At 44.9% G+C, this 140,471-nt stretch overlaps 2 protein-coding genes across 5 annotated transcripts; both read right to left on the bottom strand.

Moving 5' to 3' along the window:
• Positions 1-30,705: 30,705 nt before the first annotated feature.
• LOC115111764 (tumor necrosis factor ligand superfamily member 11-like) lies at positions 30,706-40,174 on the bottom strand. Of its 2 annotated transcripts, none has more exons than XM_029638172.2 (4): positions 39,780-40,174; positions 37,494-37,529; positions 32,828-32,987; positions 30,706-32,682 (listed from the first exon to the last, which is right to left on the bottom strand). In XM_029638172.2, exons 1-4 carry the CDS (start codon positions 39,972-39,974, stop codon positions 32,219-32,221), a joined length of 855 nt encoding a protein of 284 aa, XP_029494032.1. In that variant the 5' UTR covers positions 39,975-40,174; the 3' UTR covers positions 30,706-32,218. The 2 variants fall into 2 exon arrangements, with proteins under 2 accessions (XP_029494032.1, XP_029494040.1); XM_029638180.2 differs by having other exon boundaries at positions 32,852-32,987; positions 39,780-40,173.
• A 25,848-nt stretch (positions 40,175-66,022) lies between these two features.
• On the bottom strand, positions 66,023-117,646 carry LOC115111750 (A-kinase anchor protein 11-like). 3 transcript variants are annotated; one of them, XM_029638128.2, is made up of 14 exons: positions 117,562-117,646; positions 100,828-100,924; positions 100,589-100,699; positions 100,453-100,506; positions 100,224-100,355; positions 95,796-96,042; positions 91,959-95,656; positions 91,667-91,825; positions 91,241-91,560; positions 82,998-83,144; positions 81,225-81,308; positions 71,608-71,654; positions 70,746-70,942; positions 66,023-70,635 (listed from the first exon to the last, which is right to left on the bottom strand). In XM_029638128.2, exons 2-14 carry the CDS (start codon positions 100,885-100,887, stop codon positions 70,456-70,458), a joined length of 5,436 nt encoding a protein of 1,811 aa, XP_029493988.1. In that variant the 5' UTR covers positions 100,888-100,924; positions 117,562-117,646; the 3' UTR covers positions 66,023-70,455. The 3 variants fall into 3 exon arrangements, with proteins under 3 accessions (XP_029493988.1, XP_029494006.1, XP_029494017.1); XM_029638146.2 differs by having other exon boundaries at positions 95,796-96,039; XM_029638157.2 differs by lacking the exon at positions 81,225-81,308.
• Between the last annotated feature and the right edge of the window lie 22,825 nt (positions 117,647-140,471).

Here is a 140,471-nt window from a genome sequence, read left to right as displayed (position 1 = left end):
GATAATATTCACTATCAATTTCAGAAAGACAAAACACACACACACACACACACACACACACACTGCATGCACAAATCATAGTCATGCCTGCTGAAATACACACACTCACACAGGTGGTGTTTAAAGGGATACAGTCAGTGTGTGAGGCAGAGGCATTAGCCACTAGTCCTGTACTGATTATTGTGTGGTCCAACTCTATGATATAGGGTTACCTTAATTAAACACACACATGTATGCATGCACAAACTTGACACTTTTTCATACAGCATCCATTTCAAAGAAAAATCCTCATTCAGTATACAGTACTGTAACTTTAATTTATGAGTGAGTTCTATTATTCTATCACAGACAATTGAAGAAAATGTAATAGAGAAATGTAAAACTCTTTCAGTGTGTGTGTGTGTGTGTGTGTGTGTGTGTGTGTGTGTGTGTGTGTGTGTGTGTGTGTGTGTGTGTGTGTGTGTGTGTGTGTGTGTGTGTGTGTGTGTTCTTAAACTCTCTGATCTATGGTCTTTGGCTCTGAAGCAAAAACTGAAAATGTATACTGTTCAATCTCTTACTGCATTATTGTGAATCTATTATTATGAAATCTGCTGTTGTCGGTTCTGATTGTTTCCATTATCTGTGTGTGTTGCAGGTCTTCAGAACGACTCTGTCTAACTGCACACTAATTTTAGCTTGTCACAAACAACTCAGGTTATTGAGGTTAATAGTTCACTGCTACTTGTGGCATCCTGTACTGGGGGAGTGTGGGTGTCTTGACTGATTTATGGAGAGAGAGAGGAAGAGAGAGAGACAGAGAAAAAAAGGGGGGCATTAGAGAGAGAGAGTGAGAGAGAGAGAGAGAGAGAGAGAGATAGAGAGGTGGAGAGATAGAGAGAGAGAGAGAGAGAGGTGGAGAGACAGAGAGAGAGAGAGAGTGCGAGAGAGGTGGAGGGAGAGAGAGAGACAGAGAGAGAGGTGGAGGGAGAGAGAGAGACAGAGAGAGAGAGAGGGGTGTCTCTGTCTCTCTAACCCAGGGTTAACATAAGTTATCTTCTGCTCTTCCCTGCTGAACTTTGAAAGGAAACAAATACTATTTGAAACCAGGTCTGATAATTTGATTGTGTATCTTGAATTCTCTCCTATACTCGACAGCATCTCAGGCGTTTTTTTATTTTTTATTTTACCTTTATTTTACTAGGCAAGTCAGTTAAGAACAAATTCTTATTTTCAATGACGGCCTAGGAACAGTGGGTTAACTGCCTGTTCAGGGGCAGAACGACAGATTTGTACCTTGTCAGCTCGGGGATTCGAACTTGCAACTTTTCGGTTACTAGTCCAACGCTCTAACCACTAGGCTACCCTGCCGCCCCAAGAATAACATAAACAACTTACTTTACAATGAACCCACGACCACGGGTCAGCTCGCTCTTCCCAAAAAATCCCTGACTTAATTTATCCACTCCACAGGACCGTGACCTGACTGTGACTTGATCATGTCTTGATCAAGCCTGTGGTTACTCTGTGTCTCTGTAGTATCCTCACTGATGAGTCTGAACTCCCATCAAAGATTTGGTTTATACCAACTTAATCAGCCTAGGAGCCTGCAAAACACACACACGCACACGCTTAATGCACAAACACACTTTGTACACACTCATTCAGTGCCTTCGGAAAGTATTCAGACCTCTTGACTTTTTTCTAATTTTGTTATGTTACAGCCTTATTCTAAAATGGATTGAATAAAACAATCCTTAACAATCTATACACAATACCCCAGAATGACAAAAACAATTTTTCTGCAAATTTAGAAAAAAATAAAATGACAGAAATACCTTATTTACATAAGTATTCAGACCCTTTGCGATGACACTCTGAATTGAGCTCAGGTGCATCCCGTTTCCATTGATCATCCTTGAGATGTTTCTACAACTACAATTGGACATGATTTGGAAAGGCACACATGTCTATATAAGGTCCCACAGTTGACAGTACATGTCAGAGCAAAAACCAAGGCATGAGGTCAAAGGAATTGTCCACAGAGCTCTGAGACAGGATTGTGTTGAGGCACCGATCTGGGGTAGGGTACCAAAAAATTACTGCAGTATTGAAGGTCAACAAGAATACAGTGGCCTCCATCAATCTTAAAAGGAAGAAGTTTGGAACCACCAAGACTCTTCCTTAGAACTGAGCAATTGGGGGAGAAGGGCCTTGGTCGGGGAGGTGACCAAGAACCCAATGGTCACTCTGACAGAGTTCCAGAGTTCCTCTGTTGAGATGGGAGAACCTTCCAGAAGGACAACCATCTCTGCAGCACTCCACTATTCAGGCCTTTATGGTAGAGTGGCCAGACGGATGCCACTCCTTAGTAAAAGGCACATGACAGCCGGCTTGGAGTTTGCCAAAAGGCGCCTAAAGACTCTCAGACTATAAGAAACAAGATGCTCTGGTCTGATGAAACCAAGATTGAACTCTTTGGCTTGAATGCCAATCGTCACGCCTGGAGGAAACCTGGCACCATCCCAACGGTGAAGCATATTGGTAGCAGCATCATGCTGTGGAGATGTTTTTCAGTGTCAGGGACTGGGAGACTGGTTAGGATCGAGAAAAAGATGAACGGAGCAAAGTTCAGAGAAATCCTTGATAAAAACCAGCTCAGGACCTCAGACTGGGGCAAAGGTTCACCTTCCAACAGGACAACAACCTAAGCACACAGCCAAGACAATGCAGGAGTGGCTTCGAAACAAGTCTCTGAATGTCCTTGAGTGGCCCAGCCAGAGCCCAGACTTGAACCCGATCAAACATCTCCAGAGAGACCTGAAAATAGCTGTGCAGCAACGCTCCCCATCCAACCTGACAGAGCTTGAGAAGATCTGCAGAGAAAAATGGGAGAAACTCCCCAAATACAGTTGTGCCAAGTTTGTAGCATCATACCCAAGAAGAGTCAAGGCTGCAATTGTTGCCAAAGGTGCTTCAACAAAGTACTGAGTAACGGATATGAATAGTTATGTATATGTGGTATCATTTTTTTAAAGTTACCAAAAATGTCTAAAAACCTGTTTTGCTTTGTCATTATGGGGAATTGTTTGTAGATTTATGAGGGGGAAAAACAATTGAATACATTTTAAAATAAGGCTGTAACGTCAAGGGGTCTGATTACTTTCTGAATGCACTGTACATACTACACAATGATCCCATCAAAGCTGCTGCTGTTGCGTAAAAGGCCAATTCAGGCAAAAATGTAATTGCGGTCTTTCTCCACGTACAGGTCTCTGTAGACCATCTTTCTATGTCCGCTACTCACACACACAGTGTACACACACGAACGAACGAACACACACACACACACAACCACACACACCACACAAAGACAACAAAGTGTTCTCTTCCACTTGATCCATCCCATAATTATCACATAAATCATGGAATATTGTAGGATAATTGTGATGTATATGTTCCAGTGGTGTAATAATGGTGGACTGGGTAGGATATAGAAATACCTCTGTTTTTCACACGGTCAGTGATCTGATTTCCATCCCCTCCTGTCTGTTTACAGTGTGGTTGTCTTCTCTCTGCTTTAGGTAATTGCAGTGAATGTGCATGTCCGTGTGTCTCTGTAATTCAGCTGCTTGAGTCGTCTGTGTGTTGGACACAGAACAGCGACCTTAATCACTCACGCACACGCACACGCACACACACACACACACACACACACACACACACACACACACACACACACACACACACACACACACACACACACACACACACACACACACACACACACACACACACACACACACACACACACACACACACACAGGCTCCTCAGATAGACAACACCGCAGGGATCAAGTCTTCTACTCAAGCATTTTATTTCAGAGAGAATGCTCTCTGCTCCTGACAGAGGTCATGTTGGTTTGAGCCTCTCTGATCTGCCTAAACAGTAACCAGGCTTACTGTATCTGTATTCTGTATGTGATCTAACCCAGCAGGCTTACTGTATCTGTATTCTGTGTGTGATCTAACCCAGCAGGCTTACTGTATCTGTATTCTGTGTGTGTTCTAACCCAGCAGGCTTACTGTATCTGTATTCTGTGTGTGATCTAACCCAGCAGGCTTACTGTATCTGTATTCTGTATGTGATCTAACCCAGCAGGCTTACTGTATCTGTATTCTGTGTGTGATCTAACCCAGCAGGCTTACTGTATCTGTATTCTGTGTGTGATCTAACCCAGCAGGCTTACTGTATCTGTATTCTGTGTGTGATCTAACCCAGCAGGCTTACTGTATCTGTATTCTGTGTGTGATCTAACCCAGCAGGTTTACTGTATCTGTATTCTGTGTGTGATCTAACCCAGCAGGCTTACTGTGTCTGTATTCTGTGTGTGATCTAACCCAGCAGGCTTACTGTATCTGTATTCTGTGTGTGATCTAACCCAGCAGGCTTACTGTATCTGTATTCTGTATGTGATCTAACCCAGCAGGCTTACTGTATCTGTATTCTGTGTGTGATCTAACCCAGCAGGCTTACTGTATCTGTATTCTGTGTGTGATCTAACCCAGCAGGCTTACTGTATACTGGCTGTGGCTGGGGGGTGTAGACAGATCTTCCAACACCAAGAGATCTATGAGATCGTAAACGGTGTGACTCAATCAGACATTAAAGAACAGGATAAATAAATAATAAAAAACCAGCAGGCACTGCAGCCCTCCAGTAACGGAGTTGAACACGTTCATCACCCCTGTATTTACTTTCTAAACACATCTACTGTAGTAGGATAACACAGGTTTCTAAGGCAATATCAATCTTTCTTAATCCTAGTGATGGGAGTTGTTGTTATGACTGCAGCAGCTGATTGGATGTCTCAATCTGACACACTCGGTCTGAGAACAACCACTCAGACACACCTAGGAAAAGAAGCGTCTCTGAATGCAGACCGAGACAGGGAATTCAGTCATGTGTGTACAGTCTACAGACGCAGATGTTAATGCAACGCCCGCAGTGGAGATTAATAGCTAATGATGTTGTGGGAACAGGGATGACCCCCTCACCCACAGACATACATTTCCAGGGCCTGTTGCTCATCTGAGGGTTAGGTTTACCAGAAGTCTGTCCAGAGGATACCAGCCATCTACCAAGTATTTCTGAGGTTGGAGGTACAGTAATGTAATGATCTATTTCAAGACCAGGTCCTTCTTACCACCTTTTCTGTCTAGTATGGCGCCATCAGAGATGATCGTTGACTGGAAAAGGGTGGACCATGCTACCATAGCAGTAGCTCTCTCCTCACCTGCCTCTTCTAAATCTCACACCATCAACACTCCTTCTCTTATTTTCTTCACACAGGAAATGGGACAGAATAGGACAATGGGAAGTCCCCATCAGTAGCGTAGTGTAGTTTTGTGGGGCCCCCATTTTGGGGTGGGGTGGGGGGGGGGGGGGATTAGCCATCAGTGACGGAGTTGACAACAGGTACTCAAAACATAAATATTTTTGCCTCTAAAAATAAAAGTGCCTCTGATTGGGAATCATACCCGGCCAACAAAGAAATATACAAACTAGAATGCCCATCCAAATCACACACCGACCTAACCAAATAGAGAAATAAAAAGGTTCTCTAAGGTCAGGGCGTGACAGGTATACACAGTAGCAATTTAGTTTTTCCTCAGTTCCTTTATGACTATAAAACTTAAATAAATATAACATATTTTAACCAAAAGTAATATTCTATTGTAAAATATCAGGCAGATGGAGTTGATAGTTTAAGGATGTGACCACAGTGATTCCAATATTGTTTCAACCTATCAAAAGTAGAGATAGTATAACTGACCCTGCATAGTATAGATGACCCTCTATAGTATAGATGACCCTCTATAGTATAACTGACCCTGCATAGTATAGATGACCCTCTATAGTATAGATGACCCTCTATAGTATAGATGACCCTGCATAGTATAGATGACCCTGTATAGTATAGTATAACTGACCCTGCATAGTATAGATGACCCTCTATAGTATAGATGACCCTGTATAGTATAGATTACCCTGTATAGTATAGATGATGCTGTATAGTATAGATGACCCTCTATAGTATAGATGACCCTGTATAGTATAGATGACCCTGTATAGTATAGATGACCCTCTATAGTATAGATGACCCTGTATAGTATAGATGACCCTCTATAGTATAGATGACCCTGTATAGTATAGATGACCCTGTATAGTATAGATGACCCTGTATAGTATAGATGACCCTGTATAGTATAGATGACCCTGCTCATTCTAGATTAATTTAGGATTTTAATGTCACAGAGGGCTATTGCAAGAAATGGCATAAGATACTTTTTCAGGTAATATCCATTATTGGCAGTTTTTAGAACTTTTTTTGGGAGAGTTGGAATTTGGGGGGACAAGGGCATTTTCAGGCATAGAGCCCGACATCCGGGGGGACCCCCCCCCAGACGACTTGTTACACCAGTGAAGGTCACAAAAGTTGTGCTATTGCTGTTACACAATACACTCACAGCTGTATACTATCTATACACTATACATTCACAGTCTGCTGTTGAACATTGAACATTACCCTGGACCAGAGTTGGTGACCATTTATGTAGAGCTAGATTTGTTCTGTATCTGCAGTGGTGTCTGGTACTGTATATAGGACCAGAGTTGGTGACCATTTATGTAGAGCTAGATTTGTTCTGTATCTGCAGTGGTGTCTGGTACTGTATATAGGACCAGAGTTGGTGACCATTTATGTAGAGCTAGATTTGTTTTGTATCTGCAGTGGTGTCTGGTACTGTATATAGGACCAGAGTTGGTGACCATTTATGTAGAGCTAGATTTGTTCTGTATCTGCAGTGGTGTCTGGTACTGTATATAGGACCAGAGTTGGTGACCATTTATGTAGAGCTAGATTTGTTCTGTATCTGCAGTGGTGTCTGGTACTGTATATAGGACCAGAGTTGGTGACCATTTATGTAGAGCTAGATTTGTTTTGTATCTGCAGTGGTGTCTGGTACTGTATATAGGACCAGAGTTGGTGACCATTTATGTAGAGCTAGATTTGTTCTGTATCTGCAGTGGTGTCTGGTACTGTATATAGGACCAGAGGGTAATCCATGTGGCGGTTTGGCACAGCCTTTTACTTGACTTTGTGGTGAATCAAATAAATAATGCGCACAACTCGGTGGGAAAATGTCAAGCTCCAGCTAACTCTAAACCAATGTTCAACAAACATCTGTCAAACTGGAATAACGGCTGGTCAGCATCAACAGAACACACACACACACACACACAAAATTGTTATCAGTAACGTAACTTTTGGAATACCCAAACTCATTAACGTAATCTGATTAGTTTTGGATTACTTTCCCCTGAAGAGGTATTAGAAGAAGACAAAAACGACCCATCATTTGGTGTGTCATCAATGGTGTCTCGGACTTGTGGTCTGACTTGGTCAGGTGGAACAAAGTTAAACTTGCACCTTTTTTTCAATGCTGAATTGAATGTCATTGAGAAAACAAACAGTAGTAAGTAGTTGAATTTAAAAGTAATCCAAGAAGTGTTTGTGTGTGTGTGTGTGTGTGTGTGTGTGTGTGTGTGTGTGTTTATCTGTGTGTGTGTATGTGTGTGTGTGTGTGTGTTAGCTGGACAGGATACAGTGACTGTGAAACCGAAGCAGGCCCAGCCCACTCTCACAGCGGAAAGAATGATGGTTATTCTGTAAATTAAACTATTGACCAGGACAGTTGCTTCTTGAGGTAAAGTGTTGGTAATGTATCTGTATGCATTCTTATGTACATTTGAAAGATATTTTGTGGTAAGGCAACAACTAGCTTGATTACGTCTCCATGTTTGCAACAACACTTTGTACCTAGGAAGCAGGAATAAGGCCCAATGCAGTCAAAAATGTGATTTTCCTGTGTTTTATATACACTCACCGGCCAGTTTATAAGGTACACCACACCTTCATGAAAATTGATCGCTTCCACAGACAGTGAGTCAAGTGGCCCTGGCTTACTACAGTATATAAAAAGCAGGCAGACAGGCATTGAGGCAATCAGTGATTGTTCGATTGAACATGAGAATGGGAAAAACGAGTGACCTAAGCCACTTTAAGCTTGGTATGATCGTCGGTGCAAAGGCACGCCGAATCCAGTATCTCAGAAATGGCTGCCCTCCTGGGCTTTTCACACACAACTTTTTTTTTTTTTTTCAGCCGTACCATTCTCGGTAAATCCTAGACACTGACGTGTCGGTGGCAGTCCTCTTGGTGAAAACAGTTTGTAGATGAGAGAGGTCGAAGGAGAATGGCACGAATCGTGCAAGCCAACAGGCGACTACAAACAGACAAATAATAGCGCAGAACAACATTAGTGTGCAGAACGGCATCTCGGAACGCACAACTCGTCAGTTCATGTCACGGATGGGCTATTGCCACAAACTACCACACCGGGTTTCACTCCTATCAACTAAAAACAAGAAGATGCGTCTCCGGTGGGCATGCAATCACCAACACTGGACAATTGAGGAGTGGAAAAACATCACCTGGTCCGACGAATCCTGGTTCCTGTTACGTCATGCTGATGGCAGAGTCAGGATTTGGTGTAAGAGTACATGGACCCCTCCTGCCTGGTGTCAACAGTACAGATTGGTGGTGGTGGTGTACCACCGTCCAATCTGTACATAGCAACCGCTTGAAGCCATCTAGACAGCATGGACCAACATCTCTGTGGAATGTTTCCGACTTGTAGAATGAAAGTCCCAAAGAATTCAGGCTGTTCTGGAGGCAAAGTGGCGTCCAACCCGGTAATAGATGTGTGTCCCTAATAAACGGTCCTAAATATACTGACTGTATATTTCCACACTATGAAGTTGGAATAATACTGTGAAATTGTGAAAATTATGATAATGTCATTTTACTGTGTGATCTGTTTAAAAAAACTGCAGACATTTTTGCATGTTTTGGTGGGATGGAGTTTTGTCTTGCCTGGTGACATCACCAGGCAGTAAATTAGTTCCCAACCTTTCTGCCAATAACAGCTTCCCCCACCCAATCAGACCACTCCCAGACAGTTGTAGCAAAATCTTGCTTGAGAAATTGCTCTTAGCTAAGAAACAATTATTATTTATTTTTGTCCATTTTAATTGAAAACATTCACAGTAAGGTACTTAATAGTTAACCAGAAAGGATTTGATATTGCGATAAAAACAGCTGCATTGGACCTTTATACGCTGGACAATGGTAGTGCTCAGTTGCTAGTTCATATCAGAGCCTCACATCTGCTTCATGTGCATGCAGTAGATGTGTGAGTGGGTGCTGAGGGCTCTGACAGGTATGTTTTATAATGACAGGTAGGGTTTATAATGGCCCAGTCACTAGGTCTCCTGCTGAGGGCTCAGTTTAGCCAGCTCTTGTGTTGTGGTTCTAACTATGTGTGTCCTGCAGAAGGGCTAGGAAACTGTATGTGTCATGTAGGTACAGTGAGGGGGCTAGGAATGCCTTTCAACTCTACTGGCTACTCTCTATAATCAGCTGTACCTCAAAGTAAATTGTTTGTTTGTTTGTGTGTGTGTGTGTGTGTGTGTGTGTGTGTGTGTGTGTGTGTGTGTGTGTGTGTGTGTGTGTGTGTGTGTGTGTGTGTGTGTGTGTGTGTGTGTGTGTGTGTGTGTGTGTGTGTGCGCGCATCCATGTGTGTGTGCATGTGGTCTCTGAGTCTTGGAGTGGTTAACGTAATTGGTTTTACAGTAAATTTACTGCCTACATCTGTCTCTCTTTAGAACAAAGAATTACCAAACACATGAGGTGCATTTATGCGTACAAGAATCAGTCAGTGCTTTTCAGTGCATGATCACGACAGCCTGTTATTTTTTAAACTGACGCCTCAAAAGTCCTCAACTGGCAGCTTCATTAAATAGTACCCGTAAAACATCAGTCTCAACGCCAACAGTGAAGAGGCGACTCTGGGATGCTGGCCTTGTAGGCAGAGTTCCTCTGTCCAGTGTCTGTGTTCTTTTGCCCACCTTACTCTTTTATTTTTATTGGCCTGTCTGAGATATGTTTTTTTCTTTGCAACTCTGCCTAGAAGGCCAGCATCCTGAAGTAGCCTCTTCACTGTTGACGTTGAGACTGGTGTTTTACGGGTACTATTTAATGATGCTGCCAGTTGAGGACTTGTGAGGCGTCTGTTTCTCAAACTAGACACTCTAATGTACTTGTCCTCTTTCTCAGTTGTGCACCGGGGCCTCCCATTCCTTTTTCTATTCTGGTTAGAGCTCAGTTTCTGGGCAATTTCTCACATGGAATATCCTTCATTTCTCAGAACAAGAATAGACTGACAAGTTTCAGAAGACAGTTATTTGTTTCTGGCCATTTTGAGCCTGTAATCAAACCCACAAATGCTGATGCTCCAGATATTCAACTAGTCTAGAGGCCATTATTATTGCTTCTTTAATCAGAACAACAGTTTTCAGTTGTGCTAACATAATTGCAAAAGGGTTTTCTGATGATCAATTAGCCTTTTAAAATGATAAACTTGGATTAGCTAACACAACGTGCCATTGTAACACAGGAGTGATGGTTGCTGATAATGGACCTCTGTATGCCTAGATATTAGCTGGAAATGGCAGATTCCATAAAACATCTGCCATTTCCAGCTACAATAGTAATTTACAACAGTAACAAATTGTACACTGTATTTCTGATCAATTTGATGTTATTTTTATGGACAAAAAAAAAACAAGGCCATTTCTAAGTGGCCCCAAACTTTTGAACGGTAATGTAGCTTCTGTCTCCCAATATTTCCCAGTGTTATGTTCTGTCTGTGTGAGTCACCCGTCCCTGCTGGTCTCATCCAACCCTGCTAGCTAAGTCTCCTAATGTAAACACACTTTCTGGATGGCTCTAGTGTTGGAACCCTTCACACATACAGTGCTGCCTTGGACCGGCAGCTAATGGAACTCTCAGTGCAAGACCTGTAACTGTGGACCCGGCTGTGTGTGTGAGGTTTCTCCATCAGTCTCCCCTTAGACAGACAGAAGGATGTCAGTCTGTCCAACAGAAAGAGGAGAGAATGGAGAACAGGTCCCTCAAATTCTCCCACTTTAGTGGTGTGACGATGAGATGCTGTGTGTGTATTTTTGCGTGCATGCATCTAATGCTTGACTTCTCTGCCGGTTCTGCAGTGCTTCTGCTAGTGTTGCCTGTATCCCAGACAGACAAGCGGATGGATAGAGTGAGGAAACATCTCTAGATTCAATTTTTAATTCTAGACAGACATGGATTAACTACAGAAACATCTGTAGATGACATGTTTAATTTTAATCAATGGGTGGATTAACTGAGATTAGCCGTTTGTCCTGTATAGAGTCTAATCTCTGCCAGGTGATCTGTCTCCCCTGACATACACATAATCTCCCTCATAAATATCATCTGACTCTTCTCTAATCCAACTATTAGTACTGGAGTCAGAGTTGAGCCCAGCCCAGTGTTTAGAGACTGGTAAAAGGATGTTGTGTGTGTGTGTGTGTGTGTGTGTGTGTGTGTGTGTGTGTGTGTGTGTGTGTGTGTGTGTGTGTGTGTGTGTGTGTGTGTGTGTGTGTGTGTGTGTGTGTGGCCAGAGGTTTCGTTAGGCTTGCATGTTATTTCATCTGTGTGTCACGATTTGGAGATTTAGTTTCCCAAACCGTGGGTCAGGACCTACTTATCTATCAGTGCCAAATCCTACTGGGTCAGGGCTTTGGACAGTGCTGTGGCTGGAAATATTGGGTCAATGGAACATCTGAAAAACTTTAGGTGGAGCATGTCATAACAGAAAGGTTGGGAACCATGGTTTTGGTGAAAACAGAAATGCTGCATGGCAGTGGAACCAACCTGGTCTCAGAGCATTTCGTATTATTATGTATATAAATCTGTGACACTCCATTTAGTATGATATGTTACGTTTGCATGGTATGTATTAATTTGTGGATGTCCATCACCCATTTAGTATGTTATGAATTTCAATTCGTATTATATGTTACAGATTTGCAAAACGTATGATATGTTAAGAATTCTAGCTAGGTGGCTAACGTTAGTTAGCTGGCTAACATTAGCTAGTCTAGGGGTTAGGTTAAGGTTAGGGTTCAGTTTAGGAGTTAGGTTAAAGGGTTAAGGATAGGGTTAGGGGAAGGGTTAGCTAAAATAGTTCAGGTTAGGGGAAGGGTTAGCTAAAAGGGATAAAGTTGAGGGTTAGGGGAAGGATTAGCTAATGTGTTAAGTAGTTGCAAAGAAGCAACAAATATGTAAGTAGTTCAAAAGTTGTCCACGATGAGATTCAAACTCACAACCTTTGTGTTGCTAGACGTTCGCATTAGGGTTAGCTAACATGCTAGTAGTTGCAAAGTAGCTAATTTTTATTTTATTTTTTATTTCACCTTTATTTAACCAGGTAGGCAGTTGAGAACAAGTTCTCATTTGCAACTGCGACCTGGCCAAGATAAAGCATAGCAGTGTGAACAGACAACACAGAGTTACATATGGAGTAAACAATTAACAAGTCAATAACACAGTAGAAAAAAAGGGGAGTCTATATACATTGTGTGCAAAAGGCATGAGGAGGTAGGCGAATAATTACAATTTTGCAGATTAACACTGGAGTGATAAATGATCAGATGGTCATGTACAGGTAGAGATATTGGTGTGCAAAAGAGCAGAAAAGTAAATAAATAAAAACAGTATGGGGATGCGGTAGGTGAAAATGGGTGGGCTATTTACCAATAGACTATGTACAGCTGCAGCGATCGGTTAGCTGCTCAGATAGCAGATGTTTGAAGTTGGTGAGGGAGATAAAAGTCTCCAACTTCAGCGATTTTTGCAATTCGTTCCAGTCACAGGCAGCAGAGTACTGGAACGAAAGGCGGCCAAATGAGGTGTTGGCTTTAGGGATGATCAGTGAGATACACCTGCTGGTGCGCGTGCTACGGATGGGTGTTGCCATCGTGACCAGTGAACTGAGATAAGGCGGAGCTTTACCTAGCATGGACTTGTAGATGACCTGGAGCCAGTGGGTCTGGCGACGAATATGTAGCGAGGGCCAGCCGACTAGAGCATACAAGTCGCAGTGACAAAACGGATGGCACTGTGATAGACTGCATCCAGTTTGCTGAGTAGAGTGTTGGAAGCAATTTTGTAGATGACATCGCCAAAGTCGAGGATCGGTAGGATAGTCAGTTTTACTAGGGTAAGTTTGGCGGCGTGAGTGAAGGAGGCTTTGTTGCGGAATAGAAAGCCGACTCTTGATTTGATTAGTAAGTTGTTGAAAAGTACCTAATTAGTAAGTTGTTGAAAAGTACCTAATTAGCTCAAATGCTAAAGTTATCTGTGATGAGATTCAAACTTACAAAACTTTGTTTTGCTAGAAGTTCGCATTATACGTCCACCCATCCATTTTACTCATTTCAGAATCTCGGATTTACATTTACTATGTTAGGTGCAGCGCATGGGAAGCAGTAGGAGGTTTGATTTTAAGATTGATTATTCATTCTGTTTCAATAGAACTTCAATCAACTCAGAGCTATTGTAATGTAGTCATACCCCGCTTAGATCAATGTGGAAAACCACAAATGACTGCAATGTGCATACGTACAGACGCACAAACTGATGTAGCCTGACTGTACTTACTGACACAGAGACACACAAACTAAACACTCCTACTGTCTGCACCTAACCACCTGTACATAAAAGTTGAAATGTTATTTAAGGATAGGAAAGGTCATTGGATAGAACAGTTTGAGGAAAAAATAAATGTACAGTAATGAAAATTACTGACTATTTTTGTTGAAAAGGAAAATAATAGATTTCACCAGCGAAAACAGTGGACAATTCTATTTTTTATGACATACTGGAATAATCTGCCATGTGGAGAGAGAGAGAGAGACGTATGTGGTTTAGAGGAGCTGTTTTTTTGGCAAAAGGATGACAGCCAGTAGGTGATTGGAAGTCTGGTCTCTGTTGACCTTACCTCACAGGACGTGAGAGAGGTCATCTGTAGCACCACATCGTTAAATGGCTACCTCACCAGGGACGTTTAGCAACCCTCCACCATTACCTCACTATCTCCCAGATGGGCCGGGGCCTACTGCTGGATCTCCTCAGACTCCCTCAAGGCAGTAGCCACAGAATGGGTTCTAACAAGAACCATTGGTTTGGTTTATCCAATGGGTCTCAGCTCAGGAGAATTACAGAGGCCTTTAAGGGGTTTTGGAGCTGAAAAATACTAGGGACCCCTGCTCCATATGACCCCAAAAGGCAGCATGTTATTTCTCTATGGTTCAGTGTTCAGGTTGTGAGCAGGAAGGGGAAATGTGTGGAAATGTGTGTGATGTTCAGAGAAGATCCTGCCTGTTCAGTAATTTAGACTTGTTTTAACTGTAAGTTTGCAGAGTTTTCCAATGCAAACATAGTTTAACTAGGGAGGCCTAATTGCAGAAGATCTTGACTTGTTTCACTTCAGCTTGTTCAAGACTACTGAAGGCTTCTGTTTTTAAGTGTTCATCATTCCTGATCAAGGTCCAAATCCATTCACAAAACCACAACTTTCTTCTGAACCTGATGAACCTGTTTTATGCTCTGTCGAAAAGTGACATTCTATGCCAAAGGTGACAGCTCTTAAACTAGTTATAAAATGAGTGTGCTGAGAGCTCGGTGGTATGATCAGAGAACACCGCTCAGAGACGGGAGATTCCACAGATAAGACCACGAAGATCAGAAACGCAGTTGAACTGAGAGAAGTGATCAGGAGATTGATCGCTTCCCAGTGGCTGTGGTGAATATCAAGGCCGTGCTGCATGGTCTGAGCTGAGAGGAATCTACTTTTGAACTGCTAGACTGTGTTCCAGATGACGAGCAGGAAATATGCATCAAACCTCAAGCAATAAACAGTGCAGTTGGCTGACATCGGCCTGGTTTGACACAGACATACTGTACAGAGAGATCCACAGGGGTGATTTGAATTCCCCTTCAGAGTTACAGCAAAAAGGTCTCATTATGAGTTATGGTAGAACACAATGGAAACCTGCCTGTTGCCTTTCCAGCTCCACTGGGCTTTTCACGTTCATCTTCCTTCTGTTGAGAAGAAATGCTGTGTTGTGCTTTGGCTACAGAGAAACATGCTTGGCAACAACACTGCTCTCATTTTGTGTATTAGGCTTGGAGCAATTAAAAACATCTGTATATATAACACATAGCTACTAAGGGCTACAAATTGTATCTGGCAGTCTTAAAGTCTCCATAGTTATTAAGGGGAAACATAGATTAGGGGATTTATAGAGCCAGTGTTTGCATGCGGCGGAGGGTAGCTGTCTGCAAGCAGATACCAAGCTGGAGATGAGCCATCCCTACTCTGGATCCAACAGTCTCTCTCCTCCCTCCGCATAGGATGGAAAGAGGGGATGGAGGGATGGAAGGGTGGAGGGAGGGGGGAAATCAGGACCATATGAATGACATTCCTGGTCCTCTGGCTGGGCATGTAGCTTGTTGTTGGTGGTTTGGGAAGTCTGGGAGCCGCTGGTTTGGGTCTCAGACGTTGACATTGTCCTGGCAGAACCCTTCACTGAGTCACTACCATTGCTGCAGTACGTCACACAGGTCACACTGTATACACCCACACACATGCACACGCCCATATGTGCGCACTCACAAACTGATGCAGTCTGAGTGTGCTTACTGACACAGAGACACACACATACAAACTAACACACACTGACAGCTAGTAAATACTGTAGTGACTTTTTTGACATGCTTATCTGATAGTCTTCTTCTTGGCTCTATTTAGTATTGTTCTTATGGTGACATTATGCTTGCAGAAGGACTGCACACAGTGGCAAGCCTAAATAAACCCACCAGAGTATCCATCAGTAGAGAGATGTCTGTTGAACACTGACTCCATCCTGCATGTACATTCACCAATGTTCCTCAGCATATGTACTCACCACCACCACCACCATCATTAATACCACCATCATCATCCCCACCATCATTAATACCACCATCATCATCATCACCACCATCATTAATACCACCATCATCATCATCATCACCACCATCATCATCATCATCATCCCCACCACCATCATTAATCCACCATCATCATCATCACCACCACCATCCTCATTAATACCACCATCCTCATCATCATCATCACCACCACCATCATTAATACCACTATCATCATCATCATCATCACCACCATCATTAATACCACCATCATCATCATCATCACCACCATCATTAATACCACCATCCTCATCATCATCATCATCACCACCATCATTAATACCACCATCATCATCATCACCACCATCATTAATACCACCATCATCATCATCACCACCATCATTAATACCACCATCATCATCATCACCACCATCATTAATACCACCATCATTATCATCACCACCATCATTAATACCACCATCATCATCATCACCACCATCATTAATACCACCATCATCATCATCACCACCATCATTAATACCACCACCATCATCATCATCCCCACCACCATCATCATCATCATCATCCCCACCACCATCATTAATCCACCACCATCATCATCATCCCCACCACCATCATCATCATCATCATCCCCACCATCATTAATACCACCATCATCATCATCATCATCATCCCCACCACCATCATCATCATCATCCCCACCACCATCATTAATCCACCATCATCATCATCACCATCACCACCACCATCCTCATTAATACCACCATCCTCATCATCATCATCATCACCACCATCATTAATATCATCATCATCATCATCATCACCACCATCATTAATACCACCACCATCATCATCATCACCACCACCATCCTCATTAATACCACCACCATCATCATCATCATCATCATCACCACCGTCATTAATACCACCATCATCATCATCACCATCACACCATCATTAATACTACCATCATCATCATCATCACCTACACATCACGGTCGTCACTATTTAAAACGATCACTGCACTGTGCGTGGAGATATCAATTTCCAACAGTTTGTGTAGTTGTAGTAAATCAAACAGGTGTTTATGGCTGAACTTTTGGTGACCTCTGCATGGTTTACCTCAGTGAGTGAATGAAGAAGCTGAGTATAAAGTATCTTTGTTACTTCCCAGAACCAAGTGCTGATGTGTTTCCTGAAATGTAAGCATGTTGCTGTTTGAAGTGCCAGGCCTCCCCTGAGATAAGTTAGAGTTTTAGACACACGGCAGGGATTTATGGGTTACTACAGTAGGGGAGAGAGGGGTAAGTTGAACCTTGGTTAACATCCAGCAGCATCACTATGGAAAGGGAAATATAGTATTCTTTCTAACAAAGATACATATATTGCTGGATGTTGTGTTTCCCTGGAAATAATTAGAATCCATGTAAATATCACAAGTGACACTGATTCTTACAAAACTAGAGACTGTCATTCTCTTTATATTGCGTATCACCATGCCTTATTATTTGATGTCATGCCTATTTCTGAGTGTTTTTTAATCATGTGTGCTGTGTTTACAACGATTGCCTTTTCCCTTAATTCCTTATATTCTTACGTGTGAAATCGAAATGCATTGCATGGAGAATGGACTAAAGTGACATTGAGACAGCTGTTGCCAATTCCCTATAACCTCCTCCCTCCACAAACAAATGGCTAAACAAGCACCAGAACTAGAGTTAAAAGGAACTGGAACTTACTTTCAGGGCGCCCTTCGGACCAGGGACCTGCTGTGGGAAAAATAGACAAATCACAACGCTCTCTATAGCACTACTAAAGGAAAGTGCTTGTTTCAAACGTGTGAGAAACAGCCCAGCGAACAGCCACCAACAACCGAGCCAGGCTACCAAGAGTTCAACTCCTACAACGCTCTCAATAGAACTGCTAAAGGAAAGTGCTTATTTCCAAGGTGTCAGTGTGACTCCAATTGCTGGCCAGTACATCATGTAATTGTATGTTTTGTGTCCCCCATGACGCCCGACACAGCTCTGAGAGGCTACACCAAACGTTACCACTCAACTGGGCCAGTGAGTAGCGAGGAACAGCCGGCAACTTGCTACTGACAACAGACTCACCCATCGACTTCCGGACCAACCATTGACTAACGACCCCTGCTCTGGAGCAAATGTCGATCTGGAGCAAAAGTCGAACCCTGCTTGGGTAGAGCCAAATGAGCATTGGCCACCGCTCTGTGAGTAAATCAACTGCTGTGTTAGTTTGACTTGGTGCTCATAGTTAGCCTATAGCCATAAATCCCACCCTTTTTCTACCTTTCTAATCTGTCTGTTGTGATACTGTGTATTGTCATTTTTGGAAAAGCTGAGTTTATAAAGAACCTTTCATTGTACGTTGGCCTGTCTCTGGTTGTTTGCAGTGGGATTTTAGACCTTGTGTGCCTCTGCAGGTACATTTTAATTTTGAATTTTGTGTCAATGTACCTCAGTGTCATTAAGTCTATATTTTCATCTCTTACTGCTGCTCGAATTTATATCTCTCTTCCTCCATGGTGCTAGACCCCTACTTGTTTTACATTTGTATACATGGGGCATGATATCTGCTCTCTAACAGTAATGCATCGAGTTCATATGCATGACACATCGCAAACATATTATACATAAAAATGACCAAATGTAATCATTTGTATGGGGTACAGTGGCCATTGGCTCAACTTGCCTTTCCAAGGCAAACATTTGGACTATTAGCCCACACAGCTCCAAGGGTTCACTTTCATGCTAGGTTTAGGACCTTATAGCTTAGACCCCACTGATGTATTAAACAATCTACTTTGGTTTAGATACAAGCATTATGAAACCTATAATGCAAATGTGGATTCCGTTTTTTGAGACATAACTAGCTTGCTTCTGCGGGTTTTATAGAGAACCGCCACCAACTGGACGGGTTGAACCCCCCCAAATTAAAATCCATTTACATTACATTACATTTAAGTCATTTAGCAGACGCTCTTATCCAGAGCGACTTACAAATTGGTGCTTTCACCTTATGACATCCAGTGGAACAGCCACTTTACAATAGTGCATCTAGGTCTTTTAAGGGGGAGGGGAGAAGGATTACTTTATCCTATCCTAGGTATTCCTTAAAGAGGTGGGGTTTCAGGTGTCTCCGGAAGGTGGTGATTGACTCCGCTGTCCTGGCGTCGTGAGGGAGTTTGTTCCACCATTGGGGGGCCAGAGCAGCGAACAGTTTTGACTGGGCTGAGCGGGAACTGTACTTCCTCAGTGGTAGGGAGGCGAGCAGGCCAGAGGTGGATGAACGCAGTGCCCTTGTTTGGGTGTAGGGCCTGATCAGAGCCTGGAGGTAGTGAGGTGCCGTTCCCCTCACAGCTCCGTAGGCAAGCACCATGGTCTTGTAGCGGATGCGAGCTTCAACTGGAAGCCAGTGGAGAGAGCGGAGGAGCGGGGTGACGTGAGAGAACTTGGGAAGGTTGAACACCAGACGGGCTGCGGCGTTCTGGATGAGTTGTAGGGGTTTAATGGCACAGGCAGGGAGCCCAGCCAACAGCGAGTTGCAGTAATCCAGACGGGAGATGACAAGTGCCTGGATTAGGACCTGCGCCGCTTCCTGTGTGAGGCAGAGTCGTACTCTGCGGATGTTGTAGAGCATGAACCTACAGGAACGGGCCACCGCCTTGATGTTATTTGAGAACGACAGGGTGTTGTCCAGGATCACGCCAAGGTTCTTAGCGCTCTGGGACGAGGACACAATGGAGTTGTCAACCGTGATGGCGAGATCATGGAACGGGCAGTCCTTCCCCGGGAGGAAGAGCAGCTCCGTCTTGCCGAGGTTCAGCTTGAGGTGATGATCCGTCATCCACACTGATATGTCTGCCAGACATGCAGAGATGCGATTCGCCACCTGGTCGTCAGAAGGGGAAAGGAGAAAATTAATTGTGTGTCGTCTGCATAGCAATGATAGGAGAGACCATGTGAGGTTATGACAGAGCCAAGTGACTTGGTGTATAGCGAGAATAGGAGAGGGCCTAGAACAGAGCCCTGGGGGACACCAGTGGTGAGAGCACGTGGTGAGGAGACGGATTCTCGCCACGCCACCTGGTAGGAGCGACCTGTCAGGTAGGACGCAATCCAAGCGTGGGCCGCGCCGGAGATGCCCAACTCGGAGAGGGTGGAGAGGAGGATCTGATGGTTCACAGTATCGAAGGCAGCCGATAGGTCTAGAAGGATGAGAGCAGAGGAGAGAGAGTTAGCTTTAGCAGTGCGGAGCGCCTCCGTGATACAGAGAAGAGCAGTCTCAGTTGAATGACTAGTCTTGAAACCTGACTGATTTGGATCAAGAAGGTCATTCTGAGAGAGATAGCGGGAGAGCTGGCCAAGGACGGCACGTTCAAGAGTTTTGGAGAGAAAAGAAAGAAGGGATACTGGTCTGTAGTTGTTGACATCGGAGGGATCGAGTGTAGGTTTTTTCAGAAGGGGTGCAACTCTCGCTCTCTTGAAGACGGGAGGGACGTAGCCAGCGGTCAGGGATGAGTTGATGAGCGAGGTGAGGTAAGGGAGAAGGTCACCGGAGATGGTCTGGAGAAGAGAGGAGGGGATAGGGTCAAGCGGGCAGGTTGTTGGGCGGCCGGCCGTCACAAGACGCGAGATGTCATCTGGAGAGAGAGGGGAGAAAGAGGTCAGAGCACAGGGTAGGGCAGTGTGAGCAGAACCAGCGGTGTCGTTTGACTTAGCAAACGAGGATCGGATGTCGTCGACCTTCTTTTCAAAATGGTTGACGAAGTCATCTGCAGAGAGGGAGAGGGAGGGGGGAGGGAGAGGAGGATTCAAGAGGGAGGAGAAGGTGGCAAAGAGCTTCCTAGGGTTAGAGGCAGATGCTTGGAATTTAGAGTGGTAGAAAGTGGCTTTAGCAGCAGAGAGAGAAGAGGAAAATGTAGAGAGGAGGGAGTGAAAGGATGTCAGGTCCGCAGGGAGGCGAGTTTTCCTCCATTTCCGCTCGGCTGCCCGGAGCCCTGTTCTGTGAGCTCGCAATGAGTCGTCGAGCCACGGAGCGGGAGGGGAGGACCGAGCCGGCCTGGAGGATAGGGGACATAGAGAGTCAAAGGATGCAGAAAGGGAGGAGAGGAGGGTTGAGGAGGCAGAATCAGGAGATAGGTTGGAGAAGGTTTGAGCAGAGGGAAGAGATGATAGGATGGAAGAGGAGAGAGTAGCGGGGGAGAGAGAGCGAAGGTTGGGACGGCGCGATACCATCCGAGTAGGGGCAGTGTGGGAAGTGTTGGATGAGAGCGAGAGGGAAAAGGATACAAGGTAGTGGTCGGAGACTTGGAGGGGAGTTGCAATGAGGTTAGTGGAGGAACAGCATCTAGTAAAGATGAGGTCGAGCGTATTGCCTGCCTTGTGAGTAGGGGGAAGGTGAGAGGGTGAGGTCAAAAGAGGAGAGGAGTGGAAAGAAGGAGGCAGAGAGGAATGAGTCAAAGGTAGACGTGGGGAGGTTAAAGTCGCCCAGAACTGTGAGAGGTGAGCCGTCCTCAGGAAAGGAGCTTATCAAGGCATCAAGCTCATTGATGAACTCTCTGAGGGAACCTGGAGGGCGATAAATGATAAGGATGTTAAGCTTGAAAGGGCTGGTAACTGTGACAGCATGGAATTCAAAGGAGGCGATAGACAGATGGGTAAGGGGAGAAAGAGAGAATGACCACTTGGGAGAGATGAGGATCCCGGTGCCACCACCCCGCTGACCAGAAGCTCTCGGGGTGTGCGAGAGCACGTGGGCGGACGAAGAGAGAGCAGTAGGAGTAGCGGTGTTGTCTGTGGTGATCCATGTTTCCGTCAGAGCCAAGAAGTCGAGGGACTGGAGGGAGGCATAGGCTGAGATGAACTCTGCCTTGTTGGCCGCAGATCGGCAGTTCCAGAGGCTACCGGAGACCTGGAACTCCACGTGGGTCGTGCGCGCTGGGACCACCAGATTAGGTGGCTGCGGCCATGCGGTGTGGAGCGTTTGTATGGTCTGTGCAGAGAGGAGAGAACAGGGATAGACAGACACATAGTTGACAGGCTAGAGAAGAGGCTACGCTAATGCAGAGGAGATTGGAATGACAAGTGGACTACACGTCTCGAATGTTCAGAAAGTTAAGCTTACGTAGCAAGAATCTAATTGACTAAAATGATTAAAATGATAGAGTACTGCTGGGGTAGGCTAGCTGCGTTGTTGACACTACCCTAATCAAGTCGTACCGTTGAGTGTGAAGTTTCTACAATGCTGCTTATCGGGAGCTAGCTGGCTAGCTAGCAGTGTTGGTTACGTTACGTTGCGTTAGGAGAACGACAATAGCTGGCTAGCTAACCTAGAAAATCGCTCTAGACTACACAATTATCTTTGAAACAAAGACGGCTATGTAGCTAGCTATGTAGCTAGCTACGATCAAACAAATCACACCGTTGGGACTGTAATGAAATGAAATGAAAAAGTGATACTACCTGTGGAGCGACGCGGAATGCGAAAGTTCTATTCAGTAGACGTTGGCTGGCTATTGGCTAGCTAGGAGTGTCTCCTACGTTAAGGACGACAAAATAGCTGGCTAGCTAACCTCGGTGAATTAAGATAATCACTCTAAGACTACACACTCTAAACTACACAATTATCTTGGATACGAAGACAGCAAAGACAACTATGTAGCTATCTAATACTACACTAATCAAGTCGTTCGGTTGAGTGTGATAGTTACTACAGTGCTACGGTAGCCGGTGAACGTATGCTAGCTGGCTAGCTGCTAGGCAGATAGGAGGGCGACGAAATACGATAACGCAATTATCACGTAATAGGGATGATGTAGACATACCCCAATAAAAATAGTACATTGCCAAAACAAACAAATCTGACACTACTTCCTCCTCTTAATTCTCCATATCTCCCTTCTCGGGCTCTAGGACCTGAGGGTGGTACGGCTCTAGGACCTGAGGGTGGTACGGCTCTAGGACCTGAGGGTGGTACGGCTCTAGGACCTGAGGGGGGTACGGCTCTAGGACCTGAGGGTGGTACGGCTCTAGGAAGTGAGGGTGGTACGGCTCTAGGACCTGAGGGTGGTACGGCTCTAGGACCTGAGGGTGGTACGGCTCTAGGACCTGAGGGTGGTACGGCTCTAGGACCTGAGGGTGGTACGGCTCTAGGACGTGAGGGTGGTACGGCTCTAGGACCTGAGGGTGGTACGGCTCTAGGACCTGAGGGTGGTACGGCTCTAGGACCTGAGGGTGGTACGGCTCTAGGACCTGAGGGTGGTACGGCTCTAGGACCTGAGGGTGGTACGGCTCTAGGACCTGAGGGTGGTACGGCTCTAGGACCTGAGGGTGGTACGGCTCTAGGACGTGAGGGTGGTACGGCTCTAGGACGTGAGGGTGGTACGGCTCTAGGACGTGAGGGTGGTACGGCTCTAGGACGTGAGGGTGGTACGGCTCTAGGACCCGAGGGTGGTACGGCTCTAGGACCCGAGGGTGGTACGGCTCTAGGACCCGAGGGTGGTACGGCTCTAGGACGTGAGGGTGGTACGGCTCTAGGACGTGAGGGTGGTACGGCTCTAGGACGTGAGGGTGGTACGGCTCTAGGACGTGAGGGTGGTACGGCTCTAGGACGTGAGGGTGGTACGGCTCTAGGACCTGAGGGTGGTACGGCTCTAGGACCTGAGGGTGGTACGGCTCTAGGACCTGAGGGTGGTACGGCTCTAGGACCTGAGGGTGGTACGGCTCTAGGACCTGAGGGTGGTACGGCTCTAGGACGTGAGGGTGGTACGGCTCTAGGACCTGAGGGTGGTACGGCTCTAGGACCTGAGGGTGGTACGGCTCTAGGACCTGAGGGTGGTACGGCTCTAGGACCTGAGGGTGGTACGGCTCTAGGACCTGAGGGTGGTACGGCTCTAGGACCTGAGGGTGGTACGGCTCTAGGACCTGAGGGTGGTACGGCTCTAGGACCTGAGGGTGGTACGGCTCTAGGACGTGAGGGTGGTACGGCTCTAGGACGTGAGGGTGGTACGGCTCTAGGACCTGAGGGTGGTACGGCTCTAGGACCTGAGGGTGGTACGGCTCTAGGACCTGAGGGTGGTACGGCTCTAGGACCTGAGGGTGGTACGGCTCTAGGACCTGAGGGTGGTACGGCTCTAGGACCTGAGGGTGGTACGGCTCTAGGACCTGAGGGTGGTACGGCTCTAGGACCTGAGGGTGGTACGGCTCTAGGACGTGAGGGTGGTACGGCTCTAGGACGTGAGGGTGGTACGGCTCTAGGACCTGAGGGTGGTACGGCTCTAGGACGTGAGGGTGGTACGGCTCTAGGACCTGAGGGTGGTACGGCTCTAGGACCTGAGGGTGGTACGGCTCTAGGACCTGAGGGTGGTACGGCTCTAGGACCTGAGGGTGGTACGGCTCTAGGACCTGAGGGTGGTACGGCTCTAGGACCTGAGGGTGGTACGGCTCTAGGACCTGAGGGTGGTACGGCCCTAGGACCTGAGGGTGGTACGGCCCTAGGACCTGAGGGTGGTACGGCTCTAGGACGTGAGGGTGGTACGGCTCTAGGACGTGAGGGTGGTACGGCTCTAGGACGTGAGGGTGGTACGGCTCTAGGCCCTGAGGGTGGTACGGCTCTAGGACCTGAGGGTGGTACGGCTCTAGGACCTGAGGGTGGTACGGCTCTAGGACCTGAGGGTGGTACGGCTTTCCATTTGGTTTCTTCTTTCAGACCTCTTGAAATTATGAGATGTTCCAAAATGTTTGGTCACATGATTCATTTCGTGTTGAAACAAGGGGTGGCTCCACTAGGCCTTTGGCTCAACTTACCCCACTCTCCCCTAACTGCTTCCTGGAGAGCATATCAGCATCACACCCTAGGGTGTTTACACCAACACACTATCTACTATAAGAGTTCCTCATCATTTGTACGATAATTTAGCTGTTTGATAGTAAAAGGAAATACATCACCATTCAATCCGGACCCACCATCACACACACTCAACCTTTTACAGCCCCGGCCTTTCATTCAAACAAGGCTTAAATCACAGACCTACAAATAACTGCCAAAATAAAGGAATCACCAACAGTGTCTTAAAGGTGTTGGTCCACCAGGAGCCAGAAGCTCTTCAATGGATAGATTCTACAAGTGTGCAATTCTATTTGAGGAATGTGACACCATTCTTCCATTAGGAATTCCATTTGATGTTTTGTTGATGGTGGTGGAAAATGCTGTCAGATCAGTTGGGCTGAGATCTAGTGACTGAGGCAGCCATGGCATTTGGTTTACATTGTTTTCATGCTCATCAAACCATTCAGTGATCGCTCGTGCCCTGTGGATGGGGGCATTGTCATCCTATGGTAGTCAAAACAATGACCTTGAGTATGATGAGATGTTAATTAACCAATTAACTCAGGAACAGCACCTGCTTTCAATATACTTTGTAGCCCTCATTTACTTAAGTATTTCCATTATTTTGTAAATTACCAGTAGGTTGAAATGCAGATGAGCACATGAAGTGTCTGACTGACTAATTGACTTTTAGTCACCGGTTATTTAATCTGAGCGGAGCTCACCTGATCCAGGGATTACAGTGAAATTAATGCTACATGTTTGTGTGTGACTCAACTGGGGATTCCCGCTCTCTTTCTCTGTGTGAACCCCACGCTTTCCTGTTTTGACATTATTACAACCCAAAAAGACCTCTGGGTATAATTTCCAGATGTATGTCTGTCTGTGGGCTAGCAATTGATCACAAAGAAGCACAAGGGGTTTTCAGGGACTTGTTTGTGGAATTTGTTCAATTAAAATGTAATTGAAACAAATGTTGAGGGTGTATCAAACCCAAACCATTTTTGTGTGATAAATGTAAACCTCGATCCAAGCTAAACAGATTGTGATGGAGACATGTCATACTGGCCTGATGCTCTGCAGTGTGGTGCCATAACTAATGCTACTGACATGTCTGTAAGATTTACAGGAACGGAGATGAGGACAGATGTAGAAATGATCTCACCATGCTGACTGACGACCACATAGGCTCCTGCTAAGCCCAACAGGTGGTGAGGAGAGGACACATATCGTAAATCTGTACATGATATGAAAGAGGGGTTTATCTGTTGCAGTCCGGCCATCTAATGAGTCAATACAACTTTATTAATCCCAGAGGGGCATCTAAGGTGTCGGCCAGTAAGTAGTTGTCCAACTGGAGCTCCATTGTTCTGAGAGAGAGAGAGAGATATATATATCACAAGTAGACTTCATCAACTCACCCAGGCTCTGACAAGGGCCCTTAACAGTCCTCTTATATTCACACGCCCAAACGTCTACACAACGTCCTGTAAATCTCCCACTGTTATTGTTTAAATTGTACTAATGTTAGTATTATCACAGTTGTTAAAACGTCAGCTTCAAACAGCCAACTATGTCTGTGCTCTACTGGGGCAAAGACAAACCAGAGAGCATAGTTTGTGAAAATAGCTGGCCACGCTGACTCAGCGCCAGAGGAGTGTGTGTGTAACCATGCAAACTGCTAAAGAACCTGACAGTACATAACAAAGCATCCAGCTGCTTCATAAATCAGCTATTTCCCCCATACCACAGAACCTCATTAAGTCAAGCACCCATAGTTCGCTTATGGCACGAGGAGAAGCTGTATCAAGCTGAAAACACCCCTGTAGTTACAAAACACCACTGTGTTTCAAACCTACTCCACCTCCCAGCTAAGACATTATTCTCTTCAATAGAGGAGACATTAAAATCATGTCTGTGACCTGAAAGAACTAACAGTGATTTGGAATAGTCATGAGTCAAGTTGAATATGTCTTTGGTCTGCATTTAGCCTATAGTCACGGAACAGTCAACTCCCTCACACTGGAGATGTAGAGAAACTGCCAGTCAGCAGTAATGCGTCTCTCAAAGGACTGTAGGTTAAATTCCATATTGACATGCCTTGGCAAATGGCCCTTCATTGCTGTAGAGCTTTGTGCTTTTACATACAGTATATGAACAATTTTATTTGTATTTAACTAGGCAACTCAGTTAAGAACAAATTCTTATTTACAATGACTGCCAAACCCGGATGACGCTGGGCCAATTGTCCGCCGCCCTATGGTTCTCCCAATCACAGCCAGATGTGATACAGCCTGGATTCGAACCAGGGACTGTAGTGACGCCTCTTACACTAAGATGCAGTGCTTAGACCGCTGCGCCACTCGGGAGCCCAATAAAGTGAGACGCTAAATTCTTCAGCTTTGCCAAATGTGAATATTTATCTATGTTTTTTTTATTTTGGGCAAGCCACGCACAAATTTTACTGACAACACATTTGAATGGTTTCTTGTCAGTTCCAGACATTGGGAAATCAAGTGACTTCAAAATATAATGAATCATTGCGGAAGTGTGTCCTGTATACTCAGTCTATTTAAAATTCAAATGCAATACCCTTGTGAAACGCACATTTAAAGTGTGCAGAGAGCTGAAGGTACTATAGCTGCCAAACATTGTGAAACTTTGTAAGCATTGTTCATGAAGTGCACGGTTTGTCTAAAAGGGATTGACAATTTCTGAACAACAGTCTCCCCTTTTCTGACTGCACGACCTCTCATATACAGGAACCAACCTCCCTAAAAATGTGCAATTGTTATCCGACAGATTAAATATGAGAAGAGTGGGACTGTTTTGGAGCAGAATATATCATCCTAGAAATCAGATCTCTCTGAGAGCAATGTTGTAATTCAACCTAAACAACTCCATTTACACCGTACCCACATTTTCCATTACAAATCACTCCATCTTCAACACAGGGAGGGCATTGTTTAGCAATGTGCTGCAAGCCTTTGAGGTCCCTCTGTATGGAAGTGTAAAGACAAGAGGGTCATCTCCAGACGATATGCTTGTTAAACATCTCTCAGAGCGGACCCAGAGAACCACTGTTCTGGTCACATACCCCAGGAACACACTACAACCACACACATTTCCCATACACACACTACACGTACAGTATATTACATACACATATCCCAAACACACCCATGTAATACACATAATGAATGTGAGTCATTTTCATTGTCTCCAATCTGGTTCTGTTTACTCCCCAGGTCCCCTGTGGTTCAGATATCTACACTGAGTTATTGGGAGAGTGGGTTTCACCATATGACAACAGACAAGGGTTACACCATATGACAACAGACGAGGGTTACATCATATGACAGTAGCTGTAGGTTAAAGACGAGGGTTACATCATATGACAATAGACAAGGGTTTCACCATATGACAACAGACAAGGGTTGCACCATATGACAACAGACGAGGGTTACATCATATGACAGTAGCTGTAGGTTAAAGACGAGGGTTACACCATATGACAGTAGCTGTAGGTTAAATACGAGGGTTACACCATATGACAGTAGCTGTAGGTTAAATACGAGGGTTACACCATATGACAGTAGCTGTAGGTTAAAGACGAGGGTTACACCATATGGTATAATGACTGGAGCTGGGTATGACCAGGGTAGACCTTTGGTTTGGTCACGTCATTTTAAACTTTCTGTTTAAGTCTGTAAAGGATGATGTGACACATCCACTATTCATAGCGTTATGCATTTATGTTAAATGGCGTGAGGGGATGGTCGCCATTTCATGGGTCACAACCTATTTTTATTTTTTTTGTGCTGTGTTTGAACTTGTTTAGTAGATAATGTTTCTGCCATTGTTTCCTTCTGGCATCAGAACAGTGATTTACTCACCTTGGACCAGGAGTCTTTCTTTAATGAATCCCATGTGAAGGATATACTGCTCTTCCCAGACCAGGCCCAAATCCCTGTCATTTGTAAGAATGGGAGACGCCGCTACAGAGGTCAACGAGCAAGATCCTACCAACGGGACATTAGTCCCTGTGCCCAAGAACGCCAAGGTAACCTGCTTAAATGACTACTGCCCTGTAGCACTCATATCTGTAGCCATGAAATGCTTTGACAGGCTGGTCATGGCACACATCAACACCATCATGCCAGAAACCCTGGACCCACTCCAATTTGCATACTGCCCCAACAGATCCACAGATGACGCAATCTCTATTGCACTCCACACTGTTCTTTCCCACCTGGACAAAAGGAGGACCTATGTGAGAATACTATTCATTAACTACAGCTAAACGTTCAACACCTTAGTGCCCTCCAAGCTCATTACTAAGCTAAGGTCAATGGGACTGAACACCTCCCAATGCAACTGGATCCTGGACTTCCTGATGGGCCGCCCCCAGGTGTTGAGGGTAGACAACAACACATCCGCCTCACTGACCCGCAACACGGGGGCTGTTCACCCACGACTGTCTGGCCAAGCACGACTCCAACACCCTCATGAAGTTTGCCGACAACACGACGGTGGTAGGCCTGATCGCTGACGATGATGAGACAGCTTATAGGGAGGATAGAGACCTAGAAGTGTAGTGCAAGGACCACAACCTTTTCCTCAATGTGAGCAAGACAAAGGAGCTGATCGTGGACTACAGGAAAAGGAGGGCAGACAACGCCTCTAATTTACAACAACAGGGCTGTAGTGGAGTGGGTCTAGAGCTTCAAGTTCCTTGGTGTCCATATCACTAAGGACTTAGTGTATCATGGTTCAAATACAGCAAAACAGCTGTGAAGAGGGCACGACAATGCCTGTTCCCCCTCAGGAGGCTGAAAAGATTTGGCATGGGTCCTCAGATCCTCAAAGTTATACAGCTGCACAATTGAGAGCATCTTGACTGGCTGCATCACTGTCTGGTTTGGCAACTGCTCGGCATCTGACCGTAAGGCGCTACAGAGGGTAGTGTGGACGGCCCAGTACATCACTGGGGCCAAGCTTCCTGACATCCAGGACCTCTATCAGGTGGTGTCAGAGGAAGGACCTAAAAATGGTCAATTGTTTTCTCTGCTACCGCACAGCAAGCGGAGCTGAGCGCCAAGTCCGGAACAAAAAGGATCCTTAACAGCTTCTACGCCCCCAAGCCATTAGACTGCTGAACAGTTAATCAAATGGCTACCCAAACTATTTACATTGACCCCCTTATTTTATTCTTATTTAATATATTTTTCTGCATAGACTCTTTTGCACAGGCTCAATGTACACTGACCGGACTCTAACCACACACATACTACACTGATACTGCAAAACACACACACGGTCGTGCACACGTGGGCTCCTGAGTGGCGCAGCGGTCTAATGCACTGCATCTCAGTGCTAGGGGTGTCACTACAGACCCTGGTTTGATTCCAGGCTGTATCACAACCGGCCGTGATTCAGAGTCCCATAGGGTGGCGCACAATTGGTCCAGCGTCATCCGGATTTGGCGGAGGAAGCCGTCATTGTAAATAAGAATTTGTTCTTAAATGACTTGCCTCGTTAAATATTGATGCCACACTTTCACATTCCTTCACTCTTCCCATACGCTGCTGCTACTCTTATCTATGCAGTCACTTTACCCCTACCTACATGTACATATTACCTGGACTACCCTGTGCCCCAGCACGTTGACTCGGTACTGGTGCCCCTTGTATATAGTCTTGTAATTGTCATTTTGTGTTACTGTTTTTCCTTTTAGTTTATTTAGCACATTTTTCTTTTTTAAACTCTGCATTGTTGTAAGTAAGCATTTCACGGTAGGGCCTTTTGCGTTTGGCGCATGTGACAAATAGATTTGGATTTGATGATAAAATAATTGAACAAACATCAAACCTATATAGAAAAGTAATGATTTTATTAGTTAAACTGACATAAATAAACATCTTTTTTTTTTTTTTTTTTTTTTTTAACAAGATGAAGATTTAAAAGTTTGCTACAACCTTATGATGGACAGTATATTCTGCTTCGGCTAGGCAAGTGCACACAGAATTGTCTAAATAAAAAAGACATAAATACAGATTTCAACATTGAGCCCCTGTGTTTGAACAAAAAAAGCGCATCTACTGATAAACTAAGTACGGCCTACTGTAATACAGACATCAAATATACATGCTTTTACAGCAGACAGATCATTTAACCAATGGTACATATCTGCATTTTTATGTCAAATAAATACATTTAGTGCATATTCCCATTTACCTTCTCGAAGAGTAAAATGAAAAAAGAAACTATAAATTAAAGGTGGACCAAAGTCAATCTGGATCCGCTAGTTTCATAAAGACAAGAATCTTTGCTCTCGTCCCCTACGGTAAGACAGGCCAGCTATCTTCAGTTTGCGTCATTACATCAGTTGTTTGTGATTATCATTACTCGTATAAACTACCAAAGACAGGGCAAGGAGAGTTCAATACTATAGTTTGGGGAAAAACAAATCAAAATAAGAAAACAAACATTTGATCCAAACCACAACTATGTTCCCCTCAGTTACTGGGTTGAGGGATGACACCAAGTCTCTCCTGGATAAACGAAGTCAATGTAGTGATGGAGCCATTAGCTACCACTTCTGTACTCCATTTTCTTGGAAAACAAAAATTAACAGTTTTATATCACTGTTCTTACACAGCACATTATGTAATGTTAAATGTTGCCTGAACAGACAGTGGTACTGTGTTCACTACTGAATCACATCCTATTCACCCTCTAACCTCTACTTCATCCTTTCCCAAGAGAGACAGAGGAGCATGATTGGTGAAAACTCTACTCCGTTAGAAACAAAGTACCCCAGCTGTGCTTCTGTTCAAGACGATGACAATGTTTAGTAAACTATGAGGGGCCAGGCTAGGGATGAGGAATGACTGTGTCGTTAGCTGATAAACAAACATTTTCAATAGGATTCATACTACTATGCTTGAAAAAAAAAACATTGTACAAACATTTTCAAAAGCGCTCCCTGGAATTACAAATATCAACAATCTTAAGTGGTTGATAACTATCAGCTGTATAAAATGTTACAGTTCTAAAAAGCATCCAGTGTCGTTTTGGACCACAAGGAAAATGGTTGTCTTGTCTAAAGTATGTGGGCACGGCGTATTGTGGTTTGTTGAGGCCTAGTGAGTGACCAGAGGTATCCATAACACCTCATCTAAATAACTGCCTATCATCATTCTCTATCAGGTAAGAAGGCTATCTGGTGAAGAGCAACATAGCCCATACCTTTTCAATACAAAAACAAATCAATTACAAATTCAGTAATCTCACATGCAGTAAGTGCTCTGTCTCTCTGTGGTTGTTTGGCAGTTACGCCTGCAGAACGTCCAGTAGCACATCCTCCTTCTCTGTATGTGGGTTCAGTCCCCCATCTTGATCGCCCCAAAGTACGTCCCCTCCGGTTCAGGGTCCAGCATCCAGGCGTTGGACACATTAACAAACAGTCCGTCCCCTTGCTGTAGCATCACCCCCCTGCCCTGCTGGGCACAGTACATGTTATACTGAGAGTTATTCCAGCGCATGGTGCTGCCTGTCTTCATCAGCACCACAGACTTGCTGGGCGAGGACGTGTGTTTCTCCTGGGAGATGTACTGGATGAGCTGGGCGTTGTTTACGTCCACGGTCTGGGGTGTGGCGAGGGTGTGTCCAGGGGCGTCGCTGGGCTCCATCTCAGGTTCCAGGTCGTAGTAGCGGAAACAGGTCTTGGCGTAGACGTAGTACAGGCCTGACTCGTCCACCAGGAGACGGCCGTCATGGTAACGCATCTTCTTCAGGTGGCCCTGCGCCTCGTCCCAATGGATCATAGCTGCTCTCAGCTCCCCCTCTGGGACAATAATACATCAGCAAGTCAATCAGTTGATCAACTAATCAGCAAATAAATCAATTTGTCACATAGTTTTACCATTGTATTGTATATGAATATTGGTTGCAGTAGACTAGTTCTAATCTAGCTATAAACTGTGGCTTACTGTTGGCTACTTCTATGAGCTTACTCTTCACGTAGTCGATGGTCACTTTGATTGGTAGATGAGCTGATGGAAGCCCCTCCCTCCCCTGGTTTTTGCAGCGTTGTCTGCCTTTTCTCGGGTCCCTCAGGGCATCAGCAATGATCGGTTCTGTCTGCACTTCCTGTGGAAATGGAAAGGAAATGGTCCTCAACGGAACGTTACATGTCCAAGCAGGGTGGAACTGTAAAGGCCTGGGAACTCCGGCATCAACAGTTTAAAAAAAGTAGTTACTGAGAGGAGGGATGGATACCACAGGGTAATTTTGTAGTGTAGCTTGTACAGTAGTTTGACAAATTCTTCCCTTCAAATCAGACAGAGTGAGTGACCGTCCAGCTGCAACTCACTATCTAGAAGTGATTTATCTTTAGCCCAATCATAATGCTTTCTAAACAGTTGCCACATGTTTCAACCAATGCTTATTTCATTGTCTACTTTAATTTGTGTGTGCTTGCCTGTGTTTCCCACACACTTCTCCCAGTAGTTCTGCCAAGTGAACCTCTAAGCTTGGAGCGCTGAGTTGTGAGCAGCACCAGTAATTGTGGTGTGGTTCTGTAACCCTAGGGCAGCTGGTTAATGTCACCTTTCAGATGGCTGTTCCTTTCACAGTTCTGGCACCACTTCTAACTTGATTAGATTCAACCCTGGAGTGGTGCGATGACATGCGTATCACCAGTCTGAGCTATAGTACACAGACTGGAGACAAGACGCAGCACATAGACAAACAAAACAGTCTCTATGCAGGTAAACAATCCGACAGTTCCCCAGGCTGGGTTCCGTGTGAAGACCTACCGTCTGCTAGAGACACTTACTTCCAGAACAGAGACAATCCTGTAGATGTTTCAACTTGTTTAGTCATTTCCTACATTTTGATCAGCCCTGGTATGTCATCTCCCCTCCACCCCCAGCCAATGTTGAAATGGAAGATTGTTCTTAAGTTACCTGAAAACCACACACAACACCTCTGAATAGAGATGGCACGGAACATTACATATAAAACAGACACTTGCCCTGAAATTATCATCACTGTGGTTTGCAGCACCATTATTGCACCTGCATGACACTAATATTAAATCTTGTATATTTACTCAGAAAACAACAGGAGCAGACAGACCTGTAGACATTGAGTCCAAGATTAGTACTGTCGCTCTTCTAAAAAACCATTTTGCGTTTAAACATGTTTACAGAAAGGTGGTTTAGAATTAGACAGGGTAAACAAGTCTGGCCAAGGCTCCGGAGAAATAACGGTCTAACTGCCCCTGGCCCAACACGGTGGCATTTGGCCTTGATTTGTGGTGAGACACTCAACCACAATACCTCCTTCCCAGGAATAGAGGATTACGTTAGCTGGATAGACACAGAGCTGGGATGGTTACTGGTCTACTATAGAAAACATACTACTGCAGTGTATTCAGACCCAGGCCTACAGCTGTTTCTGGCCAATAAATGAAACAAAGAGTCCCTTCACCTGGTGTCCCAGGTCTGAATCAGTCCCCGATTTAGAGGCGACGGGTCAAAACCAGTACACTGTGTGTGGCCATCCAGGACTATAGTTATCCACTCCTGTGTTGTACTATACTGTTTTACTCTATTGTATCACCTTTCACACAGTTCAGTCCACAGTGCAATAGAAGACTACAGCCCAGCACTGCACAATAGTGTGCAACACTGTACAATAGACAACAGCCATGAGTCATCCATTCCAACCCATTGAGCTCTGAGTATCCTGTGCTCTCTGACCCTCCGGCCATCAGGCTGACCACAGGTCCCACTGTAGGCCCAGCCTGGCTCGATCCTGGCTCAAATCAAAGGGCACTTAACAAAAGCAAACATGAGACTTGACAGCTCTTAGTAAGGCCTGTTCTTTAAAACCCCCACTAATTTATCAGCCAATTAACACTGGTCCCAGGGAAGACTGTCACCACACACACACACAGGAACACATACACACACACAGACTGTATGATAACACAGTAGGAGCCAAATGGACCTGTCAGCCTCACACCTCATATAGCCTAGAGCAGGGTTCACTCTGGAGGCTGGACCAGGGTTGAGACTACAGCACGGGAACCATCCCTGTCCGAGATGTCACTCTGACGACACAAAGGCCTCCTTAGTCCAAGGCAGGACAGAGCAGAGTGGGTGGTTTGTCTAAGCACTCTTTTGGGGCAATAAGAGCAAAGCAAAACATAGTAGAGCTGCTAACTTTGTTTTACTTCCTGGAAAGATTTGGCTGTTCCTGGTGGAAACCTGTGCCAGAGATGGCAGAACATTCCAAGAAGGAATTACAGAAACTCCTGTCTGACCTCAACAATGGTGCATTCCACCGCTATATACCACTGTTACTGATGAGCAAAGGTTCACTCAAGACAAATAGACTAGGCAACTGCCTCTGCCAAACCATGATATCATCTGATTGGTGCCCCACTACAGTACAGTAAATTACAGGCCAACCTGACTCTAGACCCCCCCCCCAATCCTCATCTTATTAGGGTGATGACTGGCTTGACCTCTCTACAGGCTCCAGACCACACTGGGGTTAGGGTTTGAAGCTGGATTTGGCTTAGGGTGTAAAGCTGCTGGGTATGCACAACAAGCTTTCTGCTCCTCACTTTAAAAACAAAAGCATGGGAACAGCACGACTAAGCACAAATTTGAGAATGGGTTACCTTGTCTTTGTTTTAATATAAAAGTTTGTTTTTAAAGTTTGAAATACTGAATTGTACACCACCCCATGCTGATAATACTGCTACTTCCTGGTTGCAATTTATAGGAGGAAGAAATGCCTTGCATCAAAACATTGTTGGAATGCCTTTACTCAACCTACAAGGTGTAATGTGTTGGAACACTTTTTCCCCCCCTTGGTGAAATCCAATGGCTGAACATACACACCAAGGTGGTTACCCAGTAACTTCCCCTCGCTTCTACTGATATTCTGCTTTGACCAAACAGGACTGCCGTAGGCTAACTCACGCACAGGACCAGGCTGTTTCGTGTCAGAGAATCAATGAATGAAGCCAAAAAGGAAACAGAGCTTTGGAATTTATATCCTGTAGATCAGGGATCATCAACTAGATTCAACAGCAAGACACATTTGTTTTTATTTTTTTATTTTCTTGGGTGGATGGTCAGGGGCCCGGAACATAATATACAAATAATTTGTAGACTGCAAATTGACCGCAAGAACCCCAAACTTCATTCATGATTAAAACATAATCATTTCAAACCTTGCTTACATGTGTATACAATCACATACCGTATATCTATTTTATTATGCGTGAGAATACTTTGTAGCAAATTTCCAAAATTAAAATCCCTTGGAGCGGATTTTGCTGGTGCTTTGACAGTTTTATGTCCACCCAAAAAAGAATATACACTACATGACCAGAAGTATGTGGACATCTGCTCGTTGAACATCTCGTTGAACATCTCGTTGAACCCCCCCCCCCTTTCCACTAGATGTCGGAACATTGCTGAGGGACAAGAGCTTTAGTGAGGTCAGGCACTGATGTTGGCCTGGCTCGCAGTCTGCGTTCCAATTAATTCCAAAGGTGTTCGATGGAGTTGAGGTCAGGGATCTATGCATGCCAGTCAAGTTCTTCCACACCGATCTCAACAAACCATTTCTGTATGGACCTCACTTTGTGCATGGGGGCATTGTCATGCTGAAACAGGAAAGGGCCTTCCCCAAAGTGTTGCCAAAAAGTTGAAAGCACAGAATCGTATAGAATGTCATTTTATGCTGTAGCATTAAGATTTCCCTTCACTGGAACTAAGGGGCCTAGCACAAACCATGAAAAACAGCCCCAGACCATTATTCCTCCTCCACCAAACTTTACAGTTGGCACTATGCATTGGGGCCACAAACCCATATTCATCCGTCAGACTGCCAGATGGTGAAGCATGATTCATCACTCCAGAGAACTGCTCCAGAGTCCAATGGCGGCGAGCTTTACACCACTCCAGCAGACGCTTGGCTTTGCGCCTGGTGATTTTAGGCTCGTGGACAGACGATCAGTGGTCCCGTTCTGTGAGCTTGTGTGGCCGTTGTGGCTCCTAGATGTTTCCACTTCACAGTAACAGCACTTACAGTTGACCGGGTCAGCTCAAGAGGGACAGAAATCTGACGAACAGACTTGTTGGAAAGGTGGCATCCTATGACGGGGCCACGTTGAAGGTCACTTAGCTCTTCATTAAGGCCATTTTAGTGCCAATGTTTGTCTATGGAGATTGCATGGATGTGCACTCTATGTGCACCTGTCAGCAACGGGTGTGGCTGAAATAGCCAAATCCACTAATTTGAAGGGGTGTCCACATACTTTTTCATATATAGTGTATATATAACTTGCCCCCCCCAAAAAAAAGTTGTGTGTGTGTGTATATATATATATATCCTCTTTCACAGTAATTAGCCTATTTATCTGGGATTACCTTTTTAATTACATTACCAGATAAATACCATCTGATAAAATTATAATATAAAGTGTCATCTGACAATCTCCTGAGCTTTAATGACAAACATATGCGTATTAATTTTACCTTACCAGGAAGTACAGAACAACATACAGTAAAAACCCTCTTTGGACCAATGAGAGGGCTGGTTATTATGATCAGACAGGAGTAAACTCACCTCTATTGGCTGCTGTGGGGCAGAGGAGATGTCTACCTGGAAACAGAAACAAACACTGGCGTTAAGAAGATGAATATTACTTAACAATCCCCCTAATCTATCAGAGTAAAACAGACACACATTGTTGACAGGTAGCCCCAAGGGTGTCACAATTAATTGACTGAAACTTGGAAGACCATGTGAATTGACTCCCTGGCCAACCATTAATGACATTAATTGATCAAATAGTTAAAGAGGACATATTGTAAGAACTGAACTTTATAACCACAACTTCCATCCCTGCAATTTATTGAGCTTTCTAGCATGGACATATAGTCTGGTGAGGCACTTTATCCCTGGGTTCCAGGTGCCATTTCTCTGTACTGGTCATCACCAGACCTCTTCAACCATTACCTACAATACTGATTCCCATCCCTATAACCCTATCTAGAACCAGATGTCCTGTACATCCTGGTCTCTCAGACCCTCAGAGTCTGGGTGTTTAGAAACAGCCTACAGCAGCACATTCCTCCTGGGGCACGGTGCTGTGCTGCCTCCTGCTCCCTCATCAGATACAGTAACTCCTACAGGTGTTCAGACAGGGAGACTGGTGTAGTACCAATATCTCGGCTCTCCTACGTCATGAGTCACCTTAAAGTGCTACCCTGTCATCAGGAGGACCGTTTATTCAGAGAACGGCTCAGTGTCTCTCTTTTTTCTTTCTCTTCGCTGAGTGGAAAGCTAATTCAGCCCAATCAGACGCTTTCTAACTGCAGGACCAGGACAGTCTGAATGGGAGATTTTAAATAGGAAGATTGATGGCTCACAGCAGAGATTCTCTCTGCATCCATTTCCTAACACAACCTGGTCCTCGTGCCAAATACAGCTCTAAGATACTCTCTCTCTTCCTACTCTGACTTGTCTCCAGGAGTTAACAAGCTACCAGCACACACCACAACACTTTTGTTTATTGCAAAAGGTGGGTCAAACAAACATTGACATTATTCTGCAGCACGCTCGCTCTCTCTTTCTCTCTCCAAACACACACCGGATGCTGGATGGACTTAGTTAGGTCTGTGTGTGAAGACTGATGGAGTATCGTGATGGAACTGAAATGTTTCCTTGTTTGGCTTGTTGAAACATGAAACTATTCAACTCCACAAACCACCATACAGAAATAATAACAACCCAGAAAGAATGTTAATGCTGTCTTATACTACGCTGATTGTGCAGGGTGATAGGGGTAGCTGACAGGTTAGCCACCTGACTGGCACTCAATATCACTGAAGAGTTATTCTGTCTGTCTGTCTGTATGCTGAGGGCTAATAGCTTGCCTGGGGAAGACCTTGAGATAAGAGAACTGATACATGTTTATTTTGTATATTGTTGCTTTGGCAATACGAATTTACTATTTTATTTAGCCAATAAAGCATTTTGGAATTTTGTTTTGAATTTCAGAACAGCTAAAAATCTTTAGGAGAGATGATTGGTGGGTTTCTGAAACCTCCTGGCTATAAACTGTTGCAGCCCACCTCCCCAAACGACATAATAAACTTTAAGAAACATCTGTTTATTCTCAGTATTCAACGGATACCTCTGAAAATCTCTAAATAACAGAGTAAACACCCCCAAAACGGCCTGCAATAAGTAAAAACAGCTGTAATTTACAAACAAGATTGCTTGAATGACCGCTTTACAGTATGTTTACCCCCATCTGCCTGACATTCGCTGTTGAGATGTATTGTTGTGAAAACGGGAGATTGATTTGATAAGGTCTATAACAAATGGAAAATACTGTATTGCCGAAATAACTTTTTAACTCCCTATAATCTGGGCGGGAAATCTCATCAGTAGAGAGAGATGATAGATAGGCTATGTAAAACACAGAGCGCTGACAGCTTGTTTTACTGTTGGAGACAAGTTCACAGAACTACGGTCACTTGCAGCCCAGGGCACAGATTGTTCTAAGAAAGTGTTCACGCTCATCAGCCGCAAGTTTCTCAACCAAGTGGCGAGCCGGAACTGTATGCGCAAACCTGCTAGGTTCAAACCTGTGCTCTTCAAACTGCAAAATGTCTTTGTAGCCTATTCCAGGAAAGCAATGCGGAACTGAGAACTATTTAATAAACGACAATGTTGCATATTCATATTGTTTAGGCTATTGTTAAGTTGCTTGTTTAAAATCGAACTGCAAGCAGGCAACCCGCAGCTCCACGTTAAAATGACGGGCACTAGTGTCGCAACTCGCATGTGTGTCGCATAGGCCTAGTTCTATTATCAACCGTTGTGCACCTTAAAGTGTCTTACCTCTTGGAGATAACCTGTCAAGTGTAACAAGATCGCCACACTCGATGCAATCTGCAGAAATCCCATAATAGCAAGAGTTCCGAATATAAGCGGTCTATAGGTGGGTTCCGAGCCATGGGACGAGTGGTAGCGGGGCTGAGCGCTCTCCGTGTCGGAGTGGTTCCTCAGGTAGCCTCGGTAATCATTAGCTGCCATGGTGAGACCTGGTGCTCTGGATGAATAGCCTACTTTCAGTGGAAGGAAGGAAATTCTGACCGAGTAGAGCTATAAACAGTGGGTGGGCAGAAGACTAGCGGCTCCCTTTGTAGAGAGACAGCCAATCAGACGAAAGTGATCTCTAGTATCGTGTGTGTGTGCTGCCTGTCAAGACCCGCGCACACACATATAACCATAACCGTAGGACAGGACAGGTTAAACTAGACCGGGCTCTTTATAACACACGGCTGTGGCTGTTGCCCAAGACCACTCCTGCCGCGCTGACGGAATGATTGGTATGGGGACATTTGCTGGATAAAAAGAGATGGCAGTTACAAGCGCTTTTTGTGTGTCGGAACTATAAGCACAAGCATTTCGCTACACTACATTAACATCTGCTAACCATGTGTATGAGACAAATACCATTTGATTTATGATCATAGGAGTCTGGCAGTTACTTTTACTCTAAATGTTTTCTTTGCAGAGTAAATGTTCCCTAGTTGATGAATTGTCTCATTAGAGAAGTCATTCCCAACCCAAATATCCCTGAGGGATTCACTGTCTGACACCGGATATGACACCGGATGTGTGTGTACCTCTGTGCATGCAACACCTCAACCACATACTGTCTTCCACGCATCGAATGTGAACAGTTACCCAATAATAACCACCAATTGGAGCTGTCACTGTGTCATAGCCAATCATAGCCTGTACACAACGATAGACATTATTACCACTCTGATCAGACAGATCAACAAACTATCACAGCTTATTTTGAAATAGACAAGTTACTGATTCGAAATTCGTGACAGACATTTGTGTGCATTACACGATATTCATTGCAACACATTTTGCTTTTCACAACAAAAAAATTCTTCATAACCCATTGTACATGACACATTCCAATTTATTGTGGCTAATGTTAGCTAGGCTAATTAGGTGGCTAACGTCAGCTAGGTTAGGGGTGAAGTTTAGTGGTTAAGGGTAGGTTTAGGGGTTAGGTAACATGCTAGCCAAGTAGTTAACGGGTTTGATTTATTAGGATCCCCATTAGCGTTAATGGCAACAGCTAGTCTTACTGGTGTTCGACACATAACGAAAAAGACATTACGGCCAAAGACTTTGAAATGTACATACAGTACCAGTCAAAAGTTTGGACACACCTACTTATCCATGGTTTTTATTTGTACTATTTTCTACATTGTAGAAAAGTGAAGACATCAAAACTATGAAATAACACATGGAATCATGAGAGGCTGGTATCTGCTGATGTATGAAGGGCTATATAAATACATTTGATTTGATTTGAATCATGTAGTAACCAAATAAGTGTTTAACAAATACATTTTATATTTGAGATTCTTCAAAGTAGCCACCCTTTGGTTTGATGACAGCTTTGCACTCTCTTGGCATTCTCTCAACCAGCTTTATGGAATGCATTTTAATTGACAGGTGCTCCTTGTTAAAAGTTAATTTGTGGAGTTTTTTTCCTTAATGCATTTGAGCCAATCAGTTGTAGCGGTGGTATACAGAAGATAGCCCTATTTGGTAAAATACCTAGTCCATATTATGGCAAGAACAGCTCCAATAAGCAAAGAGAAACGACAGGTCATCATTACTTTAACACATGAAGGTCAGTCAATACGGAAAATGTCAAGAACTTTGAAAGTTTCTTCAAGTGCAGTCGCAAAAAACATCAAGCGCTATGATGAAACAGGGTCTCAGGAGGACAGTCACAGGAAAGGAAGACCCAGAGTTACCTCCCTCTGATGAAGAGGATGAGTTCATTAGAGTTACCAGCCTCTGAAATTGCAGCCCAAATAAATGCTTCACAGAGTTCAAGTAACAGACACGTCTCAACATCAACTGTTCAGAGGAGACTGTGAATCAGGCCTTTATGGTTGAATTTCTGCAAGGAAACCACTACTAAAGGACACCAATAAGATGAGTAGGTGAACCGTATGTGTGGTTCCCACCATGAAGCATGGAGGAAGAGGTGTGAGGGTGCTTTGCTGGTGACACTGTCTGTGATACGCCATCCCATCTGCTTTGCGCTTAGTGGGACTGTCATTTTGTTTTTCAACAGGACAATGACCCAACACACGTTCAAGCTGTGTAAGGACTATTTGACCAAGAAGGAGAGTGACAGAGTGCTGCATTAGATGACCTGGCCTCCACAATCACTGGACCTCAACCCAATTGAGATGGTTTGGGATGAGTTGGACCGCAGAGTGAATGAAAAGCAGCCAACAAGTGCTCAGCATATGTGGGAACTCCTTCAAGACTGCTTGTTGAGAGAATGCCAAGAATGTGTAAAGCTGTCAAGGCAAAGGGTGGCTACTTTGAAGAATCTAAAATATATTTAGATTTAGCACTTTTTTGGTTACAACATGATTCCATGTGTTATTTCATCATTTTGATGTCTCCACTATTATTCTACAATATTGAAAATAGTAAAAATAAAGAAACTCTGGAATGATTAGGTGTGTCAACTTTTGACTGGTAAAGTACATTTAAAAACAACATGTAGTGTGCGTGTATCTATCAGTTATGCATAGGCAACATGTCAGTACATACACACAACAATTAGGTTAAGGTTAGGAGTTAGGTTATTAAAGGATTAGGGTTAGGGCTAGCTAACCTGCTGGTAGATGCAAAGTAGCTACAAAGTAGTAAGCAGTTGTTAATGAGCTAAAATGCTAATTCGAACACGCAACCTTTGGGTTAATTTTAGTGATTTGAATTCAATGAGTATGAATGTGTATAGCAGAATGCATGCTATGGGGCTATTGAAGTCAGTACCAAACCCCAAAAACTTTACAATCTAGTCCAATACAATTCAATAAAATGTTCGGTCCCCTTACAGCAATTGGTTCCTGCCTCAGCTTCTTCACTGTGAGTATTACAGGGTCTAAACTGTATATAATATCAACATCCCAGTGATCCTCCTCTGGCCATTAGAATTATACTGGAATAACCTCCCTGCTCTACTGGAATAACCTGCTCTACTCTGTTTTCTGATGACAGCAAATGAAACAACAACATAGTATTTGAAAACCCAGCAGAAAGAAAAACTCTGTTTTGAAACACAGGTTATTTTAGGCAGACACTGTGACAATAGAAAGGGGGGATGGGGAGGGGGTAGGTTGGTGAATTTGCAAAATCCAAGTGAATCTCTGGGTGCCAGTGGAGTTCATGGGAGAAATGTGGCTATTTTACGTCTTTAGCCCTAAACCAGCAAACCTCCTGGCGCTAGAAACAAGTAATACTCCGTCATTATGGGCTTTTTGATTTTCACAAAACCACACACACATGATTTCAGTTGTGTAGTAGAACTATATTTAATTTGTTTGCAATGGATGTCTCCCTGTTCTTTATAGGCTACATGTTTTACAAACCTACCTCCATCTACTGTCAGATGCCAAGGTCACTACCATTGTAGGTCAGCAAAATACATCCTACTTCAATAACCTTCTGACCTTAGGTTTGACCTCCCTGACATGGTTTGCAAACCTGCCTCCCATTGGTAGACATTCATCTGCACTCATCTGATAGGAGAGGCAAACACTGACTGAGTAAAGCCAGAGTGTCTATGTATCCAGATGACTCAACACTACTGTATACACATCAGCTCCTACAGCGACTGAAATGACTGCAACACTCAACAAAGAGCTGCAGTTAGTTTGAGTGAGTGGCAAGGAATAAATATTTCTGTAGCCCTAAATATTTCTAAAACTAAAAGCATTGTATTTGGAACAAAACACTCACTAAACCCTAAACCTCGTCTGCTAAATGACTTAAATGTAAATGTAAATGTAACTAAATCTTGTAATAAATAATGTGGAAATTGAGCAAGTTGAGATGACAACTGCTTGGAGTAACCCTAGATTGTAAACGGTCATGGTCAAAACATATTGATGCAATAGTAAAGATGGGGAGAAGTCTGTCTATAACAAAGCGATGCTCTTCCTTCTTAACAACACTATCAACAAGGCAGGTCCTACAGGCCCTAGTTTTGTCACACCTTGACTACTGTTCAGTCGTGTGGTCAGGTGCCACAAAAAAGGACTTGGCTCACAACAGGGCAGCACGGCTGGCCCTTGGATGTACGGCTGGCCCTTGGATGTACACAGAGAGCTAATATTAATAATATGCATGTTAATCTCTCCTGGCTGAAAGTGGAGGAGATATTGACTTCATCACTACTTTTATTTATGAGAGGTTGTTGAATACACCGAGCTGTCTGTCTAAACTACTGGCACACAGCTCAGACACCCATTCATACCCCACAAGCCATGCCACAAGAGGTCTCTTCACAGTCCCCAAGTCTAGAACAGACTATGGGAGGCACACAGTACTACATGTAACTCTGTTCCACATCAAGTAACTGAAGTAATCAGTAAAATCAGATTTAAAAAACAGATAAAACACCTTATGCAACAGCGGGGACTCTGAAGCAACACAAACGTTGGCACAGACACATGCATACACACACACACGATAACATACGCACTATACATACATATGGATTTAGTACTGTAGATAGGTGGTAGGGGGGAGTATGGGCCTGAGGGAACACAGTGTGTTGTGAAATCTGTGAATGTATTGTAATGTTTTTAAAATGGTATAAACTGCCATAATGTTGCTGGACCCCAGGAAGAGTAGATGCTGCTTTGGAAGCAGCTAATGGGGATCCATAATAAATACAAACCCCCTTCCCTTCCTCCATGAACTTTTGAACTTGGCTGCCTGTGCCCTGGCCCTGTGCTTCTGGCTCTACCCCTGCCTCTAACTGTGATCCTGTTAGCTCCTCTCCCTGTCAGGGGTGCTTAATACACCGTGAGAACCTGTGTTTAGCTGTGGCTTTCCTGCTCTACCCTCAGCTATTTCCCCCCAGCCCATGAACCTGGACTAGCGGCCTGCGGTACAGCAAAGGTTTGGGTGGTGTTGTGTTTGTGTGTGTGGTATTCCTCTGTGTTTTGCCATGTGAGCTGTTCTGGTCTCTGCCAGAGAGGAGTGGGGCGGACCGAGCCCTGAAGATGGAGAGAGAGAATTCTGTGTTAAATAGACCCCTAGTGTTCTATTAGGGAGATTGGCAGGAGTGGACATACATACAGACCTCAATAACCATTCTTATGAGTTTAACAACTCACCTGCAACCAGTAAGCCTCGTCCTAACCTTAACCCAAAATAATATATATAAAGATGTTCTATTTGCTCATCAATTCTGACAATATCACCACTGACCTTTCTACCGTGGCCATATAGTGACCATCTGATTACTAGCCCTCCCCATAGAGCACAGTCTGAAGCAAGAGGTGTGGGGTTAAAGGTCAGAACCTCGTCCCTAGTATGTCAGACTGTTAAGTCACAGTGAGAAGAGAAGGTTCCGGTAGTCTAGACCTCTCATGTCTATTTCAGTTTCAAAACAACCAGCGTGATTTCACTGGATTCGGGTTATTTTGAAGCCCACAAGTGGGCAGAGATTTTAAATTAGAATGGCCAAATACTGAATAATAAGAAAGTGGATGTGTATGCACTGTTTGGGAGTTTTGGTCTGTGATATTTGTAACAACTTCATCCCCAATCTGCCATCACACACACACACTTGTGCAATAACAACTTTTCAAAGAGCATAAAGAGGTAGACAGACTCCACCAAAGGTCTGTCTTCTGTCTCCTGGATTATTACATAGTAACCTGCTTAGCAACTAGGATATATACAGTGAAGTTCAACCTCCACTCCAACACACACACTCTCCGTCCACATCTCACATCACATTGGTCAGTGGTTTTATCAAAACTATACATTTTAAAAAGAACATTTGAGAAATTGTAGTCTAAGTAGGGATATTCCTGCTTATTAGACCGATTTGTAAACTGAACAAAAATAAACACAACATGCAACAATTTCAAAGATTTTACTGAGTTACAGTTCAAATAAGGAAATATGAAAATTGAAAAAAAAAATGCATTAGGCCCTAATCTATGGATTTCACAACTGGGCATACAGATATGCATCTGTTTGCCAAAGAGACCTTTTAAAAAAGTAGGGGCGTGGATCAGAGAACCAGTCAGTATTTGGTGTGACCACCACTTGCCAAATGCAGCGCGACACATCTTCTTTGTATAGAGCTAGTTGATCAGGCTGTTTATTGTGGGCTGTGGAATGTTGTCCCACTCCTCTTCAATGGCTGTGCGAAGTTGCTGGATGTTGGCGGGAACTGGAATACGCTGTCGTACATGTTGATCCAGAGCATCCCAAACATGCTCAATGGGTGACATGTCTAGTGAGTATGCAGACCATGGAAGAACTGGGACATGTTCTGCTTCCAGGAATTGTGTACAGATCCTTACGACAATGGACCTCAGGATCTCGTTACGATATCTCTGTGCATTCAAATTGCCACCGATTTAAAATGCAATTGTGTTCGTTGTCCATAGCTTATGCCTGCCCACACTATAACCCCACCGCCACAATTTATTTAAATGTATTTTATTTAACCTTAACACTGTATCATATCTCCAGGGCTGTGGTGTTTTGAAGTGACCACAGAGGAAGAAGAGTTTCAGAGGTTTTGGGAGGGAGATTGATGTCATGTACCGGGCACTCTGTTCACAATGTTGACATCAGCAAACCACTCACCCACACGACGCCATACACGCTACGCTGTCTGTCATCTGCCCGGTACAGTTGAAACCCGGGATTCAACCGTGAAGAGCACACTTTCCCAGCGTGCCAGTGGCCATTGAAGTTGAGCATTTGGCTACTGAAGTCAGTTACGACACCGAACTGCAGTCAGGTCAAGACCATGGTGAGGACGATGAGCATGTAGATGAGCTTCCCTGAGACGGTTTATGACTGTTTGTGCAGTAAATTCTTCGGTTGTGCAAACCCACAGTTGTCAGCAGCTGTCTGGGTGGCTGGTGTCAGACGATCCCACAAGTGAAGAAGTCGGATGTGGAGGTCCCGGGCTGGCGTGGTTACACATGGTCTACGGTTGTGAGACCCCTTGGACGTACTGCCAAATTCTTCAAACGACGTTGAAGGTGGCTTATGGTAGAGAAATTAATATTAAATGCTCTGGCAACAGCTCTGGTGGACATTCCTGCAGTCAGCATGCCAATTGAATGCTCCCTCAACTTGAGACATCTGTGGCATTGTGTAGTGTAACAAAACTGCAAGTTTTAGTGTCCTTTTATTGTCCCCAGCACAAGGTGCACCTGTAATGATCATGCTGTTTAATCAGCTTCTTGATATGCCACATCTGTCAGGTGGATGGATTATTTAGCAATATGATAAATGCTAACTAACAGGGATGTAGACAAATTTGTTCACACAATTTGAGAGAAATAAGCTTCTTGTGCATATGGAACATTTCTGGGATCTTTTATTTCCGCTCATGAAACATAGGACCAACAATTTAAATGTTGTGTTTTACATTTTTGTTTAGTATAGATTTAGATTGTGGGCGGGTTTATGAGTGGGTGAGTTGGGGTGGTGAATGCAAAACATTATTAGAGCAGACAGTGGGTTGTGGAATGAAACACAGTCCCCTGGTAGAGATACAAACATGGCATCAGAATCACATTGTTTATGATTACTAATGTTTCAGTATTAATGCTGCTGGTAGGGTTTCCTACCTTGGGACAAAACGTTTCAAGAGAGCAGTATCACACCACACCCATCAGGGTGTGTATGTGCGTGGAGAAAGTGAATGTGTGTGTGTGTGTAGGGGAGGCAGCAGTCTACTGCCCTCTGAATGACCTCTGGTTGAGAAATCTGAATGTCTACAACACACACACACACACATTTGCCTGCAAAAAAAACAACGAACACACACCAAGAGAAATGCATCTCAGCTGAAGAATGCTGTGGGTCTGAGGGCTGCCCAGCCTCGAATTATTCTACTGATGTAGTTGTGTGTGTATGGTAAACATTATCTCTTCTGTGATTCGCCTGTCAACATGACATAAACACAGCCGGTCTCTGCTTCACCAGGACCACTGCATTACATCACTTCTTTCATCTGCCTCTTCATCTCTCCATTTTACGACTCCCTCATCCCTCTCTCCCCTGCCTGTGTGGATTGGTCACACTGTGCTTCGACTGTAACACTAACAATAGTGAACCCATAAGCTACAGTAACTACAGCAAACATCGATCTAAACTACTGCCTGTGTCACTATGTTTGGCCAATTGTCATAACCTGCCATAGTATATTACGACTGCTTATGGCAAGTGACAGAACACCTGCTGCTCTGTGTGAACTGTGAGAGAGAAACAAAGAGAGAGAAAACGGAGAGAGACAGAAAGATATGTGAGCGGCTGTTACTGACTGGAGGGATGTGAGGAGGCACGTTCTGTGTGTTTTGGAATTTTGTAGTTGACCTCCTTAGTGGCGTTCATCTTCAAACCACATGTCTCTGGTGAAACATTATTTCAGACATGTCTGCTGGCAGGCCAGTTCCAGCTCCACTACAGTAGAATCTGGGAGGTACAACACTGGGGCAGGATCAACAATGACATCAATCTCCCTCACCTAACCTCTCCTTTCTCTCTGTGGTCACTTCAAACACCACAACCCTGGAGATGTGATATGGCTGTGTGTGTGTGTGTGTGTTTGTGTGCAGGGAATGTGATAGTGGCCTGATGTCATGGAAAAAGGTGAGTTGTTGAGGGGTATCCTTTTTTAAACCAAAAACACACATTTACCAAGCATGCATGGATGCACACACGCAAACACACATTTACCAAGCACGCTTGGATGCACACACGCAAACACACATTTACCAAGCACACATGGATGCACACACGCAAACACACATTTATCAAGCACGCATGGATGCACACACGCAAACACACGTTTACCAAGCACGCATGAATGCACACATGCAAACACACATTTACCAAGCACGCATGGATGCACACACGCAAACATACATTTACCAAGCACGCATGGATGCACACACGCAAACACACGTTTACCAAGCACGCATGGATGCACACACGCAAACACACGTTTACCAAGCACGCATGGATGCACACACGCAAACACACGTTTACCAAGCACGCATGAATGCACACACGCAAACACACATTTACCCAAGCACGCATGGATGCACACACGCAAACACACATTTACCAAGCACGCATGGATGCACACACGCAAACACACATTTACCAAGCACGCATGGATGCACACACGCAAACACACATTTACCAAGCACGCATGGATGCACACACGCAAACACACATTTACCCAAGCACGCATGGATGCACACACGCAAACACACATTTACCCAAGCACGCATGGATGCACACACGCAAACACACATTTACCAAGCATGCATGGATGCACACACGCAAACACACATTTACCAAGCACGCATGGATGCACACACGCAAACACACATTTACCCAAGCACGCATGGATGCACACACGCAAACACACATTTACCAAGCACGCATGGATGCACACACGCAAACACACATTTACCAAGCACGCATGGATGCACACACGCAAACACACATTTACCCAAGCACGCATGGATGCACACACGCAAACACACACACGCTGAGTCAGGCTTGGCATCATTGGCACATACTGTGTAGGTTGATCAGAGGAAAGGAACAGGCAGTTCGTTTTTCAGCGGATCTAAGTGAAACTGAATTATTATCCCTCCCCATCTGCTGTTTTCAGTCACCCTAGTCAAAACATGGGCTTCAGTCACTGGTCAAGGGCTTCAGTCATTGGTCAAGGGCTTCAGTCACTGGTCAAGGACTTCAGTCACTGGTCAAGGACTTCAGTCACTGGTCAAGGACTTCAGTCACTGGTCATGGGCTTCAGTCACTGGTCATGGGCTTCAGTCACTGGTCATGGGCTTCAGTCACTGATCAAGGGCTTCAGTCACTGGTCAAGGGAAAACACTAACAGGCCCACTTGACAGAGATATTTCCCCTTCTGCCAAAGGTCTTCTTTCTCATCCGTTCATACGGTGATAAACACTTTGTCATTCCCTCCTCTTAACATAGTCAGCTGCTCCTCTAACCAGACCTCTTATTTCCCTCTGTTTTCTTTCATCTCTCTCCCCAGGCGTTGGTGGTTTCCATAGTAACCAGGGTCAGGTCGTGGTCGTTGTTGGGGCTGAGAGAGCCACTGCTTGTTTCCTATACGGAACTGCCCTGAACAGAAACAACATACATGTATGGTGCTTTCAAGACAACTGGGAACTCGGTAAAAAAACAAGGTCAAATCATGAAGTCAGTGATCTTCGGGCGGAAAGTCGGAGCTCTAGAAAGATGCCCGAGTTCCTAACTTGGAATTCCGAGTTGGATGACCGTTCAAAGCCATTATTCCCAGTCAGAGCTCATTTGTTCCCACTTCCTAGTTGTCTTGAAAGCACTGAAGTCGGGGATTTGTGTCTTACCGGTTGTTTTGAACGCGACAACACACACACACTCACCGTTGCACTCTCTGAACTCTGAGGACTTCCTGGTTACCATGACTACTATCCACTCTGTAGGCAACTCTAAAACAATGTTCTGTGGTCACTCCTGAAATCAGATAAAACATTTGAATTTGTAAGTGTTCTTACTGATAAACAATTACTAACACTGAGGGCATTGTTCACTTCATGTGTTGAAAGATGAGTGGTGACTCGGGGGTCGCTCATTAGGATGTTTCATCTCAGCTCCAACAGTCATTAAGTCAACATGATTAAAGGAGACTCATGTAAATATGTACGACATCATTTATCACACCATCAATAATCATTTTCATATAAACTTTTAGATGACCCTGTAAGAAGAAGATAAGTTCTTAAAATGTGGCCCCAGCAAAACAGGGCTATGATGCTGTTACATAAGTGAAGTGGTCTGTTAACCATAAAACCTTCATAGATTTATTAAACCCAGAAAGGATATGAATCTATTTGATTTGCAGGAAATGCATCCAATGTGATCTGCCATGTTTTTCCCTCTGTAGAGAACACAGGTCACCCACAAACTCCCCAGCCTTTCTGAGTTCCCTAATTAACGAAACACCCACACTGACTTATCAAGACAAAAACTCCACCCACACAAGAAAAACAGAAGGTATTTTCTTGACCAGAGCGAGGGTGAACAGAGGCCTGGTGTAGAAAAGATTATGCTTCCATGATCTATTCTACAGTGCATTTGGAAATTATTCAGACTCCTTGACCTTTTCCACTTTGTTACGTTACAGCCTTATTCTAAAATAGATTTAAAAAAACAATTGTCATCTACACACAATACCCCATAATGACAAAGCGAAAACAGGTTTTAATAAATGTTTGCTAGTTAATAAAAATAAAAAACCTTATTTACTTAAGTATTCAGACCCTTTGCTATGAGAATCGAAATTGAGCTCAGGTGCATCCTGTTGATCATCTTTGAGATGTTTCTACAACTTGATTGGAGTCCACCAGTGGTAAATTCAGTTGATTGGACATGATTTGGAAAGGCACACATCTGTCTATATTAAGGTCCCACAGTTGACAGTGCATGTCAGAGAAAGAACCAAGCCATGAGGTTGAAGGAATTGTCCGTAGAGCTCCGAAACAGGATTGTGTCGAGGCACAGATTTGGGGAAGGGTACCAAAAGAATTCTGCAACACTGAAGGTCTTCAAGAACACAGTGGCCTCCATCATTCTTAAATGGAACAAGTTTGGAACAACCAAGACTCTTCCTGGAGCTGGCCACCTGGCCAAACTGAGCAATCGGGGAGAAGGGCCTTGGTCAGGGAGGTGACCAAGAACCCGATGGTCACTATGACAGAGCTCCAGAGTTCATCTGTGAAGATGGGACAACTGTCCAGAAGGACAACCATTTCTTCAGCACTCCACCAATCAGGCCTTTATGGTCGAGTACCAGCCGGAAGCCACTCCTCAGTAAAAGGCACATGACAGGCCACTTGGAGTTTGCCAAAAGGACTCTGACCAAGAGAAACAAGATTCTCTGGTCTGATGAAACCAAGATTGAACTCTTTGGCTTGAATATCAAAACGTAACGTCTGGAGGAAACCTGGCACCATCCCTACTACGGTGAAGCACGGTGTTGGCAGAATCATGCTTTGGGGATGTTTTTCAGAGGCAGGGACTGAGAGACTAGTCAGGATTGAGGGAAAGATGAATGGAGGAAAGTACGGAGATCCTTGATGAAAACAATCAATCAATCAAATGTATTTATAAAGCCCTTTTTATATTAACAGATGTCAAAGTGCTATACAGAAACCCAGCCTAAAACCCCAAACAGCAAGCAATGCAGATATAGAAGCAGGGTGGCTAGGAAGAAACCTTGAGAGGAACCAGTCTCTGAGGGGGGGCTAGCCCTCTTCTGGCCGTGCCTGTTGGAGATAACAGTACATGGCAATTAAGGCCAGATTGTTCTCCAAAAAGTTCAAATGTTCATAGATGACCAGTAGGGTCAAATAACAATCACAGTCATTGTAGAGGGTGCAACTGGTCAGCACCTCAGGAGTAAATGTCACTTGGCTTTTCATAGCCGAGCATTCAGAGGTCAAAACAGCAGGTGCAGTAGAGAGAGAAAGTTGAAAACAGCAGGTCTGGGACAGGTAGCACGTCCGGTGAACAGGTCAGGGTTCCATAGCCACAGGCAGAACAGTTGAAACTGGGGAAACAGTACGACCAGGTGGACGGGGGGACAGCAAGGAGTCATCAGGACAGGTAGTCCTGAGGCATGGTCCTAGGGCTCAGGTCCTCCGGGAGGGGAGGGAGAGAATTTGAGGGAGGATACTTAAATTCACACAGGACACCGGATAAGACAGGAGAATTGCACCAGATATAACAAACTGACCATAGCCCCCCGGCACATAGTCAATTACAGCATACAACTTGCTCCAGAGCACTCAGGACCTCAGATTGGGGCGAAGGTTCACCTTCCAACAGGACAATAACCCCAAGCACACAGCCAAGACAAAGCAGGAGTGACTTCGGGATAAGTCTCTGAATGTCCTTAAATGGCCCAACCAGAGCCCGGACTTGAACCCAACCGAACATCTCTGGAGACCTGAAAATAGCTGTGTAGCGACGCTCCCCACCCAACCTGACAGAGCTTGACAGGATCTGCAGAGAAGAATGGGAGAAAGTCCCCAAATACAGTTGTGCCAAGCTTGAAGCGTCATACCAAAGAAGACTCAAGGCTGTAATCGCTGCCAAAGCTGCTTCAACAAAGTAATTTGAAAAGGATCTGAATATTTATGTTTCAGTTTATTTATATATATATATAAAAAAAAACGTTTTTGCTTTGTTATCAGGGGTATTGTGTGTAGATTAGATTTATTTTTAATCCATTTTAGAATAAGGCTGTAACGTAACAAAATGTGGAAAAAGTCAAAGGGTCTGAATACTTTCCGAATGCACTGTATCTGTCTATTTGTGGAAAAATCATCCTGATTAACTCTTTAGTCATATCCCATTTGACCTATTTGCTTATGGTCTTGTCTACACCTAGTGATCTGTTTTTTACATAAACATTTTAAAATATTTTTTTCTTGGAACGGCAATCCAGACAAAATTAAATGAGCCTATTTATATAATGAATATGAATTCAGAGGGCAGAAATGATGAAATATTAAAGCATTAGACCCATCACTAGAAGCTTCAGTCATACAAAAGTTGTACTTAAATCTAGCAGATTAGTAAGAATGTCTCACCACATGTTCAAGAATGGCCTTTTCCCCTTTATTCAGATTACAACCTCTCACTCGGTTATTTGAATATGAAATAATCTCCAAAATATCGCTATTTTTTAAAATAGCCATATAAAGTTATACATTTCAGTTTAATCCACCAGAAAAGACAAATAATACAACAAATAATGTTTTTAAACTCAAATGAACTAACTGATAAAAAAAAATGTTTTTCAAATAAATAAAATAAGTACAATCTTTGTAACTGATATCATAAATAGGATTGGTGGAGTTGTCACACGCTGCTAACAAAAATATGGAAATTACTGCTCTACCCAAAATTACAACCAACTAATTACAAGCAGAAGGGGGAAAATGTAAAGAACTTGTCTGTTGGCCCTGCATTAATGAACAAACTTGGTTAAAGAAAATGACAAATAAAAAAGTATACCAGTTAAATTTAAGGAACAAAAAAATTGACAGCTACATTTTGCAAAATAGTTGGGAAGAGATTTTCGATGTACCGATTCCATGTTACATGGTTTATGAACTGATTAAAACGACTCCTGATACAAAACTTTTGCAACCAATATGTTATATTGGGGATACAACCATCCCAGCTCTGCAAATTTAGCTGCGAAGACACAATCATTAGATAACTTGTTTTGGTACTGTCCATATGTAGTTTGTTTTTGGTTATAGGTCCAGGAATGGCTTAAGAATTGCAACATTTACCTGGAGTTAATGCTGCAGATAGCAATACTGGGTGATTTGAAAAGTCATAGCCAATCAATAACAAACATTTACCTGGAGTTAATGCTGCAGATAGCAATACTGGGTGATTTGAAAAGTCATAGCCAATCAATAACAAACATTTACCTGGAGTTAATGCTGCAGATAGCAATACTGGGTGATTTGAAAAGTCATAGCCAATCAATAACAAACATTTACCTGGAGTTAATGCTGCAGATAGCACTACTGGGTGATTTGAAAAGTCATAGCCAATCAATAACAAACATTTACCTGGAGTTAATGCTGCAGATAGCACTACTGGGTGATTTGAAAAGTCATAGTCAATCAATAACAAACATTTACCTGGAGTTAATGCTGCAGATAGCAATACTGGGTGATTTGAAAAGTCATAGTCAATCAATAACAAACATTTACCTGGAGTTAATGCTGCAGATAGCAATACTGGGTGATTTGAAAAGTCATAGCCAATCAATAACAAACATTTACCTGGAGTTAATGCTGCAGATAGCACTACTGGGTGATTTGAAAAGTCATAGTCAATCAATAACAAACATTTACCTGGAGTTAATGCTGCAGATAGCAATACTGGGTGATTTGAAAAGTCATAGTCAATCAATAACAAACATTTACCTGGAGTTAATGCTGCAGATAGCAATACTGGGTGATTTGAAAAGTCATAGTCAATCAATAACAAACATTTACCTGGAGTTAATGCTGCAGATAGCACTACTGGGTGATTTGAAAAGTCATAGTCAATCAATAACAAACATTTTTGCTAAAAGTGTTATTTAATTTACAATCTGTAGAAACTATGAGAATAGAAAGGTTCAGAACTTCTGTAAAACATCACAACTCAGTTGAAAAATATATAGCAAATAGAAATCCAATATGGATGGTGTTAAGAGAGAGATGGGAGGGGTTGAGTGGAGCTGAAGGGTGGGGCTAATTAAAAAATGTTTTAACCTATATTTAACTAGGCAAGTCAGTTAAGAACAAATTCTTATTTACAATGACGACCTAGGAACAGTGGGTTAATTGCCTTGTTCAGGGGCAGAACAGATTTTCACTTTATCAGCTTGGGGATTCGATCTAGCAACCTTTCGAATACTGGCCCAACGCTCTAATCACTAGGCTAATAAGATAACTAATGTAAAATATATTGTGTCCATAAAATGTATATAGGTTCAGAACTTTTGTGAAACAGCAGTTAAAAATATGGCAAATAGAACTGGATGGTCTTCAGAAATACAGTGGGGCAAAAAAGTATTTAGTCAGCCACCAATTGTGCAAGTTCTCCCACTTAAAAAGATGAGGCCTGTAATTTTCATCATAGATACACTTCAACTATGACAGACAAAATGAGAATTTTTTTCTCTCCAAAAAATCACATCGTAGGATTTTTTAATGAATTTATTTGCAAATTATGGTGGAAAATAAGTATTTCGTCACCTAAAAACAAGCAAGATTTCTGGCTCTCACAGACCTGTAACTTCATTAAGAGGCTCCTCTGTCCTCCACTCGTTACCTGTATTATTGGCACCTGTTTGAACTTGTTATCAGTATAAAAGACACCTGTCCACAACCTCAAACAGTCACACTCCAAACTCCACTACGGCCAAGACCAAAGAGCTGTCAAAGGACACCAGAAACAAAATTGTAGACCTGCACCAGGCTGGGAAGACTGAATCTGCAATAGGTAAGCAGCTTGGGAGGAAATCAACTGTGGGAGCAATTATTAGGAAATGGAAGACATACAAGACCACTGATAATCTCCCTCGATCTGGGGCTCCAAGCAAGATCTCACCCCGTGGAGTCAAAATGATCACAAGAACGGTGAGCAAAAATCCCAGAACCACACGGGGGGACCTAGTGAATGACCTGCAGAGAGCTGGGACCAAAGTAACAAAGCCTACCATCAGTAACACACTACGCCGCCAGGGACTCAAATCCTGCAGTGCCAGACGTGTTTGCTTAAGCCAGTACATGTCCAGGTCCGTCTGAAGTTTGCTAGAGAGCATTTGGATGATCCAGAAGAAGATTGGGAGAATGTCATATGGTCAGATGAAACCAAAATATAACTTTTTGGTAAAAACTCAACTCGTCGTGTTTGGAGGACAAAGAATGCTGAGTTACATCCAAAGAACACCATACCTACTGTGAAGCATGGGGGTGGAAACATCATGCTTTGGGGCTGTTTTTCTGCAAAGGGACCTGGACGACTGATCCGTGTAAAGGAAAGAATGAATGGGGCCATGTATCGTGAGATTTTGAGTGAAAACCTCCTTCCATCAGCAAGGGCATTGAAGATGAAACGTGACTGGGTCATTCAGCATGACAATGATCCCAAACACACCGCCCGGGCAACGAAGGAGTGGCTTTGTAACAAGCATTTCAAGGTCCTGGAGTGGCCTAGCCAGTCTCCAGATCTCAACCCCATAGAAAATCTTTGGAGGGAGTTGAAAGCAACAGCCCAAAAACATCACTGCTCTAGAGGAGATCTGCATGGAGGAATGGGCCAAAATACCAGCAGTGTGTGAAAACCTTGTGAAGACTTACAGAAAACGTTTGACCTCTGTCATTGCAAACAAAGGGTATATAAACAATGTATTGAGATAAACTTTTGTTATTGACCATAATTTGCAAATAAATTAATTTAAAAAAAAATCTACAATGTGATTTTCTGGATTTTCCCCCCTCATTTTGTCTGTCATAGTTGAAGTGTACCTATGATGAAAATTACAGGCCTCTCTCATCTTTTAAAGTGGGAGAACTTGCACAATTGGTGGCTGACTAAATACTTTTTTGCCCCACTGTAGATGGGAGGGGTAGGAGTAAAAACAAAACTATTGTAAAAACATTGTGTCCGTAAAATGTAAGTTGTAAGTTGAAAGTAAAAGCCTAAGTATTATTGTTCATTGGTTTACACCAATTCGGGGAGGGGTAGTAGGGTTACTGGAAAAGAATAAAGGAAAATAGATTTAAAAATAGATGGATAGATGATGTAGCTGGAGTTCCCCTCAGACACAAAGCCTTGAGCCTGTATGTAATGGATTCCATAGGCCTGACTTAAACCCCCCTCCTCCTCTCCAGTGGTCTCTCCCCACAACCTTGCCGTTTGTTGGTGTAGGGAGGGAAGTGATGTCACTGGCCTGTTGAATCACAGCCGACCCAGGGGTGAATTCCAGACCTGGGCCCAGCCTGTCTGACGTCAGAGGCAGACCACACCAGTCACAGCCTGAGAGTCAGATATCAATAATGTAAATAACAGAATACGCACCCGAGAGGGTGAGGCGCTGACCAACATAACTTTGTGGTTCCAATAAATCAGTTGGTTGCACATGCGCCGCTCAGGCCCCGAGGAGGAGTCCGATGTCCATGATCAAATAAGAGCGCACACCCTATAACATGAGGTGCTGACAGACTACAATAAAGATATGGAAGTCCTCATTGCAGCGCAAGTTTAATTCACTTGGTCCCACTTGAAAATCCAGGCTTCTCTGCCTGGCAGAGATGTGCCTCTCTGTCACATTCCAAAGCTTGTGTATCACAGCGATAAGCCTGCAATTATCTTTCTCCCCCTCCTGTCAGAAAGACAGACAGACACTAGCTACCATTCATCTCAGGCCTCTGGGGCAGAACAGCACACTGACAGGCCCTCAGCATTGTGCTGTAACACTAATGCCTAATTACAGACATATGGATGGGAGGGAAACCATGTGTAATTACATACAGTACCAACAATGTCTGTCTGTGTGGCAGCATGGATGAATAAACACGTACGAAAAACACTTGTCAGGAACAGAAGAGTTTGGATTGGTTAAGTAATCTCACTGTTTCTTCTTAGAAATACAAATTATCCGTTTTTGTGGTACAACCGTTGACATGACGCAAGCAAAGTGACTGCTTGTTTGAATGGCAGTTCTGAGAAAAAGCACCCCCCCACTCCAAAATAATCCCAAAACACCTGGACGAGGTGTATGCAAGACCAAAAGCAAGTCTTACAGAAAGTCCATTTGAATGGTTTCTAGCATAGCCTATAAGTGACAACATTCTCTACATCACACAAATCTGTATACTAGGTAGGTAATTAGGCAGAATCAGGATATCAGAGCACATGAAAAAGCTTTATTGTTACACACAGCTTAAACAATGACAAATAGTGCTTCGACGTCAAGCTTAGAATGTGTCAGCTTTTTAGCAATGTCACTAGAAGGGGTTTAGTAGTGGACTCACTGTTATAACTTACATCAATTAGCATTAAATACCTTATTTGACAAGATTTGACAAAGAAGCAGGAAAAATACAGGATGGAGTAAAACACAGGTTGCCTTCTGCTGTGCAACACAGGATGATAGTAACACTGCAGCACTGACAGTAACAAAACAGACCTATACACCTGATAGTACATCTGATACTGTGGAGTCATTTCACTGCAGACGCACATTCAGCTTTAAATAACACCAAGCGGCAGGCAGGCGGCCAGACAGGTGGCCAGACAGGTGGCCTGTGAAGGAAAACATAGGAATGTACAGGTACAATAAATACAGTGATTGATACAGGAAGGCCCGACAGGTGGCCAGGCAGGCGGCCAGACAGGTGGCCTGTGAAGGAAAACATAGGAATGTACAGGTACAATAAATACAGTGATTGATACAGGAAGGCCCGACATGTGGCCAGACAGGCGGCCAGGCAGGCGGCCAGACAGGTGGCCTGTGAAGGAAAACATAAGAATGTACAGGTACAATAAATACAGTGATTGATACAGGAAGGCCCGACAGATGAGCTGTCTATATGTTTACAATCCCCATCAGAGACTCTGGAAACTGTATTATAATGTGGCATAGTTGTCTAACTCTTACAGGTTCTATATACTCTCCTCCATACATTCCTCTTTGATTACATAGATTTTCTCCTATTAATACCTACTTTTCCCCTATACATTTTGGGAATGTGTTTTTTATTACAACTTTTAAAGTACTTTTGATTAAGCGTTCAGATACGTTAAGGTTATAAACAATTAAACATATCCTTCAAATTTCACATGGATCAGCAACATTTGGCAGCTCAGAGAATCAGTGTTAATACATAAGGCATCAGCAGTGGCCTTCTATTGTACTGTATGCTGTCAGGGAGTTTGACAACGTGGAGTCTATACTGTATGCTGTCAGGGAGTTTGACAACGTGGAGTCTATACTGTATGCTGTCAGGGAGTTTGACAACGTGGAGTCTATAGTGTATGCTGTCAGGGAGATGACAACGTGGAGTCTATACTGTATGCTGTCAGGGAGTTTGACAACGTGGAGTCTATACTGTATGCTGTCAGGGAGTTTGACAACGTGGAGTCTATACTGTATGCTGTCAGGGAGATGACAACGTGGAGTCTATACTGTATGCTGTCAGGGAGTTTGACAACGTGGAGTCTATACTGTATGCTGTCAGGGAGTTTGACAACGGGGAGTCTATACTGTATGCTGTCAGGGAGATGACAACGTGGAGTCTATACTGTATGCTGTCAGGGAGTTTGACAACGTGGAGTCTATACTGTATGCTGTCAGGGAGTTTGACAAAGGGGAGTCTATACTGTATGCTGTCAGGCAGTTTGACAAAGGGGAGTCTACACTGTATGCTGTCAGGGAGTTTGACAAAGGTGAGTCTATACTGTATGCTGTCAGGGAGTTTGACAACGGGGAGTCTATACTGTATGCTGTCAGGGAGTTTGACAACGGGGATTCTATACTGTATGCTGTCAGGGAGTTTGACAACGGGGAGTCTATACTGTATGCTGTCAGGGAGTTTGACAACGTGGAGTCTATACTGTATGCTGTCAGGGAGTTTGACAACGGGGAGTCTATACTGTATGCTGTCAGGGAGTTTGACAACGGGGAGTCTATACTGTATGCTGTCAGGGAGTTTGACAACGGGGAGTCTATACTGTATGCTGTCAGGGAGTTTGACAACGTGGAGTCTATACTGTATGCTGTCAGGGAGTTTGACAATGGGGAGTCTATACTGTATGCTGTCAGGGACTTTTAACTGGGGATATGTACAGCTGAAGTGTCATTGGGGCTCGTTCAAGGACAGGCATGTCAATATAATAATATTCAAGTGATGAAGAGCATGAGGATCAGGCCATGCTGCTACTAAACACAGAACGACTCTGCTGATGATGTAGCTATAGTACAGTGCAGAAATATAGAAATGAACCATTTCAAGAGTACGTACAGGCATGCTGGTTGTAATTGATCACAGCACAAAGGCCTGTTAATGCAGTCATTGAAATGTCATAATATAATACCGAGAGTGTTCTAAGATCTCCCTCCTCAAAGGGTTAATGAACTAGAATCTGTTCGGTTGTTACAGTGACGGCAGCAGCAGAACAGCCATCAACTGTTCAATGTGGGCATGCAGGCCATGGTATATTTAAGCAATAAGGGATAAGGGCTGTGGTATATGGCCAATATACCACGGCTAAGGGCTGTTCTTATGCACAACGCAACGCAGAGTGCTTGGATAAAGACCGTAGCCGTGGTATATTAGCCATAAACAACAAACCCCCGAGGTGCCTTAATACTATTATAAATTGGTTGACAACGTAATTAGAACAGTAAAAACAAATGCTTTGTCATAACCGTGGTATACGGACTGTCAGCCAATCAGCATTCAGGGCTTGAACCTCCCAGTTTATAATACAGCGTAGAGATGCCACAGCATGGTCAATATCCCCATAATTTCACATTGTCTGAAATTCCCTTAATACAAATCATCATAACAGCGTGTCACAACGCCAGAGATTCCTTTAGGGTCTGTGTGTGTGTGTTGGCTACTGTGGTTGACTGACTGTGTGTGACTAAGGTTAACCTTAACAGGATATGAGGCCACTCACTCAGAAGTGTCATCACGTTGTGGTATCATCTATAAGGAGGCAGAAGCCTGGGGCAACCAGAGTGGAAATGCCCATCCTCACCTCCCTAAAAGTGCATTCATAGCAGGAGTAGTGAAGGATGTGTGCGTGTGTGTGTTTGTGTTGGGGGTAAGAGAGGGAAGTTGCAGGGGTCAGATTCCCTAAGCTGTGTGTGTTTGTGTTGGGGGTAAGAGAGGGAAGTTGCAGGGGTCAGATTCCCTAAGCTGTGTGTGTTTGTGTTGGGGGTAAGAGAGGGAAGTTGCAGGGGTCAGATTCCCTAAGCTGTGTGTGTTTGTGTTGGGGGTAAGAGAGGGAAGTTGCAGGGGTCAGATTCCCTAAGCTGTGTGTGTTTGTGTTGGGGGTAAGAGAGGGAAGTTGCAGGGTCAGATTCCTAAGCTGTGTGTGTTTGTGTTGGGGGTAAGAAAGGGAAGTTGCAGGGGTCAGATTCCCTAAACTGTGTGTGTTTGTGTTGGGGGTAAGAGAGGGAAGTTGCAGGGGTCAGATTCCCTAAGCTGTGTGTGTTTGTGTTGGGGGTAAGAGGGAAGTTGCAGGGGTCAGATTCCCTAAGCTGTGTGTGTTTGTGTTGGGGGTAAGAGAGGGAAGTTGCAGGGGTCAGATTCCCTAAGCTGTGTGTGTTTGTGTTGGGGGTAAGAGAGGGAAGTTGCAGGGGTCAGATTCCCTAAGCTGTGTGTGTGTTCACTGAGCTATAAACCGATCAGTTGTGGTTGAGAGATGCAGACTTAGAACATGTCTTTAATTAGGACATGTACTGTGTGTGTCATAGGATGTTCCCAGCAGTGGACAAGGCCCTTCTAGATAACCAGTGCATCACATGGATAAAGCACGCACGCTATAGTAGGAAGTCTCTACTGTAGCTAATGGCAACATACAGCTAGCTGATAATCAAGGCTTCCTTCATATAATAGAGCAGTTTCTCATATTTCACTTCAAATCGTAAATCTTAGTAACATCCTTTAGAAATAAAATGTTTGATAAAAACAAATCTGCTGCTAGGTTCATTGTGTGTTTTACACTTAGAACATAGTAGACACGTAGATATTATATCATGTAATGTGACCCATTATATTGAAACCACTCATATGTTGTAAACAATTATCTTCTCAAAGGACATGTGATCTTAAACTCAGTTATACTCATCATGAAGGGGGTTAAAATCAACATGCACTTGTATTCGTGTGAGTTTATTCATGAGAGTGTTTTCATGAGAGTGTATTCATGTGAGTGTATTCATGTGAGTGTCGTTGGTCCCTAATCATGTGGAAACACCACCACAGAGGAGAACTAAGGTGATGACATCATCTGGCCTGCAGCTATGGGGATTCCCTAACAGAAAACACATTCATCTCTTTCTCCCTCTTCTCCCTTTCACTGACATTTCTCTACCCCTCACTCTCGATCTAACACGGTTCAGGTCCCCCTCTGTCTCCGTACGTCTGTCATGTTCCCCTTTCTCTGTGTAACAGAGGTTAAGGTTACTCTCTCACCCTCCCCTGTAACAGAGGTTAAAGTTACTCTCACCCTCCTCTGTAACAGAGGTTAAGGTTACTCTCTCACCCTCCCCTGTAACAGAGGTTAAAGTTACTCTCTCACCCTCCCCTGTAACAGAGGTTAAAGTTACTCTCTCACCCTCCCCTGTAACAGAGGTTAAAGTTACTCTCTCACCCTCCCCTGTAACAGAGGTTAAAGTTACTCTCTCACCCTCCCCTGTAACAGAGGTTAAAGTTACTCTCTCACCCTCCCCTGTAACAGAGGTTAAGGTTACTCTCACCCTCCCCTGTAACAGAGGTTAAGGTTACTCTCTCGCCCTCCCCTGTAACAGAAGGTTAAGGTTACTCTCTCGCCCTCCCCTGTAACAGAGGTTAAAGTTACTCTCTCACCCTCCCCTGTAACAGAGGTTAAAGTTACTCTCTCACCCTCCCCTGTAACAGAGGTTAAAGTTACTCTCTCACCCTCCCCTGTAACAGAGGTTAAAGTTACTCTCTCACCCTCCCCTGTAACAGAGGTTAAAGTTACTCTCTCACCCTCCCCTGTAACAGAGGTTAAAGTTACTCTCTCACCCTCCCCTGTAACAGAGGTTAAAGTTACTCTCTCACCCTCCCCTGTAACAGAGGTTAAAGTTACTCTCTCACCCTCCCCTGTAACAGAGGTTAAAGTTACTCTCACCCTCCTCTGTAACAGAGGTTAAAGTTACTCTCTCGCCCTCCCCTGTAACAGAGGTTAAAGTTACTCTCTCACCCTCCCCTGTAACAGAGGTTAAAGTTACTCTCTCACCCTCCCCTGTAACAGAGGTTAAAGTTACTCTCTCACCCTCCCCTGTAACAGAGGTTAAAGTTACTCTCACCCTCCCCTGTAACAGAAGGTTAAGGTTACTCTCTCACCCTCCCCTGTAACAGAAGGTTACTGTCTGTAACAGAGGTTAAAGTTACTCTCGCCCTCCCCTGTAACAGAGGTTAAAGTTACTCTCTCGCCCTCCCCTGTAACAGAGGTTAAAGTTACTCTCTCGCCCTCCCCTGTAACAGAGGTTAAAGTTACTCTCTCGCCCTCCCCTGTAACAGAGGTTAAAGTTACTCTCTCACCCTCCCCTGTAACAGAGGTTAAGGTTACTCTCTCACCCTCCCCTGTAACAGAGGTTAAGGTTACTCTCTCACCCTCCCCTGTAACAGAGGTTAAAGTTACTCTCTCACCCTCCCCTGTAACAGAGGTTAAAGTTACTCTCTCGCCCTCCCCTGTAACAGAGGTTAAAGTTACTCTCTCACCCTCCCCTGTAACAGAGGTTAAAGTTACTCTCACCCTCCCCTGTAACAGAGGTTAACGTTACTCTCTCACCCTCCCCTGTAACAGAGGTTAAGGTTACTCTCTCACCCTCCCCTGTAACAGAGGTTAAAGTTACTCTCTCACCCTCCCCTGTAACAGAGGTTAAGGTTACTCTCTCACCCTCCCCTGTAACAGAGGTTAAAGTTACTCTCACCCTCCCCTGTAACAGAGGTTAAAGTTACTCTCACCCTCCCCTGTAACAGAGGTTAAAGTTACTCTCTCACCCTCCCCTGTAACAGAGGTTAAAGTTACTCTCTCACCCTCCCCTGTAACAGAGGTTAAAGTTACTCTCTCACCCTCCCCTGTAACAGAGGTTAAGGTTACTCTCTCGCCCTCCCCTGTAACAGAAGGTTAAGGTTACTCTCTCGCCCTCCCCTGTAACAGAGGTTAAAGTTACTCTCTCACCGTCCCCTGTAACAGAGGTTAAAGTTACTCTCTCACCCTCCCCTGTAACAGAGGTTAAAGTTACTCTCTCACCCTCCCCTGTAACAGAGGTTAAAGTTACTCTCTCACCCTCCCCTGTAACAGAGGTTAAAGTTACTCTCTCACCCTCCCCTGTAACAGAGGTTAAAGTTACTCTCTCACCCTCCCCTGTAACAGAGGTTAAAGTTACTCTCTCACCCTCCCCTGTAACAGAGGTTAAAGTTACTCTCTCACCCTCCCCTGTAACAGAGGTTAAAGTTACTCTCACCCTCCTCTGTAACAGAGGTTAAAGTTACTCTCTCGCCCTCCCCTGTAACAGAGGTTAAAGTTACTCTCTCACCCTCCCCTGTAACAGAGGTTAAAGTTACTCTCTCACCCTCCCCTGTAACAGAGGTTAAAGTTACTCTCTCACCCTCCCCTGTAACAGAGGTTAAAGTTACTCTCACCCTCCCCTGTAACAGAAGGTTAAGGTTACTCTCTCACCCTCCCCTGTAACAGAAGGTTACTGTCTGTAACAGAGGTTAAAGTTACTCTCGCCCTCCCCTGTAACAGAGGTTAAAGTTACTCTCTCGCCCTCCCCTGTAACAGAGGTTAAAGTTACTCTCTCGCCCTCCCCTGTAACAGAGGTTAAAGTTACTCTCTCGCCCTCCCCTGTAACAGAGGTTAAAGTTACTCTCTCACCCTCCCCTGTAACAGAGGTTAAGGTTACTCTCTCACCCTCCCCTGTAACAGAGGTTAAGGTTACTCTCTCACCCTCCCCTGTAACAGAGGTTAAAGTTACTCTCTCACCCTCCCCTGTAACAGAGGTTAAAGTTACTCTCTCACCCTCCCCTGTAACAGAGGTTAAAGTTACTCTCTCACCCTCCCCTGTAACAGAGGTTAAAGTTACTCTCTCACCCTCCCCTGTAACAGAGGTTAAAGTTACTCTCTCACCCTCCCCTGTAACAGAGGTTAAAGTTACTCTCACCCTCCTCTGTAACAGAGGTTAAAGTTACTCTCTCGCCCTCCCCTGTAACAGAGGTTAAAGTTACTCTCTCACCCTCCCCTGTAACAGAGGTTAAAGTTACTCTCTCACCCTCCCCTGTAACAGAGGTTAAAGTTACTCTCTCACCCTCCCCTGTAACAGAGGTTAAAGTTACTCTCACCCTCCCCTGTAACAGAAGGTTAAGGTTACTCTCTCACCCTCCCCTGTAACAGAAGGTTACTGTCTGTAACAGAGGTTAAAGTTACTCTCGCCCTCCCCTGTAACAGAGGTTAAAGTTACTCTCTCGCCCTCCCCTGTAACAGAGGTTAAAGTTACTCTCTCACCCTCCCCTGTAACAGAGGTTAAGGTTACTCTCTCACCCTCCCCTGTAACAGAGGTTAAGGTTACTCTCTCACCCTCCCCTGTAACAGAGGTTAAAGTTACTCTCTCACCCTCCCCTGTAACAGAGGTTAAAGTTACTCTCTCACCCTCCCCTGTAACAGAGGTTAAAGTTACTCTCTCACCCTCCCCTGTAACAGAGGTTAAAGTTACTCTCTCACCCTCCCCTGTAACAGAGGTTAAAGTTACTCTCTCACCCTCCCCTGTAACAGAGGTTAAAGTTACTCTCACCCTCCTCTGTAACAGAGGTTAAAGTTACTCTCTCGCCCTCCCCTGTAACAGAGGTTAAAGTTACTCTCTCACCCTCCCCTGTAACAGAGGTTAAAGTTACTCTCTCACCCTCCCCTGTAACAGAGGTTAAAGTTACTCTCTCACCCTCCCCTGTAACAGAGGTTAAAGTTACTCTCACCCTCCCCTGTAACAGAAGGTTAAGGTTACTCTCTCACCCTCCCCTGTAACAGAAGGTTACTGTCTGTAACAGAGGTTAAAGTTACTCTCGCCCTCCCCTGTAACAGAGGTTAAAGTTACTCTCTCGCCCTCCCCTGTAACAGAGGTTAAAGTTACTCTCTCGCCCTCCCCTGTAACAGAGGTTAAAGTTACTCTCTCGCCCTCCCCTGTAACAGAGGTTAAAGTTACTCTCTCACCCTCCCCTGTAACAGAGGTTAAGGTTACTCTCTCACCCTCCCCTGTAACAGAGGTTAAGGTTACTCTCTCACCCTCCCCTGTAACAGAGGTTAAAGTTACTCTCTCACCCTCCCCTGTAACAGAGGTTAAAGTTACTCTCTCGCCCTCCCCTGTAACAGAGGTTAAAGTTACTCTCTCACCCTCCCCTGTAACAGAGGTTAAAGTTACTCTCACCCTCCCCTGTAACAGAGGTTAACGTTACTCTCTCACCCTCCCCTGTAACAGAGGTTAAGGTTACTCTCTCACCCTCCCCTGTAACAGAGGTTAAAGTTACTCTCTCACCCTCCCCTGTAACAGAGGTTAAGGTTACTCTCTCACCCTCCCCTGTAACAGAGGTTAAAGTTACTCTCACCCTCCCCTGTAACAGAGGTTAAAGTTACTCTCACCCTCCCCTGTAACAGAGGTTAAAGTTACTCTCTCACCCTCCCCTGTAACAGAGGTTAAAGTTACTCTCTCACCCTCCCCTGTAACAGAGGTTAAAGTTACTCTCTCACCCTCCCCTGTAACAGAGGTTAAGGTTACTCTCTCGCCCTCCCCTGTAACAGAAGGTTAAGGTTACTCTCTCGCCCTCCCCTGTAACAGAGGTTAAAGTTACTCTCTCACCCTCCCCTGTAACAGAGGTTAAAGTTACTCTCTCACCCTCCCCTGTAACAGAGGTTAAAGTTACTCTCTCACCCTCCCCTGTAACAGAGGTTAAAGTTACTCTCTCACCCTCCCCTGTAACAGAGGTTAAAGTTACTCTCTCACCCTCCCCTGTAACAGAGGTTAAAGTTACTCTCTCACCCTCCCCTGTAACAGAGGTTAAAGTTACTCTCTCACCCTCCCCTGTAACAGAGGTTAAAGTTACTCTCTCACCCTCCCCTGTAACAGAGGTTAAAGTTACTCTCACCCTCCTCTGTAACAGAGGTTAAAGTTACTCTCTCGCCCTCCCCTGTAACAGAGGTTAAAGTTACTCTCTCACCCTCCCCTGTAACAGAGGTTAAAGTTACTCTCTCACCCTCCCCTGTAACAGAGGTTAAAGTTACTCTCTCACCCTCCCCTGTAACAGAGGTTAAAGTTACTCTCACCCTCCCCTGTAACAGAAGGTTAAGGTTACTCTCTCACCCTCCCCTGTAACAGAAGGTTACTGTCTGTAACAGAGGTTAAAGTTACTCTCGCCCTCCCCTGTAACAGAGGTTAAAGTTACTCTCTCGCCCTCCCCTGTAACAGAGGTTAAAGTTACTCTCTCGCCCTCCCCTGTAACAGAGGTTAAAGTTACTCTCTCGCCCTCCCCTGTAACAGAGGTTAAAGTTACTCTCTCACCCTCCCCTGTAACAGAGGTTAAGGTTACTCTCTCACCCTCCCCTGTAACAGAGGTTAAGGTTACTCTCTCACCCTCCCCTGTAACAGAGGTTAAAGTTACTCTCTCACCCTCCCCTGTAACAGAGGTTAAAGTTACTCTCTCGCCCTCCCCTGTAACAGAGGTTAAAGTTACTCTCTCACCCTCCCCTGTAACAGAGGTTAAAGTTACTCTCACCCTCCCCTGTAACAGAGGTTAACGTTACTCTCTCACCCTCCCCTGTAACAGAGGTTAAGGTTACTCTCTCACCCTCCCCTGTAACAGAGGTTAAAGTTACTCTCTCACCCTCCCCTGTAACAGAGGTTAAGGTTACTCTCTCACCCTCCCCTGTAACAGAGGTTAAAGTTACTCTCACCCTCCCCTGTAACAGAGGTTAAAGTTACTCTCACCCTCCCCTGTAACAGAGGTTAAAGTTACTCTCTCACCCTCCCCTGTAACAGAGGTTAAAGTTACTCTCTCACCCTCCCCTGTAACAGAGGTTAAAGTTACTCTCTCGCCCTCCCCTGTAACAGAGGTTAAAGTTACTCTCTCGCCCTCCCCTGTAACAGAGGTTAAAGTTACTCTCTCGCCCTCCCCTGTAACAGAAGGTTAAGGTTACTCTCTCGCCCTCCCCTGTAACAGAGGTTAAGGTTACTCTCTCGCCCTCCCCTGTAACAGAGGTTAAGGTTACTCTCTCACCCTCCCCTGTAACAGAGGTTAAAGTTACTCTCTCACCCTCCCCTGTAACAGAGGTTAAAGTTACTCTCTCACCCTCCCCTGTAACAGAGGTTAAAGTTACTCTCTCACCCTCCCCTGTAACAGAGGTTAAAGTTACTCTCTCACCCTCCCCTGTAACAGAAGGTTACAGTTACTCTCTCGCCCTCCCCTGTAACAGAAGGTTACCGTCTGTAACAGAGGTTAAAGTTACTCTCTCGCCCTCCCCTGTAACAGAGGTTAAAGTTACTCTCTCACCCTCCCCTGTAACAGAGGTTAAAGTTACTCTCTCACCCTCCCCTGTAACAGAGGTTAAAGTTACTCTCTCACCCTCCCCTGTAACAGAGGTTAAAGTTACTCTCTCACCCTCCCCTGTAACAGAGGTTAAAGTTACTCTCACCCTCCCCTGTAACAGAGGTTAAAGTTACTCTCTCACCCTCCCCTGTAACAGAGGTTAAAGTTACTCTCTCACCCTCCCCTGTAACAGAGGTTAAAGTTACTCTCTCACCCTCCCCTGTAACAGAGGTTAAAGTTACTCTCTCACCCTCCCCTGTAACAGAAGGTTACAGTTACTCTCTCACCCTCCCCTGTAACAGAAGGTTACAGTTACTCTCTCACCCTCCCCTGTAACAGAAGGTTACAGTTACTCTCTCACCCTCCCCTGTAACAGAAGGTTACAGTTACTCTCTCACCCTCCCCTGTAACAGAGGTTAAAGTTACTCTCTCACCCTCCCCTGTAACAGAAGGTTACAGTTACTCTCTCACCCTCCCCTGTAACAGAAGGTTACAGTTACTCTCTCACCCTCCCCTGTAACAGAAGGTTACAGTTACTCTCTCACCCTCCCCTGTAACAGAAGGTTACAGTTACTCTCTCGCCCTCCCCTGTAACAGAGGTTAATGTTACTCTCTCACCCTCCCCTGTAACAGAAGGTTACAGTTACTCTCTCGCCCTCCCCTGTAACAGAGGTTAATGTTACTCTCTCACCCTCCCCTGTAACAGAAGGTTACAGTTACTCTCTCACCCTCCCCTGTAACAGAGGTTAATGTTACTCTCTCACCCTCCCCTGTAACAGAAGGTTACAGTTACTCTCTCGCCCTCCCCTGTAACAGAAGGTTACCGTCTGTAACAGAGGTTAAAGTTACTCTCTGTAGCACCAGGGTAGGAACGCTTTAACAAAGCCAGTCGTCAACGACAACACACTAATCAACCTGTGATATACAGACCAATATTAAAGGGATACTTTGGGATTTTGGCAATGAAGAGTCAAATAAACCAATGGATACCAGATATGCCTCTGCGTGCAGTTTGAAAGATGCTAACTAGTGTTAGTGCAATGAGTGGATGTCTATGGGTAACTGCTGGCATGCTAGTAGATACCATAGACTCCCAGTCATTGCGCCAACGCTATCCGGGTGTTCATCTGACGGAGGGAATAGAAAATCCAGAAGAATCCCTTTAAAAACAATCACAACAAAACCAGAGAAGAGAGAAGAAAATACACAATTGCTTTCAGTTACGTTAGGCAATATGCCCACACACGCACACAATAATAAGAATTGCTGTTTTTAATAGCGCCCTCCGGGTAACGATGGGGGTACAGCCCTACAAGGGACACGATCCACGGTACGAGGAGGCTAGATTGGGGGCTCTGGGTTTGGCAGGTACGCTGCACATCACTGAGAAGTGATGGGAATCTTCATAGGGTTTAGTTTAACAGGTAGTGCTGACTATGTAGCAGGCTTCACAGATATACTGTACAGTAAGTAGTGTTGGGGAGAGGTAAGGAGGGAGGGGAGGTAGGAGAGGTGCAGTGAGCCTAAGCGTGCTCCAGGAGCCACTGGAAGAGGGGAGTGTGGTGAGATGCTCTCCCCGCCTCTCTGGGTTCAGACTGGGGTGGGGTGTGTGTTTGGGTCTCCTCACAGTAATGCAGCAGGGCTTGGAGCAGCTCTCCCACCTTCCACTCCCTCTCCTTCAGCCTCTGGACCACCGCAGGCAGCTGGAAGAGCAGACAGAACACAGCTCAGCAAGCAGTAACTAATACACCGCAGTAAAGACTGAGGTACCACTGTGTGTGTAATCCTTTGGTCGAGGGTTAAGGTTACTCACCTGCTGCAGCTCCCTGCTGCCACTAGGACTCAGCTGAACCATGGGCAAGTCAGCCATGGAGGCCGCCGCCCACTGCAGCATGCTCCTGAGCTGGGGGTCAAAGGTCATGTGCTGTGGGTCAGGAGTCATCTCCCTGAGCTCAGAATTTACCACCAGGAGGTGCCTGTAAGCCTGAGCCTGGCCCACACGCACTGAACCTGAAGGGGGAGAGAAGAGATATCAGCTTCCTCCCACTCCTGTCTCTGTCTGACAGTCGTCCTGTCTCTGTCTGACAGTCGTCCTGTCTCTGTCTGACAGTCGTCCTGTCTGTTTCCTCTCCTCTGGTGGTGGGCCAAGCCTGTTTCCCACACTCCCTCCCCCACTTGGCTGGCTGGGCCCGGGTCTGACACAGCCTGGAGCCTTAACCCCTCAGTCCACTGGGGAATCTGGTCTGACAGGCAGAGACCTCAGGCAGAGACCTCAGGCAGAGACCTCAGGCAGAGACCTCAGGCAGAATAGATGAATGGGTGGCAGTTTGGCTGAATGTGTGGGCGGTGGGTGAATTCCCCTCCTAGCAGCACAGACACACACACACACAGGGCCAAGTCTCCTAGTCTAACCACTCTTAATCTATAGCAGGGAACTACGTATTACCACACAGGACTTAGAAGGACAGGGATATGTCTTCATGATGCTCAGGTGCATGCTGAGGTGGTACTGTTTGTAGTGTGGCTGTGCAACATGGTAAGGTATGTACTGTTTGTAGCTGATAGGAACCAAGTTACTATCAAATGCTTCATGTAGAAATTACTAGGATAATATAAAGCAGCCTATTTGCCATCGATATCCGGTGCAGTTAATGATAGAAGTAACTATGTCATACCGCATGATTCATCCTTGGTCTCGAGCTCCTTGTCCTCAGTGCCTTCGCTGTGGAGTGAGAAATATTACACTAGTAAGAGAACTGACCAGCACCATTGTAGACACAGAGAAAAGAGAGAGAGAGAGAGCAGATAGATGCGGAAGAGAGAGAGCAGACAGAGGAAGGAGAAAGAGAGAGAGAGAGCAGACAGAGCAGATATAGGAAGGAGAGAGAGAGAGAGAGAGAGAGCAGATAGAGGAGAAAGAGAGCGAGAAGATAGAGGAGAGAGAGAGAGGGTAGATAGAGGAAGGAGAGAGAGAGAGGGTAGACAGAGGAAGGAGAGAGAGAGAGCAGACAGAGGAAGGAGAGAGAGAGAGCAGACAGAGGAAGGAGAGAGAGAGAGCAGACAGAGGAAGGAGAAAGAGAGAGAGCAGATAGAGGAAGGAGAGAGAGAGCGAGAGAGAGAGCAGATAGAGGAAGGAGAGAGAGAGAGAGCAGATAGAGGAAGAAGAGAGCGAGAGAGCAGACAGAGGAAGGATAAAGAGAGAGAGAGCAGATAGAGGAAGAGAGAGAGCAGATAGAGGAAGAGAGAGCAGACAGAGGAAGGAGAGAGAGAGAGGGAGAGAGAGAGAGAGAGCAGATATAGGAAGGCGAGAGAGAGAGAGAGCAGATATAGGAAGGCGAGAGAGAGAGAGAGCAGATATAGGAAGGCGAGAGAGAGAGAGAGCAGATATAGGAAGGAGAGAGAGAGAGAGAGAGAGAGAGAGAGAGAGAGAGAGAGAGAGAGCAGGTAGAGGAGGAAGAGAGAGCAGACAGAAGAAGGATAAAGAGAGAGAGAGCAGACAGAGGAAGGATAGAGAGAGAGCAGATAGAGGAAGAAGAGAGAGAGAGAGAGAGAGCAGATATAGGAAGGAGAGAGAGAGAGAGAGAGAGAGAGAGCAGGTAGAGGAGGAAGAGAGAGCAGACAGAAGAAGGATAAAGAGAGAGAGAGCAGACAGAGGAAGGATAGAGAGAGAGCAGATAGAGGAAGAAGAGAGAGAGAGCAGATAGAGGAAGAAGAGAGAGAGAGAGCAGATAGAGGAAGAGAGAGAGCAGACAGAGGAAGGAGAGAGAGAGAGAGAGAGAGCAGATAGAGGAAGGAGAGAGAGAGAGAGAGAGAGAGAGAGAGCAGATAGAGGAAGAAGAGAGAGCGAGAGAGAGAGCAGATAGAGAAAGAAGAGAGAGCGAGAGAGAGAGCAGATAGAGGAAGAAGAGAGAGCGAGAGAGAGAGCAGATATAGGAAGGCGAGAGAGCGAGAGAGAGAGCAGATAGAGGAAGAAGAGAGAGCGAGAGAGAGAGCAGATATAGGAAGGCGAGAGAGAGAGAGAGCAGATATAGGAAGGCGAGAGAGAGAGCAGGTAGAGGAGGAAGAGAGAGCAGACAGAAGAAGGATAAAGAGAGAGAGAGCAGACAGAGGAAGGATAAAGAGAGAGAGCAGATAGAGGAAGAAGAGAGCGAGAGAGCGAGAGATCGAGAGAGAGAAGATAGAGGAAGGAGAGAGAGAGCAGACAGAGGAAGGAGAGAGAGCAGATAGAGGAAGGAGAGAGAGAGAGAGAGCAGATAGAGGAAGAAGAGAGCGAGAGAGAGAGCAGATAGAGGAAGAAGAGAGAGCGAGAGAGCAGATAGAGGAAGAAGAGAGCGAGAGAGAGAGCAGATAGAGGAAGAAGAGAGCGAAGACAGAGGAAGGAGAGAGAGAGAGAGCAGACAGAGGAAGGAGAGAGAGAGAGCGAGCAAATAGAGGAAGAAGAGAGCGAGCAAATAGAGGAAGAAGAGAGAGCAAATAGAGGAAGAAGAGAGAGCAAATAGAGGAAGAAGAGAGAGCAAATAGAGGAAGAAGAGCGAGCAAATAGAGGAAGAAGAGAGCGAGCAAATAGAGGAAGAAGAGAGCGAGCAAATAGAGGAAGAAGAGAGCGAGCAAATAGAGGAAGAAGAGAGCAAGCAAATAGAGGAAGAAGAGAGAGAGCAAATAGAGGAAGAAGAGAGCGAGCAAATAGAGAAAGAAGAGAGCGAGCAAATAGAGAAAGAAGAGAGCGAGCAAATAGAGAAAGAAGAGAGCGAGCAAATAGAGAAAGAAGAGAGCGAGCAAATAGAGAAAGAAGAGAGCGAGCAAATAGAGAAAGAAGAGAGCGAGCAAATAGAGAAAGAAGAGAGCGAGCAAATAGAGGAAGAAGAGAGCGAGCAAATAGAGGAAGAAGAGAGCGAGCAAATAGAGGAAGAAGAGAGCGAGCAAATAGAGGAAGAAGAGAGAGAGCAGATAGTTGAGAGGGAGAGGGAGCAGGCAGACTCTGGAGCCACACAGCATGCAAGAGGATACTGCAAGACAGACCACAGCTCCCAACATGCAAATTGGCATATAGCAAATCTGAATTCCAAATAAGTTATAGTGCACTACTTCTGTCTGCAGTCCTATCTAGAACATTACATTAGTGAACTAGACCTGGGACATTACATTAGTGAACTAGACCTGGGACATTACATTAGTGAACTAGACCTGGGACATTACATTAGTGAACTAGACATTTACATTTACATTTAAGTCATTTAGCAGACGCTCTTATCCAGAGCGACTTACAAATTGGTGCATTCACCTTATGACCTGGGACATTACATTAGTGAACTAGACCTGGGCGACATTGACAAAAATCCATATCGCGATAAATTGCCTGAATTAATGCGATAATGATAAATAGAACAATAAGTTAATAACAGTAATGAGTTTGATGGTTGTAGCCATCAATTGTCCCGTTAATAATCACCCATATTAGCAAATGTATTTAATTTCCAAACTTCACAGTTCTCTAGTACAGGTTACTTCTCGTAATGAACAATATCAGCATAATCCATGCAATAAATGATTGGTATGGTCGGTGTCGATAATTTGATTTATCATCAGCAACTCCCAGCATGCTCATCTCTCCCAGTCCCCTGACTTTAGCTCTCCCCAACTGACCCTTACAGTGGAAACTGTTCTCTCATAGTCCTACAATCCTACCATAGTGAGTATTCACTCTTCACTATGCTTAACCATTAGCAGGAGATGACATGTAATGCCTAAGGACTTATAAAATCATACTTTCCATATCTCTACTGTATATTCACTACCGGTCAAAAGTTTTAGAACACCTACTCATTCATGGGATTTTCTTTATTTTCACATTGTAGTATAATAGTGAAGACATCAAAACTATGAAATAACACATATGGAATCATGTTGTAACCCAAAAAAGTGTTATACAAATCAAAATATATTTAAGATTCTTCAAATAGCCACCCTTTGCCTTGACAGCTTTGCACACGCTTGGAATTCTCTCAACCAGCTTCACCTGGAATGCTTTTCCAACAGTCTTGAAGTTCCCACATATGCTGAGCACTTTTCGGCTGCTTTTCCTTCACTCTGCGGTCCGACTCATCCCAAACCATCTCAATTGGGTTGAGGTACAGGGATTGTGGACACCGGGTCATCTGATGCAGCGCTCTCCATCACTCTCCTTCTTAGCCCTTACACAGCCTGGAGGTGTGTTGGGCCATTGTCCTGTTGAAAAACAAATGATGGGACTAAGCGCAAACCAGATGGGATGGCGTATCGCTGCGGTAGCAATGCTGGTTAAGTGTGCCTTGAATTCTAAATGAATCCCAGTGCTGCCAGCCAAGCACCCCCACACCATAACACCACCTCCTCCATGCTTTACGGTGGGAAATACACATGCAGAGATCATCCGTTCACCCACATAAGGACATGGGGTTAGAACCAAAAATCTCCAATTTGGACTCCAGACCAAAGGACAAATTTCCACCGGTCTAATGTCCATTGCTCGTGTTTCATGGCCCAAGCAAGTATCTTCTTTATATTGGTAGTCTTTAATAGTGGTTTATTTGCTGCAATTATACCAATAAGGCCTGATTCACACAGTCTCCTCTGAACAGTTGATGTTGAGATGTGTCTGTTACTTGAACTCTGAAGCATTTATTTGGGCTGCAATTTCAGAGGCTGGTAACTCTAATGAACTTATCCTCTGTAGCAGAGGTAACTCTGGGTCTTCCTTTCCTGTGGTGGTCCTCATGAGTGCTAGTTTCATCATAGCTCTTGATGGATTTTGCGACTGCACTTGAAGAAATGTCCAAATTTCTTGAAATTTTCCGTATTGACTGACCATCATGTCTTAAAGTAATGATGCACTGTCGTTTCTCTTTGCTTATTTGAGTTGTTCTTGCTATAATATGGACTTGATCTTTTACCAAATAGGACAATCTTCTGTATACCACCCCTACCTTGTCACAACAACTGATTGGCTCAAACGCATTATGAAAGAAAGAAATTCCACAAATGTAACTTTTAAACAAGGCATAGCTGTTAATTGAAATGCATTCCAGGTGACTACCTCATGAAGCTGGTTGTGAGAATGCCAAGCATGTGCAAAGCTGTCATAGTAAAAGGTGGCTATTTGAAAAATCTGACAAAATATATTTTGATATGTTTAACACTTTTTTGGTTGCTACATGATTCCATATGTGTTATTTCAGTGTTGATGTCTTCACTATTATTCTACAATGTAGAAAATAGTTTTTAAAAAAAAAAAAAAAACTTGAACGAGTAGTAGGTGTTCTAAAACTTTTGACTGGTAGTGTATACATAATGCAAATATTTACAGTGTGATGTGCCAAGCGGCAAAACCTATAAAAATACATCTACAGTTGTACATTTATTTACAGATCCCAGGGCAACAGATTCCATTACACTTGGATCATTAACCTCTCCCATTGTCTAGCCTATACTGTATATAGATATGACTTTCCTCCTGGAGTAGGGTGGGCTCTCTCATTGTACTGTCTACTATATAGATATGACTTTCCTCCTGGAGTAGGGTGGGCTCTCTCATTGTACTGTCTACTATATAGATATGACTTTCCTCCTGGAGTAGGGTGGGCTCTCTCATTGTACTGTCTACTATATAGATATGACTTTCCTCCTGGAGTAGGGTGGGCTCTCTCATTGTACTGTCTACTGGCTAGATATCCCTTACCTCAGGACTAGGGTGGGCTCTCTCATTGTACTGTCTACTGGCTAGATATCCCTTACCGCAGGACTAGGGTGGGCTCTCATTGTACTGTCTACTGGCTAGATATCCCTTACCGCAGGACTAGGGTGGGCTCTCATTGTACTGTCTACTGGCTAGATATCCCTTACCGCAGGACTAGGGTGGGCTCTCTCATTGTACTGTCTACTGGCTAGATATCCCTTACCGCAGGACTAGGGTGGGCTCTCATTGTACTGTCTACTGGCTAGATATCCCTTACCTCAGGACTAGGGTGGGCTCTCTCATTGTACTGTCTACTGGCTAGATATCCCTTACCGCAGGACTAGGGTGGGCTCTCATTGTACTGTCTACTGGCTAGATATCCCTTACCGCAGGACTAGGGTGGGCTCTCATTGTACTGTCTACTGGCTAGATATCCCTTACCGCAGGACTAGGGTGGGCTCTCTCATTGTACTGTCTACTGGCTAGATATCCCTTACCTCAGGACTAGGGTGGGCTCTCTCATTGTACTGTCTACTGGCTAGATATCCCTTACCGCAGGACTAGGGTGGGCTCTCATTGTACTGTCTACTGGCTAGATATCCCTTACCGCAGGACTAGGGTGGGCTCTCATTGTACTGTCTACTGGCTAGATATCCCTTACCGCAGGACTAGGGTGGGCTCTCTCATTGTACTGTCTACTGGCTAGATATCCCTTACCTCAGGACTAGGGTGGGCTCTCTCATTGTACTGTCTACTGGCTAGATATCCCTTACCGCAGGACTAGGGTGGGCTCTCTCATTGTACTGTCTACTGGCTAGATATCCCTTACCTCAGGACTAGGGTGGGCTCTCTCATTGTACTGTCTACTGGCTAGATATCCCTTACCGCAGGACTAGGGTGGGCTCTCATTGTACTGTCTACTGGCTAGATATCCCTTACCGCAGGACTAGGGTGGGCTCTCTCATTGTACTGTCTACTGGCTAGATATCCCTTACCTCAGGACTAGGGTGGGCTCTCTCATTGTACTGTCTACTGGCTAGATATCCCTTACCGCAGGACTAGGGTGGGCTCTCTCATTGTACTGTCTACTGGCTAGATATCCCTTACCGCAGGACTAGGGTGGGCTCTCTCATTGTACTGTCTACTGGCTAGATATCCCTTACCGCAGGACTAGGGTGGGCTCTCTCATTGTACTGTCTACTGGCTAGATATCCCTTACCTCAGGACTAGGGTGGGCTCTCTCATTGTACTGTCTACTGGCTAGATATCCCTTACCGCAGGACTAGGGTGGGCTCTCTCATTGTACTGTCTACTGGCTAGATATCCCTTACCGCAGGACTAGGGTGGAAGGTCTAACTGAGTCTGTTGTCATCAGTTTCCACTAGTTGAGGAGAGCTCTGGTCAGGGTTCCTGCCTCTCACTCAGACATGCAGCATGCAGACAAACAGAGAAACCAGCTTCAGCCCTTCCCACAGCTACTTCAGGACACATGCAGTAGGCTTACGCATACACACGTACACACACACGTACATACACACGTACATACACACATACACACATACACACGTACATACACACGTACATACACACGTAAATACACACGTACATACACACGTAAACACACACATACGTACATACACACGTACATACACACACACGTACATACACACGTACATACACACACGTAAACACACACGTACATACACACGTACATACACACGTACATACACACGTACATACACACGTACACACACGTACATACACACGTACACACACGTAAACACACACGTACATACACACGTAAATACACACGTACATACACACGTAAATACACACGTACATACACACGTAAACACACACGTACATACACACGTACACACACACGTACACACACACGTACATACACACGTAAACACACACACGTACATACACACGTACATACACACGTACATACACACACACGTACATACACACACACGTACATACACACGTACATACACACGTACATACACACGTACATACACACGTAAACACACACGTACATACACACGTAAACACACACGTACATACACACGTAAACACACACACGTAAACACACACGTACATACACACATACATACACACGTAAACACACACGTACATACACACGTACATACACACGTACATACACACGTACATACACACGTACATACACACGTAAACACACACGTACATACACACGTACATACACACGTACATACACACGTACATACACACGTAAACACACACATACACACACATACACACACATACACACGTAAACACACACGTACATACACACGTAAACACACACGTACATACACACGTAAACACACACGTACATACACACGTACATACACACGTACATACACACGTAAACACACACGTACATACACACGTACATACACACGTAAACACACACACGTACATACACACATACGTACACACACACACACGTACATACACACGTAAACACACACGTACACACACACGTAAACACACACGTACACACACGTACACACACACGTACACACACACGTACACACACACGTAAACACACACGTACATACACACGTACATACACACGTACATACACACGTACAATGGCAAAAATATGTGACCCCTTTGGAAATACCTGGATTTCTGCATAAATTGGATCTGATCATCTAGGTCACAACAATAAGACAGACACGGCCTGTTTAAACTGATAACACACAAACAATTATACGTTTTCATGTCTTTATTGAACACAGCATAAACATTCACAGTGCAGGGTGGAAAAAGTATGTGAACCCTTGGATTTAATAACTGGTTCACCCTCCTTTGGCAGCAACAACCTCAACCAAATGTTTTCTATAGTTGTGGATCAGATCTGCACAACGGTCAGGAGGAATTTTGGATCATTCATCTTAACAAAACGGTTTCAGTTCAGCAATATTCTTGATGTCTGTTGTGAACCGCTCGAGGTCATGCCACAGCATTTTAAAATCAGGTTGAGGTCAGGACTCTGACTGGGCCACTCCAGAAGGTGTATTTTCTTCTGTTGAAGCCATTCTGTTGATTTACTACTGTGTTTTGGGTCGTTGTCCTGTTGCATCACCCAACTTCTGTCAAGCTTCAATTGGTGGACAGATAGCCTTACAGTCTCCTGCAAAATGTCTTGATAAACTTGGGAATTCATTTTTCTGTCGATGATAGCAAGCTGTCCAGGACCAGAGGCAGCAAAGCAGCCCCAAACCATGATGCTCTCTGCACCATACTTCACAGTTGGGATGAGGCTCTGATGTTGGTGTGCTGTGCCATTTTTTCCTCTCCACACATAGTGTTGTGTTCCTTCCAAACAACTCAACTGTAGTTTCATCTGTCCACAGAATATTTTGCCAGAAGTGCTGTGGAACATCCAGGTGTACTTTTGCAAACTTCAGACGTGCAGCAGTGTTTTCTTTGGACAGCAGTGGCTTCTTCTGTGGTGTCCTCCCATGAACACCATTCTTGTTCAGTGTTTTACGTATCGTTGACTCGTCAACAGAGATGTTAGCATGTACCAGCATGTACCAGGGATTTCTGTAAGTCTTTAGCTGACACTCTAGGATTCTTCATAAGCTCAATGAGCATTTTGCGCTGTGCTCTTGCAGTCATCTTTGCAGGATGGCCACTCCTAGGGAGAGTAGCAACAGTGCTGAACTTTCTCCATTTATAGACAAGTTGTCCTACCGTGGACTGATGAACATCAAGGCTTTTAGAGATACTTGTGTAACCCTTTCCAGCTTTATGTAAGTCAACAATTCTTAATCTCAGGTCTTCTGAGATCTCTTCTGTCCGAGGCATGGTTCACATCAGGCAATGTTTCTTGTGAATAGCAAACTCAGATTTTGTGAGTGTTTTTTATAGGGCAAGGCAGCTCTAACCAACATCTCCAATCTCATCTCATTGATTGGACTCCGGGTTAGCTGACTCCTGACTCCAATTAGCATTTGGAGAAGTCAATAGTTTAGGGGTTCACATACTTTTTACAACCTACACTGTGAATGTTTAAATGATGTATTCAATATAGACAAGAAAAATATAATAATTTGTTTGTTATTAGTTTAAGCACGTAATGTTTGACTATTGTTGTGACTTAGATGAAGATCAGATCAAATTTGATGACCAGTTTATGCAGAAATCCAGGTAATTCCAAAGGGTTCACATACTTTTTCTTGCCACTGTACACACACAGATTACATTGCCTAGGCTAATTCCACTAGTGTGCCGACAGAGTGGGGACACACTGTGACAAAGACATGCTCTGTCCTCTATGGTTATCTAGAGGGATCTGTAGAGGGTAGAAGCTGTTGTCTCATACACAGACACACAGTCACATTCCACAGCTTTGCTGATCACAGCTCTGACATCATGCAGTGATTAGGGGGCATAAGCAGAAGTTGGCCCTAACTACTGAGACCGGGTCAGATGATGTAATGGTAAGGGTTATGATATGGGGATAGGATCTGACCCTAGATCTGGAGCTAGAAAGAGACTAGCGGTTAGAATTAGCACGGTTAGCTGTATGTACGGACCGACCTGTCAGAGGGAGAGAAGGACAGGCGGTCTTCATACACCTCTCCCTCTAACCCCAGGCTGCTCCAACTACTGCTGTTCCCATTGCTGCAAGAGACAAGACCATTGGCTCAACCCTGGCAGCTAACACTGGGCACAAACAAACACACAGTCTGAGGTGTTGGAAACACAAAGGTCTCTCTTACCTGGCAAAAACAAGTCATCCATTATTAATGTTGTCCATATAAAATGTGAGGCTTGGTCCTGAAAGAATTTTCAATCAAAGCAACAACTGATGACTGCTAATTATGTGAGATCACTGCATTCTCCACCAGGACATCCATCACAACACAACATCTATCACTGTAATTAGTCCCCATTACCAGGCTGGCTGGTACCTGCTCTGGTATGTAGAGAATGATGTGGAAATCTAAAAATAACTCCATCTATGTCAATTAGCTCATTAATGACCCAGCTAAGATAGAAGTGTCTCTTGAGCTGTGGTTTGTGAGAGTGGTATGCTGAAAGGTCGTTCAAAGTTTGAATACTTTCCAAATGGAGCCGTTCCTTTCCTGGGTTATTTTGTTGACAAATGGGAGATGGTTGGATCGGTCTTTTGAAGGGAGAGAGGCTAATGAATTACACATGGATGGACTTTGTTCCTGTGGAAAGGGCCTGGGGCAGAGAAAGAGACAGGCTGCTACAGACACAACCTTAAGAAAATATTATGATACTTTCACTAGGCTGTTGGCCAAAGTAACTAGCTGATCTCCTCACAGTCTCCTTTTCACTATCTGGGGAGAGAAGTGTACATGTGTACTGGGTCTGTAAAATACAGATAGCAGGCTGAGACTTGGAATGTCAAGAACTCTACTCCTACCCTGAGACTATAGACTGGTGAGACCATGTCACTCTCAGAGCATTACACCAGATTCACACCAACAGACCAGTGTGTGTGTGTGCCTATCAGAAAGGAAAAGCCAGTTCTCTTAAAGCTTGACATTATCCTTATGCAGTTACTCAAACAATCTCAGCAGAACTCGGCAATTTAACAGCCATTTAAAATCTATAACATTGACACGAGGAGAGACTATATTTGCTCAAATCAAAGTCAATCGTTTCATGGCAGGGGAAGGTACTAGATCCCTCAAACTCAACACTGGACCTCAAAGCCAGTTCCATTGTGTTTTCTTAATCGTTCTACTCTAACCAGGCACCGATTTAGACCTGGTTAGTGTAATAGCACTATTCTAGAGGTTCCCAAATGATACATTCTGCTGTCAGTGACCTAGTGACTTCATATCCTCCAGAGGCCTGCTAACGTCAGCCTGAGAGGCAACATGGAGGCACCGGTCTTGTACCGATCTCAACTCAGTCTCACAGGATCAAAACAGCGAATCACTAAATCACCACAGCCACCTTAAAACAACATGGGAAACACCATTTGACCTCTCAACTGAAAAAATACACCTATTTCTCATTGGCAGTGGAGCCAAAATGGTGATGACTGACTTGCATTCATTAGTTTCAGCATTCATTTAAGTCTAGGCTGAATGCCACAACCATAGTCGAAAGCTCTACTACTCATATCTATCCATCTGTGGACATTGAACATGGGTTAGAGTCATTCGCTGGTGTGAGAGAGACAACAGTGCTCAAAGACAATAGAGAAGTGTTTCAAGAGGTGAATCATTAGTCAGCTAATCTAGACTAGAGACATTTCATTTAGCCTTCAGAGAAACTAAAAGAATAGAGCAGAATAGTTTGAGACTACATGCTGTTCGGTGTGTTCTCTACCTGTCGCTGAGGTGCAGGAAGCTGCTGGTCTCGTCAGGGTGTTCGTCCTCGAAGCTGAGGCGGGACCAGCTGCCCAGGCTGTCATCTCCCACACTCAGACTGAGCTGCTGGGACACAGAGGACTCTGTGGCCTCCCTGCCTGGGAAACTACCACAGGGACAGGGGAGGGAACCAGACACATTAATAAATCAGTTTTATACACAGAAATACACATTCGTAACAGTATCAACATAGGGACTCAGAGAATAGTTAGTTATCAAGATGGTGAACCCCTTCTTGGCTCCTTTACTATGTTTGTGTAATCTGGTCAAATACGGAAATAAAAAAATTTTGGACTCACTCTACAATGAATTGCCCAATATGGTGCGTCACAAGAACTTGCCTTACCTATTACTAAGCATTGCAGTTAACCCATAAGGAAACCCATGTGAACAGTCCTGTAAAGTTACAGGAATGGTCTCCGCATGTGGTTGTACTCTGCAACATTAGCGCTGGTCACAGAGTGGTGGTGTTGTGTCTTAAAAACTGTAAAAAAGGAGAGCCACACACTCTAGGAGCTCAGATGCAATCATTTAACCTAATAACCAACGTTGACAGACAATCTGTCTTCATCAGGGTATATAATGACAAACACTGCGTGTCACTAGTTTATATAGTGTCAAAGGAAACACACAGGTGTCTGTAATCATGGATAGATTTGGCTTGATTCCATTGGTTGATTTATATATAAATAGAACATATAAAAAGCATGAATGAATAACATACGATCATAGATACAATTTGGCTACATAGGCCTATAAATATTTACAATGGATAGTAGAATCACAGTAATCACAAGAATGGCTTCAGATCAAAGTCTACGTTGAGAGTGAAGGGAGCAAGGGTCTGTAAATTAAAGATCCAGGCAGCCTCTTGTTTTAACAATACATTGTCAAGGTCACCCCCTCACACAGGGTGATGTGTTCGGTGCCGAAATAGCGAAGGTTTGCTTCCAAAAAGTGGGCCGCAACAGGGTACGTCGAGTTTTTGCACCTAATGGAGCTACGATGCACCGAGATTCATACATTTAATTCGCGCTTCGTTTTACCCAAATCATGTTTACCACAAGGACACGTACAGTGGCAACAAAAAGTATGTGACCCTTTAGAATGACCTGGATTTCTGCATGAATTAGTCATAAAATTAGTTCTGATCTTCATCTAAATCACAACAAAAGACAAAAACAGACTGCTTAAACTAATAACACACAAACAATTATACGTTTTCATGTCTTTATTGAACACACAGCATAAACATTCACAGTGCAGGGTGGAACAAGTATGTGAACCCTTGGATTTAATAACTGGTTCACCCTCCTTTGGCAGCAACAACCTCAACCAAATGTTTTCTGTAGTTGTGGATCAGATCTGCACAACGGTCAGGAGGAATTTTGGACCATTCCTCTTTACAAAACGGTTTCAGTTCAGCAATATTCTTGATGTCTGTTGTGAACCGCTCGAGGTCATGCCACAGCATTTTCAAATGGGGTTGAGGTCAGGACACTGACTGGGCCACAGAAGGCATTAGGCGGTTGAGGTCAGGACTCTGACTGGGCAACAGAAGGCAGAAGGCGGTTGAGGTCAGGACACTGACTGGGCCACAGAAGGCAGAAGGCGGTTGAGGTCAGGACACTGACTGGGCCACAGAAGGCAGAAGGCGGTTGAGGTCAGGACACTGACTGGGCCACAGAAGGCAGAAGGCGGTTGAGGTCAGGACACTGACTGGGCCACAGAAGGCAGAAGGAGGTTGAGGTCAGGACTCTGACTGGGCCACAGAAGGCAGAAGGCGGTTGAGGTCAGGACACTGACTGGGCCACAGAAGGCAGAAGGCGGTTGAGGTCAGGACACTGACTGGGCCACAGAAGGCAGAAGGCGGTTGAGGTCAGGACACTGACTGGGCCACAGAAGGCAGAAGGAGGTTGAGGTCAGGACTCTGACTGGGCCACAGAAGGCAGAAGGCGGTTGAGGTCAGGACACTGACTGGGCCACAGAAGGCAGAAGGCGGTTGAGGTCAGGACACTGACTGGGCCACAGAAGGCAGAAGGCGGTTGTGAGGCTCTGATGTTGGTGTGCTGTGCCATTTTTTCCTCTCCACACATAGTGTTGTGTTCCTTCCAAACAACTCAACTGTAGTTTCATCTGTCCACAGAATATTTTGCCAGAAGTGCTGTGGAACATCCAGGTGCATCCAACTTCAGACGTGCAGCAGTGTTTTCTTTGGACAGCAGTGGCTTCTTCTGTGGTGTCCTCCCATGAACACCATTCTTGTTTAGTGTTTTACGTATCGTTGACTCGTCAACAGAGATGTTAGCATGTACCAGCATGTACCAGGGATTTCTGTAAGTCTTTAGCTGACACTCTAGGATTCTTCATAACCTCAATGAGCATTTTGCGCTGTGCTCTTGCAGTCATCTTTGCAGGATGGCCACTCCTAGGGAGAGTAGCAACAGTGCTGGACTTTCTCCATTTATAGACAAGTTGTCCTACCGTGGACTGATGAACATCAATGCTTTTAGAGATACATAAAGCTGGAAAGGGTTACAAAAGTAAGTCAACAATTCTTAATCTCAGGTCTTCTGAGATCTCTTCTGTTCGAGGCATGGTTCACATCATCATCTTCTGCACATCTATCACTCCAGTGTTAATGCTAAATTGTAATGATTTCGCCACTATGGCCTATTTATTGCCTTTACCTCCCTAATCTTACTACATTTACACACTGTATATACTTTTTTATATTGTGTTATTGACTGTACGTTTGTTTATGTGTAAGTCTGTTGTTCTTATCGCACTGCTTTGCTTTATCTTGGCCAGGTCGCAGTTGTAAATGAGAACTTGTTCTCAACTGGCCTACCTGGTTAAATAAAGGTGAAATAAATACATAAACAAACATCAGGCAATGCTTCTTGTGAATAGCAAACTCAAATTGTGAGTTTTTTTATAGGGCAGGGCAACTCTAACCAACATCTCCAATCTCGTCTCATTGATTGGACTCCAGGTTTTTTTTACCCCCAAGCCATAAGACTCCTGAACAGGTAACCAAATGGTTACCCGGACTATTTGCATTGTGTCCTTTTACGCTGCTGCTACTCTCTGTTTATTATATATGCATAGTCACTTTAACTATACATTCATGTACATACTACCTGACTCAACTCTAGCCACTTTAATAATGGGAATTGATGGGAAATGTAAAATATATCACTAGCCACTTTAAACAATGCTACCTAATATAATGTTTACATACCCTACATTATTCATCTCATATGTATATGTATATACTGTACTCTATATCATCTACTGCATCCTTATGTAATACATGTATCACTAGCCACTTTAACTAGGCCACTTTGTTTACATACTCATCTCATATGTATATGTCACGGACCAGGATGTCTTGCTCCCAGGCAGACTAAATAACTTTTTTGCCCGCTTTGAGGACAATACAGTGCCACTGACACGGCCTGCAACGAAAACATGCGGTCTCTCCTTCACTGCAGCCGAGGTGAGTAAGACATTTAAACGTGTTAACCCTCGCAAGGCTGCAGGCCCAGACGGCATCCCCAGCCGCGCCCTCAGAGCATGCGCAGACCAGCTGGCCGGTGTGTTTACGGACATATTCAATCAATCCCTATACCAGTCTGCTGTTCCCACATGCTTCAAGAGGGCCACCATTGTTCCTGTTCCCAAGAAAGCTAAGGCAACTGAGCTAAACGACTACCGCCCCGTAGCACTCACTTCCGTCATCATGAAGTGCTTTGAGAGACTAGTCAAGGACCATATCACCTCCACCCTACCTGACACCCTAGACCCACTCCAATTTGCTTACCGCCCAAATAGGTCCACAGACGATGCAATCTCAACCACACTGCACACTGCCCTAACCCACCTGGACAAGAGGAATACCTATGTGAGAATGCTGTTCATCGACTACAGCTCGGCATTCAACACCATAGTACCCTCCAAGCTCGTCATCAAGCTCGAGACCCTGGGTCTCGACCCCGCCCTGTGCAACTGGGTACTGGACTTCCTGACGGGCCGCCCCCAGGTGGTGAGGGTAGGCAACAACATCTCCTCCCCGCTGATCCTCAACACGGGGCCCCACAAGGGTGCGTTCTGAGCCCTCTCCTGTACTCCCTGTTCACCCACGACTGCGTGGCCACGCACGCCTCCAACTCAATCATCAAGTTTGCGGACGACACAACAGTGGTAGGCTTGATTACCAACAACGACGAGACGGCCTACAGGGAGGAGGTGAGGGCCCTCGGAGTGTGGTGTCAGGAAAATAACCTCACACTCGACGTCAACAAAACTAAGGAGATGATTGTGGACTTCAGGAAACAGCAGAGGGAACACCCCCTATCCACATCGATGGAACAGTAGTGGAGAGGGTAGCAAGTTTTAAGTTCCTCGGCATACACATCACAGACAAACTGAATTGGTCCACTCACACTGACAGCGTCGTGAAGAAGGCGCAGCAGCGCCTCTTCAACCTCAGGAGGCTGAAGAAATTCGGCTTGTCACCAAAAGCACTCACGAACTTCTACAGATGCACAATCGAGAGCATCCTGGCGGGCTGTATCACCGCCTGGTACGGCAACTGCTCCGCCCTCAACCGTAAGGCTCTCCAGAGGGTAGTGAGGTCTGCACAACGCATCACCGGGGCAAACTACCTGCCCTCCAGGACACCTACACCACCCGATGTTACAGGAAGGCCATAAAGATCATCAAGGACATCAACCACCCGAACCACTGCCTGTTCACCCCGCTATCATCCAGAAGGCGAGGTCAGTACAGGTGCATCAAAGCTGGGACTGAGAGACTGAAAAACAGCTTCTATCTCAAGGCTATCAGACTGTTAAACAGCCACCATTGAGTGGCTGCTGCCAACACACTGTCATTGACACTGACCCAACTCCAGCCACTTTAATAATGGGAATTGATGGGAAATGATGTAAATATATCACTAGCCACTTTAAACAATGCTACCTTATATAATGTTACTTACCCTACATTATTCATCTCATATGCATACGTATATACTGTACTCTACATCATCGACTGCATCCTTATGTAATACATGTATCACTAGCCACTTTAACTATGCCACTTTGTTTACTTTGTCTACATACTCATCTCATATGTATATACTGTACTCGATACCATCTACTGTATGCTGCTCTGTACCATCACTCACTCATATATCCTTATGTACATATTCTTTATCCCCTTACACTGTGTATAAGACAGTAGTTTTAGAATTGTTAGTTAGATTACTTGTTGGTTATCACTGCATTGTCGGAACTAGAAGCACAAGCATTTCGCTACACTCGCATTAACATCTGCTAACCATGTGTATGTGACAAATAAAATTTGATTTGATTTGATTTGCACTCAATACCATCTACTGTATCTTGCCTATGTATCTTGTATCTTGCCTATGTACCATCACTCATTCATATATATAGATATATATATATTTTTTTTTTACCTTTATTTAACCAGGCAAGTCAGTTAAGAACATACTCTTATTTTCAATGACGGCCTGGGAACAGTGGGTTAACTGCCTGTTCAGGGGCAGAACGGGGGTTTGAACTCGCAACCTTCCGGTTACTAGTCCAACGCTCTAACCACTAGGCTACCCTGCCGCCCATATCTTTATGTACATATTCTTTATCCCCTTACACTTGTGTCTATAAGGTAGTAGTTTTGGAATTGTTAGTTAGATTACTTGTTGGTTATTACTGCATTGTCGGAACTAGAAGCACAAGCATTTCGCCTCACTCGCATTAACATCTGCTAACCATGTGTATGTGACAAATAAAATTAGATTTTGAGTTGATGATTTGATTTGACCTCAATTGGGCCGACCAACCAGTGCTCCTGCACATTGGCTAACCAGGCTATCTGCATTGGGTCCCACCACCCGCCAACCCCTCTTTATGCTACTGCTACTCATCATGTATGCATAGTCACTTTAACTATACATTCATGTACATACTACCTCAATCAGCCGGACTAACCGGTGTCTGTATGTAGCCTCGCTACTGTATATAGCCTCGCTACTTTTATAGCCTCGCTACTGTATATAGCCTGTCTACTGTATATAGCCTCGCTACTTTTATAGCCTCGCTACTGTATATAGCCTCGCTACTTTTAAAGCCTCGCTACTGTATATAGCCTGTCTACTGTATATAGCCTGTCTACTGTTAAAGCCTCGCTACTTTTAAAGCCTCGCTACTTTTAAAGCCTCGCTACTGTATATAGCCTCGCTACTTTTATAGCCTCGCTACTGTATATAGCCTGTCTACTGTTAAAGCCTCGCTACTTTTAAAGCCTCGCTACTGTATATAGCCTGTCTACTGTTAAAGCCTCGCTACTTTTAAAGCCTCGCTACTGTATATAGCCTGTCTACTGTTAAAGCCTCGCTACTTTTAAAGCCTCGCTACTGTATATAGCCTGTCTACTGTATATAGCCTGTCTACTGTATATAGCCTGTCTACTGTATATAGCCTGTCTACTGTTAAAGCCTCGCTACTTTTAAAGCCTCGCTACTGTATATAGCCTCGCTACTTTTATAGCCTCGCTACTGTATATAGCCTGTCTACTGTTAAAGCCTCGCTACTTTTAAAGCCTCGCTACTGTATATAGCCTGTCTACTGTTAAAGCCTCGCTACTTTTAAAGCCTCGCTACTTTTAAAGCCTCGCTACTGTATATAGCCTGTCTACTGTTAAAGCCTCGCTACTGTATATAGCCTGTCTTTTTACTGTTGTTTTTATTTCTTTACTTACTTATTGTTCACCTAACACCTTTTTTTGCACTATTGGTTAGAGCCTGTAAGTAAGCATTTCACTGTACTACACCCGTTGTATTCAGCGCACATGACAAATAAACTTTGATTTGATGTTAGCTGACTCCTGACTTCAATTAGCATTTGGAGAAGTCATTAGCCTAGGGGTTCACATACTTTTTACAACCTACACTGTGAATGTTTAAATTGTATATTCAATAGACAAGAAAAATACAATAATGTTTGTTATTTGTTTAAACACCGTGTTTGTCTATTGTTGTGACTAAGCTGAAGATCAGATCAAATTGTATGACTAATTTATGCAGAAATCCAGGTAATTCCAAAGGGTACTTTTCCCTTGCCACGGTACAAGATAAATAACTGCCTTAGTGGAGCACATGATAACACCTTTGAATGGGATCGGTTTCCCTTGTTTGAGGGTGTTTGAAGGATCTACATTTGTAAGTGCCTTTGCATTGAGCACAGCCATTACACTTGTAGTTTCCATCCAGGAGAGGCGCAAATAGACCTTGTGCAGGGGTATTGTGGTAAATCAGAGTGTACCAATTGGTCTCTGAGATTTCTGCCCCGCGAGAATACGATCAAGGGAGGGTCTGAAAATACATTACCGATACGGTCATCGGATCTTAGAATGTGCCAACGTTTGAATGATTCCCTTAATTTGTTCAGAACACTTTGAATAGCAGGTAGTAAGAACACAAGAATGCTTCTTTTTGCGAGGCTGTCCTTGAGAGATCATGTCTCGATTTGTTTTGGATTTTTCTCAATGACATTAATAATCTGACCATTTTTGTACCCCTTCTCCTTGAATTTTCTTTGCATCTCAGTCATATTTCTGTCGAAATCTGATAGTTTTTCGCAAATTCTTTTGATTGGACAGAATTGGCTGTAGGGCAAACTGTTTTTCAAGGGAAGCGGGTGACAGCTATCAACCCTGTTACGATCAGTAGGTTTCCTGTAAAGATCAGTGTATAGAACATTATCCTCACACAAGATCAGAAGATCAAGAAACTGATTTGACGTGTCTCAGATTGCATAATAAATCTCAGGTGCTCAGAATAAGAGTTAGTAAAAGCATGGAATGCCTGGAGCTGTTTAGCATCACCCCTCCATAGAACAAAAATATCATCAGTGTACCGTTTCCACATAATAATGTTAGGCAAGAAAACATTTTTGAGAAGATTGAGAATTGACTGTTTCTCCATGTAACCCACATACACATTAGCATAGTTAGGAGCCATGGGGGATCCCATAGCAGTACCCTTTGTCTGAATTAAGGAATCATTTAGAAACATGAAGTAGTTGTGTGTGAGTACTATTTCAGCCAATGGTATAATGCATGCACCGGAAGGTAGTTATGGAAGGTTTCAATACTGGTGTTGTCACAGTGTACCTGAGGTTGGTGGTCTGGCGTGTGTTGGATAGTGCTGATGTCATGATCTCGGCGGTCAGGCTCTCGGCGAAGCTGCACCCGTCGTGTCCGATCCCGCTGTCGGCGTTCAGGCTGGTGTTGCTCAGCTCGCGCTTGGCCCCCTCCATCGCCGTAGTGACCATCTCCTCTGCGAACACGGCCCTGCGGTCCAGATTGATGTGGATCTCAGGGATCTCCAGGCCGCACACCCCCACATCCCCTTCCAGCCTCCTCCTCTGGCCTGCTCCTCCCCCGAGGAGGTGCTGCCTGTTGGGCCGTGAGCAGAACAGACACTCCCTGACCTGGAATAACAAACAACATGCATACTCAAAGACTGTACCAAAAAAACAAAAATTGGTGGGTGCTAGATCCTCATAAGTAATCCATAGAAAAAAGAGACTTCCTGACCTGGCAGTATCGGCAGGTTGTTTCCCCTAGTGCAGAGCCCACTGCTCGCCTCTCAGAGTGGAGGTGTCTGTATGGACCCTGCAGGGCTGGGTTTCCTGCCGAGGCCAGGCCCATCTCCAACGTGTCGTCCACTATGTTCCTGGCATAGTGTTCCAGGACCTGCAGAGACAAACGCTGGGAATTAGAGCAAGCTGATGTGATGCTACAATGAATCAGACTTCTTCATTCAATGTCTCCATGTTAACAGTATCTTTGCCTACTAAAATATAAATATGAAATAAACCAAACTAACCTCCATGACTCCACTGCTGTAGCCACCGTCGTACAGGCTGCCTGTGCTGTGGTACTGCCTGCTATTCCCCTCCTTGTACAGCAGGGGGCATGAGAAGGAGTTCCTGATCAGGTGCTCTGCCATGTCCTCCAGCTTGGACTTCTTATACAGACACGAGTCAGTCAGGGACTTGGGTAGTCGGACCGACGGCACACAGAGCTTGCGTGTGACGTCACAGGTGATGTTGCACGCCAACGACTCTGCGAAGTTCACCAGCTCCATGTACTCCCTCTGGCTCCCATCATCAACGTCTCTGGAAGGAGATCCCATTCTCCCTGCTTCGTCCCTGGGTACGAATGGCTCCGCATTGGGTCCCCTGCAGCCATTCTGCTGGAGCCTCCTGGAGGAGTGGTGCCTGGAGGGTCTCTTCTTCATGTTGCGGGCAGCATGGGCCAGGCCGAGTTTGATGGAGCGATAGGCCAGGCGGCTGGCATACTGATCCAGGACCAGCTCCCTGCTGCCTCCCTCTTTCTTTAGCACCCTGATGAGGTAGCCAGCGTACTCATCTGTCACACTCTCACAGCTGGGGTAGTCAGAGGATAGACCAGAGCTGGGGGTAGAGGTGGATGGGTGGAGGACAGACGAGAGGAGGTCACTGGACCACAGTTCAGCCAGACGACCCACCCTGCAGTCCCTGCTGTGTACACTGGGCTGGGGTTGGTGGTGGTGAGGGCATTCCCCCGACTGCTCCTGGCTGCCTTGTGTGAGCGCACTGTGGCGACACTGTCCTGACCACATTATCCTCTTCACGTCGCTGATCACCTCTCCCGCCACCTCGCCAGCGTATATCCACAGCGTGTTCAGGGTCTGCGCTGAGAACTGGGCCATGCCGTCTCTCCTCTCCTCCCTGGCCTCCACCGTCCTACCTCCATCCTCCACTCCTCCCAGGGTGTCTATCTCTGTCGCCATGGAGACGATGTGGCACGCCAGGCGCTCTGCGTAATGGAGGGCTCCCTTGTCGGCCATCTTGTGTCCTCCATCCAAGAAGTTGAGCTCTGGCTGCATGCGGCTTCCTGTCTCAGTTACAGAGTTAACCCCTTCAACTCCACCCTCTTCTTCCTCCTCCTCCTCCTCCTCCTCGTTCCCATCTGCCTCCTCAGACAGAGACCTCATCAGTTTGAGCATGAAGTCAGCCTTGTCTGTCTCAGAGGTGGATTCTTTGGGCTCGGGCCCTGGCTGGTAGTGTGGGGTGGGAGGAGGGGTGGCAGTGGAGAACTCCTTGGCCAGCTTCTCTTTCAGCTTCTTGGAGAACTGCTTGATCTGTTTTTCCTGGGACACCTCACTGGGCTGCTGGGGGGTCGAGGGGGGTGTACCAGGGGTCCTGTTGGACTTGTGACCAGGACTGGGAACCATCTCCTCGCAGGTGGTCATCTTCCTGCCTCCCCAGCCTCCAATCTCCAACCCTGGTACCTCTAGAGTGTTCATCACAGGCAGGGTCTCAGCGACTGCTCTGCCAGTCTTGGAGCCTGACTCAGAGTTCACTCCTCCTGGGGTCTGAAAGGGAGGGTGGAGAGAGTAGAGGGAGGTCTGGTCAGTGACACTACCCTCCTGTCCGGATGGAGGTCCCCGACCCACTATGGTCTTAGAAAGGAAGTCAGCACAGTCCTCCACCTTCTTCTTCATCTTCGTGGCAGTCATCAGTTCACATGCTTCACTCACTATCATATCCACCATGTTGCCAGAGAAGTTATGAAAGCGGGTCTTTGACAGCAGGTCAGTTTGTGTGGCAGCAGTAGCATCAGAGGAGGTTGTGGTTACCACTCTGTTCTCTGAGCTGCAGCTCCTCTTGGGGCTGGTCTTACACTGGCAGATCTCCTCTGAGTCGTGGAGGTGGGAGATGGCCTGGCCTGCCTGGGGGACCGGTACACAGCTGGCCATTCCAGACACACAGAACAGCGCCTTCTTCACCGTACAGCCACCGTCGCCTGATGGACCTGGGCCTTCCTCGGCTGGGTTAACGTGGAAAGCCTGGTGGCCTGCGGCAGTACTGCAGGTGGTGTGTGTGTCGACAGCGCTGACGTAGCAGATGTTGTTCACAGAGACACTGATGGCTGCCTGGGTACTGAAGGCAACATCAGCCTGGGACAGTTCTATGAAGGCCTCCTGGAGGACAGACTCTGAGAGGTCCGAGGCATAGGAAGACACCACTTCCTCATCGTCGTCCTCCCCCACCCCGAAATACCAATCGCTGGGGGTGAGGGGGGTGAGGGGGGTGGAGGGATGGGAGAACTGACACACTTCCATCATCCCCTCAAACACCAGCTCCTCTGCCAGGTCAGCGGCAAACTGCGTCACCGTGCTGTTGAACATCTGCTTCTTCACCATCAGGAAGTCTTTCAGAGCCCCTGACACCGCCTCTCCCACCAGGAACCCAGCCAGTCCGTTGACGGCCCGTTCCTTCAGGACGTAGGCGTGGCGCATGCCGATCTCCTGGAAGGCCATCTGGAAGACAGACGAGGTGAGTCTGGCAGCCAGGTGGCAGAGGGTGGTAGTGCAAGAGGACACTCCCTTCTGCAGGTCTCTCAGGGCGCTGCCCAGACTCATCTCTACCAAGTCTGTAGCGAACCTCTGGATGCCGTCCTTCAGAGACTGGGGCTTCTGCTGCAGCTTGGAGACAGTCACCGTCTCCTGGATCTCAGACAGCTTCATGACGTGTCCAGACTGGTTCTGGAACTCCTTGTGACAGACACAGCTCAGGTTCTTGTTGTCGTTGAGGTCCACGGGAGACTGGTATCCACACACAGAGCCCAGGATCTCCTTGGACAAACTGCTGGCAAAGTCTGAGTAGGTTTTGTAGAGGGTACAAAGGTCCTGGGGTTTCCGTAGCTCTGACATGTCTCCTACCTCTCCCTCGGTCTTCCAGAAGAAATCCAGAGCTCCTCCGTCTCCCAAAGGGCTGAAGGCTGAGGAGCTGACAGGGCTGAAGAGAAGACCTCCACTCTCCTCACAGGAGGTCCGGGCCGGCCGGGGGGAGTCAGGGGATCCGAAGGGAGAGCCAGGGGGAAGGGGGCTTCTGAGAGGGGTGGGTTTCTTCACATTGGCCGGTAGGGTGCGCTGGTCGAACCGGTGGGGGTTCATAGTGGAACAGCTTCGGGACACTTTCTTGGACCCCGACTTGCCAGTACCAGCCTCAGAGTACTTCTTCTTCTGGTCTAGGCCGGTGGGAGAAATGGAAGATGTCGGGTCTAGAGGCAGAGTGAGTGTACAGCTCTCTGAGCTCAGTTCGTCTAGATCATCAAACTGGTCAAAGCTGTCGAAGAACTCGCTGACCTCAGAGTCAGAGTCCTCCACCCTGTCTGTTGGTCCCCCAGGGATCTGAGGGATGTCCAGTGTCGCTTTGAGACTCTTCTGGTAGCCAACCTCATCTAGAAAGATGATTGGACTAGGGCTTGAGCCATCCGATTCCTCTGATTCGCTGACAGGTCGCGTGGGGGAGGGGAGCTGGGCTCTTGGGCTGTAGAGGGTCCACTGGGACTCTGCTCCTCTGGAGTGCTGTACGGTAATGGACACCTCTGGGGGAGACCTGCGATTGGTTAAGGACTTCCTTGGGGCAGAGCTGATTATGATCCTGGAACCTGATAGATCCTTGTTTCTCTTGTGGGCGGGGACAGTCTGGGAGGCCACATCACGCTGGTTTCCATGGAGATAAGAGCCATTGGCTAGGGAAAGAGACAAGAGGGATAGAGAGCAGTGGTAAACGAGGATGTCTTAATTTAAAAAACACTTCAGATTATGCAACAGTAAATGAACACATCAAGCTCTATTGAACATCCCGCTACATAGTTGTGATGAACCTACAGTTGTCGTCTTCCTCCTCCTGGTGTTCCAGAGCGGTGACAAAGTCGTCTTCGATGGACGACACAGACTGGTTGGTGTTATCGTCCTCGGGCTGGCAGGACTCAGCCGTGCCCATGTGGAGGGCCTGGAGCTCCAGGGCATAGCGGACCCCCGCAGCGTAACGCCCCAGAAGGCCCACCAACACACCAACAATGGCCTGGCTGGGGCTGGGTCTCAGAACACACACCGCCTTCAGCCAGCACTGCTGCTGTGGAGGAGAGAGAAAAGACTCAGTTTGCTGGCTGCCTTGTTGATTCTTACTGCAAAGGGACAATCAGCTCTTTGAGGAATAAAACAACTCGAACACTTGCCACTGGTAAACAGAGTCTGCAGACTGTCAGTGCCTGCCATGTCCGGGAGTGCATCAGACCAAAGTGTTCTAATCATCTGAGTGTATCTGGATATGGAAACTCACAGGAATTCACACAGGTGTTTTCTATTCTTCTGTATGTGTCTTACAGAGAGAGGGGCTCTACTGGGACAGCCCTGTTATGTCTGAATGTGGTCTGATGTGTTGTATATGCAGAATATAACACTCTGCACCACTTCTATCTTGGCCACCATGGGTAGAGGGGCTGAGTTTTAGTTGATCTGCCTGTCACACACACTGTAACCACACATATGTCTGCATGTCTGTCAGTCACAAACAATGTAACCACAAAGCTGCAGAGCCAGACTGAACACTAGCAGACACAAGGCAAGACAACGTGGCAAACACTGGTGAGAAAACAAGCAGCCACACTATCCCAGAAATCTGTACACCTGGTTCTGGTCAACAGGGTGAAAACACAGAATCTCTCAGACCTTTGCACACAGCCTAAGGAAGGTCCAATGAATCAGCTTGGAAACTACAGTACCAGTCAAAAATGTTGACACCTACTCATTCAAGGGTTTGTCTTTATTTTTTACTATTTTCTACATTGTAGAATAATAGTGAAGACATCGACACTATGAAATAACACATGGAATCATGTAGTACCCCAAAAAGTGTTAAACAAATCAAAATCAATTTGATATATTTGAGATTCTTCAAAGTAGCCACCCTTTGGCTTGATGACAGCTTTGCATATTCTTGGCATTCTCTCAACCAGCTTCATGAGGTAGTCACCTGGAATGCATTTCAATTAACAGGTGTGCTTTGTTAAAAGTTCACTTGAGGAATTTCTTTCCTTCTTAATGCATTTGAGCCAATCAGTTGTATTGTGACAAGGTAGAGATGGCATACAGAACATAGCACTATTTGGTAAAAGACCAAGTCCATATTATGGCAAGAACAGCTCAAATAAGCAAAGAAAAACGACAGTCCATCATTACTTTAACCTTTTTGGGATAGGGGGCAGCATTTTCACTTTTGGATGAATAGCGTGCCCAGAGTGAACTGCCTCCTACTCTGTCCCAACTGCTAATATATGCATATTGTTATTAGTTTTGGATAGAAAACACTCTGAAGTTTCTAAAACTGTTTGAATGATGTCTGTGAGTATAACATAACTCATATGGCAAGCGAAAAGCTGAGAAAAATACAACCAGGAAGTGGGAAATCTGAGGTTTGTAGTTTTTCAAAGCTTGGCCTACCGAATACAGTGTCTATGGAGTCAAGTTGCACTTCCTGCGGCTTCCACTAGATGTCAACCGTCTTTAGAAACTTGAATGCGGATTCTACTATAAAGGAGGGGCTCATGAGACCTGTTTGAGTCAGTGGTCTGGCAGAGTGTCTCAGGCTCGTGACGCGCGCTCCCGACAGAGTTAGCTCTCGTTCCAGTGCTTTTCTTCCGACATAGGAATTCTCCGGTTGGAACATTATTGATGTTTTATGTTAAAAACATCCTAAAGATTGATTCCATACATCGTTTGACTTGTTTCTAAGACCTGTAATGGAACTTGTAGAGTTTTTGTCTGGACAAAGATGGATTACTGGGCTGAACACGCTAACAACAAGTGGCTATTTGGACATAAATTATGAACTTTATGGAACAAATCATTCATTTATTGTCGAACTGGGATTCCTGGGAGTGCCTTCTGATGAAGATCAAAGGTAAGTGAATATTTAGTGTTATTTCTAACTTCTGTTGACTCCAAAATGGAGGATATTTCTCTGGCTGGGATTGGGTTCTGAGCACCGTTCTCAGATTATTCTTTTTCCGTAAAGTTCTTTTGAAATCTGACACCGCAGTTGCATTAAGGAGAAGTCTATCTTTAATTCTGTGAATAACACTTGTATCTTTTATCAATGTTTATTATGAGTATTTCTGCAAAATCACCGGATGTTTTGGAATCAAAACATTACTGCACGGAAGGCGCCAATGTAAACTGATATTTTTGGAGATAAATATGCATATTATCGAACAAAACATGTCCTATGAGTGTCATCTGATGAAGATCAAAGGTTAGTGATTCATTTTATCTATATATCTGCTATACTCCTATCTTTGGCTGGAAAAATGGCTGTGTTTAAAAAAAAACATGTTTTGCTTTCTCTGTAAAGCATTATTTTAATCGAACACGATGGGTAGATTAACAATAAGTTTCTCTTTCATTTGCTGTATTGGACTTGTTAATGTGTGAAAGTTACATATTTCTAAAAAATATATATTTTCAGCGGAATGTTGTCAAGGGGTTCCGCTACCGGAACGCCTGCGCTAGAAAGGTTAAGACATGAAGGTCAGTCAACACAACTCTTCCAGAACGCCGCAGCCCGTCTGGTGTTCAACCTTCCCAAGTTCTCTCACGTCACCCCGCTCCTCCGCTCTCTCCACTGGCTTCCAGTTGAAGCTCGCATCCGCTACAAGACCATGGTGCTTGCCTACGGAGCTGTGAGGGGAACGGCACCTCAGTACCTCCAGGCTCTGATCAGGCCCTACACCCAAACAAGGGCACTGCGTTCATCCACCTCTGGCCTGCTCGCCTCCCTACCACTGAGGAAGTACAGTTCCCGCTCAGCCCAGTCAAAACTGTTCGCTGCTCTGGCCCCCCAATGGTGGAACAAACTCCCTCACGACGCCAGGACAGCGGAGTCAATCACCACCTTCCGGAGACACCTGAAACCCCACCTCTTTAAGGAATACCAAGGATAGGATAAAGTAATCCTTCTCACCCCCCTTAAAAGATTTAGATGCACTATTGTAAAGTGGCTGTTCCACTGGATGTCTTAAGGTGAACGCACCAATTTGTAAGTCGCTCTGGATAAGAGCGTCTGCTAAATGACTTAAATGTAAATGTAAATGTAATGTAAACACGGAAAATGTCAAGAACTTTTAAAGTTTCTTCAAGTGCAGTTGCAAAAACCATCAAGAGCTATGATGAAACCACCACAGCAAAGGAAAACCCAGAGTTACCTCTGCTGCAGAGGATAAGTTCAGTAGAGTTAACTGCACCTCAGATTGCAGCCCACATAAATGCTTCACAGAGTTCAAGTAACAGACACATCTCAACAACTGTTCAGAGGAGACTCCATGAATCAGGTCTTCATGGCCAAATTGCTGCAAAGAAATCACTACTAAAAGGACACGAATAAGAAGAGACTTGCTTGGGCCAAGAGACATGAGAAATGGACATTAGACTGGTGGAAATCTGTCCTTTGGTCTGATGAGTCCAAGTTTGAGATTTTTTGTTCCAACCACCATGTCTTTGTGAGATACAGAGTAGGTGAAGGGATGATCTCTACATGTGTGGTTCCCACCATGAAGCATAGAGGTGGTGTGATGGTGCTTTGCTGGTGACACTGATTTATTTAGAATTCAAGGTACACTTAACCAGCATGGCTACTACAGCATTCTGCAGAGATGCACCATCCCATCTGGTTTGCGCTTAGTGGGACGATCATTTTTTTAACAGGACAATGACCCAACACACACCTACAGGCTGTCTAAGTGCAATTTGACCAAGAAGGAGAGTGATGGAGTACTGCATCAGATTACCTGGCCTCCACAATCACCAGACCTCAACCCAATTGAGATGGTTTGGGATGAGTTAGACCGCAGAGTGAAGGAAAAGCAGCCAACAAGTGTTCAGCATATGTGGGAACTCCTTCAAGACTGTTGGAAAACTATTCCTCAAGAAGCTGGTAGAGAGAACGCCAAGAGTGTGCAAAGCTGTCTTCAAGGCAAAGGGTAGCTACTTTGAAGAATCTCAAATACATTTTAATTTGTTTAACACTTTTTTGGTTACTACATGATTCCATGTGTTATTTCATAGTGTTGATGTCTTCACTATTATTCTACAATGTAGAAAATAGTAAAAAATAAAGAAAAACCCTTGAATGAGTAGATTTGTCCAAACTTTAAGGGTACTGTATATTGAACTCTTATTTACCTGTGAAATACCGTATTTCCTCTGAAGCAGTCTACAGACCCTTTACCTATTAGAAACTTCCTCTCTTGTCATGTTAACCTGAGTAGAAGAGTCCCTCCTGTCGGCTGATCTCCTGCTGTCCTTCAGTAGCAGCACCTCTTCGTTTCTCAGGCTGGTGACGTGGAGAGACCTCAGCAGCTCCGCCAGGTCCCCCGGGAGAGAAGAAAGGGCCTGGGGACAGAACATCACACAAATAACACATTAATAACATCAATTAATAAGACATGAATTGAACTATAGAAGTCAGAACTGGTGCAGTAACGGTCACCTGTAGAGTTCGATCCTCCCCTTCAGAGTGACCAGGCAAACACACAAAATGGATCTGAGGGAAGAAGGGAACGTCAGGGAAATCCTGCATATCATGAAGTCATAATCAAAGTGTGGGTGAGAGCTGTGACACATACCTCAGTCAGGCATGGAGTGTCTCTGGTCTGCAGCTCCAATCGCACGCTGCACAGCTCCTTTCTGCTGCTCAGAAGGCTCTTCATACACGGAGTCCCGCCGTCACGCACCGCCTTCACACAATTAGAAGTTAACTCAGGTTACACACATGAACGACCTCACACACAGCACCAAGCCTTCAAGAATTATATTAAATCAACCACTCGATCAGTCAATCCGAAGATGGCATTCTGACTCAAACCTCTTTCCTGGAGGCTCTGGTCCTGAGAGGAACTCTTCGGATACGGGCACAGGCGTCCATGGCAACGCAGGCTCAGCGTGACGGACTAGCCACTCACCTGTAGAAGGAGAGAAAGAGGAGAAGGAGAGAGTTGAGATCACGCCAAATACATTTTGATATCATTCAATTCTGACTTACTAACAAGTCTCTAAGATAAGAATGAAAAACAGGAGGACGGGCTCATTGTAAAGGCTGGAATGGAATTAATGGAGTCAAACATTGGAGTCAAACATACGGAAACCACGTTTGACTCCGTTCCATTGACATCTGCTCCGTGCTTCTACATCTGCATTGCTTGCTGTTTGGGGTTTTAGGCTGGGTTTCTGTATAAGCACTCCACTGATGTAAAAAGGGCTTCATATATCAATTATTGGATATATTGCGAGAGGACAACAATGCATTATGTGCCAGTCTAGAATTCAGCCAACGTCAGATTGATGATCCAAGGAAAGAGAACACGGCGCTGAAAGGTGCTGTAGACTCTATTCATAGCAAGGTGGAGCTGAAAGGTTCTGTAGACTCTATTCATAGCAAGGTGGAGCTGAAAGGTACTGTAGACTCTGTTCATAGCAAGGTGGAGCTGAAAGGTACTGTAGACTATTCATAGCAAGGTGGAGCTGAAAGGTACTGTAGACTCTATTCATAGCAAGGTGGAGCTGAAAGGTACTGTAGACTCTATTCATAGCAAGGTGGAGCTGAAAGGTACTGTAGACTCTGTTCATAGCAAGGTGGAGCTGAAAGGTACTGTAGACTATTCATAGCAAGGTGGAGCTGAAAGGTACTGTAGACTCTATTCATAGCAAGGTGGAGCTGAAAGGTACTGTAGACTCTGTTCATAGCAAGGTGGAGCTGAAAGGTTCTGTAGACTCTATTCATAGCAAGGTGGAGCTGAAAGGTTCTGTAGACTCTATTCATAGCAAGGTGGAGCTGAAAGGTACTGTAGACTCTATTCATAGCAAGGTGGAGCTGAAAGGTACTGTAGACTCTGTTCATAGCAAGGTGGAGCTGAAAGGTACTGTAGACTCTATTCATAGCAAGGTGGAGCTGAAAGGTACTGTAGACTGTTCATAGCAAGGTGGAGCTGAAAGGTTCTGTAGACTATTCATAGCAAGGTGGAGCTGAAAGGTTCTGTAGACTCTATTCATAGCAAGGTGGAGCTGAAAGGTACTGTAGACTCTGTTCATAGCAAGGTGGAGCTGAAAGGTACTGTAGACTATTCATAGCAAGGTGGAGCTGAAAGGTTCTGTAGACTCTATTCATAGCAAGGTGGAGCTGAAAGGTACTGTAGACTCTGTTCATAGCAAGGTGGAGCTGAAAGGTACTGTAGACTCTATTCATAGCAAGGTGGAGCTGAAAGGTGCTGTAGACTCTGTTCATAGCAAGGTGGAGCTGAAAGGTACTGTAGACTCTATTCATAGCAAGGTGGAGCTGAAAGGTACTGTAGACTGTTCATAGCAAGGTGGAGCTGAAAGGTACTGTAGACTCTATTCATAGCAAGGTGGAGCTGAAAGGTACTGTAGACTCTGTTCATAGCAAGGTGGCGCTGAAAGGTACTGTAGACTCTATTCATAGCAAGGTGGAGCTGAAAGGTACTGTAGACTCTGTTCATAGCAAGGTGGCGCTGAAAGGTACTGTAGACTCTGTTCATAGCAAGGTGGAGCTGAAAGGTACTGTAGACTCTGTTCATAGCAAGGTGGAGCTGAAAGGTGCTGTAGACTCTGTTCATAGCAAGGTGGAGCTGAAAGGTACTGTAGACTCTGTTCATAGCAAGGTGGAGCTGAAAGGTACTGTAGACTCTGTTCATAGCAAGGTGGAGCTGAAAGGTACTGTAGACTCTGTTCATAGCAAGGTGGAGCTGAAAGGTACTGTAGACTCTGTTCATAGCAAGGTGGAGCTGAAAGGTACTGTAGACTGTTCATAGCAAGGTGGAGCTGAAAGGTACTGTAGACTCTGTTCATAGCAAGGTGGAGCTGAAAGGTACTGTAGACTATTCATAGCAAGGTGGAGCTGAAAGGTACTGTAGACTCTGTTCATAGCAAAGTGGAGGTGGTGCAAAGGGAGAACAAACAACTTAAAGAAACATTGCTTGATGTACAGTGTCAAGAACTACAGGAAACGTATGATCTCTGTAATTGCAAACAAAGGTTTCTGTACTAAATATTAAGTTGTGCTTTTCTGATGTATCAAATACTTATGTCATGCAATAAAATGCAAATGAATTACTTTTTTTTTAATCATACAATGTGATATTCTGGATTTTTGTTTTAGATTCTGTCTCTCACAGTTGAAGTGTACCTATGATAAAAAATTACAGACCTCTACATGCTTTGTAAGTAGGAAAACCTGCAAAATCGGCAGTGTATCAAATACTTGTTCTCCCCACTGTATGTCAAATAGAGGCACTATGGGCTCAAGTACATCTGCCTCACCAGGCATCCATATTGGTAGGATGCATTCTTCTTCCGGGTTGGAGCGAGCGGTCGCATCCGCGCGTCGGTCTGCAGGTTGTATAACTTTTCATTACATTTCATTACATTTCATTATAGTACAACGGTTTGATTTGTCTAATCTTAGCAATTTCTTCTTAGCTAGCTACATAGCCGTCTTTGTATCAAAGATAATTGCGTAATTATCGTATTTCGTCGTCCTCCTATCTGCCCAGCACCTAGCCAGCTAGCAAACGTTCACCGTCTACCGTAGCACTGTAGTAACTATCACACTCAACTGAACGACTTGATTAGTGTAGTGTTAGCTAGCTACATAGTTGTCTTTGCTGTCTTCGTATCCAAGATAATTGTGTAGTTTAGAGTGTGTAGTCATAGAGTGATTATCTTAATTTACCGAGGTTAGCTAGCCAGCTATTTGTCGTCCTTAACGTAGGAGACACTGCTAGCTAGCCAACAGCTAGCCAACGTCTACTGAATAGAACTTTCGCATTCCGGTCGCATTCCGCTTCGCTCCACAGGTAGTATCACATTTTCATTTCATTTCATTACAGTTCCAACGGTGTGATTTGTTTGATCGTAGCTAGCTACATAGCTAGCTACATAGCCGTCTTTGTTTCAAAGATAATTGTGTAGTCTAGAGCGATTTTCTAGGTTAGCTGGCCAGATATTGTCGTTCTTTTAACGCAACGTAACGTAATCAACACTGCTAGCTAGCCAGCTAGCCCCCGAATAGCAGCATTGTAGAAACTTTACACTCAACGGAACGACTTGATTAGTGTAGTGTCAACAACGCAGCCACTGCCAGCTAGCCTACAAAGTCAACAACGCAGCCACTGCCAGCTAGCCTACCTCAGCAGTACTGTATCATTTTAATCATTTTAGTCAATTAGATTCTTGCTACGTAAGCTTAACTTTCTGAACATTCGAGACGTGTAGTCCACTTGTCATTCCAATCTCCTTTGCATTAGCGTAGCCTCTTCTGTAGCCTGTCAACTATGTGTCTGTCTATCCCTGTTCTCTCCTCTCTGCACAGACCATACAAACGCTCCACACCGCGTGGCCGCGGCCACCCTAATCTGGTGGTCCCAGCGCGCACGACCCACGTGGAGTTCCAGGTCTCCGGTAGCCTCTGGAACTGCCGATCTGCGGCCAACAAGGCAGAGTTCATCTCAGCCTATGCCTCCCTCCAGTCCCTCGACTTCTTGGCACTGACGGAAACATGGATCGCCACAGACAACACCGCTACTCCTACTGCTCTCTCTTCGTCCGCCCACGTGTTCTCGCACACCCCGAGAGCTTCTGGTCAGCGGGGTGGTGGCACCGGGATCCTCATCTCTCCCAAGTGGTCATTCTCTCTTTCTCCCCTTACCCATCTGTCTATCGCCTCCTTTGAATTCCATGCTGTCACAGTTACCAGCCCTTTCAAGCTTAACATCCTTATCATTTATCGCCCTCCAGGTTCCCTCGGAGAGTTCATCAATGAGCTTGATGCCTTGATAAGCTCTTTTCCTGAGGACGGCTCACCTCTCACAGTTCTGGGCGACTTTAACCTCCCCACGTCTACCTTTGACTCATTCCTCTCTGCCTCCTTCTTTCCACTCCTCTCCTCTTTTGACCTCACCCTCTCACCTTCCCCCTACTCACAAGGCAGGCAATACGCTCGACCTCATCTTTACTAGATGCTGTTCTTCCACTAACCTCATTGCAACTCCCTCCAAGTCTCCGACCACTACCTTGTATCCTTTTCCCTCTCGCTCTCATCCAACACTTCCCACACTGCCCCTACTCGGATGGTATCGCGCCGTCCCAACCTTCGCTCTCTCTCCCCCGCTACTCTCTCCTCTTCCATCCTATCATCTCTTCCCTCTGCTCAAACCTTCTCCAACCTATCTCCTGATTCTGCCTCCTCAACCCTCCTCTCCTCCCTTTCTGCATCCTTTGACTCTCTATGTCCCCTATCCTCCAGGCCGGCTCGGTCCTCCCCTCCCGCTCCGTGGCTCGACGACTCATTGCGAGCTCACAGAACAGGGCTCCGGGCAGCCGAGCGGAAATGGAGGAAAACTCGCCTCCCTGCGGACCTGGCATCCTTTCACTCCCTCCTCTCCACATTTTCCTCCTCTGTCTCTGCTGCTAAAGCCACTTTCTACCACTCTAAATTCCAAGCATCTGCCTCTAATCCTAGGAAGCTCTTTGCCACCTTCTCCTCCCTCCTGAATCCTCCTCCACCCCCCCCCCCCTCCCTCTCTGCAGATGACTTCGTCAACCATTTTGAAAAGAAGGTCGACGACATCCGATCCTCGTTTGCTAAGTCAAACGACACCGCTGGTTCTGCTCACACTGCCCTACCCTGTGCTCTGACCTCTTTCTCCCCTCTCTCTCCAGATGAAATCTCGCGTCTTGTGACGGCCGGCCGCCCAACAACCTGCCCGCTTGACCCTATCCCCTCCTCTCTTCTCCAGACCATTTCCGGTGACCTTCTCCCTTACCTCACCTCGCTCATCAACTCATCCCTGACCGCTGGCTACGTCCCTTCCGTCTTCAAGAGAGCGAGAGTTGCACCCCTTCTGAAAAAACCTACACTCGATCCCTCCGATGTCAACAACTACAGACCAGTATCCCTTCTTTCTTTTCTCTCCAAAACTCTTGAACGTGCCGTCCTTGGCCAGCTCTCCCGCTATCTCTCTCAGAATGACCTTCTTGATCCAAATCAGTCAGGTTTCAAGACTAGTCATTCAACTGAGACTGCTCTTCTCTGTATCACGGAGGCCCTCCGCACTGCTAAAGCTAACTCTCTCTCCTCTGCTCTCATCCTTCTAGACCTATCGGCTGCCTTCGATACTGTGAACCATCAGATCCTCCTCTCCACCCTCTCCGAGTTGGGCATCTCCGGCGCGGCCCACGCTTGGATTGCGTCCTACCTGACAGGTCGCTCCTACCAGGTGGCGTGGCGAGAATCTGTCTCCTCACCACGCGCTCTCACCACTGGCGTCCCCCAGGGCTCTGTTCTAGGCCCTCTCCTATTCTCGCTATACACCAAGTCACTTGGCTCTGTCATAACCTCACATGGTCTCTCCTATCATTGCTATGCAGACGACACACAATTAATCTTCTCCTTTCCCCCTTCTGATGACCAGGTGGCGAAACGCATCTCTGCATGTCTGGCAGACATATCAGTGTGGATGACGGATCACCACCTCAAGCTGAACCTCGGCAAGACGGAGCTGCTCTTCCTCCCGGGGAAGGACTGCCCATTCCATGATCTCGCCATCACGGTTGACAACTCCATTGTGTCCTCCTCCCAGAGCGCTAAGAACCTTGGCGTGATCCTGGACAACACCCTGTCGTTCTCAACTAACATCAAGGCGGTGGCCCGTTCTTGTAGGTTCATGCTCTACAACATCCGCAGAGTACGACCCTGCCTCACACAGGAAGCAGTGCAAGTCCTAATCCAGGCACTTGTCATCTCCCGTCTGGATTACTGCAACTCGCTGTTGGCTGGGCTCCCTGCCTGTGCCATTAAACCCCTACAACTCATCCAGAACGCCGCAGCCCGTCTGGTGTTCAACCTTCCCAAGTTCTCTCACGTCACCCCGCTCCTCCGCTCTCTCCACTGGCTTCCAGTTGAAGCTCGCATCCGCTACAAGACCATGGTGCTTGCCTACGGAGCTGTGAGGGGAACGGCACCTCAGTACCTCCAGGCTCTGATCAGGCCCTACACCCAAACAAGGGCACTGCGTTCATCCACCTCTGGCCTGCTCGCCTCCCTACCACTGAGGAAGTACAGTTCCCGCTCAGCCCAGTCAAAACTGTTCGCTGCTCTGGCCCCCCAATGGTGGAACAAACTCCCTCACGACGCCAGGACAGCGGAGTCAATCACCACCTTCCGGAGACACCTGAAACCACACCTCTTTAAGGAATACCTAGGATAGGATAAAGTAATCCTTCTCACCCCCCCCCCCCCTTAAAAGACTTAGATGCACTATTGTAAAGTGGCTGTTCCACTGGATGTCATAAGGTGAAAGCACCAATTTGTAAGTCGCTCTGGATAAGAGCGTCTGGTAAATGACTTAAATGTAATGTAATGTAATGTGTGTATAAACCTCCTAGCTCTACGGTGTCCTATCTGGATGACTTATGTACTGGGTTTGACCAGGCCACAGATACCAACAGAGATGTATTTATCTTGGGTGATTTTAATATAAATTGGAAGGATCACAATAATTTGAATAGAACAAAATTAATGAGATTTGTTTCAAACCACAGTTCTTGGCATATGGTTAATGATACTACTAGATCATCAACTAAGTTGGGTCACCGTCCTGACACATGCATTGATCTGATTTTCTGTAATATACCACTGCAATGCTTAAAAGCCAGATCAATGCCAGTGGGCTGGACAGACCATAATATTGTGACCATAACCATGAACACCAAGGTTCCAAAGAAACCCCCTAGGATTGTGGTCAAGAGAAATATTAAAACATTTAATCATGAGTTATTTCTAAATGATTTGGCTGCTGTACCCTGGGAGCTGATGGGAGCTGATTTATCTAGAGGGTGATTTAAATCACGCTACAAAATGTTTTATTGATTTGCTCACTGAGGTAATGGACCATCATGTCCCTATAAGAAAGAGTACAGTTGGTGCCTGTCCATCGCCATGGATTGATGATGAACTGGGTGAGGCTTTGTCTCAAAGAAATATGGCAAAAGTCTTAGCAGCCAAATCAAAATGAGAAATTGATGAACAGAATTATAGGACACTACGTAATTATGCAGTTAAATTGAATCGAAAGAAAAAATAAGTTATTTTACAACAATGCTTTTATTGATTCTAAAGAGGTATGGAACACAGTTAAGGGCTTACTTGGTACATATATCTCATCATGCCCATCTAGTGTGGAGGTTGGCTTGGTACATCTATCTCATCATGCCCATCTAGTGTGGAGTTTGGCTTGGTACATCTATCTCATCATGCCCATCTAGTGTGGAGGTTGACTTGGTACATCTATCTCATCATGCCCATCTAGTGTGGAGGTTGACTTGGTACATCTATCTCATCATGCCCATCTAGTGTGGAGGTTGACTTGGTACATCTATCTCATCATGCCCATCTAGTGTGGAGGTTTGACTTGGTACATCTATCTCATCATGCCCATCTAGTGTAGAGGTTGACTTGGTACATCTATCTCATCATGCCCATCTAGTGTGGAGGTTGGCTTGGTACATCTATCTCATCATGCCCATCTAGTGTGGAGGTTGGCTTGGTACATCTATCTCATCATGCCCATCTAGTGTGGAGGTTGGCTTGGTACATCTATCTCATCATGCCCATCTAGTGTGGAGGTTGGCTTGGTACATCTATCTCATCATGCCCATCTAGTGTGGAGGTTGGCTTGGTACATCTATCTCATCATGCCCATCTAGTGTAGAGGTTGGCTTGGTACATCTATCTCATCATGCCCATCTAGTGTGGAGGTTGGCTTGGTACATCTATCTCATCATGCCCATCTAGTGTGGAGGTTGACTTGGTACATCTATCTCATCATGCCCATCTAGTGTGGAGGTTGACTTGGTACATCTATCTCATCATGCCCATCTAGTGTGGAGGTTGGCTTGGTACATCTATCTCATCATGCCCATCTAGTGTAGAGGTTGGCTTGGTACATCTATCTCATCATGCCCATCTAGTGTGGAGTTTGACGGGAGAATAATAACAAAACCAGTTGATGTTGCCAATCATTCTGCAGATTTTTTTACAAAGAAAATGAATTTACTGAGCAACAATGTAGACATACATTCTTCCAAACAAGCCATTGTCCAATGGATTGATGATCATATTATGAGCAATAAGATCTGCTCTTTTAGTCTACAAGCGGTGTTACTGGATGTGTTAAACCTATTGAAGTCATTACCTGATGGTAAATATACAGGTTATGGTCTTATGGACAATTTTTTGCTTCGCTGTGCTTTTCCCCAGATTGCAGTTCCACTGAGATACATGTTTAATTGGTCACTCGAAAAGGAGATGTTTGCAAATGTATAGAAGCATGCGAAACTGTGTCCTATTCCAAAAGACAGCAAGAATCCATTACTCCTGCCAATAGTTGACCAATTAGTCTACTCCCTACACTCAGTAAGATATTGGAGGGTATTGTGAGTAGACAAATGTGGGAGTACATGGAAAAGAATGATCTGATGAACCATTCCACTACATTGGTTGACATGACTTACCAGTGGATCAATGCTATGGATAATGGCAAATTTGTAGGTGTACTATTTTTAGATTTCAGTGCAGCATTTGATTTAGTGGATCATGAAATAATGTTGACAAAAATGAATGCATTATGGTTTTAAGGAGGTAGTGGCCTTGGGCCACTTCTCTATTTAATATATACCAATGACCTTCCCTATGCCTTAGGCCACTTCTCTATTTAATATATACCAATGACCTTCCCTATGCCTTAGGCCACTTCTCTATTTAATATATACCAATGACCTTCCCTATGCCTTAGGCCACTTCTCTATTTAATATATACCAATGACCTTCCCTATGCCTTAGGCCACTTCTCTATTTAATATATACCAATGACCTTCCCTATGCCTTAGGCCACTTCTCTATTTAATATATACCAATGACCTTCCCTATGCCTTAGGCCACTTCTCTATTTAATATATACCAATGACCTTCCCTATGCCTTAGGCCACTTCTCTATTTAATATATACCAATGACCTTCCCTATGCCTTAGGCCACTTCTCTATTTAATATATACCAATGACCTTCCCTATGCCTTAGGCCACTTCTCTATTTAATATATACCAATGACCTTCCCTATGCCTTAGGCCACTTCTCTATTTAATATATACCAATGACCTTCCCTATGCCTTAGGCCACTTCTCTATTTAATATATACCAATGACCTTCCCTATGCCTTAGGCCACTTCTCTATTTAATATATACCAATGACCTTCCCTATGCCTTAGGCCACTTCTCTATTTAATATATACCAATGAACTTCCCTATGCCTTAGGCCACTTCTCTATTTAATATATACCAATGACCTTCCCTATGCCTTAGGCCACTTCTCTATTTAATATATACCAATGACCTTCCCTATGCCTTAGGCCACTTCTCTATTTAATATATACCAATGACCTTCCCTATGCCTTAGGCCACTTCTCTATTTAATATATACCAATGACCTTCCCTATGCCTTAGGCCACTTCTCTATTTAATATATACCAATGACCTTCCCTATGCCTTAGGCCACTTCTCTATTTAATGTATACCAATGACCTTCCCTATGCCTTAGGCCACTTCTCTATTTAATATATACCAATGACCTTCCCTATGCCTTAGGCCACTTCTCTATTTAATATATACCAATGACCTTCCCTATGCCTTAGGCCACTTCTCTATTTAATATATACCAATGACCTTCCCTATGCCTTAGGCCACTTCTCTATTTAATATATACCAATGACCTTCCCTATGCCTTAGGCCACTTCTCTATTTAATATATACCAATGACCTTCCCTATGCCTTAGGCCACTTCTCTATTTAATGTATACCAATGACCTTCCCTATGCCTTAGGCCACTTCTCTATTTAATATATACCAATGACCTTCCCTATGCCTTAGGCCACTTCTCTATTTAATATATACCAATGACCTTCCCTATGCCTTAGTCCACTTCTCTATTTAATATATACCAATGACCTTCCCTATGCCTTAGGCCACTTCTCTATTTAATATATACCAATGACCTTCCCTATGCCTTAGGCCACTTCTCTATTTAATATATACCAATGACCTTCCCTATGCCTTAGGCCACTTCTCTATTTAATATATACCAATGACCTTCCCTATCCGTAACATTCGAGACGTGTAGTCCACTTGTCATTCCAATCTCCTTTGCATTAGCGTAGCCTCTTCTGTAGCCTGTCAACTATGTGTCTGTCTATCCCTGTTCTCTCCTCTCTGCACAGACCATACAAACGCTCCACACCGCGTGGCCGCGGCCACTCTAATCTGGTGGTCCCAGCGCGCACGACCCACGTGGAGTTCCAGGTCTCCGGTAGCCTCTGGAACTGCCGATCTGCGGCCAACAAGGCAGAGTTCATCTCAGCCTATGCCCCCTCCAGTCCCTCGACTTCTTGGCACTGACGGAAACATGGATCACCACAGATAACACTGCTACTCCTACTGCTCTCTCTTCGTCCGCCCACGTGTTCTCGCACACCCCGAGAGCTTCTGGTCAGCGGGGTGGTGGCACCGGGATCCTCATCTCTCCCAAGTGGTCATTCTCTCTTTCTCCCCTTACCCATCTGTCTATCGCCTCCTTTGAATTCCATGCTGTCACAGTTACCAGCCCTTTCAAGCTTAACATCCTTATCATTTATCGCCCTCCAGGTTCCTCGGAGAGTTCATCAATGAGCTTGATGCCTTGATAAGCTCCTTTCCTGAGGACGGCTCACCTCTCACAGTTCTGGGCGACTTTAACCTCCCCACGTCTACCTTTGACTCATTCCTCTCTGCCTCCTTCTTTCCACTCCTCTCCTCTTTTGACCTCACCCTCTCACCTTCCCCTCTACTCACAAGGCAGGCAATACGCTCGACCTCATCTTTACTAGATGCTGTTCTTCCACTAACCTCACTGCAACTCCCCTCCAAGTCTCCGACCACTACCTTGTATCCTTTTCCCTCTTGCTCTCATCCAACACTTCCCACACTGCCCCTACTCGGATGGTATCGCGCCGTCCCAATCTTCGCTCTCTCTCCCCGCTACTCTCTCCTCTTCCATCCTATCATCTCTTCCCTCTGCTCAAACCTTCTCCAACCTATCTCCTGATTCTGCCTCCTCAACCCTCCTCTCCTCCCTTTCTGCATCCCTTGATTCTCTATGTCCCCTATCCTCCAGGCCGGCTCGGTCCTCCCCTCCTGCTCCGTGGCTCGACGACTCATTGCGAGCTCACAGAACAGGGCTCCGGGCAGCCGAGCGGAAATGGAGGAAAACTCGCCTCCCTGCGGACCTGGCATCCTTTCACTCCCTCCTCTCTACATTTTCCTCTTCTGTCTCTGCTGCTAAAGCCACTTTCTACCACTCTAAATTCCAAGCATCTGCCTCTAACCCTAGGAAGCTCTTTGCCACCTTCTCCCCCTCCTCCCTCTCTGCAGATGACTTCGTCAACCATTTTGAAAAGAAGGTCGACGACATCCGATCCTCGTTTGCTAAGTCAAACGACACCGCTGGTTCTGCTCACACTGCCCTACCCTGTGCTCTGACCTCTTTCTCCCCTCTCTCTCCAGATGAAATCTCGCGTCTTGTGACGGCCGGCCGCCCAACAACCTGCCCGCTTGACCCTATTCCCTCCTCTCTTCTCCAGACCATTTCCGGAGACCTTCTCCCTTACCTCACCTCGCTCATCAACTCATCCCTGACCGCTGGCTACGTCCCTTCTGTCTTCAAGAGAGCGAGAGTTGCACCCCTTCTGAAAAAACCTACACTCGATCCCTCCGATGTCAACAACTACAGACCAGTATCCCTTCTTTCTTTTCTCTCCAAAACTCTTGAACGTGCCGTCCTTGGCCAGCTCTCCCGCTATCTCTCTCAGAATGACCTTCTTGATCCAAATCAGTCAGGTTTCAAGACTAGTCATTCAACTGAGACTGCTCTTCTCTGTATCACGGAGGCCCTCCGCACTGCTAAAGCTAACTCTCTCTCCTCTGCTCTCATCCTTCTAGACCTATCGGCTGCCTTCGATACTGTGAACCATCAGATCCTCCTCTCCACCCTCTCCGAGTTGGGCATCTCCGGCGCAGCCCACGCTTGGATTGCGTCCTACCTGACAGGTCGCTCCTACCAGGTGGCGTGGCGAGAATCTGTCTCCTCACCACGCGCTCTCACCACTGGCGTCCCCAGGGCTCTGTTCTAGGCCCTCTCCTATTCTCGCTATACACCAAGTCACTTGGCTCTGTCATAACCTCACATGGTCTCTCCTATCATTGCTATGCAGACGACACACAATTAATCTTCTCCTTTCCCCCTTCTGATGACCAGGTGGCGAAACGCATCTCTGCATGTCTGGCAGACATATCAGTGTGGATGACGGATCACCACCTCAAGCTGAACCTCGGCAAGACGGAGCTGCTCTTCCTCCCGGGGAAGGACTGCCCATTCCATGATCTCGCCATCACGGTTGACAACTCCATTGTGTCCTCCTCCCAGAGCGCTAAGAACCTTGGCGTGATCCTGGACAACACCCTGTCGTTCTCAACTAACATCAAGGCGGTGGCCCGTTCTTGTAGGTTCATGCTCTACAACATCCGCAGAGTACGACCCTGCCTCACACAGGAAGCAGTGCAAGTCCTAATCCAGGCACTTGTCATCTCCCGTCTGGATTACTGCAACTCGCTGTTGGCTGGGCTCCCTGCCTGTGCCATTAAACCCCTACAACTCATCCAGAACGCCGCAGCCCGTCTGGTGTTCAACCTTCCCAAGTTCTCTCACGTCACCCCGCTCCTCCGCTCTCTCCACTGGCTTCCAGTTGAAGCTCGCATCCGCTACAAGACCATGGTGCTTGCCTACGGAGCTGTGAGGGGAACGGCACCTCAGTACCTCCAGGCTCTGATCAGGCCCTACACCCAAACAAGGGCACTGCGTTCATCAGTTCCCGCGCAGCCCAGTCAAAACTGTTCGCTGCTCTGGCCCCCCAATGGTGGAACAAACTCCCTCACGACGCCAGGACAGCGGAGTCAATCACCACCTTCCGGAGACACCTGAAACCCCACCTCTTTCAGGAATACCTAGGATAGGATAAAGTAATCCTTCTCACCCCCCCCCTTAAAAGATTTAGATGCACTATTGTAAAGTGGCTGTTCCACTGGATGTCTTAAGGTGAACGCACCAATTTGTAAGTCGCTCTGGATAAGAGCGTCTGCTAAATGACTTAAATGTAATGTAAATGTCTATGCCACTTCTCTATTTAATATATACCAATGACCTTCCCTATGCCTTAGCTGAAACTCAAGCTAATATATTTGCAGATGATACTACAATTTACTCAGCAAGACAATTGGTTCAACAGGTACAGCAAAGCTTTACAATGAGATTTGGAGAATATAGATTGTCCACCATCTATGCGTTGTCCAGACAGAAAAGAGAAATAGGCAAAAGAACATTTAGATTTAGAGCAATAAAGAAATGGAATAAATTAACTGAGCAAACCAGAAACCTTTCAATATATAAAATGTAAACATTATTTTAAAACGATTTAAATATAACACATAGAAATGTTGTGGGACTATAGTAGATGAAGAATCAATATTGTTTTTTAGATTGAGTATTTATTGGGTCATTATGTTAGTATATTATGTATGTTTGTAATAGTGTGTTATATGTGAAAATGTGTTCGTATTATAACTTGTATTTTAATGTTTAAGGACTCTTGGAAGATTAGTCCAAATGGGGACTAAATAAAATAAAATAAAATAGTTATTTGATGATTGTTTCCATTCCAGCCATTATAATGAACCTGCTCTCCAGGGACTCCTCCCACCAGCCTCCTCTGCTGTACATAGGTTAGAAAGGACCTGCAGCATGTCTATCTCCACACATAACTGTAATGGGTCAGTAAGGAGATTGACACTGGCCAACATAAGCTTTCTGTATCGCTGCTAGATGCTACTCTGCATCACAGCGCAACAGCATGATAAAGCAGGTAGTTTCCACTGCCAGCATAGTGGGAATAGTGAGATACTGTTAGACGATAAGACTGTTCATGCAATCAACACAAAATAGTGAGATAGGCCTACTGATGGATGTCAAGACTCCGTTTTTATCCAGTCTTAACACAAACCCTGAGAAACACAGTCATAACAGGAAGTCAGCTGTAGAGGTCAAGAGGTTAGATGTACAACAACAGCACAGCCCTCAGTAAAATAAAGACTGGTGGAGATTAACTGAACTGAGGCACTGAAACAACACTCAGATGAAGTGAAATACATTTAGAGATCAGGTTTCTATCAGGTTTCCAGCAGCCTTAGATGTTGGCATAGTAACTATGTATGCCTGACACCCTCCTTCAGACCCAAGGCCTGCATGGATGATCAAACAGCCGTAGAGACAACTGGGGTGTGGACCTAGAGTCTGAACACTAACCCAGGGAAGAACAAATATTTATAGTGAATGAGGAAGAAAGTTTCCCAAGAAATGTGAGCTGTTCTTTGAGGTGCTGTCCAAAGCAGCTGGTTGAGTGTGAGTCTAGACGATTAGTCTCTGACAGGATGACTGTCCTCTATGTATGGGAACCAAGCAGCAGAAATAATGGACAGCCCACTTGCTCACCCCCCCAGGCTTTTCCGCTATCCACTGACCCCAATGAACTAGGAAGTCTAACAGGTGTCTTATCTCTCATTTTCTATGTTGCAAGTTGTATTTCCTCATGATGACGGTTTGATGATGCTCAGTTCATGTAACCTATAGCATTTTAGTCAAATAGATAAAGACTTTTAAGCTTATATTCATATTCAAATCACAGACTGTACCCACAAATGACCTGTTAAGGAGTGTAGGAGAGCCTACTCCTTTAATATCCAAGCTTTGCCACTGGGCAGCAGACAGGTTTGTGAATAGACGGTATATGTATTACATTACAATCTAAGAATGGGCTAACAGTGCACAAGAAGCCAATGCAGAGACCATATCAAACGGTGGGGATATATGGCAGAATAGGAACCTACTACTGGTTTATGGTCTTTGTAAGCAGCTTTGGAGATGTAGCAGCACAATCTGCCATGGCAGGAATTGTGTAAGAGCTAAAATAGGTCAGTCTGAGGCGTTTCAGCATGAATGTGTGGCTATGTGGGCGGAGGGGTGAAAGGGGAAGAGGAATGCAGCAGCACTGAAACTACAGCTGACAGTATTCAGAGAACCGTTTTCAGTGGACCGTATATGCTACATGACCAAAAGTATGTGGACACCTGCTCATCACACATCTCATTCCAAAATCAGGGGCTAAAATATGGAGTTGGTCCCCCCTTCGATGCTATAACAGCCTCCACTCTTCTGCGAAGGCTTTCCACTAGATGTTGGAAAATTGCTGCGGGAACTTCCTTCCATTAAGCCACAAGAGCATTAGTGAGGTCAGGCAGTGATGTTGGGCAATTAGGCCTGTCTCGCAGTCAGTGTCCCCAATTCATCCCAAAGGTGTTCGATGGGTTTGAGGTCCGGGCTCTGTGCAGACCAGTCAAGTTCCATACCAATCTGTACAAAACATTTCTGTATGGACCTAGCTTTGTGCATGGGGGCATTGTCATGCTGAAAGGGCCTTCCCCAAACTGTTGCCACAAAGTTGGAAGCACAGAATTCCAAGCTCCTATCGTACAGCTGTTGTTGGTGTAGCTACAACATCATCTGCTGGGCTGATACTAGGAACTGCATTCAATAAAGTCTACTGACAATAGGGGGAGTGGTAGCTAACAATCTTAATTCTTGCCATTGTGTGATGAGCGGGGGTTATTTACATGGAAGCTCGATTCAAGATCAGGCTGGAAAATAAGGAATATTGTATAGCAATTTCCTAACTACAGATCCACATTGTCTGGGGAGGTGGTGACAGGCCTACGTGCTATGAAACCACAATCACATAACTAACTGCCATAGCTGACCACAACAAGCAAGCCAGCTGATCAAGCAACGAGCTAGCTAGCTTAATTTACCATTAGAATTGACTCCAAATAGGTTTGATTAGTAAACAACTTTTAGTTTTATCTAACGTGTCTTTAATCAGTATCTTATTAATTAATAACTGTAGCCACACATCGCTAACTGGCAATCAAGCTTAACGTTGTGGCAGGCCATCACACGAGCAGTGTCGCATTTTCACACAGGATGGAAATGATTCAATTGACGTGACATCCCAATACACAGCTGTAGCTGTCACATTTTGAATCAGTGTCGACGCTGCGCAAATCAATCACTTATTTTAGCGAGCTACTTAGTTAGTGTCAACAAGATCGCTTGACTAACTGTCAAACACTTTAACTACTAACGCTAGCTAGCTAGCTAGCAATGGGCCTCTGTCCCATCATCATGTCACATTACACTAACGTTAAAACAGCTGGCTAGCTGGCGTTAACATATAGCTACAAATCATTGCATAATACATCCTGAATACACAATAATGTATCGTCAATTCACCACAACATCGTCATTCAACCTCCCACTCCAGTCATGTTATTCCCACCGTGTTGAAGCGAGATGATGTTCCAACAAAAGTTAATTCCATGAAAACAAGACTGATTCAGGCAGTAGTAATCACCCTCAGCGCTAGCCACAATAAGACTTAGCCACAACAGTGGAATTTGCGGTTTGCCTTCAAAATAAAGGTCCCCCATTGACAGTGATACAAACGGATACAAATAGTGCCATCATGCTGTATTTGGACAAGATAACGCTAAACAAGGTCAGCATTTTGTTTTTTTATTAACTTTAACAAAATACAATAATTGGCTAATTTGACACAAAATAAGAACAAATCTGTTGAAATCACACTGTGGATGTATTCGACTTTTGAATTGCATTAGGGGTACACCTACAGTGAGCTCCGAAAGTATTATATATTTTTGGCTCTGTACTCCAACAATTTGGATTTGAAATGATACAATTACTATGAAATTGAAGTGTGGAGTGTCAGCCTTAATTTGAGGGTGTTTTCATCCATATCGGGTGAACTGTTTAGAAATTACAGCACCTTTTGTACATAGTCCCCCATTTTAGGGAACCAAAAGTATTGGGACAAATTCACTTATTTGATCTCATATTCCTAACATGCAATGATTACATCAAGCCTGTGACTCTACAAACATGTTGGAAGCATTTGCTGCTTGTTTTGGTTGTGTTTCAGATGATTTTGTGCCCAATAGAAATTAATAGTAAATTATGTGTAGTGCCTTTTTTGGAGTCACTTTTATTGTAAATAAGAATTGAATAAGTTTCTAAACACTTCTACTTTAATGTGGATGCTACCATGATTACGGATAGTACTAAATTATTCGTGAATAATGATGAGTTAGAAAGTTGTAGACGCACAAATTGTTTCTTTAAATAAATACTGATTAAACGTTATTTCTGTTGCATTTTGGGAATCTTAAATGCTGTCACCGAATAGGCTGATACCTATGGATCTTGAGTCCACGAAATGGGGTAAGGCTGTACATTGCAATGTGAACGTTCAACACCCACAATATGATGAATAGTTAGGTGATTTCCCACAGTTAAAGTTCCCTAATATGATGACGTTGACACTAAAATGTATGTAAACCTTTTTCGAATGGTAATCGGTTGGTGTCAGTGAGTAGGCTGATACCCCATTTCATGGACCCAAGTTCCATATGTAAGCCTGTACAGTGCAGATACAGATCCCACGGAAAGTATTCAGACCCCTTGACTTTTTCCACATTTAGATACGTTACAGCTTTGTTCTAAAATTGATTAAAAACCTCTTAAGGATACGACCCTTTTTTCCCATTTTCGCCTAAAATGACATACCCAAATTGAACTGTCTGTAGCTCAGGATCTGAAGCAAGGATATTCATATTCTTGATACCATTTGAAAGGAAATGTGAAATTAATGTAGTTCGAATCACTTTCAATTGGGAACTTTTATTTTGAAGTCAGCTTGTTCCACTATTGTTGATAATCCTTAATGTGGCTAGCTTCACACATGTCCACACACCGCTCGCTTTCTCCGGGAGGAAGAAAGCGCAGCCAGACTAATCGATTGCATGATATCCTTAGAAATAGAGCTAACACTATTTAATTCTAATTAATGATATGTATATGGTCATATCCATGGTTATATCTGAGATGAGATGCCATGCCAGCATAAAAAATCAAGTATAAAATAAAGTCGGCCGATGTATAGATGGATAGAGGACTTTTGTTCTCTATCCATCGTTTTTGGAATTGTCTATGCTCCCTGATTGTCTAGCTTTCATTTCGGTGGTTATTAGCTAGCTGGACACAGTCAAGTAACTTTAGGAATGTAGGTCCATTATCATTTCTATAAATCTTTCGATTTGGCTTTAGTCATTTTAAAGTACACTCAACAAACATGCAACATGTAAAGTGTTGAGCCCATGTTTCATGAGCTGAAACAAAAGATCCCAGAAAGGTTCCAAATTCACAAAAAGCTTATTTCTCTCAAATTTTGTGCACACATTTGCTTACATCCCTGTTAGGTAGCATTTCTCCTTTGCCAAGATAATCCATCCACCTGACAAGTATGGCATGTCAAGAAGCTGATTAAACAGCATGATCATTACGCAGGTGCGCCTTGTGCTGGGGACAAAAAAAGGCCACTAAAATGTGCAGTTTTGTCACACAACACAATGCAATAGATGTCTCAAGTTTTGACTGAAGGAATGTCCACCAGAGCTGTTGCCAGATAATGTAATGTTCATTTCTCTATCATAAGCCGCCCCAACGTCATTTTAGAGAATTTGGCAGTACCGGCCTCACATCCGCGGACCATGTGTATGGTGTCGTGTTGGCAAGCGGTTTGCTGATGTCAACATTGTGAACAGAGTGGTGGCAGTGGGGTCATCAGTTACTTTCACTGTGCTAATCGAGACTATGCCCTGAAAAGAAAAAGCTAGAAACAAACTAAGCCTATTAGTCTAACAAAATGCAAGTTAAAAGAAAAAACGTATTTCAAACATCGTAAATAAATAGGTTTATGCTTTAAATACCTCAAAAGTGTATTTCTATCTCCGCCTCTGTGTTTGACAAACAACCCACGGGGCAAAAACCGTTTCAACAAAACACATTCAATGTGATGAGTAAGGTCATTTCATATTTCATATTTTCACTGCTGCTAGTGTCCCCCAAGCCCAAAAACTTGTTTGGGGTTTCAATTTAATTGATAGTTAGGGTAGTAGAATGCACAACGCGCAATTTCGAAATGTGGTAGTGCATCAGCACTTTTCCTTTTATGTCAGTCACTGACTGTCACTCAATTACTAAGCCCATGTCAGCTAACATTTTATCGATTGCTCAGTAAGTTAGTCTAGACAGATATCTAAACCTTACAGTAATCATGGCCTAATTACTGACCGGGCACACAAGGCATGAGCCCAGGAACTCTGACCTCCAGCGGGCCCCTATTGATTTTGTTAGTGATTCTCACTCAGATATCATATGAACATGGCCTAAGTCATGGCAGAATGTTTAGGATTGCAGGAAATTAGCTTTAAAACTGGAAAAATGTTCCCTCCATCACATCGCAAAATGTGAAGAGGATGGCACAGTGTAGAATCGCATGAAATTTGTTTTAAGATGCCAAATCTTCTCTGTGCCCCATAGACAAATTGGTAGAATTGCAGAAGATGTGCCTTAAAACTGCAACATTTTCTCTACGCCCCATGGCAAAATGTGCGGAATTGCAAGAAATGAACTTTACAGCTGCACATTTCTATCTCCGCCGTCAAGAGGGGGGGGGGCACTAAAATGTTTTGCTGCGAGGTGGCCCCCCCCTACCAAATCTCGTTTAGGGCCCTCAAAATGCTAGAAATGTCCCTGAATAAAGGCTTGTTTTTTCAAACAATGAGTCTGGTTTTATAAACAATTGCCATGATCATTGACACAATGTAAACCGTTTAATGTGCATTAGAGTTAGTGGATAAATCCTCTCTACAGTGCTACTCCACACAGACACATTGATCTCTTCAGTCAGATGAGAAACTACCCACTACACCTTTTTCTTTTTCATTCTACAATTATTAGGATTTTGTAAATGACTTTCAGCACCTTCAATACTCTGCAATTATACATATAGACATATACAGGCTGTGATGGTGTAGAGTAGAATGCTAGTATTGGACTGTACGTGTGTCTAAAACTCTCCATCAGTAGGCTAGGTCTTGTGTCTGATTCCTCCCAATTAGCCAGTTAATCATAGGGTTTCATAGGGTTTGACTATGAGTGAGCATTTTCATTATTAAACTCCTAGCTTTAGGGAGAGGTGCTAATGAGAACCAAATTCAGCTAATTCCAGTGTTTTCATTCTGGTTGAAATGGCCTGGGTTAGAGTAGTAGTTAGTCCTGGTGAATAATGCACTATACCTCTCCCCTGCAGCCAGGTGCACTTCACTGACAGACCAGCAGGTGGTAGGGTTTCACAGGCGCAGGCATGTCCTAATGTGGGGCATCATCATCAGAGAACCTCAGCTTTAATGGTTCTTGATCACAGCAGGTTGTTGGGACCTTAATTTGGGAGGATGGGCTCGAGGTAACGGCTGGAGCGGAATGAGTCGAATAGTATCAAATACATCAAACACATAGTTATTCTCTCCGTTCCAGACATTATTATGAGCCGTCCTCCCGTCAGCAGCCTCCACTGTTCTTGATGTACGCAAGGGCCGTCTCTGGCATTTCTAACACACCGGCCCATTTCTTTCCTTGAGGCCCCCATCATTTTGGGCAAAAGACAGGCTAATATGCACCAGCCCAGTCCCCCCTGCATGTACCCTTCCTTTGTCACATATCAATACTTTGACTACTTTTAGAATTTATATCGTTTCAACCCTCCTCAAACTACTAATTCTTTTTTTGGAGACAATTCAGTGCAAAGAAAAAGTATATTTTATTAGCTAATTGAATTCTGAATGTCAGCATGAACGATGTCCCATATTGATGAGAGCGACGGCCTCTCTTGGTGAAACATTGGGAGGTTGATACTGGATGAGCTTGCTTTACAGTTGTCAGTTCTCCACTCAACACCCTTCTTCTCTTGTGCGTCTCACACCTCTTACACATCCCCCATCGATGGAATAGAAGAAAAGTTATATATAAAGTGCAATTTTTCATTCATCTTATTGCCTTGTTGCCAATGTGTAACATTGTGGTGTTCTCCTATAGGCTCATGCCCCCTGTGCCCCTTCACATCACTGTACCTGTAGAAGCCACCAGAAACGGATCAGTCCCATGCCGCCCAACAGACAGTAGATGTGAGCAAAGGGGCCACAGAACACACATCTTGCAGCCTTCATCCTCTCAGCTCTCCCATGGACCTCTCCAACCTTCCTCTTCCAGACAAGCTCTGCCACTCCATCTCTTTCCTCACTCCTCAGCTCAGTTAACCGGGTAAGAGGTTTTACAAACATGGCTGAAAAGCTGGGCGTAGTATCTCTGGTGATCTGGTGAGAAGTGAGTTCTGATAGTGGCCTGATTCCATGTTTCTTAGAACTGTGTGTGTGTGTCGATGTTGATAGGTGGGGCGCTGGCCCACTGCTTTGGGATCATGGGGGGCATCCAAGCCTTACAAAGAGCCTCACTATCTGGGACTCCAATGTGTAATGCCAAAACCCCCACCCAGATAACAATAGTAACACATTTCTCAATAATGAAGAGTAAAATCAGATCAAATTGAAAAAGAAGCCTCACACCAAAAGAGATAGGTGACATCTGATGTTTGGAATGTTTGATTAGACTGTTGGAATTGAAGAAGGACGGCAGGCAGAAGGTGACCCAGACCAGAAGGTGACCCAGAATGTTACATTCTTAGAATTTACGCATTCTAATTCTATGGCCATGCCTAACAACCACTGTACCGCGACAATCTAATTCCAATGGGCATTAGTGCATGCAAAGCAACTATACTGGACACCGTAACCCTATAGTGGGGACTGCAAAAATGATAGTGTTATTAGGTTAGGTATACCATTTTAGTGACGTTAATCTGCTGGTCCTGACTGTGCTGGATTCTTCCCCATAAAACCACGTCTCCCCTCTTTTTAGCATTGTAGGCATCACATAGCCTTCCAACGACAGCTGTTTTGCTCAGTTTCGGCTGTTTATAGTTCAGCTTTCTGTGTTCATAGTTGTTACTGTGAGAAGCGAGTTGGTGGCCATAGCTGGTAGTTTTCACTCTTTTTTTTGGAAGATGGATGCCTTTCTCTGGGTAATTAGTAGGCAGTCATCATTAGAACAATTTTCAGCCAATCCCATTGTCCCCGAGGTTACACATCTAGCCAATCACTCTAATTGCACAGTTCAGACTTATCTAGATGACATCTATTGGCTTTGTCAATTAATTTAAACTGTGAAATTTGGTGGGTTTTCTATCATCAGACAAAGGAGAGTAAATGCATACCATTCTTGTCTTCCTGACCTAACAGATCTGACTGTGTTGTCAGATTTTGGCCTGGAGGGGGCAGTAGCTGCACACCCAGGACAAGTCATGTCATATCTACCCCTTGTATTTACGTGTATGTCCTTTATCTATATGTTCTTATCACAGGAGGCTGCTGAGTGAAGAATAGCTCATAATAATGGTCGGAACGGCATCAAACGTCTACAAACCATGTGTCTGATGTATTTGATTACAATTCCACTGATTCCGGTCCCGTCATTTCCACAAGCCCATATTTTTTTATTCAACCTTTATTTTACTAGGCAAGTCAGTTAAAAACAAATTCTTATTTTACAATGACGGTCTACCCTGGCCAAACCTGGACAACGCTGGGGCCATTTGTGGGAGACAACGCTGGGCCATTTGTCCCTATGGGACTCCCGATCATGGCCGGTTGTGATACAGCCCAGGGTCTGTAGTGACGCCTCTAGCACTGAGATGCAGTGCTTTAGACCGCTGCGCCACTCAGGAGCCTTCAAAGGTTTTAAGGCACCACCAACCTCCTGTGGTCCTTATGCAGGAGTATAATGCTCTTTCAAGTCTCACTGAGCATTATGGAACAGTATCAAACCATATTCAGGTGGAGGGAACATTTGTTACTGTCATTCTTGTGAAAGAAAGTGAGAGATACTTATGGTGCATAAGATGAGACAGACAGAACCCAGTCATTAACTAACATATAAACATTCTCCTATTGTCTCCCTGATTTGTAGAAAAAAACATTGTGTGGTAAAAGCCTCATATAGGTTTGCTGTGAGAAAGACATACTGTAAATGAATAGGGGAGGTGGGATGGGATTATGCCTAAACAGCAGCACTGTTGGCAGACCGTAATGTCATATTCACTTTTAATATAGCATGGCCATGAAGAATCCCCTGAGTGTGCTCTCAGCTGACCTACTGCTCAATTGATTCTGGAGCTGTGTGTGTGTGTGTGTGTGTGTGTGTGTGTGTGTGTGTGTGTGTGTGTGTGTGTGTGTGTGTGTGTGTGTGTGTGTGTGTGTGTGTGTGTGTGTGTGTGTGTGTGTGTGTGTGTGTGTGTGTGTGTGTGTGTGTGTGTGTGTGTGTGTGTCCAGCAGTTACTGTCTCTACCGTCTGTTTTCTGACACACAGCCAGTCTGGGGAGTTAACCATACAGAAGCAATCACTGAATTACCAGCATCTTAACATGTTCTACTGCTCAGGCAATTATCTCCTGTCTCCTGATACAAAGCAATGCAGACACACACACACACGCACACGCACACGCACACACTGCTTAATTTGTGATGCCAGTGTTCTGCTGTGAAAATGATTGCTTTTAGGTTAAGTGGGTCCTGGGAGATGTGTTAAATATGTTAATACAGCTGTAAGGAAGAGCAGAGGCTCAGAGAGACCGAGCAATTTCACTTTTCAGACCAGGGCCAAGAAGAGGGATACCCCCAGAAACCCCATAACCCCTCATCCCTTCCCCAAATACATATAAAGTACATCAAGCCGCTCACCCACAGCCGATCACCCCCAGCCCCTCACCCCCAGAGACTTACAGGGTTTGTAACTCAGTCCTGCTCCCTGACTAGACACCCGAGAGCGCAGCGGTCCCCCTAGGGCCTAGCTTGCCTCTATCTTAGTGGGTGCTACTAGAAGGGTCTTGTTTTACAACCACCTGGCAGTGAAAAATGTTGATGAGTATCACTGGGTACAGACAGTATAGACCATAGGCAGCACAGGACAGGATTTATCTTCATAATAAAGTTGGAGTTAAAACAGTTGTAATAGCAGTTAGGAAAGCTTTGTCAGGTGTTATTTCTGAGATTCATTTAATCAGGTTTAATTGATGCATGAATATTTAACGGTTTACCTCCAACCCGCTGTGGTGTAGCAGCCTCCAGGGATAGAGGGATCAGTAGAGTAGAGTCAACCTGATCAATGTTTTCAACTCTAAAAACAATGTTTTGGCAAAAATGTCTGGAAATATCTGAATTATTTAATGACCGTAATATCTAATCAGACTTTTAGATTAGCTGTTTAATATCACATAATTATCCTCATGATACCGATAGGGGTTTTCAGGCAGTACTTGAGTGTATCCATATGGTTTGGTTCTGTACAGTTACATCTAAGCCTAATCACCATATGGTATTCCCTTTGTATATCAAATCAAACTTTATTTGCCACATGCGCTGACTACAAGTGTAGACCTTACCATGAAATGCTTACTTACAAGCCTTTAACCAACAGCGCAGTTCAAAAAAGTTAAGAAAATATTTACCAATATAAAAAAGAGAAAATAATAAAAAGTAAGACATTAACATAACAATTACGAGGCTATATACAGGGGGTACCGGTACCGAGTCAATGTGCGTGGATACAGATTAGTTGAGGTAATTTGTACATGTAGGTAGGGGTGAAGTGACTATGCATAGATAATAAACAGCGAGTAGGGAGCCTGTTGGTCCTAGACTTGGCACTCCGGTACCACTTGACAATTTTATGGGCTTTCCTCTGACATAGCCTATTATATAGGTCCTGGATGGCAGGAAGCTTGGTCCCAGTGATGTACTGGGCCGTACGCACTACCCTCTGTAGCGCCTTACGGTCAACTGCCGAGCAGTTGCCATACAGGGCGGTGATGCAACTGGTCAGGATGCTCTCGATGGTGCAGCTGTAGAACTTTATGAGGATCTGGGGACCCATGTCAAATCTTTTCAGTCTCCTGAGGGGGAAAAGGTTTTGTCGAGCCCTCTTCACGACTGTCTTGGTGTGTTTGGACCATGATAGTTTGTTGGTGATGTGGACACCAAGGAACTTAAAACTCTCGACCCGCTCCACTACAGCCCCGTCGATGTTAATGGGGGCCTGTTAGGCCTGCCTTTTCCTGTAGTCCACGATCAGCTCCTTTGACTTGCTCACATTGAGGGAGATATTGTTGTCCTGGCACCACACTGCCAGTTCTCTGACCTCCTCCCTATAGGCTGTCTCATCGTTGTCGGTGATCAGGCCTACCACTGTTGTGTCATCACAAAGTTGATGATGGTGCTGGAGTCATGTTTGGCCACGCAGTCGTGTGTACAGGGAGAACAGGAGGGGACTAAGCACACACCCTTGAGGCGCCCTGGTGTTGATGATCAGCGTGGCAGATGTGTTGTTGACTACCCTTACCACGTGGGAGCAGCCAATCAGGAAGTCCAGTATCCAGTAGCAGAGGGAGGTGGTTAGTCCCAGGGTCCTTTGCTTAGTGATGAGCTTCGTGGGCACTATGGTGTTGAATGCTGAGTTGTAGTCAATGAACAGCATTCTCACATAGGTGTACATTTTGTCCGGGTGGGAATGGGCAGTGTGGAATGCGATTGGGATTGTGTCATCTGTAGATCTGTTGGGGCAGTATGCGAATTAGAGTTGGTCTATGGCACCCAGGAGGATGCTGTTGATGTGAACCATGACCAGCCTTTCAAAACACTTCTTGGCTACTGACGTGAGTGCTATGGGGCGGTAATCATTGAGACAGGTTACCTTCGCTTCCTTGGACACAGGAACTATGGTGGTCTGCTTGAAACATGTAGTTATTACAGACTGTCAGTGAAGACAATTACTAGTTGGTCCGCACATGCTCTGAGTACACGTCCTGGTAATCAGTCTGGCCCCGAAGCTTTGTGAATGCTGACCTGTTTAAAGGTCTTGCTCACATCGGCTACCGAGAGGGTTATCACACTGTCATCAGAACAGCTGGTGCTCTCGTGCACGCTGCAGTGTTGCTTGCCTTAAAGCGAGCATAAAAGGCATTTAGCTCGTTTGGAAGGCTCGCTCGCGTCACTGGGCAGCTTTCGTCTGGGTTTCCATTTCTAGTCCGTAATAGTTTTCAAGCCCTGCCACATCCGACGAGCGTCAGAGCCAGTGTGGTAGGATATGTACAGTTGAAGTCGGAAGTTTACATACACTTAGGTTGGAGTCATTAAAACTAGTTTTTCAACCACTCAACAAATTTCTTGTTAACAAACGATCGTTTTGGCAAGTTGGTAAGGACATCTACTTTGTGCATGACACAAGTAAGTTTTCCAACAATTGTTTACAGACACATTATTTCACTTATAGTTCACTGTATCACAATTCCAGTGGGTCAGAAGTTTACATACACTAAGTTGACTGTGTCTTTAAATAGCTTGGTAAATTCCAGAAAATTATGTCATGGCTTTAGAAGCTTCTGATTGTCTAACTGACATCATTTGAGTCAATTGGAGATGTACCTGTGGATGTATTGCAAGACCTACCTTCAAACTCAGTGTCTCTTTGCTTTAAATCATGGGAAAATCTAAAGAAATCAGCCAAGACCTCAGAAAAACAATTGTAGACCTCCACAAGTCTGGTTCATCCTTGGAAGCAATTTCCAAACACCTGAAGGTACCATGTTTATCTGTACAAACAATTGTATGCAAGTGTAAACAACATTGGACCACGCAGCTGTCATGCCGCTCAGGAAGGAGATGCGTTCTGTCTCCTAGAGATGAACGTACTTTGTTGTGAAAAGTGGAAATCAATCCCAGAACAACAGCAAAGGACCTTGTGAAGATGCTGGAGGAAACAGGTACAAAAGTATCTTTATCCACAGTAAAACGAGTCCTATATCGACATAACCTGAAAGGCCGCTCAGCAAGGAAGAAGCCACTGCTCCAAAACCCCCATAAAAAAAGCCAGACTACAGTTTGCAACTCCACATGGAGACAAATATCGTACTTTTTGGAGAAATGTCCTCTGGTCTGATGAAACAAAAATAGAACAGTTTGGCCATAATGACCATCGTTATGTTTGGAGGAAAAAGGGGGAGGCCAAAGAACACCATCCCAACCATGAAGCATGGGGGTAGCAGCATCTTGTTGTGGGGGTGTTTTGCTGCAGGAGGGACTGGTGCACTTTAAAAAATAGATGGCATCATGATGTAGGAAAGGAAAATTAAGTGGATATATTGAAGCAACATCTCAAGACATCAGTCAGGAAGTTAAAGCTTGGTCGCAAATGGGTCTTCCAAATGGAAAATGACCCCAAGCATACTTCCAAAGTTGTGACAAAATGGCTTAAGGACAACAAAGTCAACGTATTGGAGTGGCCATCACAAAGCCCTGACCTCAATCCTATAGAAAATTTGTGGGCAGAACTGAAACTGAAAAAGCATGTGCGAGCAAGGAGTCCTACAAACCTGACTCAGTTACACTAGCTCTGTCAGGAGGAAGGGGCCAAAATTCACCCAACTTATTGTGGGAAGCTTGTGGAAAGCTACCCCAAACGTTTTACCCAAGTTAAACAATTTAAAGGCAATGCTACCAAATACTAATTGAGTGTATGTAAACTTCTGACCCACTGGGAATGTGATGAAATAAATTAAAGCTGAAATAAATCATTCTCTTGACACGTTCTGACCTCAGTTCTTTTGTTATGTCTTTGTTTTAGTATGGTCAGGGCGTGAGTTGGGTGGGTTGGCTATGTTAGTTTTGATATGATTTTCTATTTCTGTGTTTGGCCTGGTATGGTTCTCAATCAGAGGCAGCTGTCAATCGCTGTCCCTGATTGAGAACCATATTTAGGGAGCCTGTTTTCTATTGTGTTTCATGGGTGATTATTTTCTGTCTTTGTGTATGTCACCAGACAGGACTGTTTCGTTTCCTATCATTCTCGTTGTTATTTTTGTTTTAGTGTTCTGAGTTGAATAAATATCGTCATGAACACGTACCACTTTGGTCCGATCCTTGCTACTCCTCGTCAGAAGAAGAGGACGACCGTGACATCTCTCTACTATTATACTGACATTTCACATTATTATTATTATTTTTTTGTGTATTTTCTTTGAATTTTTATCCCTTTTTCTCCCCAATTTCGTGGCATCCAATTGTTGTAGTAGCTACTATCTTGTCTCATCGCTACAACTCCCGTACGGGCTCGGGAGAGACGAAGGTTGAAAGTCATGCGTCCTCCGATACACAACCCAACCAAGCTGCACTGCTTCTTAACACAGCGCGCATCCAACCCGGAAGCCAGCCGCACCAATGTGTCGGAGGAAACACCGTGCACCTGGCAACCTTGGTGGTTAGCGCACACTGCGCCCGGCCCGCCACAGGAGGCGCTGTCCAAACATAGTCAATGGGTGACATGTCTGGTGAGTATGCAGGCCATGGAAGAACTGGGTCATTTTCAGCTGTACATATCCTTGCTACATGGGGCCATGCATTATCATGCTGAAACATGAGGTGATGGTGGTCGATGAAAGGCATGACAATGGGCCTCAGGGTTTTGTCACGGTATTTCTGTACATTCAAATTAACATTGATAAAATAGAATTGTGTTCGTTGTCCGTAGCTTATGCCTGCCCATACCATAACCCCACTGGCCACCCAAGGTGAGCATTTGCCCACTGAAGTCGGGAAAGAAGCCGAACTGCAGTGAGGTCAAGACCCTGCTGAGACTGTTTCTGACAGTTTGTGCAATTATTTGGTTGTGTAAACCCACAGTTTCATCAGCTGTCCGGGTGTCTGGGCTCAGATGATCCCGCAGATGAAGAAGCCGGATGTGGAGGTCCTGGGCTGGCGTGGTTTCACGTGGGCAGCGGTTGTGAGGCAGTTTGGACGTACTGCCAATTTCTCTAAAATTACATTGGAGGCGGCTTATGGAAGAGAAATTCTCTTGAAACAGTTCTGGTGGACATTCTTGCAGTGCCAATTGCACGCTCCCTCAAAAGTTGAGACATCTGTGACATTGTGTTGTGTGACAAAACTTCACATTTTAGAGTGGCCTTTTATTGTCCCGAGCATAAGGTGTGTAATGATCCTGCTGTTTAATCAAATTCTTGATATGCCACACCTGTCAGGTGAATGAAGCAACATATGATGAGTGAAAAGAGTTTGTGCAAAAAGAGTCAACGCAGATAATCCGGGTACTAGTTGGTTAACTACTGTATTTAGCAGTCTTATGACATGGGGGTAGAAGCTGTTCAGGGTCCTGTTGGTTCCAGACTTGGTGAATTGGTACCTCTTGCCGTGCTGTAGCAGAGAGAACAGTGTGTGACTTGGGTGGCATTGACCATTTTTAGGGCCTTCCTCTGACACCACCTGGTATAGAGGTCCAGGATGGCAGGGAGCACAGCCCCAGTGATGTACTGGGCCGCACCCACTACCCTCTGTTACGTCTTGCGGTCGGATACCAAGCAGATGCCATAGCAAGCATTGATACAGCCAGTCAACCACAGGAGGTTGGTGGCACCTTAATTGGGGAGGACAGGCTTGTGGTAATGGCTGAAGCGGAATAGGTGGAATGGTATCAAATTCCATGCGTTTTATGCCAATCCATTTACTCCGTTCCAGCCATTATTATGAGCCGTCCTCCCTAAGCGGCCTTCACTGCAGTGAACATGCTGTCAATGGTGCAGCTGTAGAACGTTTTGAGGATCTGAGGGCCCATGCCAAATCTTTACAGCTTCTTGAGGGGGAAGATTCGTTGTTGTGCCCTCTTCAAGACTGTGTTGGTGTGTGTGAACCATGTTAATTCCTTAGGGATGTGGACACCAAGGAACTTGAAACTCTCTACCCGCTCCACTACAGACCCGTCGATGTGCATGGGGGTGTGCTCGGCCCTCCATTTCCTGTAGTCCTCAATCAGCTCCTTTTACTTGTTGAGGGAGAGGTTGTTGTCCTGGCAGCACATTGCCAGGTCACTGACCTCCTCCCTTTAGGCTGTCTCATCGTCAACAGTTATCAGGCCTACCCCTACAAGTCTGTTGTGTCTGGCTCTCCCCTTCACTCCTCTCATGTTCTCAGTAATTGGCCATGATTGAATTTCATTGTTTTCACAAAGTTGTCAGTGAGAATTAATGAGGAGTGTTTTTCTCTTCCGCCGGCAAGAGCGAGAGAGAGGCTTCAGGAGAATCGTCCATTGTTTGAGGTCTCTCTCCCTCTCACCCTTTCTCTCTCACCCTTTCTTTCACGCACCTAACCCTTAGATGCTGTTCTGAAGTCAGTTCGCATTTCCCCTCCTGATGGTTAAGGTTAGGATATGGGTAGTGTAGTACGTAGAGGAACTGTCCAATGTCCTCTTAAACTCAGAGACTGGATGAAAGACACATGCAGCTCACGGAGAGCCGTACTGTGTTGTACTCTGCTGTGTACTGCTTGTTTCATCTCTGACCCCAGCTGAGTCATTGCTAATCTCCTATATTACAGGTATCCAACCATCCTTGAAAAAGTACTTTCAGTTAGCATCAAACTCCCTTTTCCCAGCTGGTCCTACTGCTGAAATGGGATCGGCCTGTCTTTACTGTTAAATAGACTGCTTAAACTCTATAGGAGGAAAATACATGAACACACTCACTAGGTTACATACAGTACTACACACTCTGTGTGTTCAAAGCCCCGTCCTGCTCCCGACCTCTACTCCCACTACAGGGCATACACACACAGAACCGCTCTAGTTTTCTAGAACATTCCTCGGATTTTGTGTGTGCCTGTGTAAAGCTGTAATATGTGTGTGTGTGTGAGTATGTGGCGTGTGTGTGTGTGTGTGTGTGTGTGTGTGTGTGTGTTCATGTGTATGTGAAACTATGTGACACTGCTAATGAGTAGTCTAGTGTGTATGGCAGCTGCCAGGGAAGTGTCCGGGAAGACAGATTGTTGTTATAAACAGGCGTTAGTCAGAAGCCTGCAGATTAGACCAATACACTACTGGGATACTCTGACCAATACTGTCACAGACACAAACATAGGACCCTGAGTGTGAGAGCAGGACTGTGTGTGTGTGTGGGGGGGGGGGGGGGGGGTCTGGTCACTCTGCGTCTCTCACTGTAATTCCTGGCTGGTTGAGTCATGTGGAGCATGCTGGGTAGTTTTGGGCCAAACAGCCTTTTTTGGGAATGTCATGTGAGCGCTCCAATGCTGTCTCCCCTGGAAATCTGGAGTTGTCTGGAAGTCTAAAAGTTGTGGAATGTGAGTCGGCTGAAAGCCAGGGGCTGGTTGGGAATAACCGGACTAAATCTCTGGGTTCTCAGGGCCAAACCCCAGAATACCCCTAGACACTTATCTGAAGCCAGTTCTTTAGTTTTCCCTCCTAATGGTTAAGGATGGGAAATGTGTGAGGTAGGCCTAAGATGATCCTAAATCTGAAGGCAACTTCCCTGGAGCCCAAACTCCACAGACTACAGTACATTCAGAGAGTGCATGGTCCACTCATGTTCTACAGTAGCTTGGCACAGAGCATGAAGGGAGTGTATTTGAATTAGTGCTGTTGACCTGCAGTGCACCTTTACAGAGTTTACATTCATTATCCCACGTGCACTTATCAGGAGTTCGAGCAGAATGTGTCAGGACTTTCCTCTCATCGCCTCCATCTCTCTGCTTTATCACTCCAAACAGATAATACACAGTCTCACGTGTTACTGCAAATGCAAACTCAGCAGTGCAGAAACAGACAACACACACACACAGCACCCATTATACAGTATTCCCAGGTGTGTCAGGAATGGTTGATGGATAATTCCTTGTGTTAATGTTATTCCCAGGGCGGTGTTGAAGAGGCTCTGATTCTGCTCCAGGAACATCCCAGGAGACCGTAGGATTTAATGGGCTGTGTGTGTGTGTGTGTGTGTGTGTGTGTGTGTGTGTGTGTGTGTGTGTGTGTGTGTGTGTGTGTGTGTGTGTGTGTGTGTGTGTGTGTGTGTGTTGTTTGATTGCACTAGCCAATAGCCTACATCAGACCCAACATACTACAGAAAGACATAAAGACTATGAGCTCAGGACATAATACAGCTATTTAGAAGTATCTGGTGTGTTTAAGGCGTCTGCTGTGAATACCTCTGTTTTATTTGTATGCCAATGAAGGCTATGTAATAGATGCAGAGATACTGATGACTTGCTGTAGGGCAGATATTTAATGCAGCAGTCTGAAACTAATCACCAAGTCGTACTATGTACAGCACAGTCTGAGATATTTGTAGTGAGGTGTCATGTGAAAGAAAGAGAGCGTTAGCAGATATACACATTCTGAACATGAGCAGACTTACTTTACAGCTGCACCAAGCACACACTCTCTTTCTCTCACACACACGCAGACACGCACGTGTGCACACACACGCTAAACAACAGCAGAGTCATGTTACAGCTGCAACGCCAGGAGATCAAACACTGACTTACAACACCCTGGCACTGAACTGGTACAACAAAAGCTGTGTGTGTGATGGCATGTGCTCTGTGTGTGTGATGGCTCACATGTGGGCACCATATCAGTCACAGGCTTCATTAGGAAATGTGTTGATGATGTTGTACCCACTATAACAAGCCGGACATACCCCAACCAAAAACCCTGAATGAACGGAACAATCCGTACCATGCTGAGAGCCTGCGCTGCAGCAATCAATATCAGCAGAACGAACCCCAATGACTTTGTGGGTGATGCGTGAGGCATACAAGGCAAGCAGGTAAGAGCTTCGCAAACCCATTAGGGACGCAAAAAGACAACACAGACTCAAACTTGAATTGATGTTTGACAACTCAACATGCATTGACTCAGGGGTGTGAATACTTATGTGAATTCGATATTTCAGTATTGAATTTTTCAAAACATTTTCACTTTGTTATTATGGGGTGTTGTTGTGGGTAGAAACAAATCATATTTAATCCATTTTGAATTCAGGTTGTAACACAACAAGATGTGGAACAAGTCATTAATACTTTCTGAAGGCACTGTACTGGGCTGTACACACTCCCATCTGTAGCACCTTGCGGTCACTCAAGTGGTGATTCAGCTAATCAAGATGCTTTCTGTGGTGCAGCCAGGGGCGTTGCCAGAATTTTGGGTCCCCATGAAAAAAACACTATCAGACCCCTAACATAGAAATCAGAATTTGTCAGGTTAAAATATCGTGCCGAACAATATGAGTAACTAAATATACTAACTAGAAGCTTCTTACTATATTTTTGCCGATTCTAGTTTCCACCTTCGTCCTTTGCCTATATTAACAGTATTGCAAACATTTGTGGATCCTAATGTTAACAAAAGCTGTCTGTGTCATGAGATTTTTATGATGCTTTTTTATAAATAACTACACAATTGGTGACTTCTTTTTAAATTGATGGTGTTGTAGTCAGTTTTAATGAAGAAATTACCAATAACCCAGGTTTCAGATGAAATAATGTATTACCAATTCTTATAAACAAGGCTAACAATCTTCTGCCCTATCATAATTCCTAAAGATATGTCTAAATAACATACCCAAAATAAAATAAAATCCTGAACTATGTGTACTGCAGGCATAAATGTGGTACCTACAGAGAACAAGCATCTGTGAAACTGCAACTGTAGTGTCAAGACATTATGTGGGCATTCCTGAGTAAGTTCAACAGGAGATAAACCATAGCAGAACATACTCTGAAACAGTATTTTGCCCATCCCTGGGCAGGCTTGGGTAGAACAGGTTAAGTGCCCTTGTGTTTGTTCCCTGTAAACACAACTCAGAGGTTACCCTGTACCAAGAGCCCAGCGTCTAGCCTTCTTGGGAGCGAACTCAATTGGGGTGGCAGTTAGCCTAGTGGTTAGAGTGTTGAGCCAGTAACCAAAAGGTTGCTGGTTCAAATCCCGGAGCTAACAAGGTAAAAATCTGTTGTTCTACACCTCAACAAGGCAGTTAACCCACTGTTCCCTGGTAGGTTGTCATTGTAAATAAGAATTTGTTCTTAACTCAATTGCCTAGTTAAATTTAAAAAAATAATGTCTCTAAAACTAACTGGTTTTCAATTGAAAGGATGGCAAGGCTGTTCAACCTGTCTTGGCACATTGTAGATCTTAGATAGTTCTTTATAAGTTTCAGCTTACTGAAGGCACGTTCACCTCCAGCAACTGTTACAGGTATTGTACAGAAGATTTGCTGTGCAGTGCACACCTCTCCAGAAATGCTCTGTAGCTGCACCTTGTGGATGGCATTTAGGATCTCTGCAGGAGAAAGACCATCTGAAAAAGTGGCACAATATATCGTTTTTAGACGCCGCACTTCATTTTCAAATCCATCTGTGAGATCTTTGGAGTACTTGTTTCTCAATTTGTGGCAAGATTCATGAATATGGTTTTCAGTCATTTTCCTAAATGTAAGTATTGGTGAAAACTCTTTGCATATAGCTGCAATCGTGTGGAACCGCATGTCCAAATGACTGATTATACTATCCAGAGCCACATAAAACACTGTGTTGTGAAATCCAGTGTCTGACTTCTGTTCATTTGCTATGTCATCTTCAGTCTCATCAGGGAAACATTTTCTTTTTCTGGCAGCTCCTCTGTTCACTGTGAAACTGAGTAATTCCACCCATTTCATTTGCCACCATGGAGGATTCTGCCAGAAGAGCGTCCCATTGATGACGCAGAGCCTGTATTTCTTCCTGTAGCGCCTCAATGTGAGCCAGATAAATATTTCCTGTCTGAGGCCTCCCGGGTGGCGCAGTGGTCTAGGGCACTGCATCGCAGCGCTAGCTGGGCCACCAGAGACTCTGGGTTTGTGCCCAGGTTCTGTCACAGCCGGCAGCGACTGTGGGGCGATGCACAATTGGCCTAGCGTCGTCTGGGTTAGGGGGGGTTTGGCCGGTAGGGATATCCTTGTCTCATCATGCACCAGCGACTCCTGTGGCGGGCCGGGCATAGTGCGCGTTAACCAAGGTAGCCAGGTGCACGGTGTTTCCTCTGACACATTGGTGCGGCTGGCTTCTGGGTTGGAGGCGCACTGTGTTAAGAAGCAGTGCGGCTTGGTTGTGTTTCGGAGGATGCATGGTTTTCGACCTTCGCCTCTCCCGAGCCGTACGGGAGTTGTAGTGATGAGACAAGATAGTAATTACTAACAGTTGGTTACCATGAGATTGGGGAGAAAAAGGGGGTAAACGGCGGTTAAGACAGCAGCCAGTCTTTTCCTTGAGAATCACTCTGGGCTGGCACTCAACAGATTGGAAAGACGTTGATTCTTCTGGGCACGACTGAGCTGCATGTACACCCACAAGATTAAGAGTATGGGAGGCACAAGGTGAGTATGTGGCCAGTGGATTCTTTTGCAGTATGTGTGCTTGAACTTATAGCACAATAGCTTCTCTTTCATGGTCGTGTACTTTCTCTGGCCACAGTGCTGGATCATCTAAAAGCTCATCTTCCTCACTTCGAATCTGTCCATACTCTTCCTTTCCCTTATTACTTGCTTGTTCAATCTCTTCTGTCACTCCTGGTGCAGCAGGTAGCCTAGTGGTTAGAGCGTTGGACTAGTAACCGAAAGGTTGCAAGATCAAATCCCTGAGCTGACAAGGTACAAATCTGTAGTTCTTCCCTTGAACAACGCAGTTAACCCACTAGGCCGTCTTTGAAAATAAGAATTTGTTCTAAACTGACTTGCCAAGTTAAAGATCTGGTGCTGCTACTCTTTATCTCCTCTGCGTCTGTCTGACAGCTTTCTGCTGAGATTCTGCCTACCTGGGGCTCTCTAGGCATTAGGAAGTGAGTAAACAAAGGGCATTTTAGGTTTAATGTTCGCTCCTACAAAGCTTACCATACAAAAAATCTACCACTGAAAGAAAAACGTTTTAACAGTATACATATCAAATAGAATACGTATTTAAGTGTGTCTAAGTCATCATGTGCCTAACCTTACAATTTAAAAAAAAAAATGGTCTAGTTATGCTGCTGCTACAAAACAACTGCCTCACCTCCAAGGTCTGCTGTTTGTCTACAGCAGTAGTCTACAGCAGCAGTAGTAGTATCTACAGTAGGCTACATGTTAGGTTTTTACTTTAGTCTAGCTAGCTAAAAAATATCACGGAAATATTTAGGAATACAGTTATAATATCTAACTAATAGCTAATTAGCTAGCCATAGCTGGTAGTGGTAGCTCATCATCATCATGTTAATAATTACTGCTCTGACCGAGCCGAGTGAGTCCACGGTAGGCAGCTACCTGTAGCTAGCAAGCTATCAAGCTAGCTATATTGGCTAGCTAGGCTACTCAGTTTGGCAGGCCGTCTGCACTGACTTACCACTCAAATCCTCCTCGTTTTTTTCTGGGAAAAAAACGTATTGAGTCATTGTTTTCCTGAATTTTGCTGTATCTGTCTCTGTTTCCTTTCTTTCCTTTTCTGTAAACCCAATTTCGTTTTGGGGGGGCATAGTGATTATCTCTCGTGAATGCTTAGGCTACATGCCGGAGCAACTGTCTCCTTCTGGAGAATGGACCAAACCATGCGCATTATGGTGGGTGTACAAACGGGATGGTCAGGTAGAGATGCCTGATCTGATTATGGTTATACATTTTAATTTTAACCACAGATTTTTTTATCTAGCGTTTTTGAAATGATAAACAAATAATTCTCAAAATATTTAGGGGCATAAATCATTCATGTTTTCCCCACCCTAACGATGCCCTTGGGTGCAGCTGTATAATTTTTTGAGGATCTGAGGGCCAAGGCGTGTTTGAACCTTAGTGATTTGGACACCGAGCAACTTGAAGCTCTTGACCCGCTCCACTACAGTCCCATTGGGGCCGTGCTCAACTCTACTACCTGTAGGCGGTCTCATCATTGTTGGTGATCAGGCCTACCACTGTCTCGTCATCGGAAAACTTAATGATGGTGTTGGAGTCGTGTGCTGCCAAACAGTCGTGGGTGAACAGAGAGTTCAGGAGGGGGCTAAGCACGCACCCCTAGGGGCCCCCATGTTGAGGGTGGCGGATGTGTTATTGCCTACGCTCACCACCTGGGTGCAGCCCATCAGTAAATCCAGGATCCAGTTACAGAGGGAGGTGTTTAATCCGAGGGTCCTTAGCTTAGTGATGAGCTTGGAGAGCACTATGGTGTTGAACTCTGTGTTGTAGTTAATAAACAGAATTCTCAAGTAGGTGTTCCTTTTTTCCAGGTGGGAAAGGGCAGTGTGGAGTGCAATAGAGATTGAGTCATTTGTGGATCTGTTTGGGGGGGTATGCAAATTGGAGTGGGCCCGGGGTGTCTGGGAGGATGGTGTTGATGTGAGCCATGACCACCCTTTCAAAGAATTTAATGGCTACAGATGAGAGTGATACAAGGCGATAGTCATTTAGAGAAGTTACCTTTGCATCCTTGTGCACAGGGACTATGATGGTCTGCTTGAAACATGTAGGTATTACAGACTGGGTCAGGGAAAGGTTGAAAATGTCAGTGAAGACACTTGCCAGCTGGTCAGCGCATGTTCAGAGTACATGTCCTGGTAATCTGTCTGGCCCTAGTGCCTTGTGAATGTTAACCTGTTTAAAGGTCTTACTCACATCGGTTATGGACAGCGTGATCACACAGTCGTCCGCTACAGCTGGTGCTCTCATGCATGGTTCAGTGTTGCTTGCCTCGAAGCGAGCATATCTGGTAGGCTCGCGTCACTGGGCAGCTCGCGGCTAGGTTTCCCTTTGTAATCCGTGATAGTTTGCAAGCCCTGCCGCATCCGACAAGCATCAGAGCCGGTGTTGTAAGATTCAATCTTAGCGCTGTATTGACGCTTTGCCTGTTTGATGGTTCGTCGGAGGGTGTAGTGTGATTTCTTCTAAGAATCCAGATTAGTGTCATGCTCCTTGAAAGCGACAGCTGTAGCTTTCAGCTCAGTGTTGACGATGCCTGTAATCCATGGCTTCTGATGCCAGTTGGTGACTGATGTGGTAAACTCCTCAATGGACTTCAAATAAATATTCAAACATATTCCATTCTAGCAAAACAGTCCTGTAGCTTACCATCCATTTAATTTGACCTCTTCCGTATTGAGTGCATCACTGATTGATTGAGTTTTTGCTTGTAAGCAGGAGGGTGAGGGAGAGCTTTGTATGTTTCTCTGTGTGTGGAGTAAAGATGATCTAGTTGCACAGGTGACATGCTGGTCGAAATTAGGCAAGACAGAATCCAGTTTTCCTGCATTAAAATCACCGGTCCCGACCTGCTTTAAGAAGACCACCATCGTACTAGTGCCCAAGAAAAAAAAGGTGACATGGCCAAATGACGAGTGCCCCGTCGCACTCAAGGTGGTCATCATGAAGTGCTTGGAGAGGCTGGTCATGGCCCACATCAAGGCCAGCATGCCAGGCACACTGGGCCCACTCCAATTTGCCTACCGCTCAAAACTATTGTTCTCTCCAAGCTTGACACCATGCTCAGAACCCTGGGTCTGGACACCACCCTCTGCAACTGGATCCTGGACTTCCTGACGGGCAGACCACAGGCTGTGAGGATTGGAAACAACACCTCCTCCACAATGACTCTTAACAAAGGGCCCCCCCAGGGGTGTGTCCTCAGCCCTCTGCTGTACTCCTTGTTGACCCACGACTGTGTGGCTTTGCACGACATCAACTCCATCATCAAGTTTGCTGACGACACTATGGTTGTTGGCCAGATAACCAACATTGACGAGTCAGCCTATAGGGAGGAGGTAAGGGAACTAGCATTGTGGTGCCAGGACAACAACCTTTCCCTCAACGTTAACAACCTTTCACGCGCCCCCCCCCCCCCTCCCCCCATCCAGGACATCTACTCGAAACAGTGCCTGAGGAAGGCCCACAGCATCATCAGGCTGCTCTTACCGTGGGGCAGACAGTATCGGAGGATGAGGTCTGATACCAAAAGGCTCAGAGACTATTTCTATCTACAAGCCATAAGACTGCTGAACACTTGAACTGGACTGACCACCTGCACTCACTCGCCGCACCTTAGCACACATACACTCACGCATACACTCACGCAGATATACACTCATCCACACACGCACACACATTCACGTCACACACACATCACATCTGCAGCTACCACGTTCCCCCCATTCCCCCCCAACACATGTATGCTGTATGTTGGACTATAAACTGTGCCTTCCTGTATTATACTGATGCTAAATTGTTTATTCCATTCTACTGAGCCATTTACTTTATGCTTGTGTTCTTATCTTTTATTATTTCTTATTGTTGTTGCGTTGTCGAGAAGGATCCTGCAAGTA

The sequence above is a fragment of the Oncorhynchus nerka genome, linkage group LG3, assembly GCF_034236695.1.
Source record: "Oncorhynchus nerka isolate Pitt River linkage group LG3, Oner_Uvic_2.0, whole genome shotgun sequence".
NCBI lineage: Eukaryota > Metazoa > Chordata > Actinopteri > Salmoniformes > Salmonidae > Oncorhynchus > Oncorhynchus nerka.
This window is presented reverse-complemented; position numbering and strand designations above follow the sequence as displayed.

Bases quoted from the DNA above. Each gene is read 5' to 3' on its own strand.
- LOC115111750 (XM_029638128.2), bottom strand. From the start codon at position 100,887: ATGGACGCCTGTGCCCGTATCCGAAGAGTTCCTCTCAGGACCAGAGCC. The intron at 91,826-91,958 runs GTTAGTTTGGTT...TTGTCTCTGCAG, and splicing joins ACAGCAGTGGAGTCATGGAG to GTCCTGGAACACTATGCCAG. The intron at 83,145-91,240 runs GTACACTGTGAC...TCCCTGTGGTAG, and splicing joins CGCCAGACCACCAACCTCAG to TTTCCCAGGCAGGGAGGCCA.
- LOC115111764 (XM_029638172.2), bottom strand. From the start codon at position 39,974: ATGGCAGCTAATGATTACCGAGGCTACCTGAGGAACCACTCCGACACG. The intron at 37,530-39,779 runs GTAAGACACTTT...TTCTGTTTCCAG, and splicing joins TGACAGGTTATCTCCAAGAG to GTAGACATCTCCTCTGCCCC. The intron at 32,683-32,827 runs GTAAGCCACAGT...TTATTGTCCCAG, and splicing joins GCTCATAGAAGTAGCCAACA to AGGGGGAGCTGAGAGCAGCT.